We start from the raw sequence: 144179 nt of genomic DNA, 5'->3' as shown, positions 1-144179 counted from the left end.
GAGGGTTCACACAATAGGAAAATGACATGGGAATCTAGGGGACAAGGGTGTGCAATTATATCTTGTTATTTTGTTTCTTGATATGGGCCTTTGAGTACAAATTTTAAAATCTTAATTTGATTACAAAGATTTAGGGATGTGGTTACTCAAGCTATTTTTATCATGGTAAACTTGAGAATCGATTGTTTTGTATCTTCTTATTCTACGTGGAATGAACTGGGTTGTCAAAATTAGGCATCTAGACCGGTCTAGACTATAGGTTTGTTTCAGTAGACGAATAGAGTAATTTGTATTGCAGTTTTGAACCTGCTACTAAAACTAACCCAAAACAAAAAGATATTGAAGGGGATCATGAGAAAGGTTTCTCACTTGATAGTAATATAAATATATAGACTAAAAAATAATTTTCTCGCTTGATAACAAGAATATGTTACACATCACAAGTTAAATTCAAATGGCATTGGTCCCTAAAACTCTTACTCATCAGATTATATATTTTATGTACTAATAATTGCTCAAACCCAAACATCGTCTCAAAAATAAAGAACATGTTTGGAAGAGATTGACAAAAAAAATCATATTTAAGAAGGATCATAATATATGCCAAATAGTTAAAGATCAAATGTAGATATGAAAATACAAAAGCTATTACTAATGAAACCTTATCCACTTGGCGCTAATTTTTCATTACATATATCTAAGATACTGTGCAGATCGGCTAAAAGCCTCACTGGGGTAGACAATGAGTGAATGAATTTAGATCTTCAGATGTCTTAATGTGTAAATAGGCCCCATAATTAATTAGTGGAAAGATAGGAATAGTCTGTATTATATTGTTTGAACATGTTGGAAACAATACAAGTTTTGGTACATGGTTTGAGCAGCCACATGTGACTGAACATAGTTGGTCTTTGATATGTATGATTGAGGGAGGGACATTAGGAAGATGTGCAAGCATCTAATAGAGAGTGAGTTTTGAAGAGGAAGATTAAGTTGATCATTATTTGCAGTGACTATATATGTCTATCACAAAAACTAAAGCCTCAGTGCTGGGGGGTTATCTTACAAACTAACCGTTGGATGTTGCCCATTTTTGGATATGTCATTGGAAACCAAGGTTGCCAAAATATCATCAAAAGGATTGATAAAATCTAATGGGCTTCAAAAGTTACACACGACTGTGTATGAGTCAATATTAAATCCAGCGAGTGTGAATTTATGGATAGAGAATTGTCTAGCCATAGTAATAGCCTTAGAAAATGAACAGTGAAGTGTTGATGGCTTAGTTAAGAAATTGTAAATTTGAAATATCTTTTGCACTTTGTAGAATCTCTAATTGAAAATGTAAATGATATTCAAAATATTTATTTAAATATTCAAATCTCTAAGAAGATATAATATTGTGTTCATGACGAATGTAAATCCTTTTGATTTTATTTTTTTTGCTTTTAAAAAGTTCATGTTGTTAATCTTAGATCTAGTCTCAAGTTCTAAGTTTGAACTATTTCCATTCACTACATGTCCATAAGAAATTTTATCACTCTGAGATGACAATTCAGATGTTGAAGATATTTCTAGGTCTTGTAAATTTTAAAATAGTTTGAATTTCTCTCTTTTAATGGAAGAGGAAGAAGAGTTTCAAGTTTACATAGTACAAGTCCTTGTGAGAATCTTTCTAAAAACATCTTAGTAGATTCAACTCTTTTAGATAGCTCTCTTGCACCATAATGGCTAAATTCTCCTCTTTTGTTGGATAATAATGGAAAATATGTCACTGCAACTATAGGTAGGTAATTTACATCAATAATTGGTTTGAAATATGTAGATATTTTAATGGAATATAGAGAAATTTTTATGAGTGTGCCACAAGAAATTTCTTCCATTGTTAACCTTTCGATTGTCTTTATGATATTGTTTACAATTTTTTTTATATTCTATGCTAGAACATTCATATTAATTACTATATTCTTCACATGTTATCCATTAGGTATTTTCGAGATCAATTTTATTTTATTTAAGTTTACAATCATAGGCATGACTCTTCAAACTAATTCTATAGTTGATTTTTAATAATTGAATTGATGAAAATAGTTATTTAATATTAGTAGAGCTCATTAAATACACAATTATTTTCACAATGGCCAGCATCCTCATTCTATAATTGGGATGAAACATTGTTTGGTGGTGCAGGAGCACCTAGGATAGGTCATTAGGAAGCAATAAGTGTCTTGATAAGACCTAGGAGGAATAAAAAGGTCCTTGGTATAGGGGTCCTCATGCATGTGAAGCACCATGGTAGTGAATGATTGGCAACTAGATGTAATGCTGCATTATTGTCAATTAGGGGAAAAGTGCAAAAAGTTGTCTTAGAGGGCTAGATAAGCATAAAAGGGTAGTTAGGCATGGAAATGACCTAAAAATGGTCTAATTAACTTCCATGGGTGATTTGGGGTCATAATGTATAGTCCTAACAAGGCTAAGATGTAAAAATGCAAAAATTGCACATTGACAATTTTTGCAACTTTTGCAATTTTCTTGTCAAAAGTGGAAAAGGTGGTTAGAAGACACCAAGAGGTTACCAATGCATGGGAGTTGGTTTAGTTAGTTGGAGAATGATTTTTTAAATCCCTCAAGTCACTATTGTACATGTGAAATTTTTGGAGTTGTACGGATGCATACAACAAATAATGAAATCAATGACAAATTGAATGAAAGAATGAGATTTTGATTGACATGAGATTGAATCAGTTATTTTGCATTGGAATATAGTTTCTAATTTTTTTTACTTGTTTCTTGTTTTTGATAGAAGTTCTTAGCAATTAGTTTGCGTTCACAATAAATGTTTTAGGAAACTGCCTGCTTGTTGGCCAGTACTGGGGCAGACTTGGCAAAATGGTGTGTACCAACATTTCCCATGGTTTAAATACTCTGAAACCTTAGAAAATTCTAGTAGGCACCTTGTACATTGTGAAATAGGAAGGATGGAGCAAGAAGTAAAGGGCCAAGCCATTTCCTTGGAAGCCCTAGGTGAGACAGAGTTGTACTCAGCTAGAAAGTGAGCCAAGGAAAGAAGATTACTTGCAAGAGTGAAGTCATTTGAATAGGATGGGTGTTATGGAAGGTTAGAGTATAGTGTGAGGATACTATAAATGTAGGGAGAAGCTTTAGAAGTTGCTAAAGAGTGAGGAAGAGCATATTTTGTCTTGATTGGTCCAAATTGCTGATAAACCCTAACAAACATCTAATAAATTTTGGGAACCTAAAACCTCAAGAACCTTGAAGGCCTTTGAAAAGGATATCTCAATCTGAAGTTTTTTTGAGACCTTATTAAGGAATTATTAGTACAAATCTAGATTTAGTCCACTAGGAGGGCTAATTGGGGGCTATTAGGCCTAATAGGAATTTTTCATTGGTTTTAAGAGATTGTATAGAAAACTTATACATGGATTGTGAAAGATGGATGGAAAGGAGTTCAAGACACCCTATGGAGAGCCTCCAACCCTTGAAAGATTAGATAAGTCATTAAGGAGACCTAAAATGAAGTTTAAACCTAATATGCAAGCCTGAATGGGTAGGTTATTCTAAGGGAAAGTTGTCTCTAATTGGTTAGGGTTAACCTTGTGTAAGTAGGAGATATCAAGGAGTGAATATCAACTATTTTCACTACCCTAGAATACTCCTATCATTTGGGCACAACTATTGTTGGCATTATATTTTTCATTAGTAACAACACTTGTTCAATTTTGAATGCTTACTGAGCTCATCACTCAGTCTACAGTTTATACCAAGCATTCAGTGGTTACCTTGTAAGTTCAGTAGTTAGGTAGTTCACACAGAGTATTTCTGAAGCTACCAAGTGAATGTGTAGATCAATAGTGTATACCGAGCTTACAGTGTTCACTGAATAGGCAATAGTCACCAAGCTTCATAGTGTCTACCAAGTCATCAATTTTTTTAATATGAAGCTAGTTTCTATCGAATGATGGACATGTAGTGTTTATCGAGTGACAGTAAAGTAAAAAAAGGTTTTATTATTTACTGATTGACATTACATCTATCGAGTCTTGAATAGTTACAGAGTTCCAAGCTACTTTGTATGATTAGTATGGACCGAGCTTCTACTTCTATCGAGTGCATGACGATGTTGAGTAATGTAGTAGGTGTTGAGTATCAGAACGTCACCAAGTCAGCTTGAAGAGCTTGAGTTTTCTACTATTTGGTTGACTCAGTAATATTTTGTGTACTTGTGTTTTAGCCAAACTTGCAATTGTAATTATTGAAATGGTATATATGTAATGTATTGTATCATTTGCAATAAGAAAATAATGAGTATGTTAAGGAATGGATATGTAATGTTTCAGAAGGGTAAATGAAAATCAACAATAGAATAGAGTATTCAGCAAGATCACTAAGGAGTAGCAAGGACATATCGATCACAAGAGGTGATCTATACTTCAAGATCTATTTAGCAATCAAGTTGTAAGTTAGATCTACTATTTCATTCTAACATGTGAATCAATTTTCCAAATCCTTTAACAGGGTAGACTTAACAATCTTTGTATAAATCTCCTAATAGAGTGCATATTTCATTGTATATTCGTAAAACCTCTAACAAAGTGGACCTACTAGTCCAAATTGCTCTTAACAGGGTAGATCATCAAAAGTGGTCAATGTAAGTTGTAATAGGCCAACTTTATACTATAGTAGTGAAGTTTTGTGGGTATCATCGCCACCCCAGTTTAACTTTCTATTTGGAAGGTTTCTAGGTCACCAAAATACTATGTTCATGTGTTATGTATGTTTATCTTTTCTCATGCATGTAGTAGATTAGATGAATGAATGAAGAATGATTTATATGGTTAAGTGATGAATTGATTTAAAAATTTTGAGCTTAGTGATTCACCCCTCCCCTCTTAGTAACCTATCTAGCCTTGATTATTTCCAACAATTAGTATCAGAGCGTTGTGGTTCTTAGGATAAAATTTGATATCTTGAGAAAAGATCAAGGATAATGGAGATATTCAGACTTGACAAAGCTATTGAGAATCAGAAACTAGATTTGGAAATGAACATAGATCAACTAAAGGAATCAAAAGAGCATCTTTCCCAATCCCTGAAAAGAAGGAAGGAACTTGCAAGACAAATGAATGACCATTAGTATATTGAAGAAAAGGTTGAAGAATTTTTCCCATCAAACAGTTTAGATGAAGCTAATGAGGCAATCAAGGAACTCCTAACAAAGAATGGCTCTCTGTAAAAAGAGGTAAGAAAATTGAGGAGAGAATAAGAAGTTCAATCAATAAGAATGTGTAAAATCTTGGAACAAAGGAATAAGGCAAGTGAAGACTTGGAGGCAAGGAACAATGCAAATCAAAATCAATCCCTTCAACAAGAAAGTTTTAGCAATCAGCTCTCTAATGCAAATGAGGAAATCATGAATCTGAGATATGAAAATGAAAGCTTAAGGAATAATCTAATCACTAAAAGATAGATCAATGAAAGACTAAAAGCTGATCTAATTTCTAAAAATAAACTCAATGAAAGACATGGATCAATTGAACAAACAAAGTGAGTAGAATCTTCATAGGTAAAAAGGTAAAGCAGGACTTGGTTACAAAGAAGAAGGTGAATCTTCCAAACAAGGTGCTCAAAGGAATCAAAGACCTACTTGCAATCACTATGATAATTTAGGTCATACATCAAACAAATGTTGGAACAATGGAAAGGTAAAACTCAATGGAAAATGCTACAATTGCAGTAAACATGGTCATAAAGCTAATGAGTGGAAGGAGAAACCAAACTCTGAAGGTAAATGTCACAAATGCAAGAAACAAGGTCACAAGGAATTTGAATGAAAATCCAAACCATTCAATCCAGCTAAACAAATTGTCAAAGCAATATTTGGTTGGGATTACAATACTTGGTGCAGATGTCACTATTGTGGAGAATATGGACACATTGGCATAGACTGCACAAGGCATCACTTGAGAAAGAGAGATTACACAATAAGATGTTATACATGCACTGAAATTGGTCATATAACTAAAAACTACATGAACATAGGAAGAATTGAAGATGAGAAGAAAGCTAAAGCTGATAATATTAGGAAGTAGATGAGATAGCAGTGGATTCCTAAATCTACCAAGCAAAACAATTCAAATAATGGCAATGTCACTCAAGAAGTGGGTGACTCCACCATTTCCAATTAGATTCTTCAAAAGAGGGACCAGAACTGTATCTTCAAGATACATCTCGAGTAGTTTCAAATGAAATAAAGTAGATCATCCAAATCAATATTTTAGATACAAAAGAATCACATGAGTTTAATTCATATCGAGCAAGGTTAGTCACAGACTCAATCGAGCTAGGTCGGGAGTAATGAAAGTTTTGTTTGATCGCTGAGTCACAAGTTTTATCGAGCTAGTGAGTGGATGACAGTCTGTCATGCACTACATCAATATGGTACCTAGCATTAAAGGAAAATTTTCATCAAAAAGGGTAGAATTCGACTCCATTTTTTACCGCATCTTCAGTATTCTCAAAGAAAAGAGATTTCCAGGTGCATTCAAGCGATGCCAAGTGATTTCAAGTGAATTTGTAGCTAAAGAATTTGTTCAAAAATTTCTTTCACTTACTGAGCAGTGATGGCATCTGAAAGTACCAGAAAAAGTAAGGCAAAGAAGGGTTCAAAGATGTTGGTAAAGGGTGTGGAGTGGAAAGTGCCAAATTTCAAGCTAGTTCCAATAGTGGCGGATGCACTTGACCCTAATGGTGCACAATCCCAAATACCACCAAAGGTGCTATTAATTAACAATATCTGCACTCATTTTAAGTGTTCTATTCAGGTGATAGGAACCCTAGAAATGGATAGTGCTTTAGAGAAAATGTGTGTCAATGGCTCATTGAAACTCGAGCACAAGCATCTTGAAACAAAAGGGTTGACACATATCTCACACCTACCAAGGGGTTTCTAGATAAAATGGATTAGGTATATTCTTAGTCATGTACATAATGGCCAATTATGGTTAGAATAGCCTATGTTGACAACCAAAAAGATGATTCATAAGATTACTGGCTTTCCCATGCTAAAGAAAGAAAAATCTACCAAAACCCTAGTTTGAGATAAACTCCAGAAGAAAACCCTAGCAAAGTGGGATGGTAGAGGTTTGAAAATTAGCACCGTTTCTGATATGGAGTTGAGGTTTTTTATTCATGTAATTGCCCACAAGATTTATGGCTCTAGTCACTTGAATAGTGTGCCATGTGAGGTAGTGGACTTAACGTTTAAAGTTGTGAAGAAAAACATGGAATTTGACTTGTCAGAGTTACTACTGAAACAATTAAACAAGAATATGGATAGCATCAGAACATCAAAGAACAACCCTTGTAAATTTGGTTCTTTGTTGACATGTCTTTTCTTCTATGTACAAAAAATATTTCGATCTAGAGGTTTTGTTGTGTGGAGAAAGGATTTTCCCATTTTATATCAAATAAATGAGTTTATTGCAAAAATGGGTGTAAATTTTGATAGTATAATGGACAATTATTTTGAAGATTTTAAGGAAAGAATGAACAATAGATTCGGGGTTCTTCCTAAACTTGTTGAGGATTATAAAGATGATGTATGTTTTATGGTAGACTATGATGGAGTATATATTCAAGCAGTCAAGCCTCGAGTTGCATGGGTAAAACCTCTTCCTTATGAGGTCACTATTGATGAAACTAGGAACATCATTGAAGCATTAGTAAATGAGCCTGTAGACCCTAAGCAACCAATTTTTGGAACCTATGATGAGGCAAAATCCAGAATTGAATTGAAAATCAAGCTACCTCAAGCAATCAGCAAAGGCAAGAGAAAAATTGCAAAGATGAAAACTGCCACTGGCCCTCTAATGCTTACCGAGGGAAAAAGAGAGGATGAAGAAGAAGAAGAAGAAGAAGAAGGTGAAGAGAAAAAATTAGAGAAGGAGGTAGAGCCAGCTAAGAAGAAAGGGAGGGTTATCATTACAAAACCTCAAAAGGCCTCCATAGCTGTTTTCACTAGGAGAGGCAAAGGCAAAGGTAAAGGTGAAGTTGTGCTCAACAAGCCCCAACTTACCTTCTAGGAAAAGCTGAAATAGATGGAAGAAGGAGCTAGCATCACAAACTTCAAGGCCCTAAAGTTTGAAACAAGGACTGATTCTGAGAAGATACAAATTGAGGAATTGGTACTCACCAAAATGGGAAAGTGGAAGTTTTCTTGGGATTAGATTGCTGCTCAAATCTCAAAGGAATTATTGGTAATATTGCAACCAAGGTGGGAGTCAGATGTATAGACAACCAAGGATATTTATGAACAATCATTGAGGAAATTATTGCCAAATCTTACTAATACAGAAGTGAAGGCAGCCATGAAAAATAGTGAAGGTAAACTAATGATAAGATTCCACACATGTTTGATTTTAATCAAAGATATTGAGCATGTTGTAAGAGATGCAACAAACACATGGAAAAACATCTATCATCTATATAAGCCTAGTGATGATCTAGTTGAAATCAAGGATGATGATGGTGAAAGTGATGATGAAGAAGATGATAAAATTCCATGTGCTACTATTGATGTTGAAGACTATCAGGCACTAAGGTCTAATGATGAAGAGAAAGAGGAAGAAGCTAATGACTAGGAAGACAAGGAAGAAAATGAAGAAGATGATCCAATGAAAATTGTAGCAAAAGTCATTGCTTCCCTTCCTCACTCTCCACCTAAGCCAACAACATCATCAGGGTTGGAGTTAGCTTCAGTAGGAATGATTGCAACTACATCAAAAATATCATCTACACCTGCTACCTCACGACTCCAGGTATCTTCAATGGAAGTGTCAGTCACTTCATCTAGCAAGCTACAACCCTCTTCATTAGCTACTGAGAAATCTACTTTAGCAATATGCATGACTCCCAGTTCACAAATTATGTCAAATTTTTCTGCTCCTTGTTCAGTAAGTTTGCTAGTTTATTCTACAATTTTTTCTACTATAGCTTTATTAGCACCAAATTTTTTTCTAGTTAGCTCTTTAGTTGCAAATATTCTAGCTTTTATGTTACCTATTGGTACATCATTTTTGGGAAGCACATCAATTTTGGACACAATTGGTAATTCTTTCAGTTTTCCTTTAGTTGGACCCATTCAAATTTTTTTTGCTAGTCTAGCTACTTCAACTATTGTTTCTATTTCTAAATCCAAGGAAGTAAGCACAGAAGTAAAACATAAGAGTCCTCTAAAACTTCTGCTTACTGGGAAAATAATTGATGAAGACATAGATCTAGACAAAGAAATTGTTATTCCTAAGATAGATTTGGACACTGCCACAACTAATGAAATGAGATTAGTCAGTCAGCTTTTAGAGGTAGCTTAGAGAAGAGAGAGATAGAGAATTTACTATAATTGAGAATGCCGAAAATATAATTACTGAGGCTATAGGTGTTGATGTTGAATCCTCTCAACACATTTTGTTACAATTAGAAGAGGCTATGAATAAGTTCAATGAGGACACTTCTGGCCAAGAGAAGCTTATTGAGAAGGCAGAGAAGAAATTTGATAATGTAAATCAAGTAGAATTATCTACAATTTTGAGCAACCTCGATCAATTCTTCACAAATGTAACATCACTTTTTGGAAAGCTTTTTGATGTTACCAAGTACACCAAGGGTATAAAGGAGAAATTGAATAAGATTGATGTAGACATGAAGGCTAGTGGTCAAAGGTTATAGCTTGACTAAGTTCAAGCTCAGTACATCACATGAAGGTGAAATTTTTGTCAAAAATGTAGGTAAAGTTACTCAGAGAGGAAGACAGGATCAGGTCTACACTAATTGACATCCAAAATATGATCCTTCCAATTATGGACCCAATGCAAAAACATAATAGCATATTAAAAAACATTGGTCCAAGATAACAATTTTTTAGTAGCAGATCATATGATTAAACTTTTTGCAAAAATTCAAGTGGCCCTCTCCACCTACAAAATTTTGCAAGATAATTGGGATAAGACATTGGCTCTTATTCTCAAGATACACTATGAATTTCTCTCACATTTTGATGTCTCTATTTGAATATATTGTATATACCCTTTGGCATTATTGTCAAAAAGGGGGAGCATGAGATGAACAAGGGAAGAGAATAGGGGGAGTAAAGAGAATTATGGAGAAATCAAGGGAGAAAACAAATTCATATATGTACAGATAAAAGTTATGTATATATTATGTCATATATATGGGGGAGATATGTAAGATATGTATATACATCAACTTTACAAAGAACAATTTTGAAAAATCAAAATTCAGTATGTCAATTTTGGCTCATAAGTGTTTTTGTCACTAATGCCAAAGGGGGAGATTGTTGGCATTATATTTTTCATTAGTAACAACACTTATTTGATTCTGAATGCTTATCGAGCTCATCACTTAGTCTAAAGTTTATACCAAGCATTCAGTGGTTACCTTGTAAGTTCAGCAGTTAAGCAGTTCACACCAAGTATTTCTGAAGCTATCGAGTGAATGTGCAAATCAACAGTATATATTGAGCTTATAGTGTTCACCGAATAGGCAGTCATCATCAAGCTTCACAGTGTCTACCAAGTGATCAATTTGTGTAATATGAAGCCAGTTTCTACCGAATGATGGATGTGTAGTGTTTATCGAGTGACAGTAAGGTAAACAAAGGTTTCAGTATTTATCGAGTGATACTATATCTACCAAGTCTCCAATGGTTACTGAGTTCCAAGCTACATTTTTGTGATTAGTATGGACCAAGCTTCTACTTCTATCGAGTGCATGATGATGCCAAGTAATGCAATGGATGTCGAGTATCAGAAGGTCACCAAGTCAGCTTGAAGAGCCAGAGTTTTCTACTGTTTGGCTGACTCAATAATATTTTGTTTACTTGTGTTTTAGCCGACCTTGCAATTGTAATTATTGAAATGGTATATATGTAATGTATTGTATCATTTGCAATAAGAAAATAATGAGTATGTTAAGGAATGGATATGTAATGTTTGAGAAGGGTAAATGTGAATCAACAGTAGAATAGAGTATTCAACAAGATCACTAAGGAGCAGCAAGGACATATTAGTCACAAGAGGTGATGAATACTTCAAGATCTATTCAGCAATGAAGTTGTAAGTTAGATTTATTGTTTCATCCTAATAGGCAAATCAATTTTCCATATCCTTTAACAGGGTAGACTTAACAATCTTTGTATAAATCTCCTAACAGAGTGCATACTTCATTGTATGTTCATAAAACCTCTAACAAGGTTGACCTAATAGTCCAAATTGCTCTTAATAGGGTAGATCATTAGAAGTGGTCAATGTAAGCCCTAATAGGCCAACTTTATACTGTAGTAGTGAAGTTTTGTGGTTATCATCCTCACCCTAGTTTTATTTTTTATTTGGAAGGTTTTTGGATCACCAAAATACTATATTCATGTGTTATGTAAGTTTATCTTTTCTGATGCATGTAGTAGATTAGATGAATGAATGGTGAATGATTTATATGGTTAAGTGCTGAATTGATTTAAAGTTTTTGAGGTTACTAATTCACCCTTCCCCTCTCAGTAACTTAGCTAGTCTTGATTATTTCCAACAACTATATATTATTATATAAGTTGAGTTTTATTCAATGTGTCCTTTTCTATTTTTTAAATATTGTGATTCTTAACAATTATTCTAAAATCAGCTCTTTTGTTAGATAACAAATTGGTTTAGCCAATAGTGGCATGTTGTGATGGTTAAGTTTTTGTGTTGTTATCCTTGCCATCAAGGTTTAAATCTCATGGGGATGAGGTCCCTTGTTTGTGGCCTCACTGGTTCATAGCTCCAGGTCAAAGCGTTTACCCCTCTTTAAAAATAGATAACAAATTGGTTTATGTTCTTCTATATTACTCAAACCTTGTCAAATAGCTTGGAGACAATGTTGACAATTGTATCTCTATTTTACTAGCCCTTTCACACATCTCTTCATCGTGAATCACATTACCCTCCAAATTCAATAAAGATAGCTCTTCTTGTTGCAATAGTGCATTGTGCTATTCAACTTACAAGTGTAGTTCTGTGGTTTTATCTTGATATCATACATTTCTATCAGACACACAACAAAATGAGGTTTCTTTTCTTTGAACTAATTCTAATTATGTATATATATAATCTTTTTTGTTCATTTTTAAAAGGGAGTGTTCTCCTTCATATTTTCTATCAGTATTTTGCACTTACACTTTTTGAGATCATCATGAAATATTTATGATTAGTTTCATTTTTCCCATGAGGCCCATTGTACTTGTCACAACATGTTTAGTGGTCTTCTAGATGTATTAAACTTTGGTATTAGTGCCTTTGGATGTTTTAAAATTTATTTTCCATTCAATTGGTGGAGATTATTATGGAACAGACCCTTGGCACTAGTACTTTGCATAGGGTTTTTCTAGTAATGGCCTTTACATTCTTACCTCTTTCACTATCTAGTTTTTGGTTATAAAACCAATTATAATTAGTCTATTATGTCTATAATAAGGGATTACATGAGGTGGAGAGGCATCTTTTAGCATTCTTATTATTATTTTTCTCTTTGACAATTTTCTAAAGGAATTCTTGCATGATGTTACTCATATGAAGTAGCTTCTAGAAGAAACTCCAAAAGTCTTCTAGCTTGAGTAAGACTAAAACATCATAAAGCCCCATTCTTTTGATGGTAATCATTCCTAATTTACCTCTGCATACAATCTTATCAAAGAAATTTGCATATGCAGCCATCAGACAACCTCATATTTTTATTTAGTGAATTGTAGCAACTTTTGTACCTTATAAACTACCCTAAATTCTGCAATAAAATACTGTGCATGTGGGGCAAAAGCTTTGATAACCCATTTCTAGCATGCTCATCTTGCAATGTGTGCAACCTCTTGATTCTTTAATTGATTTTTTTTTCAAATATTCAATCTATAAATTTCTGTGTTCTAAAACTGAAGAAAATTGAGTAGAATTTTTAAATTTTTAACTCCTATATGTTATATTCTTTTGTATTATGTAGCAAAATATTCATTTAACAAAGTATTGAAATTGTCTTGTTAGAATAATTAGCACTTAACTATTGCTTATAAGAAAGCATGTAATTCCTAATGTTGTTATGTGTTGGTGTAGAGAGAGAGCCATCATATGATGTGGATGTCAAGGATCTTAAAAAATACAAAGACTGACAGAAGAAACTACATCATGATATATTTTGAGGAGAGTCTAGGTCATATCTATTTCTATTTTTACAATTTATTTCACAACTTTTGGTTTTCTTAATTGATTCTTTAGGTTTACATTTTAGCATACTAAAAAATTAATAGATATTCCATTGTAATTAATATATATTCCATTTACATTGCTAACTTGAAGCAACCAACAAGTAACTAGACAAAATAATTGCTTTAGTAAGTCTAAAATCAATGAAATTATTGATGTGATGGTATACCTCTTATGATTGTCAATGATGTGGGTGTGATATACATCCTATATTAATGGGGTTTTATTGAGATTGAAATAATTGGGGCACCATGCACATGTCCTTGAAAGCTACTATCTAATTCACTGGACATTTTATTGTGTTGATAGTGTGCCTTTACTTCACATGCGTCATGATCCAACTTCTCCTTGCATTATAAGTATTTAGCTTACTTAGAGTAACTCTTCCCAACTGCCTCATGCAATGTTTCCTTAACTTGTCACTATAACTACCACAGAAATTTTCCATACATTGCTGCAAATTTCTCATCACTATTTGAAATCGTTTACTAGTTTTGTTGTCAAATATGTAAAGCAAAAAATAAGAAAAATCATCAGTTTAACATCTCATCTTAAGATTAGCTTGACCTCCATATCTTAACCAAAAAAAATTCATAAATAAATTGATGTAGTAAGCATGGAATCAATGAAATTATATATATACACACACATATACATATACATCTATATGTATACTTACATACATACATACATACATAAACACACACATCCTATAATGTTGCAGCTGAATCTGCCACCTCCATCAGTGGGGATTCTTTTAAGATTGAGATGAATGAACTACCTTGTCCCTAGCCTTCATAGTTTTCATATTATCCATTCAAAATTTCACTGTATTGAATGTCTGCCTTAAGTACTTTTGATTTGTGACCTCAATCCACCCTTGCCTCATACAAGAATCATCTATTCAAGTTGATAAAATCCTTGCTAGCTGCCTGATGAGCATCAGATTTAACCTCAAGTAGTTTTTTTCCACCAAGTTTATTGGGGTTCCCTTTAAGCTATACTGATCTACTTACAAGGATATGCAAGATTATACCATGTTTTTATATCAGTTATCATATATTTGAGGTTATAAACTGACATCATCCAAATTGTGCATATCAAGGAACTTGGTAGCTTGCTCTATGTTTTTATCAAACTGGCATCATCCGAATTGTTCATATGATTATCTAACATAATCCAAAAACTATCCATTAACATACAAGATTGTACCCTATACCAATCATTAAAAGTATCTTTATAGATGCGGAGGAAGAATTCACAATCTGAATATTACAGATAAATCTGCATTGTCATGACATAGAATAACATGTGATTTACCATTGGGATGCTACTATTTATACCGGCAACTTGTTCATTAGAGCCCAATCACACTTATCAAAAAGACTTCAATCACACATATATACCATTTATAATTCATACCAATTAAAATATCAACCCAAAAACATTCATAATCTTTCTCTGCTTCTAAACAATGCGCATTTCACGTTCAGTGACAAATCTTAAAATCTCCCTTGTTCTTAATCGGCCTGCACAAGCTCAGTTATAAATAGCTGAATGCAAGTTTATGAAATAAGATAATAATTTCTTGTTGTAAACCCGATTCTTTGGATCGGTTTTAACAAATTGATAACCATCGAACATAGTCAGATTATAAACAGAACACAAACTGATTTTTTTTCAATTAAAACATTGAGTACTTTCCTCAAGATCTTTAAACTTAAAAATTGATCAATACCCTTGCTTTGATATGCATTGATTTCAAACACGAACTCTGTACTTTTCCAAATCTCACTCAAAATAAAGCTCCCCAAAAGAGCCAAATCGTCTGAATAGAAAATGATTTGGTATTGAGTATTTTCTTTGCAAGAGAAGTAGACGCTATTTGAGATGCATAAATACTTATACCCTAGTGCTTATAATCCAAGTTTTATAAGTTCATTTTGTGTGTATAGAATTCATGATATTGTTTTAAATTTTTTATTTTGCTGAATAAATGTGTTGATGTAGATCATGAATGGGATAGAATAGACGGTGAAGCACCTGATAAACCCATTGATGATGCAACATTGGCTAGGTTGAAGGAATTTGGGGAAATGAACAAGCTTAAAGGGTTTTCTTTCAAGGTATCTCTATTTCTTTCTTTCTACTATTTTAATAGCATTGGTTAGGTGATAGTAGAAAGTCTATTAGAAGAAGAAATAGTGGGTTGTGATAGTAGAAAAATGTCTTATTCTACTATAAGTCTGTTTTTTTTTTAATAGAACCAATGAACAAGAAATTTATGTTTTAAATTTATGGACTAGGAAGTTCGAAACTGAGCTGTAAGTATTCTTGAAAGTGCATAGGCTCAATAGCCTCATCTAATCATTTGTTTTCTCTCTTTCTCAAATGTTCATCTATATAAAAGAGGAAGGAGTTCTACATTGTACTTGGGTTGTAAATGGATATGTATTAGATGACAAACCATTAACGTAAGTATTGGTCTTGAGTTAATTTTGTAGAGGCTTCAAAAATATTTTGAAATAGTTCTAGAATATATTTGATGCTTGATTAGTTTTCCTTTGGATATTAAATATGTAGAGGTTGTTTTGGTACTACAAAGTAGGCATGGTTGAAAAATATGGTAAGAGAGGCTATCTATTTTTTAGTATTATCTGCAATATATATCTTGGTCTCTTAAATTTATTCTCTTGCTAAGAATTGATTTCTTATCCTTCTTTGAGTTGGATACCAACTACAAGATGGTTCTTTGTTATCAAAAGTCCAAGACCTTAAGATTTCTACTCTAATCTAGAATCAAATCTTTGTAATAAACTCTCTTGATGTGAAAAAAGTCCACTATAGTGATATGTTGTAGGAAGTACTTCCTTGCCACATCATCCTTTAGCTTACCTTTATCAACTTTGTTGTAGAGTTCTCCTCTAACACATTCCATAACAAAATAGATATTGGTATTTATTTCCAAGACTTAAAATAGTTGTACAATGTTGGGATGTTTGACTAATATCATCATAGAGACATTTTCTCTATTGTGCTCACTTTAAAGATAATAGTGATGAAGTTCAGGGATGATAGAAAGGGTTTGATATTATATGAAGAAAAATCAATGATAATATTAATAAAAAGAAATAAATAATAATTTATTATATATTCTTTAAAGGGTGCTAGCTCAATGGAAGAGCAATTGCTTTAAAAGTAGGACGGTGTTGGTTCGATTCCATCATGTCCTATTATGATTAAATAAACTAACAAACATGTGACTAAATATGCTACTAAATATGTGACCAAATATACTATTAAATATGCTACTAAATATGTGACCAAATATGCTTCTAAATATACCACTAAATATGTGATTAAATCAACTATAAAATATACAACTGAATATGTGATTAAATATACTACTAAATATACGATTAAATGTGTGACTTAATCAATGATGAAAATAAGTGACTAAAATCATTTAGTAGTAAAATTAGTAGCATTATAAATGACTAGATGTTAAATACGATTAGTCATGTGACTAAGTTTAGTCACTCATATAAAAATTGTAATAGTTTTTTTAGTCAGATATTGCTATTTTTGTACTAGTGAAAAACTGAGAATAAATTCACTCACAAAATGAACACATGTATGATATTGATAAAAGACATTGAATATGTAGTGAAGGCAGTTACAACTACATGGAAAAACATTTACAAACTACATCAACCTAGTAATTTTATTGTACATGTTGATGACTAAGATGATGATGAAGATGAGGAAGAGAATATAGAAATAAAAGATGATGAGGAAGAGGAACAAGAAGCTATTGGAGAAAATCTTCTAGAGATACAAAGTATTGAGGAGACTAATACAAAAAAAATTGCAGCAGTAGTCATGGCCTCATTTCCTCACTCTCCAAGCATAGCCTTAGTGAAATCTATCTTAGAGATAGCTTCTACTAAGTTGGTTGTGGTTACAATTGCTACACCAAGCCTCCAACTAAGCTTTGAATCTGTTTAGTTGAATGTATCAATGATAAAAGTGCCTAGCACTTCATCTGCTAAGCAACAAGGTCCTCCATCACCAACCTTGACCAAGTAGCAACAAGGTATTAATGTTGTTAGTGCTATTTCAATTTTTTTTTCTAGTCCATCATTTTCCATAGTTACTACTATTCCAAGTATATCTATAGCTAGTACAATGACAATTGAGAACTAGTCTTAACTACGTACTGAAGTCCTAGACAAGGGAAAACAAATTATTTCCACCATTTTGAAGAAAAAAGGTAAAGAAGTACAAACAATTGATATGGATGAGGATATAGTTAATCTGAACTTGGATATCTCTACTCTCACTCCTAATCAAATGAACACCATGGGTGAATTACTGAGGAAGAGATCTAAGTAGAAAAAGCTTAGAGAACAAAAGAAGAGAGAGAATCAAATCTTTGAAGACATAAAGGGCACATTTGTTGATGCTCTAAGTATTGAGGTTGATGGCACACTGTAGACACCTAAATTTGATTACACCACTTTGGTAATCCTATTTAGTTATCTCTAAAGGCGTCATTAATTAAATTCCTATTTAATTAATCCGTTGCCATCCCCTAGCTGATTAATTTAATTAATCATCTATAGTCATAATTGATAAATCAAATAACCTATTATTTATCAATTAATACTATTCTTATATCTAAATTCTAAAATCCTCATTTATTAAATAAATCTATTTGATAAATAAAGCCCTCAAATCTAATAACCCCTAAACTATCCTAAACCCCCTTTTTAGCCTAATCCACCCCATCCACCCATACTAACCAAGCTTAGCCACTAACTCACCCACCCTCGTGAATGCCATCCACTTGCATATCTCTAACAACCCTAATCTAATCCTAAACCCAAGCCTAATCCACCCCCATAATGTTGTCACATTCCCTAAGCAAGCTTAAGACTTTCCTAAGCCAAGCAAAGTCAACAATCTCAACTCCCTCCAAAATATCCCAACCACCAAGCCATGAATGCTCTTACAAAATCCATAAAGACTCTTACAAGCCCATTCATTGCTCTTACAAGCCATTATGAAGGGTCTTTATGAAGATATTATCCCTTGAGCCTCCTTTGTTGACTCATCCATCCCCTTGCCTCCATCCACTCACCTTGTGACATGTGTCACTCCCTGGTTGGTGCTAAACAAGCACAATCCATGTGCTCCCCTTTGAGTGCATCCTAACCCTCCTTAAGCTTTCATCTCTCTTTGCATCTTAACCCTCCATCCCTTCAGCCCTTAGCCTATAAATTGAATCCCCTCCCAAGCCATATCATCATAACCTTTAAGCCAAAGTTATAATGCTAGTTTGAGAACCAAAAGCCATCAACCATACCCTCATAATGCCAAATTGAGAGCTCACAAAGCTACCAATTTTCCATTACCCATCCAACATCCATTGAAGCAACTTTTGAGCACTTGAGCATACATCCCAATCCTTAGACTCATCTACCAAGAAAAGAGCTAAATCCTATTGGGAGAGTCCATTCATTTGGCTCACATTTTCAATTGGGATTTCCTCTTTAGTCTCTCATTTATGTTATGGTATTTTAGTTTGTAAATGGTTTTGATTTCTTAATTTAGTGTTTCTAACATACTAATATAGCATATACACACACAACCTATTTTGGATCAATTAGCAGATATTGTCTACAAATTCAATGAAGACTTGAATGGATAGGAAAAGCTACTTTAGAGAGCATAAAGGAAGTTCAAAAATAGAGTGTTAGAACAAGTTTCTCAAAGAATTGGAATAGACCAAGTAGAGTTAGCTATTGGTCCTGGTACACTAGAACCATCTGTTAATAATGTTGTATCATTATTTGCCAAGTTAAGTGACACATCTATCTTTACCAAGGATATGAAGGAGAAATTTTCCAAGATAGATAAAGACATGAAGGCAAGTGGATACCAACTATCACTTGATCCAACCCATAGTTTTGCACATTATTCAAAGATAAGATATTTGAAAAACTTGCAAGCATAATTATTGAAGGAAGAAGTGAGGATCATAGCCACACTTGCAGAAATGCAAGGCATGATTCTTTCAAACATGGATGCATTGAAGAAACATATTGCACATGCAAAGACACTCATCCATGATAAAAAATTAATAGCTGATTACATGATGGAATTATAAGAATTTTCCAATTCACCCAAGACCAAGAAGCATAATAACTAGCACAAAATAGACCAACAGAGTATGATCAAAATAACAATATGATATTCAATTCATTGTATAGTACACTAAGGGTGCCTATATATAAAGGCTTCTATGAAGCATTTAGAATGTCTAGGAGTTAGTCATATGATAAGCCTCACAACTAAGCATACATCCACCAGGAATGGGTTATCCTCCATTAAACACAGAAGTTAGTGCGATGATGAGAGGATAAGCCTACAAAGGTGTGTCACATAAATTTATGTTGTAGACACCATGTGATAAATTGGAGTTGCTTACTCCTATGTTGTCAACAAGACAACTCTTATGAGTATGCAAACTCCTAGGTGTCTAACCTAAGAAATAATAAAATAATGCATTTATCCTAAGTAAACTTAAGAAAAATGTAAATAATAATTATTTACACAAATAGGAATTATCAGCAGAAATTCATATTGCATTACATGCAAGCAAGATGCTACAAGAAAATTGGGACAAGACAATGGTACTTATTCTAAAGGTACATTCTAAATTCTTGTCACATTTTGGTATTAACATATAGTTATTATACACCTTTGGCATTTATGTCAAAAAATGGGAGAAGTGTATATGTATAAGAATAGGGCAAAAGTAATATGTAAAGGAGGAGAAGTATACTATACTCCATTTATATGTATATAAGAGAGATATATGTACCAAGGAGTAGTATAGTGTAGTATGAATATAAGCAGAAAACTCTTTCACAAAAGGAATTTTGAAAAATTAGAAAAATAGTGTATCTTACGGAGCTACAAAAATAGTGTATGTTACCAAGCTACAATAGATGTAAGTCAAAATTGAGTAAAGACACAAAATAATAGCAAAGGAAGTTTTGACTTATAGTTTTGATTGATTATATTTTTGTTTTGATAAGTGTTTTGGTCACTAATACCAAAGGGGGAGATTGTTGCCAGTAAGGTCAATTTGTCTATCAGTTACTCAACACTTAGTCAATTGGTTACATTGCTACCAAGTTCTATAGTTGCTCCCAAGATAAGTAGTTAGTTTGCAATGTCTACTAAGCTACACCATGTTTATCAAGCTTTACAAACAAAGTTTAGTGCAAATCAAGCATAGTAGAGGCTACTAAGCTAGGTAGTGGAAATGAAGGAGATCATAGTTTTAACTAAGCTCTATAGTGTTAACCAATTCCAATAGTGTCTACCAAGCTCACAAGGTCAACAAAGTGAATCTATGTTGACCGAGTCATATAGTGTCAACCTAGTGATCCAATTGCTACTCAAGTTCAATCGAGTGCTAAAGATTGTCAAGCATTAACAGTGTATGTCATGTATCAGAGCATCACTGAGTTTTTATTTAGAACCCATGTTATAGTAGTTGGGCCAACTTTGTGGATTATGATGTAATTGGTATTATAGTTGAATCTAGTAAGTTGTAATTTGGATTGGTATATGTGTAATATATTATATCATGTCCAAATATATATGTGAAGAGTATATGATGAGAAAAAGTGTGAATTGAAGAAGGCTACAAGCAATATAAGGGAAAAAAAATTATTATCTATCACATACAGGTGATCATTATAACATAAGGAATTTCAACCAACATATCAGAGTTGCAGATTAGAGATTAGCCACTCGTTCATCCTAACAGGTGCATCACTCAAATCCTTTAATAGGGTAGACTTAACAGTCTTTTCTAAATCTCTTAACCAAGTGCATATTTCATTATATGTTTGTAAATCCTTTTACAAGGTGGACCTCACAATCCTTATTGCTCCTAATAGTGCAGATCACCAAAAGTAGTCAATTGTAAGCCTTAATAAGTTAAATTTATACTGCAGTACTTAAGCTTTTGGGTATTATCACCACCCCAATTTTACTTTCTAATTGGAAGGTTTCTAGGTTATCATATCTTCTATCAAATTTTTATGAATGTTTATTTACTTTCATTATTTCATGCACATGCAATTAGATCATAATATTATATGGAGGATTAATTGGTGAAGTGAGATAAAGTTTTATTGGTTCCTAATTCACCCCTCCCCTCTTAGTAACCTTGCCTACCTTATGTTTCCAATAGATAGTTATATATCTTCAAACATGGTTGGCCTTAAGACTTTAAATCATTATGTAATCATCTTTAATCCAAGAAGCATGATATTGACTATTTATTAGCATATTTATTGATGTAGATGGCACAAAAAAATATGCCACTCTTAGGAAGTTTGATTATACCTTTATTTCAACAAGGATGAGAGAGGCAATGGAATTTTCTCTTGCATTGTAGTCTGTTCATGAACTACCTAATGGTCATCGTCAAAAAATCTTTATAGCTACTATTGCTATTGTTGTTCTAATGATATATTTTGAAATTTTCAACTAAAGTATCAAGTCTTCTCATAAAGTTTACATTTTCATTGCAAATTTTTTAATTTTGGAGTTTCTATTTATTATCTATTGAAGTTCACATTTATTTGTCAACTTTTCTTTTGATGAACTATTAAGGAAATACTTTTGTTTTATCACTGATTAGAGATTCAACAACTACAATTCTTGAAACTTTGGAAGTTACAGGTGATAACCATGGCAACAATTTTGAAGAGGTGATTATTTTATATTATAATGGATCTGAATTAGGAAAGATTAGAGAAGAAATAATAAAATCTATGCAGAGAACAATGACACAGGCATTCTTTATTTTACTCTTTGGTTGATCTTCATAAAGTAAAATTATTTGGAAGGCTAGAGTAAATTTGATTGGAGTTCAAATTTATCTTTTGTAAACTACATCCCTTTTACTGCTCTTTATTTTAGTTCATATGGCTTTTCTTATCTCATTCCTTTAGTATACTTAATGCATAGACATAATGTAGAAAATAATAAATGTGTATACTTAACGTGTAGCCATAAGATAGGAAAGAATGAGTATTTTAGATCTATTTCTCAGCATATTATTCTAAATAACTAATATAGAGAACTCTTACTAGTTTAAAAGTTTTGAATTATTGATTTACCCCTCCCTCCTCCTCTCATTATGCTTTTTAGAGTTAGGTTACATTTTAAGAATTTGTCATAGGTTTAATTAGAGTTTTTATTCCCTGTTGAGTACATATTGAAGGAAAATTCTTGTTGATGTATCCTAACAAATTTGATTTTTCAATGAAATGCTATTGTGTAAGTACTCTAGCATTGTGCATTCCTTCACAAGTGAGGTGGTGTTGTTATTCTTTCACAGTTGCTTTCTATTATTTGACACATTTATGAATTTATTTACTTTCTTGCACATTCATTTAGGAATGGAACAAGTGGTATCAGACTTCTATTGGTTTGCACTGATGTGTTTTAAATTTATATCATAGATCCCTACAGTTACTTTTATGGGGAACAAGGGAACAATTTTTTGGAATGGGGACCAAGGGCATAAGTTTTTGGGTGGTAGGAGAACAACAAAAAGGTGGTTGCGTAACTACATACAATACTTAGACAAATTCCTATTGCAAGCTTTCAAGGTGCATTCAAATGATTTTCAAATCAATAACATTTCCTTATTCCCATCTATGGATGTCACCTACATAGTTTATTTTTCCTAGTGGGTATGTGCAGGATCATGGTGTGCCAAAAAGTGGCGATTTGAAAAATATGTAGTTCTGAAATGCCTCAAAGAATTTCAAAATCTATTCCAAATTTTTTCCCACCCATCTTGATACTAAATGAAAACAATTAATACCTTTATAATTCCTACTATATCTTTCAATACCAACCTTATATGGTCATCTTTAAAACATCCCGAAAATATGTTTTTTGCATGTTCTTATGTGTTTTTTACTTCAAGTATGTAGCTGACAACTTTTTTAAAACCAAAATTTGATGTAATGAAAAGGGTTTCTTAAGAATGTTCTTAGCTTTTCATATATGTAAGGTTTGTCAAATTACGAGTTCAGTAAGCAATTATTACTTATTTTCTAATGGAGTTAGCTACAAAGTGCTGATTGACATACTAGTTGAAAAATAGCTATAACTTTCAAACCGTATAAGATTTGTGAAATCCAAAAGATGCATCACATTCTATGCTTCAACTAGTATAAGAAAAAAAAAAAAAAACTTAATTTTGATTTTTTTTGAACTAGTTAAGGTGGTCAAACATGGGATTTTTTTAATTCTAAAAATAGTATAGTAGAAAATTCATAATTAATTATTTATTTGGAATAAAAATTCCTAAAAATATGTGTCACATCTAGGCATGAGTCTACTTTTTATATCTAAAATTATATTTAAAAATATTATCATTTCATTATGATTAAGGTGGTCAGACATACACCTACTTTTTATTTTCGCCCTGAAATTTTTGTAGTACTGCATTAAAATTCAAACTTTTGACCAATCAAATACATTTTTCTCTAGATAAGGCCTTGTATTTTAGAAACTAGATTCAATTTCCTACAGATTATTTTCTTACAACTTTTTGATATAAAGTCTAGAACCACTTTAAAATTATGTGTCAAGTTGACATAACCCTGATTTGTTGGTTTTTCACTGCCACTTAAGGCCATAGTTTGGTACACCATGATCCTGCACATACCCTAGTTAGTCATGACAAATTTGTTGTATCTCATGTGATATCGCTACTAGACAAGTATTCTTCTTTATTTTATAATTTTAATAATGTTATAACTTGACTATTAATAATTAATTCACATTTTTAATTGAGCCTCAAATATAACATTTTAATCCACTATGCATCCAACTACCTTACAAAAAATAGTAAGGGTCCATCTCTATCTACCCCTAACTACTATAACTATTCTTGTATGCATGCATGTTGCCTCTTATGTTGCACTCATTGCTTCTACATCATCAATATTTAGCAATGGAATCACATTTAGCTTGTCATATAACTAAATAAGTAGACCTAATTAAATGTAATTACCCAACCAAAAGTAGCACTTTGTATACCCATGCCACTTACATAATTTGACTCCATATTGATAGAACCTACTAATCTTTCATTATTAACTCTATAGTTTTTTTTATTATCACAATTCAGTAGTATTATAAACACAATGTTTGCATCCAAATAAACTAAAGAAAATAATCTAAGTTAGGTATACCCAAAGTATTCATCGATTTCAGTTGATTTGCAATGTAATATAACTCCACTCACAAACCCAAATCATAGAACTTCAATTCTTGCTATTTTAACCTAGTAGTTTTAGAGCCCCAATTAGGTCCACTGTTGGAGTTTTTGGACTTTCATTATGAAACTCTCCAAATGACCCTAAAAAATAATAATGGATTCTAATACCCTTTTCACCGGTCAAATAAATTCATTAGGTTTCATGTCACCAAACTATTGTACAACACTTAGCTACATTCAAGGCTACAAATGAGGGTTTCAAGAAAGTAGGAAAACATTGAACAAGGATTTGATTTTTCACTGCTCAAAACTTCTCTCCAAACTTATCTTCACTCCCATAGCATCACCATACATGGATCCTTCTAACAAGGTAGAAAACAAGGTTCTTTCAATGCAACATTGTGTCAAACCATCCATTTTTAAAGACTGGTAGTTCTTAGCTAGTTACTCTTCAAACACCTAGGGCATCAAAAAAATCCATCAAATCTACACTTAAAAACTTGAACAATATATATTTAAAATGTCCTAAGAGTCTACTTTTCATTTTTACAATTTATTGATAGGGTCCACCATGTCAAACAAAAGCTATTAACAAATTTCTACATCTAACTTTGTCTAGGACAACAGACTGGCAAGATATGTGCACATACACACACAACTTTATACATCCATATATACATACATTTACACATATATTTGTGTGCGCGTGCATGCACACACACACATAGTTAAGTCTATTGTGTTTGTATTGGAGACTTGTGCCCATGTATTGGTATGTGTAGAACATTGACATGGATATTAGTAGTCATCTCATCATATTAGTCTTTATATTGTCAATACTAATTAAAATCTTGTTCCAATTGACTGATCAATATATTTTAAATACATGAATGTGTCTTTTTGGTTAGTTTTATAACATTGTAACTACTATCTAGTCATGTGACAAAATAAACATTGTTACTGAAATTCTTATAAACATTATAACTTAAATTCTTATTAGTACTAGCTTGATGACTTGGATGCTAGATAGTGGAATACTAGTTGTTGTATGTTAATGACTTGGATGCTAGATGGTGGATTACCAGTCATAGATGAAGATTTAGACTATCTAGCACACCAACTAACTTCGTTCCAATAATGAACTTGGTATTTAGAATGCAAAGTAACACCTAAAGATAAATATCCAAACTAGTCATCAACTAGGCTGTTGTCAGTGATTACTTTGGATATTTATCTTTAGGTGTGTTTTTTTAAACAAATCATATTGGTTGAACTTTCAACCACAACACTGACTAGGATGTCATCATGGGTTTGGCATATTGGTTGATCGAGGAAGCCATTTCAGCCAAGTTTGGTCAAAAATTTGATGGACCATTTCATAAACAAGAGAGGCCACTTTTGACTAAATCTAGTGTTGAAATGGCAACCTTAATGAGGATTGGTTGAAGTTTTGATGGGAAAAATAGTGACAAGACAATTTGTAGATCATTCAACCAACATTAGTAGAAAATTTAACCAATTTTCATTGAAAAAAGAGGCCAATTCTACTAGTGCTCTTAATTAAATTAATTAAAGTTATTTTCATCAGTTTGAATTTCAAATCAATTCTATTCAATTCTGTTTAATTTTATTTAATTTCAACTAATTCTATCTTTCTAATTTATTTGAGCTTTTAAATCAGTTAAATTTTCTAAAATCTCAAAAAAAAATTATTGGGAAATATAATTTAAAAAATTAAAATCCTCACAAATAAGAAAATCACTATTGGTGAAAATCATATACTTTTTAAAATCAAAGAAAAATAAAATCTTTCCATTTTCAATTTTTGTAACTTTATCTCCGAAAAGGGGAATATCTTCAAATTTTATCATCTATTTTTCTAGTTCAAAATTGGAAATTTATCAAAATCTTATTCAGTTTAATCTCGTCTTGTTTAGTGACCTTGATTTTCTTTGATTAACTTGATCATCCATTTTAATTCTATATAAGCACCCATTATTTCTTCATATACTCTCTCTCTTTTTCTCAATTCTATATCAAAGATATGCACATTTTCAATCAATTGAGTATCAAACCTCTATCAAATTTTCTATCAATCCTCATCACATCTTTTATCACATTTCTTGAAGGTTAAAGTCGAACTATCAAAATAATAATTTATTGGAACTATAATTGAAATAAATTTTATGTTTTCATTAATGTCAAACCTTATTGGTAAGTCAATTTTTACTTGAGTAGAGTGTCATATAAAGATGATTGATGAAGAAAATTTGAGAAGAAGAGATAACAAAAAGACCTAGAGGAAAGGTTGAGTTATCTAAAACTACCATGGACACTTGATCAGTTAGACATTGACAAGATAGTTTATTGTTTAATCATAACACTAAGTGGAGAAGATAGTTATGGTAAAGCCTAGAAGAGATGATTAGTGAAAAGAAAATATTAAGGCTTAATCAAGTTTCAAAGTTGAAGAGTATGAAACTTATAGTTGAAGTTGAGCTATGCTAGTTTTGACCAAGTAAACAGTAGAAGCTAAGAAAATCCAGTGTCGACTGAGTGCCAGTAAAAGACATAATAACAATGAAGTTGGACTAAGTGAAAATAGTTTAAGCCAAGTAAGTTAGTATAGTGATGACCAAGTTATCTAGCAATGATTGAGACTAATGAATACAATGTTGGCCAAGTGACAAAATTTTATAGTTTGTGAAGGAATCTCATTTCCTTGCCGACTTAGTTGAATTCTTGGAATATAAAAAAACATGTTGAAGATGAGAGTTGATGAGATGGAACATTTAATTCAAGGGAAACCATGTTTGATCATTTCTATACATGGATTCAAAGAGAAGTTTGGAGAAGTTTCTAGAAATATGGAAGGATTCAAAGAATCCAACCTAACCCTAATTTCAACAGTGGTGTTTAAGAAGAAAAAAGATCAAGCTACCTATTGAAGGAGGTATTAGGGCCAATCTTAATAGGGGTTAGTAGAGCTAGTGAAGATCTTGACAAGGTTGAGGCATTTATTGATGCTATTGACTGGTGGAATTAAGTAGGAGGCTAAGAAGAGTTGTGAAGAGGTGAAGTGTAATTTCTTGAAGGATTTCCAAGAATATCAGAGACATAGATGATAATGGAGGCCAATCAGTGGATCAAGATATGAGCTACATTGTGATCTGTATTTGCAAAGTGAGTTATATTTATTAGATCAAACCATTATTACGTTATAACCATTATATCAGTTAAAATCCTTTAATTAAGGTTGACCTAATTATCATTTGTAAATCCTTTAATCAAGGTGTCATTCTAATGGAATGTTCATAACCCCTTTAGGCAGGCCATGCCTAATAGGGTGATTAAATCCTTTAATAGGGGTACACCTAAGAGTGTATATTATAACCTTTATCAAGTTTGGTTCCTCATAGAGCTCACTTCATAAGAGGATAAATTTGGTAGCATGTTACTAGTGGTATTTCCTAAATTGGGCTTCCACATTAATCTTTGTGTCATACTTGTGTGGATGTTATTTGAGATGTTTTACTATTAATGTTTTACATTTTGAAAATTTGTTTTTATTAGGATAGTGGACTAAAAGTTTTATGTTACTGATTACTTGCTATAGAGACCAAATTAATTAATTAATATATCTAAGTTGGTTGAAGTGTCTAAAAGTTCAATTGGCACATCTGGACCCAAGGATAAATGATTCACCCCCCTCTCAGTTATCCTAAATCATTCTAAGAATTGGTATTAGAGCTTGTGGATCTTATGAGGAAAGGTTTGATGGTACCTGATGCTAAAGATCAAGATGTACAAAAAGAAGGTGACAAGGTTGAATAAAGATAACTTACCTAGATGGAAGAGTATGATGAAGTTGCATCTAGCAAGAATTAGTGGAGGAGAAACAAACGATGTGGAACATACATACATAGAGGTACAAGGACTTATGATATCTCAAAAGATGAAAGATAAGAAACAACACAATCAAACAATGTTGGAGATTGCATCATCCCTAAGCTATACCAAGTTTGATTATATAAAGGACTGGGCTACTACCAAGAAAACATGGGATACACTACAAACTATCTATGGAGGAGTTAAGAATGTTTTAATTGAAAAATCTGAAATTTTGAGAGGCAAGTTTGATGAGATGAGAATGATAGAAGGTGGAAATACTACTCAATATTGTGGCCTAGTCAAATATGTCATGAATTCTATAAGAGGATCTAATTAGAATATTGATGATGAAATTGTGATTAGCAAGGTACTAAGAACCTTACTTCCTATTTATCTTATTAGAGTTTCTACAATGTAAGAACTAAGATGTACATTTGGTAACAATTAGACTTTGGAAGGATTAGTTGGTAGACTTAATATATTTGAATTGTTAAATTTTGATAGTTTACCTCCTACTATTGAATCTTCTTTATTTATTTATTTATTTATTAGACTGCAGGAATCGATGCAACACGGCCCCCCTATAAACTGCAGTGCACCTGGTAAACTTTTTAATGTGATCGGTAGCGCTAGCACGACACGCCCACGATACCACAAGGACGGGGGAGACTAGAACCCGTGACCAACCCCCTGCAACAGGGAAGATTTAGCCAACCGAGCTAGGGCCCCCACCCCACTATTGAATCTTCTTTAAAATCTTAATTGGTTCAAGATTAATAAGAAAAGAAAGGGAAAATATGTGAATAGTGACAGCGACATCTCTAATGATGATCTGGTTCAAATTGAAGTGCTAATGGCTAGAATACTACCAAGAGGAAAAGGAAAATTCAAAGGAAAAACTCATATAATATGTTTCTCTTTTAACAAAGTTAGTCATATTGCTACAACATATATTGATAGTGAAGAAAATAATGAAATAAGGGAAAGAAATTATAAAGGAAAAAGAGATGACATATAAAATAGAAGATAAAAGAACTACGAAGAAAAAAAGGTAAGAAATATTTCTTTATTGCTAAAGAAGAAACTGACAATGAGTTTGATGGTCATGATAAAAAGTTCTCTATGTTTCAATAAAAAGAGGATTCTTATAAAGATGAGAAAGCTATATTAATTTCATATGTGAGTAAAGGTGGCGGATGGATATTTGATAGTGTCTACTCACATAATATGACTAGTGATAAAAGTAAGTTTGAAACCTTAGAATAGTATAAAGGAAGTTGTGTTAAGTTTGGTAATGATGCACCATGTCTTGTGAAAGGCAAACAATCAATAGAATTGACTAATAAGATCATATGTGACAATTCTTATTGGGTTGAAGGAATTAACTATAATTTTTTGAGTGTTTCACAATTGAATAGTTTAGGGTACAAAGTTTAATTTGAGAATAAGATAAAAATATACAATGGTTCAAGAGAATTGATTGGAAGTGGAGATCAAACCAAAGGTAACTTTTTCTATCTAAATTTATTTGATGAGACATGTTTGTTTGCACAAATTGATGATACATGGTTATGGCATAAGAGATTATGTCATGTGAACTTTGATAATTTGGTAACCATTACTAAGATGAAGAAAGTAAGAGGGCTACCAAAATTAAAGAAATATGATAATGAGATGTATAAACAATGCCAGTTAGGAAAAATGTCAAAGTCTAGTTTCAAGAGAAAAACCTATACTTTAGATGTTATTTTAGAATTGGTTCATGCTAATCTTTATGGACCTATTGGTGTGCAAAGCTATCGTGGGGACAAATATTTTATTCTATTTGATGATGACTACTCTAGAATGATGACTATGATGTATCTCAAAGAAAAATTTGATGCATTTCAAATGTTCAAGTGGTATTTGGAAAGAGTTCAAAAAGAAATAGGTAAAATCCTGAAGTGATTGAGATTTGACAGAGGAGAAGAATTTATCTCTAATGAATTGAACACATCATGTAATGACAAAGGAATTAGAAGACATATGTCAACACCTAGGACCCCTCCACATAATGGAATAACTAAAAGAAAGAATAGATCAATCATGGACTATGCTAGAACACTGATGATGGAGAAGAATATATCATAAAATACTAGAGAGAAGCTGTAATTATAACAATTTATACTTTGAACTGAGTACAAGTCAAGAAAAGTACAAATGTTACACCCTTTGGGTTATGGTATGAGTACGAACCTAATGTAAACTATTTTAAAGTCTTTGGAAGTAAATTTTATATACTAAAGGACAATAGAAATAGAAAACTTGATGCTAAAAGTGATGAAGGCATATTCTTAGGATATTCCACTAAAAGAAAAGCTTATAAGTGTTTGAACTCTAACACTAATAAATTTGTAGAAAGTGCAAATAGGAGAGTTGATGAATATATACAAAAGAATCAAGTTGAATGGAAGAAAGAACTTGAAGATTACAACACATTTATATGTGTTAATGAAGGCCTACCTTGAACTTTACTTGAAGCTAAGAAGAAAGATATCAATAAACAAAAAATTGTGAATAATTGTGAATATTGAGTTACAACACACACTATCAAGCAACATATTGTTGAATCTAAGAAATAGAAGAATGCCACTAAGATACACGAAGAGGATTTCAAGCATCAGGAAGCTATTATTGATCAACCTAAAGAACAAGAAGAGATACATGACGTGCTACCTGGAGTAAATCTGCAAGATGAACCTAAACTACAAGAAAGAAGAAAAGAGCCTACATCACACACTTGATCAAATAATTGGAAATAAAATCTCTAGAGTTATGACAAGAAAAATAATGAGAAATGATACATGTTCACTTTGTAAGTTTAAGCCTAAATCCATGAATATTGTATTCATGCAATGAATGATGAGATTGAACATTGGTCACTAGCATCTAGATAAAAGGATAAGAGTGTTATTGGAACTAAGTGGATATTTAGGAACAAGTTGAATGAGAAAGGAGAAGTCACAAGGAACAAAGATAGATTGATATGCAAAGGATATGCACAAGAAGAAGGCATTGACTATGGAGAAATTTTTTTTCCTAGTTGCAAGATTGGAAGGAGTCAAAACTGTACTTGCATATTCTTCTTACAAAGGATTTAAAGTATTTCAAATGGATGTCAATCTACATTTTTGAATTGAATACTGGAAGAAGAGGTTTACATTGAAAAACCAAAAGGATTTATTGATCCAAGCAAGAAGAACATGGTATGTAAATTATACAAAACACTATATGGATTGAAACAAGTCCCTAGAGCATGGTATGAAAGGTTGTAAAACTATTTGGTAAATATTAGTTTTGCAAGAACTATAGATAATAGTAACATGTACTTAAAGACTGAAGGTGGTAAATGGATACAATTACCTATAATATTTCTGGATGATATTGTATTTGTAGGAAAAGATACATTATGCAAATAATTTGCTAATGATATGCAAAAGGAATTTGAAATGTCTATGTTTGGGGAAATTGTTTCTTTGTTGGTTTGCAAGTATATCAGATGAAGAAAGGTATTTACATTACCCAATCCAAATATATCAAGGAGATACTAAAAACCTTTTAGATGGAAGACTCAAGAAAATTCATGATAGCTATGAGTACTAGACATAAGTTCTCAAGGAATAATTGTTATAATTATGTGAACTAGACCTTGTATAGATCAATGATAGGGAAGTCATAATATGTTGTTCACAAAAAATCATATATTGCACTGGGAGTTGAGATTGTTGCAAGATTTTTTGCAAATTCTAAGTAGAATTACATGATTAAAGTGAAAAGAATACCAAGATATCTAAAAGGAACAAAGTATTATGGACTATATTACAAAAAAAAAAAGACAAGTTTCAGCTAAAAGTGTATAAATATGTCGATTGGGTAGGAAATGTTGATGATAGAAAGAGTATGAGTGGTTGAGCTTTCTTTCTAGGAAAGAGATTTCTCTCATAGACAAGAAAGAAACAGAAATATATTTCACAATCAACGACAAAAGCTAAACATGTAGCAACAATAATTAATTGTTCTAACATTGTGTGGATCAAGAAATTATTGAAAGGGATGAAGGAAGAGACCATTAATCCAATAGTTATTTACCATGACAACATAATTGCTATAAATATATAAAAGAACCTTGTGATGCATACAAATTTAAGGATGTTTCTATCAATATCATTACTCGAGGGAGATAGTTTAAGACACAAAAGTGAGATTAGAGTATGTGAACACAAAGGAGAAGATAACTGATATTTTTAACAAGGATTTACCTATGAATGCACATGAATATCTAAGAGGTAAATTAGGGGTCATTCCCCTAGTTGAGGCTACTTAAGCTAAGATGGAGTTTTTCATTAAATGTTTTGATTAAAATATATTACAAGCTGATGCATAAAATCAAACTTTATGAGCTAGCTAAAGTAGTGAATAAAGAAGCATTAGATATTGTACTAGTCATCAAACCATATGATAGAAGGAGAGAACCTAGCAGAGGATTAACCAAGAACTATCTACATGTTGAATATGTATATGAAAAAGTTACCTAGTGATAGTATTGGAGTGTATTTGGCATTGTTGTCGACAAGGGAGATATCATACAATTACTATCAATAGTGGAAAAAGGGAGAAATTAAGTGATTTTGAAATGAGGGAAAGTGTATTTAGGAGTTGTATATCAAAGAGGGAGCTAATTGATTTCATATTCTTATATGATAGAGGGAGTTTATGTATTTCATATTAGAGCTGCATGGATGAGAATTAGAATGAAACTAAAATGAGAGATTGTTGGACACTCAAATGAGAATCAAAATGAAACAAAGGATATTAATGAAGATCTAAACCTAGAGGGAGTTTCTTGAAGAAATTAAATATTTTGGATTGTATGGTAATTAGAGGTGTTTCCATCAATGCCAAAGAGGGATATTGTTAGAACTATAATTGGAATAATTGTTATGTTGTCATTGATCTCAAACCTTATTGGTGAGATAGTTTCTACCTAAGTAAAGTGCCATATCAAGATGATTGATGAAGATGATTTAAGAAGAAGAGATTAAAAAAGGACGTTGAGGAAAGGTTGAGTTATGTGAAACTATCATGCACACTTGATTAGTTAGACCTTGACAAGATAATGTGAATTTTTAGTCATAACACCAAGTCAATAAGATACTAATGTTAAAGCTTAGAAGAGATGATAAATGAGAAAAAATACCTACGCTTAACTGATCTTCAAAGCTAAAGAGTAAGAAACTTATAGCTGAAGCTGAGCTATACTAGTGTCAACTAAGTAAACAATAGAAGCTAAGAATTTTTAGTGTCAACTAAGTACCAGTAAAAGATAGTATAATAGAGAAGTTGGACTAAGCACTAGTAAATGGACTAAGTAAAAAAAATGTAAGATGATTAAGCTAGTATAGTGATCACCAAGTTATCTGGTGCTGATCAAGGTTGAGAAATATAGTGTTTATTGAATGAAAACATTTTATAGTTTGTGAATGAATCTCATTTCCTGGCCAACTTAGTTGAACTCTTAGAATATGAAAAATGTGTTGCAAATGAGAATTGATGAGCTAGAACATTTAATACAAGGGAAACCATGTTTGAGAATTTCTATATTGGATTCAAAGAGAAGTTTCTATGAAGATGGAAGGATTCAAAGAATCTAACCTAATCCTAAGATCAATGGTGGCGTTTAAGTAGAAAAATATCAAGTTACCTATTTAGGAAGGTATAAGGGATAATTTTAATGGTGGCTGGTAGAGTTGGCAAAGACATTAACAAGGTTGAGGTGTTTATTGATCTACTATTGACTAGAAAACTTAAGGAGGAGGTTGAGAAGATTTGTGAAGAGGTGAAGTATGATTGCTTGAAGGATTTCCAAGAGGATTAGATACAAAGATGATAATAGAGGCTAGTTAGTGGATCAACATATGAGCTACATTGTGATCTATATTTGAAAAGTGAGTTGTATTATTAGATAAATCTATTGTTACTTTCTAACCATTGTATTAGTTAAAATCCTTTAACAAAGGTTGACCTAATATCCATTTATAAATCCTTATTTAATCAAGGTGACATTCTAATGGAATTTTCTTAAGACCTCTAAGAAGGCCACTCCTAATAGGGTGATTAAATCCTTTAATAGGCTCACATCTAACAGTGTGTATTATAACCTTTACTAGTGTTGTCTCCTTATAGAGGTTACTTTAGAGGAATGAACATTTGGTAGCATGTTACTGGTAATTTTTCCCAAATTGGGTTTCCATGTTAAATCCTAGTATCATACTTGTGTGGATGGTATTTGATATGTTTTACTATTAATTTTTTACATTCTACAAGTTTTTGATATTGGGATAGTGGACTGCAAGTTTTATGTTATTGATTACTTGCTATAGATACTGACTAAATTAATGAATTGATATAAGTTGGTTGAAATGCCTAAAAGTTTTTTTGGTACATTTGGACCCGAGGATAACCAATTCACCCCCTCTTAGTTATTCCAAATTATTCCAACATAATTGAATGTACACTTCATATAGACAATAGAAGCAACAAAGGCTTCAAGGGTTTACCGGTTCACATGTGTTCAATTGCTTGTATTTTAATTCTGATAATTATGCTTCTATTTCTATTGTTAGTTGGGTGAAGTGGATTTATTAGTTTAATATTTTAAATTAAATTTTTTTCTTTTAATCTTTGTTTCTAGTCTTGCAATCCATAAGTGAACAATCCAATCTGACATAGAAAAATTAATTGCATGGTGAAAGAAAGGGATGGTTTGTTATTCTTCATTAGAAAGGGAGGTTATTATCCTTCATCAAGAATTCAAAGATAATTTATCAAAATGGAGCTGCAAAGGGATCTCAAAGATAATTAGACTACTTTAGCCTTAGGGGATTGGTATGACTTCTACACCTTATTAAAGATATGAGTTTTCCATCTTTATACTTTCACATACATTTACATGCATATTTACATGATAGGGTTTCAGTGATGGAGCATATTCTTAGCATTTTAATATATTTACATTCTAGATCTACACATCTAGGATACACATACACACATGGAATTTTTCCTAATGGCTATTCATGGAATTGGAAATCACCAAAATGAGGGGTTGACTAAGGAAAACCCCTTTCTAGCTACCCACACACACACAATCTATTATGGAACAATCAAATATACATTTTTTGCTTGTGGATCTAGAACACTCCAAGAAATTTCGAGAGAATTTATTTTTACCTTTCTATAGTGCCCCTAGTATACGATGGCCTCACACAAAATTGACTAGTTAGGTAACAACCAAGTTGACCTAGATTCTGCTACTTTCCCAAAAAATCTTCTTATGGTTTTTGTCATATTCATCATTTTATTTAGAAATTCATAGTCAAATATTAATAAATAGATTCATAAGGCACAAAAATTGGTGAAAGATTTACAAATGGGGTTTCAACCATGGAGGGAACTCCATAGTTAAGCACACTTGAGCTAGAGTAGTACTAGGATGGGTGATCTCCTGGGAAGTCCCAATGCTTCACCTCTATGAACATCATCTAGATGTAATGAGTGATAAGTGTTCCAATCATTCTCATGAGAGATGGATTCATGTGTGAATCACTACTCATGATATATGGGTCAATGAGTTTGACTCAAAAACCACGTACTTAATTTCTGATAGCAACATAACAATTTGACTTGCTGTGGAAAATATCTCCCACTTATCAATTGATGAGCTTAAGGGGATTTCTAATGAATGGTTCATAAGGCACAACACTTGGTGAATGTTTTTAAAATAGGGTTGCAAGTAAGCACATTTGAGCTAGAGTGGTACTAGGATGAGTGACCTCCTGGGAAGTCCCGGTGCTTCACCTATGTGAGCATCACCTAGATCCAATGAGTGCTAAGTGTTCCATTTATTCTCATAAGAGATGGATTCATGTGTCAATCACTAATAACGATATATGGGTCAATAAGTTTGACTCAAAAAAAAACATAGATAATTCTTGATAATAATATCACATTTTGACCTGCTATGGAAAATATCAACTACTTATCTCAAATATACTATTTTGAGAGAAAACATACATCCTGCTAAGTACATTTCAAGGTGAGTCCATCTCTTATTTTTTCTTTTAGTATTTACTTATTTTTAAACCTATATCAGATTTTTTGCATACATTCTAGATCTATAATCATCTTGCATACATTACTTAGATCTCATTTGTTCCTATTCAATCTTTTTACATCATGTGAAGGAGGCCTTGCTAGTGTACTTTGTTGATAAGTTTCTAAATTTTGTATTGGAATCCATTTATCATCCTTAGGCTTTGCTAATAAAATATAAGGCTTGTTGAGAGTTACTCTTGGAAACCTCTCTTTCTCTCACATTGAATGGCTTAGGGAGAAAGTGTTAAACTTAGTACTCATAGTTTTCATTGTTGTCATTGATGCCATTTTCCCCTTAACATTTTGGTGAACATGATGTGAATCCATCCTTTATGTGATCTTGGTAGTTAGATCTTTCTTTTCATGCATTTCATTTAAAAAAACAAAAATACAAATGTATTTGACATTGTTAGGAATAGTTTACATTTTCTCTTTCTAAAGGAAAAATACAAAAAAATAAAAATTAAAAAAAAATCATTTCATTTTGAGTAGTGTGTTTTAAGATGTATTATTATTTCATGAGTATTTTGGTTATATGTTTTTAAGTAAACCTCTAAAGGTTTCTAGTAGTGAACAATTGGATGAAAAGAATGAGATCTTAATTGAATCCATTGCTCCCATGTCTTCCTCTATATCATTTAGAACTAACCTCTATAATAGGATTTTTGCTATGCCCTTAATATTATTGTATACAGGGTTATGAATAGTCAACTTGTGGCTATCTTAATCCTTAATTACATCATGTTATCATTATTATATTATAATTTAGTTAGGTAGGTCAGCCTAGGTGTTATGAAGGGTTGTGTATATTCAACCTAAGCATAATTAGGTATATATAGGAGGTTGTGAGTCTTATTTCATCATCATGTTGTGAAGTGTGTTCTCATTGGAGATATTTGGAGGTTTCCCCCTCGAAGTGACCAATTAATCTCAGATATTATCAAGTAGTTATATAATATTTCATATTATTCCTTCTATTGTGCAAGTTATTTCATTACAAGTGGTATCAAAGCATGATATTGGCACCATAGAGGCAATACTTTTTCTCAACATTGGGGTAATTTTGGGAAGAGCATAACTTTCAGATTTTAGATAATTTTTCAAATATTTTAGAAGGGTTTTTGAAGACCATATTGAAGAAGATGTAGTCCAAAATTTAGAGGAATTGGAACAAATTTGAGGAAATTATTGTAGAATTACTATTTCTACACAATTTTTTGAGATCTTCATATCTCTCACATCCTGTCGAATTGGAGTATAACTTGTATTGGGTTTTTCAATACATAGTAGAGGAGCCTAAATTCAAAACTTTGAGAAATTGAAAAGAAAAAATAAGCAAGATATTCTGAAACTAGGATAATTCTCTCTTAAGGCAGCAAATTTGCTAATTTTTTTTTGGGATTTTTCAAAGTAAGGATTTTTTGGCCCAAGTAAGTTATAGTAAAAAATAAATAAATCAAAGAATTTAAATTTAATTTGTGTGATTTATTTCAAAAACATTGGTTTCCATCATGATGGGGCCTCCAACAAGAGGAAAAAATAATTCCACCACACTGAGGAAATCCTCTAATCAAGATTGGGAAGCAACAAAGGATAGTAATCCCAATGAGGAACTTAGTAAGTTTAAGGAAGAGGTTAAGAAGGATATGTGTGACCTACAAGGAGATATATTAGATATATGAAGCATGTTAAGCACCTAAATATGAATGAAACAAGGAAGGAGCTCTCAAGTAATCAAGGTGAAACCTTCAAGTTGACTAATAATGACACAAAGTTTATTAATCCTATGGGATCTAGGAATTTTTTTCCAAAGGTGGATATGCACAAATTTGATGGCAAGGATCCTCTAACATGGATAAATCAAATGGAGATTTTTTTTTAAATGCATCAAATCCCATATGGACAAAAGGTTATGATGGCTTCCTTATATCTAGAACTAGATCAATTCATTTGGTATCATTGGCTTTGTAATCATAGAAGGAAAAGGGGTCTCACTATATCATGGTCAATTGTTACAAAAGAACTCCAAGCATAATATAGCAATAGTCTGACAGAAAAATTCTTTAGCCAACTTGCTAAGCTTCAACAAATAGGATTACTCAAGGATTATATTCAACAATTCCAAAATCTATCCTTAAGAGTGGATACAATTACAAAGGATAAATTGAATGATTTATTCTTGGGTGGTCTCAAGGATCACATTTAACATGAGGTACACATGTTTTATCCCAATTTAGTAAATGAGTCTTTTATATTGGCACGTAGGGTAGAGGAGAAGTTTCTTGATTTCTAGAAAGTAGGGGGATAATGTGACAAGAGAAAAATGATATTCAACACCTTATCTTCCTCAACCTACTAGGTTGACTCTAAAACAAATTGAGGAGAAAAAAGTAAAAGGATTGTGTTTCAATTGTGATAGAAAATATAGTCAAGGGCATAAATGTAGTGAAAATAAATTGTTCTATATTAAAGGTCCAAGTGAGGAAGAAGAGGATGAGCCCATATCAGCAAAGGATAGGGAGTCAAGTGAGGAATCACATGATTATCAACCAATCTTTTCTTGTCATGCACTTTTAGGTTTTAGTGCACCACAAACTCTCAAGGTAGTGGGTTTCTTAAAGAAGCAGAAAGTAACAGTGTTGATCGACTCAAGTAGTACTCATAATTCCATCAACAAAAAATCGGCAACTCTTATAAATTGTTTTATATATCCAACCCCAAATTTCTAGGTTTTGGTTGTAGATGGGGGCATAGTTAGTTGTTTAGGGAAGTGTCATAGCATCAAATTATCCATGGGAGATTATCAACTTGATACCCCAATGTATGTGATATCCATGGGTGCAGTGGATATCATTTTGGGAGTACAATGGCTTACTACATTGGGAACAATTGAGATGAACTTCCAAGAACTATTCATGTGACTTCAATGAAAAGAAAAGGTAGTGGAGCTAAGGGGATTGAAGGAAAAATCCCCATAGATGGTAAGCTCTCATCAAATGTAAAAAACTTCTTAAGAAAGGTGTGGATGGATTTGTGGCCCAACTATGTTAATTAGAAGTCTCTCAATCGAATGCTCTTAGTCATCCATATTTACAAGCAATCATCGATCATAATTCAATGATTCTTGGAGATATGCCTAAAGGACTTCCTCCTAAGAGGGACTATGACCATGTGATACAACTAGTTCTAGAGAGTCAGCCACCAAACATTAGGCCTTATAGGTACCTACACATGCAAAAAAGTGAGATAGAAAAGATTGTTGAGGAAATGCTAGAGGTAGGAATTATCAAGCATAGCCAAAGTGCTTACTCCTCACCTATTGTGCTATTGTATAAGAAGGATGAAACTTGGTGCATGTGTCTAGATTATGGATTGCTCAACTAGTACACAATTAAAGATAAGTTTCTTGTTCTAGTCATTGTTGATCTTCTAGATAAATTAAATGAACCTATGTATTTTACCAAGTTAGATCTTAGATTGGGTTATCACCAAATTTGGTTTAACGGGGAAGATTTTTGTAAGACAAAATTTCAAACTCATGAAGGTCATTATGAATTTTTGGTGATGCCATTTGGTCTTACCAATGCACCATCTACATTCCAAAGTTTGATGAATTCCATTTTTAAAAAGTTCTTGAGAAAGTTTGTGTTAGTGTTTTTTGATGATATATTAATTCATATCAAGACTTGGGAAGAACATTTGTAGCATGTAGATCAAGCATTATAATTAATTACTTGAAGATCATCAACTCTATGCTAAGCCATCCAAGTGTTATTTTGGTCTTAAGGAGGTGGAGTATATGGGACACATAGTTTCACATGAAGGAGTAAAGGTGGACCCTAACAAAATTAAGGCTATCATGGAATGTCCTATTCCAAAAACTATTAAGAAGTTGAGGGGATTCTTGGGATTGAAAGGATACTATAGAAGATTTGGGAAGAATTATGGTCATACAGTAGCACCCCTTACAACTCTATTGAAGAAGGATTCTTTTCATTGGAACAAATCTACTAATGTATCATTTGAGCAATTGAAAAAGGCTATGTGTATAACTTCAGTGCTTGCCACTTCAGACTTCACCAAGAAACTCATTATGGAATGTGATGCTTTTGGAAATGGGATAGGAGAAATTCTCATGCAAGAAGGTCAACCAATTGCTTTTGAGAGTCATCAATTAAAAGATAAAAAACAACTCAAACCTATTTACAAGAAGGAAATGTTAGCAATCCTTCATGTAGTTAAAAAATGGAGGCCTTATTTAATGGGTCGACACTTCAAGGTTAAGGTAGATCATGATAGCCTAAAATATTTTTTTCAACAAAAAATTCATCATAAGAGTAACAAAAATGGGGCACTAAGATGTTGGGATATGACTTTGAAATTGTATACAAGAAAGGGAAGGAAAATATTGTGGCTAATGCACTTTCGAGGAAGGATGAAAAAGATAAAGCCTTATTGTGTGGCCTTTCAATATTAGAAGAAAATTGGGTAGTAGAAGCCAAAGAAGAGTGGAAAAATGATGTTACAACAAGTAATCTCATCCAGCAAATAAAAAGTGACCCTAGTAGTTCTAAAAATTTTGTTTAAAGAGGGATATTCTTTGGTATAAAGAGTTCTTGTACCTCTACAAGAATTCCACTCTTGAACACAAGATTCTCAAAGAACTACATGAGTCCCCAATTGGTGGTCATTCGAGTTTTTTGAAGACATATCATAGGGTCAAGCAAGATTTTTTTTGGGAAGGGCTAAAAGGTGGTGTTCAAAAGTTTGTGGCTGAATGTTTGGTTTGTCAAAGAAATAAGGGGGAACGAATTAAGACACTAGGTCTCTTGTAGCCTTTATTGCACATTTTATTGTATTATCACATCCTTTTATAGCAAGTATAGTGGAAAAGGTTTTCATGGAGAATATCCAAAAGCTACATGCTACACCTAAGGTTATTGTTAGTGATCATGATCCTATTTTACTAGTCACTTTTGGAAAGACTTATTCTCATGTTTAGGTACCCAATTGGCTAATAGTTCTACATACCATCCGCAATCAGATGGGAAAACTGAGGTGGTTAATAAATGTTTGGAAGGATATCTACATTTTGTTGCTTTAGAAAAACAATCTCAATGGGTAGATTGGCTAACTCTTACAGAATGGTGGTACAATACTTCTTTTCATAGCTCATCAAAAATGTTTCCATTTTTGGCACTTTATGGATATCATCCTCCTTCCATCACATCATCATTAAAGGTGTCACCAAGAGTTCAAGTAGTAGAGGATCACTTGCTTCATCAACAATAGGTACTTTTATGACTCAAGAAGAATTTAGCTATGGCACAAAATTGAATGTAACAACAAGCGGATCAACATCATAGTGAAAGAAATTTTGAAGTTGGGGGCTGGGTCTTCTTGAGATTTCAGCCTTATAAACAAATCTCAATGAAGCAACAATCAAAGAATAATAATTTTTCTCCAAGATATTATGGACCATACCAAATCATGCAAAAGATTGATAGTGTTATCTACAAGCTTGAGCTGCCACCAACAAAAAAGATACATCCAGTTTTTCATGTTTCTTATTTGAAGAAGGTAATTGGGTAGAATATTCCTACTCAAATAGTACTACCAGAACTTGATGAAGAAGGAAGAATAATTTTGGAACCACAATGCATTATTCAAACATGCATTAAGAAGCTAAGGAACAAAACCCTGCTTCATATCTCATCCAATGGAAGAATCTACTAGTTGAAGAGGCCACATGGGAGGATGAGGAGTTCATTCAAAAGAATCTACACTTGGTTAGCATTGAGGAAAATACTTCTTTCAAGAGAAGGGGCATGCTACACCCTTAATATTATTGTATATAGCGTTATGAATAGTCAAGTTGTAGCTATCTTAATCCTTAATTAAGTCATGTCATCATTATTATATTATAATTCAGGTAGGTAGGTCAGCCTAGGTGTTATGAAGGGTTGTGTCTATTCAACCTAAGCATAATTAGGTATATATAGGAGGTTGTGAGTCTTATTTCATCATCATGTTGTGAAGTATGTTCTCATTGGAGATATTTTGAGGTTTTCCACTTGAAGTGGCCTATTACTCTTAGCTATTATCAAGTATTTATATTATATTTCATAATTTTTTCTTCTATTGTGCAAGTTATTTCAATATAGTTTTATTATGGCTCCCTTTGTGTGATATTAATTTTAATATTAAACTCATGTGATATTCCCAAACTCTTATCAATCTTAAAGGATTCCATTCACATCATCCTTCTATCACTCTTAAGGGAGTTCCTCAAGATGATAAGCTTCTTATGGTTCTTAAGGGAAAACTCAATTACACTTTAGTTTATTATTTTTATTAGAAATGGAATAAACCTCAACCTACCATTCTGGTTGCTCCTACCTTTACCTCATTCTCAATTGATGGTTCCCTAAGCACCACATTTACCTAGTTCCTTTTGAAAGGAGTATGATTTTTTTGAGAAGTTACATGCTACTTTATGGAAACTTCTTCAAATATCTCCTACTTATCATGAATCTCTGCAAAAGGCTTTATCTACCCTTCCTATACCACCACCTAATCAAGAAAACATTAAATCTTTCTTGGAGTGTTTGCATGTTGCACCTTCTCCTCTTTGGATTGCATTTACTAAAGATGGCTTACCTCCTAAGGAAGTTCAAGATTAGTATAATTCTCCTAGGGCTACAATAATTATCAATGGGAATCTCATCTACATAACTTTAATTGATAATAGATCAAAATTAAATGTTTTTAGCTTGTACATGTTCAAAGCTATCAACTCTAATATGTCCACTATAAAAATTGATAGTTTTCTTATTCATGGGTTTGAAAATGATTGCTAAGAATACTTTAGGAATCATAACCTTACCTACTAAAGTTGGTTTGGTTATTTTGGATACTTAAATTCATGTGATTCATAGACCTCTTAAGTACAACCTATTGACATTATGGTCAAACTATTTGTCAATTAGTGGCAAAACAATTGATCATTTGGTTGGTTTCATTTTAATAGAGCTTCATAGAGTAAACTGAGTTGTTGTAGTGTCAACTGAGTAGAAAGTAATTATTAACTAAGAAGAGTAGAAAGACATTGTAAACAAAGCAATTCATGTTAACCAACCAAAGCTAAAGTAGTGTTAATTGAGCTACAATGTTAACCGATCTCTATAGTGTCAATCGAGTTCAATAGTGTTTTCTAAGTCATTAGTGTTAACCGAGTTCACACCTGCTCTCAAGTGATCAATGTGGATTGAGTACCAGTGTCAACCAAGTGCCAAATTTTTCTGAGTTCACTATGTTTTTGAGTGTCAATATATCACTTGAGTGGTCTTTAAAACCTAAGTATTAGCATTTAGCTGACTTGGTCAAGATTTTTGAATATGGTATTGTAGTCAACTTTAGAAGGTAATTATTGTTGACAATTGGCTAATGAAGATATGTAATTGCCATCATTTATGGAAACAAATGATGTAAATGCTTGCAAGAAACCTTGGAAATAAAGATACTTAGCTTTTAGTACTTAGAAATTGTCTAAGTATGAATTTGGTATACAATAGTGTATTTTTTTGTTTGTAACTTGTTACTGACATCATATTATGACTAGTGAAGTTAGATGGAGATAGTATACATGTCAATTATGATGTGTATAATGTCAAAATTTAGTACAGACTATATGGAATAGAGATATCCATGTTTTAACAATGTAATAGGACAATAGAATTGAAGGGAAGGAATTATTTTTTTTACAAAATAATTACTTGTCCAATTAGGGCCAACATCCTAGATGTTTACTCTAAGTTGGAAAAATGTATTGTGGTCTTAGCTAACCTAGCAACAATTTTTGTAAGCCATGATATTTATGCAAAGGACATCTTGTATTGAGAAGTGTAATTGTGATGTAAGTTATGCAAGTATTGTGATATTCAAACTTAGTGTGAAAGAGATATATGCAAAGTTTTGTAAAGCTAATTTGTGATCTAAGATTGAGCTAAAGACTAGAGATTAGATAAGAAAGAAGTTATAGTACCTATATTCCATAAGTTTGATTACTTGTTTGGGTAGTGAGATCTTCTTGTAATTGGAAGTGCATGTTTGGGTAGTGGTCTCATCTTGCATCTACTATACTACAACTCCTAATAGGATTGGCACAACTCCTAATAGGGTTGGAATCTCCTAATAAAGATCCAAATTTTCCTAATAGGGACTCTCTATAGTAAATTTTATCATTGAATTGGAAGTGCATGTTTGGGTAGTGGGCTCATCTTGCATCTACTCTACTACAACTCCTAATAGGATTGGAACAACTCCTAATAGGGTTGGAATCTCCTAATAGAGATCCAAAGTTTCCTAATAGGGACTCTCTACAGTAAATTTTCTCACTGAATCCTAATAAGGTCCATTCTTTAACAAGGAACTTATATATCAATATATTATCTAGTGGGTATCATCCCCACTAGAATTTTCCCTTGGCCATAGTTTCCCTAGTTAACAAAATATGGTGTTATGAGTTATCTTTGTGCATGATTACTGTTATGGTTCATCATTACTTTATTACTTTATTATGTATGGTTTAAAGTAACAAATAATATCTAGTTGAAAACTAAATTTTGTAGATTATTGATTCACCCCCCCTCTTAGTAATTCCTATTTCTAACAAGTGGGATCAGAGAGTAGTTACTCAGAAGAGGCTTAATAGATTGAGTAAAATTCCTATGGATATAGAATAGTTGATGAAGAACCTTGAAGATGCACTTGAAAAAATTGATCTCCGTGCTAAAGAAAGAGATAAGCTAAAGGATAGATATGAAGACTCCAACGTATACATTAGAAAATTGAAGGAAAAGATATGACATCTCAAATCCAAGCTTGAATTTACTGAATCTAAAACTAGTGATGATGATTATTCAAAGCTGAAGATAGAGTATAAGATCTTGAAGCATGAATTGAAGATTACAAATCTGAAGTTAACTTTGAGGAATGATCCTAGAAAAATTGAAACTAATTTGAACACTGAGAATGCAGATCATAAAGAAAGTATGGCAAAGAAGACATCTGAATTTGAAACATTGAAAGAAGATCATGAAGAACTTCATAAGCACAATACTATTGTGAAAGGTTAATTAACTTAGTGCAAGTATCAACTTGAGAAGCTATATTCTAGTAGAGAAAAAGCTTAATGATTCAATGCCAATATAGAGACTTGATTATGATAAGATTGGTCTTGGTTATCTATTTGACATGTCTGCAAAGAAATGTAAGATTAGACCAAATCTAAAAGAAAAAGATAAATTTGATGATAAGATTAAATCCATTCAATCTTCTAATAAACCTAAAGAAGTTGGAAAAGACAAGGAAGTTATAATATTGGATGAACCAAACCAAGTGGAACCTCCTAAGGAAACCAAGTATGAATTTAGAGGTAAGTGTTTTTCATGTAATGATTGTACAAATAAGTCATTTAATCATGATAAGGATTTTTACTATCATAATTTTCATGGTATGGGTCATAAAGAAATTGATTGTAGGAAACCTAAATATGATAATGATAGAAGGAATAGTAGAGTGTCTAGAAATACTAACCCTATAGATAGAAGAAGATATGATGAAAGGGCTTGAAGACAAGGAATACCTTATGAAGATAAAAGATAGATCGTGTGTTATAAGTGTAACAACTTTGGACACATTGATCAAAATTTCCATACACCTAATGATTAGCAGAATCCTAAAAGTAGAACATGAGTATGTTAGTTGTGCAACAACTTTGAACATGCAAAAAAGTATTGTAGAATGGACCAAAACTTTGGAGATAGAAGGAACGATGGAAGAAACTTCAAAAATAGAAGGAATGAAGGAAGAAACATTAGAAATGACAAAAGGAACCATGAGAGGAGTTTCAGAACTAACAAAGACAATAAGAAACAAAGAAATGTAGTTAGTGAATTTTGAGAAGAACTCAGTGAGGCATTTGTAAAAGGATTAGACATCTCAAAAGTTAAGTTAGATGATGATGAGATAGGAAGATTGAAGTTAGTAATCAAGTTTGATTCAATTAAGTTAAATTAATCTTGTTCACAACACTAGAATTTGGAAAATTCATCTAGAGATCAAACCAAAGGTAGCGAAGTTGGGAAAAAGTGTATCAAGATAGGTTTAGATGGTATTGAAGTTTTCTTGTGATTTGGATCTTATCTAAACTAGTTACAAAGGAAATAAGAGTTACTATTATCATAGAAAAAGTTAATTATATAGCAGAAGATGGAAACTATGTTCTTACTAAGAATTTTGTTGAGAAAAATTTTGTGGAGCATTGTCATGATGGGCTAAAGCTATGGTAAACCTCAAGTAGCATCTGAAGATCAAATAGAAGATCTTGAGTAGTTATTTGATTTCAAAATGTAATTGACAACTTTTTGTGTTTGCAAAGTACGTAAATTAATGCAAGTTCAAGTTGAAGGAATAAATGGAGTACAAACTTGATTACCACTTCATTGTGATTACATCAAAAGCATAGAGCACTCAAAAGTGACTTGTCAATGCAATTTCAAAGAAAATCCTCTTTTTGAAAAAGGTATTTTATCATTTTTTCACAAAATTTATTTGATTAAAGTTCATATTTGATAGAATCATGGATATTTCTATAGTTCACAATGTTGAGAATGAGGAGAGACCAAAATTGAAGATTATTTCTGTGAAACCTATAGAAGGAAACCCTAACTCAACATTATCCATTGCTCTGAACAATGTACTATATTTGGAAGATATAGGAAGTTATCTTACTAGTAAGTTTGAATCTATTGGGAGTGAGTATATGAATAAGGATATGGAATTAATCTTTAATCATTATATGACTATAAAACCTAGATTTGAACACTTGAAGGAACTAGACTTGTTCACATACCATTTCTATTAAGAACTAGACATAGATGAGTGGACACAGATCATACTAAGTAGAATAAATTATGGAAAAATATGGATGGAAGATATTGTAGTTGATATTTCAGCCAACCTCATGAGGTAACTGGTCTTTGAAAACAAGGCAGTGTACTTATAGGTGAGAAATTAGTTAAGAATAAGGTTGAGAGCTACACCAAAGAAGTCTATAATGGAAAGGCCATGGTAATCAACACCATTAAATAAGATGATGTAAGATTCTTGAGTAGGATCATTGCTTACTCTATATGTACAAGTTCAAAGATTGATGAATTGTTAGTCAGATTCATCTATGTAGCCTACAAGATATGTGTTGAGAAGGAACAAGTTAATCTTAGTGAAATTCTAAGAATGCAACTTCTTAGGAACCTAGAGAAGATCAAAAGTACCAAGAATGGTGTGTTTAGATTTCAATCATTGGTCAATCATTTTTTTTTCACATTCTTAAGAGATTTCCATATTTTTTAGTCACAAAGATTATGAGAAGTGAGATGTGTACAATGGAGAAAATCATAGATGTATGTAGAAGACATCCAATAGATAAGATATTGGATAGTGAAAACTTGATAATGAAAACATTTCAAAATGAAATGAGGCAAAGATTCAGAATTGTAGCTACAATTGTAGATAGATTTAAGGAAGAAATTTGTGTTATGGTTTATATAGATTGTGCTCATTTTCAAACATTATAACATTGGGAAACATTTCTTTATCCCTTAGGTTATGAATTGAGTGATGAAACAATAGTTGGATATATTGATTTATTGTTGAAATTAGAGAAGGACAAAGATTAATATAGATTTGGAACTTATGATGAGATTAACCAGTCATCTCCTTAGGCATCCTTGGAGAAGGCATTTCAAAAACAAATAGAAAAAATAATGAAGAAAGCTTTATCAAAGGTTAGTATGACTGAGAGTCTGTCACAAGTAGTCAAGAAAACTATGAAGCAATGTATACTAAATGTGCAACCTTTGTTAGTATCTATTATAGAGACATCTTCAAAATAGAACATTCCTTATGCGGCAACATTAGATGTTTAGACAAGTGAACTTACTATGAAAGCGATATATGCAAAGTTTTTTAAAGATATTTTGTGATTCAAGATCAAGTTGAAGATCAAAGATTAGACAAGAAAGAAATTATAGTATTTATATTCCTGAAGTCTAATTACTTGTTTGGGTAGTGAGCTCTTCTTGTAATTGGAAGTGCATGTTCGGGCAGTGGGCTCATCTTGCATCTATTGTACTACAAATCCTAATAGGGTTGGAATCTCCTAACATGGATTCAAAGTCTCCTAATAGGGACTCTCTACACTGAATTTTCTCATTGACTCCTAACAAGGTCCATCCTCTAAAAAGAAACTTATATATCAGTATATTATCTAGTGGGTATCATCCCCACTAGGGCTTTCCCTTGGCTAGGGTTTCCCTAGTTAACAAAATATGGTGTTATGAGTTATCTTTATGCATGGTTACTATTACTATTTCTAATTACTTTATTAATTTGTTATGTATGGTTTAAAGTAACAAATAATATCCAGTTGGTGACTAAAGTTTGTAGAATCTCCTAATTGAGTACATAGTTCATTATATTGTATATATCCTTTTACAAGATGTATGTAATAGTCCTTATTGCTCCTAATAGGGTAGATCAATAGAAGTGATCAATTGTAAGCCTTAACAAGACAACTTTACACTGTAGTACTAAAGCTTGTGGGTATCATCCCCACCTAAGTTTTACATTCTATTTGGAAGGTTTTTGGGTTACCAATTATTGTGTCAAGTGTTATGAATGTTTTATTTCTTTTAGTCTTTCATGCATGCAATTAGATCATATTAGATTATAAAGGATTAATTGGTGAATTGAAGTAAAATTTTAATTGGTTCCTAATTCACCCCTCCCCTCTCACCCACCTAGCCTATTCTACATTTCTAACAATTGGTATTAGAGCATTTGGTTCTCACATTAGACGTTTAGTAGCTCAAGAAAAGATTAGAGGCAATAGAAGTATATAAACTAAAGAAAGCTATTGAAAATGAAAATTTGGATCTATAAATGGCCATGGAGCAATTCAAGAAAATAAAGGAGAAACTTTCTCAATCCTTTCAAAGAAGAAAAGAACTAGCAAAAAAAAAGAATTCCAATCTCTACATGGATGAAATAATTGAAGACATTTTCCAAGACAAAATTTTAGATGAAGTTGATGCAACAATAAAAGATCTACTTGAAAAGAATCTCACTCTACACGAAGAAGTTAGAAAATTAAAAAGAGTGCAAGAAATTTAGCTAGTTAGAATGTGTGAAGCATAGAACAAAAGAACATGGTAGAAGAAGAGAAAAGATTCCTAACTAAAAAATAAAAGAAAAGGAAAATGAAATTTAACACCTATCTCTTCAGCAAAAAAAATTGATAAATTAACTCAATTACACAAATCAGGAACTTATCAACTTGAGGACAGACAATGAAAGATTGTATAATGATCTCAACATAGAAAGAAAAACCAATGAAAGGATTATGAAATCTCAAGAAAGACTGAATCAATTGAATGAATAAACTCATTTTAGACACAAAGGAAAAGAAGGATTAGGCTATTCAAATAAAGGTGAATCATCACAAAAAGGAGCTAAGAAGAAAAAAATACTTACATGTAATCATTGTATAAGGACAAGGTATACATCAAAAAAGTGTTAGAGGAATGGTAAATCAAAATTTAGTGGAAAATGTTATAGTTGTAAAAAAAAGGACATAGAGTAAGAGAATGCACATAAAAAATCAAGTTTGAAGGAAAATGTTTCAATTAGAACAAACAAGGGCACAAATATTCAAAATGCAAAACCAAGAGATAGAATCCAATAGAACAAATTGTGAAAGATATGTTAGGTTGGGATTATAACACATGGCATAGCTGTCACTTGTGTGGTGAGTATGGACACATTGGAGAAAATTTAATAATAACTCACATGAAAAAAAGAGACCCTACAAAGAGATATTTTGTATGCAAAAAACTTGGACATCTAGCTAGAAACTATATGAACTAAGCTACAATTGAAGATGAAAAGAAAATAAAGGCTGATAGTATTAGAAGTCAAATAAGGTAGTAATGGATAAAGAAATATCCACACAATGTAAGTCAAAGTGATGAGACCCAAGTCAATGAGTTGGGTGATTCAACCAATTCAAATTGATTATCCATGGAGGTTACTAGAACTATGATTCAAGGAAACATCTTATATCAGTTCTAGTTTGCAAACAAGAAGATCCAAATCAGCATTTAAGATGCATTGGGATTACCAATTTGCATGACCTTATTGAGAAAAGTCAGGTTGCATGAACTTACTAAGAAAAATTGGGTTGTACATTACCAAAAAAAGTCGAGTTGCATGATCTTACTGAGAAAAGTCGGGTTGCATGACCTTACCAAGAAAAGTCAATTTTTTGACCTAACCGAGCTTGGAGTTAGATGAGATATACCAATTTTAGAGTTCTAATTGACTTTAAATGGTGTATATTGATGAGTCCTGATAATGCTCTATTTTTATTAACATTTTACCTCCTACATTTCCCACTTCTTTGGCATGAAATTCCCTTTTTGTTAAATTATTGATAGGAAAGTATAATATTTAGTACTTTTGAAAAGATGGAAGAATAGTTCCTAAAATGCTATTAATTACAAGAAAATGATGTATTGTGAATTGTGCTACTATAGAGACTAAAGATGCATGACATGAACCCAGTTAGAGCAGTTTGGCCACTGTAGTTTTTCTATATTATTTTAGGCAAATAGTTTTGAATGGCTAAATAGATTAGTTTTGGCCATATGCTATCTTAGCCAGGTTGTTTTGTAAACTATTAAGTGTGGCTAGTAGCCAAAAAAAATTACTATCTATATGTAGGGAATAGGCCATCGGCCATTCTAGCCTAGCTATTAATTTGGTTAAACATTTTTAGTCTATATAAACAAATGTTAAATGAAAGACATGATATGATATATGAAACACCCTACTTATATTATCTCTAAAATCTGTGGTATTAAAAGCATGGAGTTTCTATAGCAATCAACTGTAAGAACATCTCTCACCTTGGGAACCAAAGGAGGGCCCCCTCTTGGGAAACTTGGTGAGATTATATTGGTTTGTTTTGTAAGTATTTCAATTGCTTTTGTGTGTTCTTTATAGTTTTAATCGATCGTGTGCATTTATAAAGAGTTTATCATACACACACACACACATGTTTGTCAATCAAATTTATATAGTGCTTTTTGAGAATTCAATTGTGTGATAAAGTAAATGGTTGTGACATTCTTATGAAGAAATTGTTCGCTATATATCATTATTCTACCGCCTACATAAGTCTATCATAGAACATTGTCTGCTACATTCTTCCTACCACATTCATCCATCTATTGAACCACTTCTTATCACTATTCATAATACTTTTTGTCCCTATTTGTCATATTTCCTGTCACACTCTATATTAAGAGATAGTTTGTTGTAAACAACCTCCTGTCACCACTAAACCTCCTATCACAATCCAAGTAGATTTCAAATCTTAATTAAACCAACTCTTAATCAATAAAAACATTTTAATAGAATTCATAAAGACATTGTGATTAATTAGAGGAGTGTTAATAGTATTTGTGATTAATTGTTTAGAGGTGTGTTGATAACATTCATAGCATTTATAAAGAAATTGTGTTCAATTGTTTAAGTGTGAACATTAGATTAGAATCCATTTGCAAATGTAATCTTAGATGTGTGGTAATTTGAATAGTTCAATTTATTAGCAAGTAGTAATTATATTCATAAATGTTTTGATTTATTATCTTCACCCCTTGTGCAAAAAACTGTTATATCTCTCACAAGTTTATGAATCCTAGATTGACATTTTTAGGGTATTGTTGATTTGATCATATACCATCAAGTTGGACCTCAATTTTACCCAACATTTTTGGTATCATTTCCAGGGAGAGATATTGAAGGCGTGAAACTATAATAAGTCAAGATAGGAATAGTGAGCCCTTGAGAAATCTTGAGTAATTATTGACCTTGCTTAGGATAGTACCTTTGGTTTCCACTGTAGTAAATCATTTAGATGCATGAATAAATTGAGAGATAGTCAAGGTAGATTTGTTAAGAAGGACATTGTAGGTAGCTCAAAGAATCAAAAACCATAAAAAGAGAAAAATTCATCAACTATTGAAATTAAACCAAATGGTGAAGTTAAAATCCAACCATCTTCTCAATTCACATCTCCTACTACACCCTTTGAAATTGCTGAATAGTTTGCAAAGTCATATGAAATTAGGTGTAGTAAGCCTCCAAAACCTTAGGAACAACCCTTTAAAATATATTTTACACCTTGGGCAACCAAATTTTTGGAAGAATTCATGGATGACAAAGTCAAAAAAAACAATGTAGGAGGAAATAATGCTTGAAACTATAGGAATGAAATTGTTCAACACAATATGACCTTTGAGTTCCCTATTAAGCTTCCTATAGATGATGCCCCTATGAAAAACATCCCTCACTCCACACTTCCCATATTTAGAGGGTCAACCTTTGAAGATCTTGATATGTTCCTATTTGAGTTTGATGTCCTTTGTAATAGCTATGATTATCAAAGTGATGCACAAAAACAAAAGCTATTTCAAGCTACTTTAAAGGATGCTACATTATGATGGTTTATGTGTCTTAGCGACACTAGAACATGGAACCAAATGAAAGATGATTTTCCATCCAAATATTAGGAGTACTGTAAGACCAAGGAAGTATGGGATGAAATCTTTCACATGACTCAACGAGAAGAAGAGTTAGTTGAAGATTTCTTGGAACATTTTGCCTTTAGTTTACAATGCTCATGGCATCCTTATTTAACTTCAGAAACTATCAAGATTCTTTGCTAAAGAGGGATTTGCAATGAAACCATGGATGCCTTAAATTTGATTGGAAAAGGTGATATTTATAAAATTTCCTTTGAAGATATTTGTGATATATGCAAGAACTATTCACGGTCTCATCCATCTATTTGCAAGAATTCAAGTCAGTTTTCCACTATGGGTAATACATCAAGTATCTCTAAGCGTAAAATTGGCAATTTACTTGAAGATCTTAAAACTAACTTATTAAATCATATGGGCAAACAAATTGACACATTGTATTCTTGCAGGAAACATGAGGAAGCTGAAAAAGCCTTGGTAGTATATTGTCCAATGTGTCATAAGAAGCATGGACTAGAAGATTACCCTTATAATTGAACTCATGTAGAATCACTTGAGGAAGCTAGTAAGACTTCAACCCTATGACCTCTCCCTAAAGTGATGATTCCTATGGAATTTACTAAAGAACTAGTTTATTATATGGCTCCATGATGCCAATTTTTACCTAGAGGGTTCTCTAATGAATTTTTTTTGGAACACCTTAGCAATTCCCCAACCAAGGTCCATGGTATGGAGGTTATCAACAACTTCAACCTTATCCACAATGGCCCCAAAGTTTTTAACCTAGTATGCAACCATAGAATCAAACATGGAGGTTGCAACCTTTGTATCCACCTCTACAATCATCGTATCTACCTTTACAACATTATATCCAACCCTATCTTCCACAAAATTCTTTTCCTCCACCACCAATAATAAGCCTCTATCAACAACCTCGACAATTTCTTCCTCCCATACATCCATCTTTTTTGAATCCATCACAACTACCTAAACCCACATCCATGCCAACTCAACCACATCCAAATCCTAACAATAAACCTCCTCAACTAATCTATCATAGTGAAGTGACTAATTTTTCCACCTATCATGTTAATAGAGTTGAGTTGGATGGTGTACACCTCAGATCTAGGAAAGATCTTAAAGGACCTACTATTACAGAGGTCCCAGATGAGCATGAAGAGGAGTCAGAAAAAGAACCACCCTTTCCCAATTGATTCATTCATAAGCCAGAGCCTAAAGAACCAAAACATTTGAGTTTGATATTTTATATAAATTATGCAATGTTAATATCAAAATTCCTCTTTTGTAGGCTCTTAAGGATGTACCAGTATACAACAAGACAATATAGGAATTATGTACCTGATGCCAGAAAAAGAAGGATCCAAAGACTGTTCAAATTATTGGAAAACTAATAGAATTAATGTTGGGAAACATTAGCATTCCAAAATATGCAAATCCTAGTAGTCCTATCATCCAGGTAAGTATTAGTACAATTTTTATTCCTAATACACTAGTGGATTTAGGTGCTGCTATAAATGTAATGACAAAAGAAACAAAAATAAAATTATCCTTAGGCAGACTTGGACCGACTCCTATAGTGCTTCAAATGGCTAATCAATCCTTAGTCTAACCACAAGGGGTTATAGATGTCATTCTTTCCATTAATAGTTGGGATTATCCAACCGGTTTTATGATCCTTAAGCCCAAAGCTAAGTTGGGGCGATATTCTCTCATTCTTGGAAGACCTTGGTTAGTAGCAGCTAATGCCCATATTAATTATAGGTTAGGTAACATGATTATTTCTAATGGTGAGCAAACAAAAGAGTTGACCTTATATCCCCTTGCTCAACCATTATTGGACACCGAGGACCTAACTTGGGTTGGTAATGATTTAGATGATTATGTTCTAGTCCTTACCATTGAGCAAGTACAGTATTCTGAAGACCCAATTGATGAGGCCATCTTAGTAAAATTTCTTTAGAATAGGTATGAGTCTAATGATATCCTAGAAACTATGCTTTTCCCCTCTCATGTGGCTGTTGACTATCCTTTTGGGAATTTTCCTTTAGTTGGAAATCCTCGATCTATTCAACATTTCCTCACATTACATCAGATCTTGCCACATTAATGTTTGTATAGCCCATTATTGTGTTTAGAAAAACTAGAAACATCATCAATACCTACATCATTAGAACCTATGGAAATCCTACCCAGGCATACCCTCAACATTAATCCAGAGTTAACACTAGCCTAGGTTAAGGATCTCATAAGTATGCTTAAAGAACATAAAGATGCATTTGCATGGGAGTATAAAGAAATGTGAGGTATTCATCCTAACACTTCTACCCATCAAATTTACATTGAAGAAGGAAGTCACCCAATTTGACAACCACAATGCCAACTCAATGCTGCCTTGTGTGATATTGTCAAAGAGGAACTCCAAAAACTCTTGAATGTTGGTTTCATTTATCCAATTTTGGATAAGAAGTGGGTATCTCCTTTGGTTGTTGTTCCAAAGAAAAATGGTAAGTGGCATATTTGTGTTGATTATCGAGCTTTAAATAAGGCTACTAAGAAAGATCATTTTCCATTAACCTTTATTGATCAAGTCTTGGATACTCTCGTAGGGAAGTAATTCTTCTCTTTCTGGGATGGATTTAGTAGGTACAATTAGATCCACATTGCCCTAGAAGATCAGGACAAAACTACTTTTACTTGTCCATGGGGAACCTTTGCATACAATGTTCTTCCTTTTGGGTTATGTAATGCTCTTGCAACATTCCAACATGTAGTATTAAGCATCTTTGCTGATCTAGTTAATGATTGTGTAGAAGTTTACATGGATGATTTTACTGTTCATGGAAATACCTTTGATGAAGCTAAAGACAACTTAGAGAAAGTGGTCAAGTGATGTATCAACACTAATTTGTCTCTAAGCCATGAGAAATGTCATACGTTGATGATAGAGGAAATTGTTTTAGGTCATTTAATCTCATCAAAAGTTATAAAAATTGATCCCAAAAAGATCCAAATAATTCAAAACCTCCCCACACCTTTGATGCAAAAAGAATTTCAGAGTTTCCTTGGTCATGCTAGATATTATAGGAGATTTATTCAAAATTTTAGTAAGATTACTTCTCCTCTATGTGCCTTATTAGCTGAAGATGTTGTTTTCACTTGGACCCTAGAATGTTAAGAGGCCTTTGAAACCATTAAGACCAAGTTGGTAACTACTCCTATTATCAGAGGTCCTAATTGGGAATTACCATTCCATATTCATACTAATGCTTCTGACTTCTCAATGGGAGAAGTAGTTGGACAAAAAGAGGACAACTTCTATAAAATCTCCTACATCAGCAAGAACTTCACTAGTGCTAAGGTAAATTATATAGTAGTTGAAAAAGAATTTTTAGCTATTGTTTATGCCATTAATAAATTTTAGCACTACATTACTGGTTTTAAGGTGTTTGTTCATACTGATCATTCAATAATTCAATTTTTGATGAATAAACATATAGCAACTAGTAGGGTTATTAGATGGTTGCTTTTATTACAAGAATATGATGTCACTATACTTGATAAGCCTAGTCGAGAAAATGTGGTTGCAGATTTCTTGTCCTAGATATTGCAGTTTGATAATGAAGTTGTTCTTGTTGATGACTCATTCCTTGATGAACACCTCTTTGCAATATCTACCAAAAGTCTGTGGTATTCCAACATTGCCAACTATTTGGTTACATGCAAATTTCCACTATGCTTCTCTCCTCATGAGCATCGTAAGTTAGTGGGCCTCAATGGATAGTATAGTTGGATCAATGGTATTATATTCTATACTAGCATTGATAACATCATGTGCCACTACATTCATAAAGACAATGTCTTTGATATTCTTTGTGCCTGTCATACCGAACCTTGTAGAGGACACTTGGCTGCTCAAAAGATTTTGACTGTAGGTTATTACTGGCCTATGCTACATAAGGATTACAAATGTTATGTTCAACATTATGACCAGTGTTAGTGCATGGGTTAAGATAAGATGCCACTTCACCCTCAGCTTTCTATTGAACCCTTTAAAAAATGGGGTCTTAATTTTGTTGGACCTATCAACCCACCTTCCAAAAATAAGGAATATATTCTTGGGTAAGTGCACAAAGTTGTGGTGCCAAAAGGGGGGTATAAGTGGACACCTTTTTCTTGAAATCAGAAAATTCTGGACTTCAACAAGAATTTGAAGATAGTTACCCTCAAAATTTTAAGATATGACAAAAAAAAAAGTCGTAGTCCTTTGAATCTAGTTTCTAAACTACTAATTTTTTTTCAAAATGGTTTAGTTTTAGGTCCTCAAAAAAGGGGCCACAGAAAGTGGTACTATTTATTCCAAAAAAACATAACATAGTACAAAGTGTGGCCCCCCTAAAATTTTAACTTTTTTTTGAAATTCTTTAATCGCTCTGGTCAAAAGTTACCTAACACTATGTAGTTTATCCCAGATTTTTCGAGTAATTTTATAATGTGTATTTTTTTTTTAATGAATTTTTAAATTAGACCCATCCCAAAAATGTGAAATATCTGAGTGCCCCCCCTAGAAATGATTGAAAACTAATCTAAAATCAAAACTTCTTTTTTTCAAAGTGTGTAGAATGGAGTCTAGTTTCTAAAAAACTAAGTTGTTACAAAATTTGATGAATGAGCTAAAATCTACAGCCTAATTAGTACATGGTGGTTTTTGACAAAAAATGAACATACATTCAAAAGAAATTATAGATGAAAGACTTAAAATAGTTCAAATTAAAAATAAATTATATGGTTAGATAGCTAACACAGAGACCTATAATGTTATGTAACCTGATCTTATCGATACCCAACCATGAAGAATCTTAAACGGGAGCACACAAGAAAAATCAATCATTTTTTGTATGTTTGTTGGAAAACATGTCTCAGACCTGTTTATAAACTCCAAACCTTTGGGTTGGATCTCCAAGGCAAAACCAAGCCTTAGGCTTTGTTTTAATGCAAAGCTTTGAATAGCGTGTGCGCCCTATAGCATGCACGCCCTATTAAAACGCTATTGAATTTGAGGTAGTGCGCACGCGCTATAGTGTGCACACGCTATAGTGTGCACACGCTATAGTGTGCACACACTATTGAGACCTAAATTGCAAATCAAAACCAAGAGAGAGCTGGGGGGTGGGGTGAGGGAATGGCTATTTGTGTGTGTGAGAGAGATAAAGAGAAAGTAGGGGATGGGAGAGGGGAGAGAGGAAGTGAGAAAGAGTAGGGGTGGCAGAGAGAGTATAGGATAGGAGATAGAGGAAATGTGAGAGAGTAGGGGTGGCAAAGAGAGTACAAGATGCAAGAGAGAGGAAGTGTGAGAGAGAGAGTAGAGGTGGCAAAGAGAGAGTAAGGGATGGGGGAGAGAGATTGAAAGTAGGGGATGGGAGAGAGAGGAAGTGTGAGAGAGAGTACAAGTTGGGAGAGAGAGATTGAGAGTAGGGGATGGGGGAGAGAGAGAGTAGGTGGTGGGAGACGGAGTGGGAGAGGAAGAGCGAGAGAGAGGAGGATGGGAGTGCATGTGTGTGAAAGAGAGAGAGTAGGGAATGGGAGAGGGGGAAGACAGAGTAGCTTGAGAAAGAGTAGGGGATGGAAGAGAGAGTAGGGGATGGAAGAGAGAGTAGGGGATGGAAGAGAGAGTAGGCGATGGGAGAGGGAGTGGGAGAGGGAGAGAGAGAGGGGGAATGGAAATGTGTGTAAGAGAGAAAGAGAGAGAGTGTGAAAATGTGAGAGAGGGTAGGGGGTATCAGAGAGAGAGTAGAGAGGGAGAGAGTGAGAGAGAGAGAGAGAGTGAGAGAGAGTGAGAGTAGGCAGTGGGAGAGGGAGAACAAGTGAGAGAAAAAGTAGATGATGGGAGAGGAGAGAGGGGGGATGGGTGTGTGTGAAAGAGAGAGAGTAGGGAATGAGAGAGGGGAGAGAGAGATAGAGAGAGTAGGGGATGGGATAGAAAGAGAGTAGGCAATGGCAGAGGGAGTGGGAGAGGGAGAGAGAGGGTGGATGGAGGAGAAAGAGATTAGGCAATGGTAGAGGGAGTGGGAGAGGGAGAGAGAGGGGGGATGGAAGTGTGTGTAAGAGAGAAAGTAGGGGATGGGAGAGAGTGAGAGAGAGAGTAGGGGTGGCAAAGAGAGAGAGTGAGAGTAGGGGATGGGAGAGAGAGGGAGAGAGAGAGAGAGATAGTAGGTGATGGGAGAGGGAGTGGGAGGGAGAGGGAGAGGGGGAATGGAAGTGTGTAAGAGAGATAGAGTTGGGGATGGGAGAGAGTAGGCAATGGGAGAGGGAGTGAGAGAGAGAGAGGGGGGGGGAATGGGAATGTGTATAAGAGAGATAGAGTAGGGGATTGGAGAGAGTGTGAGAGTTTGAGAGAGAGTAGGGGGTGGTAGAGAGAGCTTGTATAGGATGGGGGTGAGAGAGAGAGAGAGAGAGAGTATGAGAGAGAGTAGGGGATGGAAGAGAGAGAGTGAGAGTAGGGGATGGGAGAGAGAAAGTAAAGAGGGAAAGAGTGTACTTGAGAGAGAGAGAGATAGTAGGTGGTGCAAGAGGGAGTGGGAGAGGGAGAGAGAGGGGGGATGGGAGTGTGTGTGACAAATCTAGAGAGTAGGGGATGGGAGAGGAGAGAGAGGGGGGGGGGATGGGAGTGCGTGTCTATGAAAGAGAGAGAGTAGGGGATGGGAGAGGGGAGAGAGAGAGTAGGGGATGGGGGAGAGGGAGTGGGAGAGGGAGAGAGAGAGGGGGGGAATGGGAATGTGTGTAAGAGAGACAGAGTAGGGGATGGGAGAGAGTGTGAGAGTGTGAGAGAGAGTAGGTGGTGGCAGAGAGAGATCACATGGGATGGGAGAGAGAGAGTGAGATTAGGGGATGGGAGTGTGAGAGAGAGTAGGGGATGGGAGAGAGAGAGAGTGAGAGTAAGGGATGGGATGGGAGAGAGAGAGAGAGAGAGTAGAGAGGGAGAGAGAGAACTTGAGAGAGAGAGATCTAGTAGGCGGTAGGAGAGGGAGAGGGAGAGAGATAGGGGGGATGGGAGTGTGCGTGACAGATGTAGAGAGTAGGGGATGGGAGAGAAGAGAGTGGGGGGATAAGAGTGTGTGTGTCTGTGAAAGAGAGAGAGTAGGGGATGGGAGAGAGTGTGAGAGTGTGAGAGAGAGTAGGGGGTGGCAGAGAGAGAGTACAAGATGGGAGAGACAGAGTGAAAGGATGGGAGAGATAGAGCGAAAGGATGGGAGAGAGTGAGAGAGAGAGTAGGGGGTGGAAGAGAGAGAGAGAGAGTATGGGATGGGAGAGATAGAGTGAAAGGATGGGAGAGAGTGTGAGAGAGAGTAGGGGATGGGAGAGAGTGTGAGAGAGAGTTGGGAATGGGAGAGAGAGAGAGTAAGAGTAGGGGATGGGAGAGAGAGAGTAGAGAGGGAGAGAGAGAACTTGAGAGAGAGAAATAGTATGTGACCTGGGAGAGGGAGTGGGAGAGGAGGAGAGCGAGGGATGGGAGTGCGTGTGACAAATCTAGAGAGTAGGGGATGGGAGAGAAGAGAGAGGGGGGATGGGAGTGTGAGTGTGTGTTTGTGTCTATGAAAGAGAGAGAGTAGGGGATAGGAGAGAGTGTGAGAGTGTGAGAGAGAGTAGGGGGTGGCAAAGATAGAGTACAAGATGGGAGAGACAGAGTGAAAGGATGGGAGAGAGTGTGAGAGAGAGTAGGGGATGGGAGAGAGTGTGAGAGAGAGTTGGGAATGGGAGAGAGAGAGAGTAAGAGTAGGGGATGGGAGAGAGAGAGTAGAGAGGAAGAGAGAGAACTTGAGAGAGAGAAATAGTAGGTGACCTGGGAGAGGGAGTGGGAGAGGAGGAGAGAGAGGGATGGGAGTGCGTGTGACAAATCTAAAGAGTAGGGGATGGGAGAGAAGAGAGAAGGGGGATGGGAGTGTGAGTGTGTGTGTGTGTGTCTATGAAAGAGAGAGTAGGGGATAGGAGAGAGTGTGAGAGTGTGAGAGAGAGTAGGGGTTGGCAAAGAGAGAGTACAAGATGGGAGAGACAGAGTCAAAGGATGGGAGAGAGTGTGAGAGAGAGTAGGGGATGGGAGAGAGTGTGAGAGAGAGTTGGGAATGGGAGAGAGAGAGAGTAAGATTAGGGGATGGGAGAGAGAGAGTAGAGAGGGAGAGAGAGAACTTGAGAGAGAGAAATAGTAGGTGACCTGGGAGAGGGAGTGGGAGAGGAGGAGAGAGATGGATGGGAGTGCGTGTGACAAATCTAGAGAGTAGGGGATGGGAGAGAAGAGAGAGGGGGGATGGGAGTGTGAGTGTGTGTGTGTGTTTGTGAAAGAGAGAGAGAGGATAGGGGATAGGAGAGAGTGTGAGAGTGTGGGAGAGTAGGGGGTGGCAAAGAGAGAGTACAAGATGGGAGAGACAGAGTGAAAGGATGGGAGAGAGTGTGAGAGAGTAGGGGATGGGAGAGAGTGTGAGAGAGAGTTGGGAATGGGAGAGAGAGAGAGTAAGAGTAGGGGATGGGAGAGAGAGAGTAGAGAGGGAGAGAGAGAACTTGAGAGAGAGAAATAGTAGGTGACCTGGGAGAGGGAGTGGGAGAGGAGGAGAGAGAGGGATGGGAGTGCATGTGACAAATCTAGAGAGTAGGGGATGGGAGAGAAGAGAGAGGGGGGATGGGAGTGTGAGTGTGTGTGTGTCTATGAAAGAGAGAGAGTAGGGGATAGGAGAGAGTGTGAGAGTGTGAGAGAGAGTAGGGGGTGGCAAAGAGAGAGTACGAGATGGGAGAGACAAAGTGAAAGGATGGGAGAGAGTGTGAGAGAGAGTAGGGGATGGGAGAGAGTGTGAGAGAGAGTTGAGAATGGGAGAGAGAGAGAGTAGGGGATGGGAGAGATTGTGAGAGAGAGTAAGAAGTGGGAGAGGGAGGATGGGAGTGTGTGTGAGAGATCTAAAGAGTAAAGGATGGGAGAGGGGAGAGAGAGAGAGTGTAGGGGATGGGAGAGGGGAGAGAGAGTAGGAAGAGAGAGAGAGTAGGGAGAGAGAGAGAGTAGGGAGGGTGGAGAGTGATGTGTTCTAATATAGTGCGTACGTGCTATAGCACATACACACTATGTGAAATCACCTAAAAATGGTCAAAAAGAAACTTTGGAGCCCGTTTCATTCATTCTCTACTTTTGTTCTGTTCTGCACTCTATTATCCTGACAGAAATTGCGGGTTTCAACACAACAAACATTCTTTCAAAGTGGCAAACACTATTTCAAGCTAACAAACACTATTTCAAGGTGGCAAACACTTTTGGAAGCTAACAAACACCAAATTCAATCATTGGATACACGATTTGAAGACTTTTTGAATATTCCTTGTATAGAAAAGGTTAGTGCAATCTATTTTAAATATTGTTTGTTGATATATAGATACAAATTTGATTATAATTTGACATGTTGTTTAATATATAGTGAATTCATTGAAATTTGTATGTTTCAATGAAATGTTATTTCGAAATGGTTAGAAATTTGACAAGTCATTTTATATATATATTGTGTATTCATTCAAATAATTATAATTTTTATATGTATTTGAATAATTTGTAATTTACACATTTTAAGTAATTCAAATGTTTGAATAATTTGACATGTAGAAATCATCATCATGCTAAGGAAGAAACCAAAAAATCAAACAAATGAAGATAGGGAGAGAGATTTGGCAATTAAAAGAGATAAAATGAAATTACTACGTGAGCAAAGAAAATTGCAAAGCAATAATGAAGAATTGACTTTCGAAGAGGATCAAGAACCACCAGTACCAAGAAACAAAGAGGAATAATTGGAAATACAAAGAGAACGAATGAGACTGTTACACTCAAGAAGACAATTGAATTGTGAAGCTACACCATCTTCTAATGTTGGAGTCATATTGTCCGCTACACCATCTTCCAATTTTGAAGTCATATTGTCCTCTCATGTTGAAGAGACCGATTTGTAGATTCGACGATATACACACTCCATCATGTCATGTTGAAGGCACAACATCAACACATCAAGTAGGTGATATTCCATCTTTTGCATCTTATTGCCAAGGCACATCATCTTAGGTTCAAGGTACACAATACACTCAAACTTATGTTGATGTTCAAAATGTTGAGAGAATTGAAGAGATTATAACACCTTCTAGAATTCATTTTAGAAGACCAAAATATTTGATTGATATTGATAGTAATATTTTGAAATCAATGCCTGACAAGATTAGCAAGTGTACTTGTCAAGAAAAAGTTAATTGTATGTGGAGATTATTTTTTGATGAATTAAATATTATAGGTCAATGCCAATTATTTGTTGAAATGATGAGGAATTTAAAATTTAGGCCTATCATGAAGATTCTTGGGCTAAGAACGATGGATGATTCAAATGAAAAAAACATTGTAAAGAATCTAATGAATTCTTATGACAAAGTGGGTTCTAAATCACGCACCAAAGATAGTAATATCGCAAGACGAGTACTTACATCAACAATAGTAAGTAGCCAAATGAAGAAAGCTCGACTCATGAGAAAGACAAGCAAACCATTAAAAATTGGTAGAGGTACTCTAAGGAGAGCCATGCTAAGGCATGAGAGATTGGAAGATCCAACAAAAAATGAGTTATGGACATTTAGCGGTAGACTACCATGAAAGGATAAAGAAATTAGTGAAGCCTTGAAATCATTGATCAAAGATTTTTGGAAAAAGAACACCCGTGTTTCCCCTAATCAAAGAGATGTTGTAAGAAGGAGGATTGGTAGCCAAAATCGCGAGCCACATGAAAAACATTTTTTGGACACAACTCAGACACAATTTTTTGCAAAATTTATTGGTATGTATCCTCAAATTCTAATAATTCAAAGATTTTTTGAGATGGGTAAACCTTTTTATGTGAAGATAAATCACACACGCACAACTTGTTGTTGTAGGATACATATTGAATTTTCTAACCATTTTGATGTTTTTAGGCATATATGCATAATTTTGCATTCTCAATTTGTTTTGCAGGATTGTGACATAAATGAGCCACCAAGATCTTCAAGGGAATTCATATCCAACATTTTATGTGAAATAAGGGACGGCCAACAATTTTACAAGACATCATGCTTGGATGGTATGTGCTTATTTTGTGGTTCTTTGCAACTTTTATCAACTTGTCAACATATGGATAGTACACATGCAATTGGAAATGAAATAGTAGATTTAGTCATTGAAAAGATTCCAGTGTATGAGTTCATGAAGATTTTTTGTGAAAACATTATTTACGAGTATGCAAGGCATACCCATAGAGCTCGATGGCTGGATTTGCAATTCAAGTTGTGCAAGGATAAGTTTCCACTGGATACCATTGTTTCGGTTGTAGATTTTGCAGAGAACCACACACTACAACCACAAAATGAGGTGCAAGCAAAGTATTATACTTCTCAATAGGTTTTCGTATTTGTTCACATAACATTCATGCATTCACCTACAAGTATAGAGGATGACAGGAAGATTTTGAGGGAGTATCATTTTTACATCAGCGATGATCGATCACATTCTACGGAGTTCGTACATGGTTGTTTTCAACTATTTTATGGAGATTTGGCTAACAGGGGCATCACATATCATCAGCACATTATTTGGTCAGACAATTGTGCATCTCAATTCAAGAATGCACGGATGTTCTATTGGTTGAGCAGGATGCACAAGTTGTGTAGAATTCAATACATGTGGAATTTCACAGAGGCTGGTCATGGAAAGGGAGAGCACGATGGTGCAGGCACATGCATCAAAAGAGCCTTAGCTTGTGAAGAACTAAAGTACAAATATGGAGCAATATTGATAGATGCAAAATCCATCATCCAGTGGTGTAACGCTACAATGGGTCCAGGTAAGGAAGGTGAGTCTACGGTTCATAGATTTTTTTGGTTGATAGATAATACTAACATTGCACCATATTAGGATTGTTGCACACTAACAGGATCCAATGAGTTGCACTCTTTTAGAAGCTCTGATGCAGGTTCATGGAGTATCCACACACAAAAAATGGCATGCTATTGTCCATCATGTGCAGAGGAAAATTGGGATGACTGTGAGTCGACTGAATGGGTGGACAAATGGGATATACGAGTTTTGGACCCAATTGACACCTATCATCCCCCACAAGCACTAGAAATGGTATAGATGGAATCGTCTATTGACTTTGACCGCTTGTCTAATCTAGTGCAACCTAGTAATATATATATTTATATATCTTTGTAATTTCAATATGTAACTTTATAACTTTTACGCAAGTATTTTCTGAATCAATGACCGCATTTTGTACATTTGTCACTGCAGGCCATGTTTTTGTTGTTATTGCACCTAAAGAAAATGAAGAAGGGACAGATTATTATTTGTGTCGTTGTGTTCAAGCCAAACAAAAATTGGATCACTCGATTATAAATGGTGAAGGTTTAGAGTACCATGTTGGTGCGGTGGTTGTAACCGGCACATGGCTTAGACGATATTCTATGAAGAACCCTAACTTGTGGTTATTCGAGGATTGGCAAACAGAGAGGAAGATTCTTCATTATTCAAATCTTCTTGTTGCATCAAATGTCCACTTGATAAAATATAGTGGAAAACCACATAATAAGAATCTTTGGAGAGTTCGCGAGTCAGACCACGAGGCAATACTTGAGACATTAAAATGTCAAGCAGATCCAGTTGGCTCATTAGATTGAATACAGAGAGAGGGAGAGAGAGAAAGAGTGATCAACTGGATCCAAATACATTGTTGCAACCTCTTCCCCAAGACTGTCCACATGAATAAGGTGGACCGTATTGTTATGATGCGTAAGTGATGAGATTTAGTTTAAATCATAGATTTTATGTTTTGATTTTTTTAGAATATAGATTTTATGTTTTGATGTCTCCAATTTTTTTAAAGCTAGAACAATATTTTTCATATTTTCTTATTGTGACGATATTTTTCTTTCATTGCATGTTCTCTTGGATGACAGGAGGGAGAGAAGAAAAATAAGTAGATTTCCAAACAGCCAGCCACCCTTCTTCATGTAATTTATTCATTTAAGGTAAAAGTCCCATTTCCTTTGTTTGGCTTTGGTATTTGGTTATTTAAAGTCATTATTCTAGTTGGACCTTCGTATGTTTGAATTTGGGATTGTTTAGTGTCTATTTGTTATGATTATACTGAATTATTAATTCTACGATGTTTCTATTATTTAATTATTTAAAATAAATTAAAACTTTTTGTATAAAATTATTATTTTTTATTTCTATCTATTTGTTATGATTATTTCTATTATTTAAAATAAATTAATTCTATAATATCTCTATGATGAACTATTTATATTTCTAAACTTTACATATTTTATGCCATGACCAACAATCAAACTATTATAACAATACAAATACATTTAAATAGTAATGTAAGAATGGTTTAGTTCACATAAAAAATAAGTCTATCTTAGATATTCTAAATACATCACAAAACTTTATTGCTTCAAAAAAATTCGAATTTCTCCCATCTACTTGAGTTCCCATCAATTGTCCATAAAACTAGGAAAGGGAATAGGTGCTATGCTCCCAATCCCAACATCCTCCTGTCCACTACTAGGAGATGTGTGTAATGTAGGATTCAACTCCATCAACTTAGTCCTTTTTTTCACTAGTTGATTGGGCCTCTCACCATTTGTTGCCAACTATGGTGACAATGCTTGGGGTTACACTTATTAAGTAAGAATATTTCCTAATCTAGGGATTAGAGCATTGAACATATCAAAATGTGATTTATGCTATGGGAGAAGAGGTATGTTGGGCATACTAATTGATTCTAGGGCTAGTGCAATTACATCTCCTTCCACTAGTGTTGTAAATATAATTTCTATAGTTGTTGAAGGTGCACCTCCAATATTTGGTCTATATCTCTTTCAAACATTTAGATTATCCTCTCTTTCTTTCCTCTTCTATTCCTTTAGTGCAACCTTCTCCGCAACTCATTTTCCCCTCTCTATAGCATATAAGATCTCATTTCTTGCAATCTTTTCCTCTCTCCCATCTTTCCTATCCCTGATCTTCTCCTTCATGTAAAGTGCATTAGCCTCAAATAACTTCTTAGTCTCTCTTGTTCCTTAGAATTTTGTATCCTTTTCTTTGGTAGCTATAGGAATCTACTGGGTAAACCACTATGTTGTTTTCTGTCTAGTGGCATGTAACGTATAAAATCATCATCTCCATCATAGTCATTTTGGGCCTGGGTATCAAAAAATTGTTAACTATTTATTTTGTCATGGTTGCCACCATTTTCAAAGCATTAGATGACGTCCTTGGGGTCAACATGTGGTGGGGATGGAATTAGAAGGGAAACATTTTCATCCCCACAAGTATTTGGTTACCCAAGGTTTGTGACAACCTCCTACAACCAATCTAGTTGTGAATCTTGCATTAGCAAGCTTAATCTAATATCAATGTTTTTTGTATGCTCAAGGTTTTATCTCCTATAATAGTCCACTAGCTAGTTCAGGTTTTCTGGTTGGGTATTTTTAGGTGCAATTGTACCTAGTCCCTTCATATTTTCTCCATAACTCCTCAACAAAGTGTTAATTGGTTCATCTAATAAGCCATTTATTTTTAGGAAGGATTCAATAGTAATTTCCTCCCCCTCGCTTTACAACTCGTCAATATGTGCATCATCTACAGTAGTTGTTTCTTGCAACTCATCTCTTACACTTTCTCAATTTTGCCTCTTCTAGGCTTGTTCCAACTAGCCCTTGCCAGTCCTAAACTATTGGGTGATTAAAATACCCTTTTCCTCACTCTGAAATATACTCCAAAACCAACTACACTTGTTTTGTAAAATATCACTCAAAACTGGCTATTTCAGTCTACCAACTAGGCCTAGTTTGAGGCCATTTACAAAGCAACTCACAATCCCTTGAATTTTGGAACTCCCATGACCCAAAAAAGTCTTAAGAAATGACTCAAATGCAAGGATTCTTTAATTTTTTTGGTCTCATGATCAACTTTACAATGGTTTTTACAAAACCCTCCTTTCTAGCCCCTTTACCCTAGGGCTTTCTAGAATTCTTACTTTGCAACGTCTCTAGAACCCCAAAATGGTTCAACCACCTTCACTTTGGTTATATTAGATGACTTCAAACATAAAATGCAAATCTTGTTTGGAGAAAACACTAAATCCACCTTGGGAGCAATCACATACCCCTTTTTATGCACTCAAATTTTAGGGAAAACTATGCAAATACTTCTTAAATGGTTATTATAGACTCAAACCAACAAGAAAAATCCCAAACTTGAGGTTTCTCAACAATCAACAATCAAATTTCAAAACTATTACCAGCACTTACTACTAGGACAATTTCTAGTTTTAATGGTCAAACTCCCAAACCATACAAAGGACCCCCCACTGTTTTTGCATTTCTAAACACTCTTTTTGGAGACCTACAATAACCTCTCTCACTTTTTGGAGATCACACTCTGTTTTCATTTTACGATGCCATCTCGGGTGATGCTGAAACTTGCAATGTCGGCTAGTACAAAGTTGCCAACTGCCAAATCTCTCTCACCTTTCCTCGTGGGATCGAACTGTCTACTCCGTTAGCTCCATGTGGTTGGGTAAACCCTATCCCCAACCTCATCCTATCCCCTTCAATGCTCAAACATTCTCAGGCACGCAAATCCAGAATGTCCCCAAGGGTCACTAAATGCCATAGGGCTGCGATCTTTGATGGGGCATATCTCGGAGCTCGTGCGAGGTATGGATGCAATTATAGTTCCTACAGGACTATGTTGCGAAGACCTACAATAACCTCTCTCACTTTTTGGAGATCACACTCCATTTTTGTTTTACAACGCCATCTCGGGTGATGTTGAAACTTGCAGTGTGGGCCAGTTCAAAGTTGCCAACTGCCAAATCTCTCTCACCTTTCGTCGTGGGATCGAACTGTTTGCTCCGTTAGCTCTGAGTGGCTGGGTAAACCCTATCCCCAACCTTTTCCTATCCCTTTCAGTGCTCAAACATTCTTAGGCACGCCAATCCGAAATGTCCCCAAGGGTCACTAAATGCCATAGGGCTGCGATCTTTGACGAGGCATATCTCAGAGCTCGTGTGAGGTATGGATGGGATTCTAGTTCCTACAGGACTGTGTTGTGGAGACCTACAATAAACTCTCTCACTTTTTGGAGATCACATTCTATTTTCATTTTACAATGCCATCTCGGGTGATGCTGAAACTTGTAGTGTTGGCTAGTACAAAGTTGCCAATGGCCAAATCTCTCCCATCTTTCGTCATGGTATCAAACTGTCTCCTCCATTAGCTTCGGGTAGCCAATTAAACCTTATCCCCAACCTCTTCCTGTCCCCTTCAGTGCTCGAACGTTCTCAGGCACGCTGAACTAGAATGTCCCTAAGGGTCACTAAATGCCACAGGGCTGCAATCTTTTACGGGGCATATCTCGAAGCTCGTGCAAGGAATGGATGTAATTCTAGTTCCTACAAGACCGTGTTGTAGAGACCTACAATAACCTCTCTCACTTTTTGGAGATCACACTCCATTTTTGTTTTACAATGCCATCTCGGGTGATGCTGAAACTTGCAGTGTGGGCCAGTTCAAAGTTGCCAACTACCAAATCTCTCTCACCTTTCGTCGTGGGATCCAATTGTCTACTCCATTAGCTCCGGGTGACTGGGTAAACCCTATCCCCAACCTCGTCCTATCCCCTTCAGTGCTCAAACGTTCTCAGGCACGCCAATCCGAAATGTCCCCAAGGGTCACTAAATGCCATAGGGCTGCGATCTTTGATGGGGCATATCTCGGAGCTCGTGCAAGGTATGGATGGGATTCCAGTTCCTACAGGACTGTGTTGTGGAGACCTACAATAAACTCTCTCACTTTTTGGAGATCACATTCTGTTTTCATTTTACAACGCCATCTCGGGTGATGCTGAAACTTGTAGTGTTGGCCAGTACAAAGTTGCCAACTGCCAAATCTCTCTCATCTTTTGTCGTGGGATCAAATTGTCTCCTCCATTAGCTTCGGGTGGCCAAGTAAACCTTATCCCCAACCTCTTCCTGTCCCCTTCAGTGCTCGAATGTTCTCAGGCACGCTGAACCAGAATGTCCCTAAGGGTCACTAAATGCCATAAGGCTACGATCTTTGATAGGGCATATCTCGAAGCTCGTACGAGGTATGGATGCAATTCTAGTTCCTACAGGACCATGTTGTGGAGACCTACAATAACCTCTCTCACTTTTTGGAGATCACACTCCATTTTTCTTTTACAATGCCATCTCGGGTGATCCTGAAACTTGCAGTGTGGGCCAGTACAAAGTTGCCAACTGCCAAATCTCTCACCTTTCGCCGTGGGATCGAACTGTCTGATCCGTTAGCTCTGAGTGGCCGGGTAAACCCTATCCCCAACCTCGTCCTATCCCCTTTAGTGCTTGAACGTTCTCAGACACGCCAATCCAGAATGTCCCCAAGGGTCACTAAATGCCATAGGGCTGCGATCTTTGATGAGACATATCTCGGAGCTCGTGCAAGGTATGGATGCGATTCTAGTTCCTACAAGACCGTGTTGTAGAGACCTACAATAACCTCTCTCACTTTTTGGAGATCACATTCTGTTTTCATTTTACAACACCATCTTGGGTGATGCTGAAACTTGTAGTGTTGGCCAGTACAAAGTTGCCAACTGCCAAATCTCTCTCATCTTTCGTCATGGGATCAAACTATCTGCTCCATTAGCTCCCGGTGGTCGGGTAAAACCTATTCCCAACCTTGTCTTGTTCCCTTCAATGCTTGAATGTTCTCAGGCACGCCGAACCAGAATGTCCCTAAGGGTCACTAAATGCCACAGGGCTGCGATCTTTGACGGGGCATATCTCGACGCTCATGCAAGATATGGATGAGATTCCAATTCCTACAAGACTTTGTTGCAGAGACCTACAATAACCTCTCTATCTTTTTGAAGATCACATTCCATTTTCATTCTACAATGCCATCTCGGGTGATGTTGAAACTTGTAGTGTTGGCCAGTACAAAGTTGCCAACTGCCAAATCTCTCTCATCTTTCGTCATGGGATCAAACTGTCTACTCCATTAGCTCCGGGTGGCCGGGTAAAACCTATCCCCAACCTTGTCTTGTCCCCTTCAATGCTTGAATGTTCTCAGGCACGCCGAACCAGAATGTCCCTAAGGGTCACTAAATGCCACAGGGCTGCAATCTTTGACGAGGCATATCTCGGAGCTCGTGCAAGATATGGATGAGATTCCAATTCCTACAGGACTGTGTTGTAGAGACATACAATAACCTCTCTCTCTTTTTGGATATCACATTCCATTTTCATTCTACAATGCCATCTCGGGTGATGCTGCAACTTGTAGTGTTGGCCAGTACAAAGTTGCCAACTGCCAAATCTCTCTCATCTTTCGTCATGGGATCAAACTGTCTGCTCCATTAGCTTCGAGTGGCCGAGTAAACCTTATCCCCAACCTCTTCTTGTCCCCTTCAGTGCTTGAACGTTCTTAGGCATGCTTAACCAGAATGTCCCTAAGGGTCACTAAATGCCACAGGGCTGCGATCTTTGACGGGGCATATCTCGGAGCTTGTGTGAGGTATGGATGTAATTATAGTTCTTAAAAAACCGTGTTGCAGAGACCTACAATAAACTCTCTCACTTTTTTGAGATTGCACTTCATTTTTTTTTTACAATGCCATCTCGGGTGATGCTGAAACTTGCAGTGTGGGCCAGTACAAAGTTGCCAACTGCCAAATCTCTCTCACCTTTCATCATGGGATCGAACTGTCTGCTCCGTTAGCTCCGAGTGGTCGGGTAAACCCTATACCCAACCTCATCCTATCCCCTTTAGTGCTCGAACGTTATCAGGCACGCCAATCCAGAATGTCCCCAAGGGTCACTAAATGCCATAGGGCTGTGATCTTTGACAGGGCATATCTCGGAGCTTGTGCAAGGTATGGATGTGATTCTAGTTCCTACAGGACCGTGTTGTGGAGACCTACAATAACCTCTCTCTCTTTTTGGAGATCACATTCTATTTTTGTTTTACAACACCATCTCGAGTGATGCTGAAACTTGTAGTGTTGGCTAGTACAAAGTTGCCAACTGCCAAATCTCTCTCATCTTTCATCGTGGGATCAAACTGTCTGCTCCATTAGCTCTGGGTGGCCGGGTAAACCCTATCGCCAACCTTTTCTTGTCCCCTTCAATGCTTGAATGTTCTTAGGTACGCCGAACCATAATGTCCCTAAGGGTCACTAAATGCCACAGGGATACAATCTTTGACGGGGCATATCTCGGAGCTTGTGCAAGATATGGATGAGATTCCAATTCCTACAGGACTATTTTGCAGAGACCTACAATAACCTCTCTCACTTTTTGGAGATCACATTCCATTTTCATTCTACAATGCCATCTCGGGTGATGTTGAAACTTGTAGTGTTGGCCAGTACAAAGTTGCCAACTGCCAAATCTCTCTCATCTTTCGTCATGGGATCAAATTGTCTACTCCATTAGCTCTGGGTGGCCGGGTAAACCCTATCCCCTTTAGTGCTCAAACATTCTCAGGCACGCTGAACCAGAATTTCCCTAAGGGTCACTAAATGCCACAGGGTTGCTATCTTTGACGGGGCATATCTATGGGCTGTCAATACTTTGACTATACTTTAAGTCAACGATTATCAATATGTGAAAAAATGGAACTCGTTGTATTTTGAAGTACTGAGAAGATGGCCTTGCCCTTCCCCAGGAGTTTCAGAAATGGGAGACATTAGGTAAGAGAGTGAAAATGTTACTATCACTTAAATGCACATGACGCAATTGGAAATGCAAATTTTGATGGTAATCATTTTGTGATAAGGGAGAGACTAGGGATGATAATTGTTACTATCTCTTTAGTAGTGGAATTTTGTTTTCTCTTGAATTTGGTGGTGGGGGATCAGTGGTAAGACTCCTTGGATATTCCTTCTTATGATGTTAGTGACAAGTGTTGCTCTTTGAAAACACTTGTACAATCTTTTTTAAATTATTAGATAAAAATAGAGAATTGTAAGTATTAAACATGATTAGCCTTTAGTTCCTAGAAGATCTTTATTTCTGCATCAATGCATTTAGAAAGTTAAGTTTGAAGAAGATCATAAATAGAAAAAATTAGAGAAGCGATTTAAACATTTATATTGATTGGAAACATGTGAGTCTTGAGTTTCCTCTACCTTTTAAAGAACGTTCCTTAGCTAGTAGACCTAATTCCACATTCCATAAGACTGTCATTGCGCTAAAGATTTAGGAAACCAACTGCTTTGAGATAAAGCCTCCCAGTCAATAATAATCTAGCCTATTGAGGTACATAATACTTCTCAATTAAACTTGTGTTAATTCAGTATTAATTTTGTAATTAACTACAATTTCAGTATCTGTGTACAGGGGGTGACTGAGAAAACTATTTGAGGTCCAATTTGAAAATATATTTGTAAGGATCTCGACCAAGGTTCACAACTTTGATGATTAATACATTCATTCAGGCCAGAACCTCACTACAAAAAAATAATATATAAAAAAGGTAGTGAATAACGTCATGTCTAGACCCAAATCAACCAATGAAAGTCAAATTAGCATAATGTGGAACAACAATATATGCATTGAGTGGGTTGTCATAAAAAAGCTTCATAATAAAATTCATGTCTAGAATTAAAAGACCTTAAAGAACATTTATGCTTGTAACACAAATGGCCATTCAAAACTGAATATGATTACAATATGTGAAATAGCATTACAAGAACTTGTAATGCTCTTGTGAACATCGTGTTAATTCTTGTAAGAATCCCTAAGATGCTTGTTATACTCAAAATTTTGTTGAAATTGAATTAATTTTTATCCTGTCAGTTAATTGGCTTAGGGTGATATATGCTTCTTGGATGGAATAATGAGTTCATGATTAACTCTGTATTAAGATTCATAGCATCTTCTAGTTATTTGCAAAGGCAATTTATAAATTACTTGCTAATGTCATATGGCTTGCTTGAGAAAGATGGTTGTGTTCTTATTGATGGGTACTAATGACTATCCACATTTAGTTCTTTAATATCCTATTTGACAAGCTTTCCATAGACATTTCTTTGCCATACTAATTATTTTTGAAAACATATTTGAGTAGGACTATAGTAGATACTACCAGAAACAGCTTCTTTGCAGTTTTTGAGAAATACTAATAAAGCAAAAAAGAACATCCACTAGTTGGTAGACATAATGGCAACTCTCTAGAAATTGAATTTAATTTCATACATGCACATATCTAATTTAATGTCATACACGAACATATCTAATTTAACATCATACATGAACAAACATATAATATAAAATGATAACCAATAATGTCATATACATTAACAAACACATAATATATTATGATAATCAATAATGTCGTATATGAACAAACATATCATATATTAACCAATAATGTCATACATCAAATATGTCATACTTCAAATATAGAATGTCATATGTACATCAAATGTGTATCGAATATGTCTCTCAGATGCCTATATATATACATGGGGAAGGAAAAAAGTCTCTATATATATGTATCAAATATCTCAACTACATCTTTTCCTTCCCACGAGGGGAAGGAAACAAGTCTCTCGACGTCCTCTGCCATCATGTGGAGGGAGACAGTGGAGATGACGGGGCCTTCCTAACATGCTCACTTGACCTCTTGTTGAGGCTCTTCTCCAGGTCCAACTAATACAAAGAAAGTAGATATGAATCAATATTTATTATATGTTGAAATCAAATATATGTACTCACAAAATCAGTTATTTTCTTACCGCCAACAAATAGTCACTCTGTAAGTCCACCTCAAATGCTCGTGGATGATCAGGCGTGACAAGACCCTACAACAATTCAATAAATATAATCACTTATAAATAACATTAGAAATTTTGAGATTAACTATTATAAATGACAACTAAAATGAAGAAAATTCTTTCATACCTCCGTCAGTGGCTGTGAGCTAGCCACAGCTACGACCACTCCACTATCAACAGACTGTCGCAGATGAGGAGGTGTGTCCGACATCATGAGCTACACATCATATAATACACGTTATATCTAACATGAAAAATGGAATAAATATAATCAAATGAATTAAATTAACATGAAAGAACTGTACCTGTGTGAAGCTCGTATGATGTCTCTGCTCTACATCTGTGGTAAAGGTTGAGGGTCCTGTGGAGAACTGATGCACATGCATATTTTTTTTGGTCAATCCTTAATATGATTATGTAATAAATATATGTATTAATTAAAATGATTAAATTGATACATACCTCAGGACTCTTTGAAGGGACAAAAAATGGGCTTGGAGGATAACTGCTAGGCCCAGGAACACTTTGACCCTAAATTTTGAACAATGTCAATAAATCCTAATTAATTAATCATTCACTATACGTATGAAATGTGATCAAATTAGTAATTTACCTGTGTGTCAATGCCAAATGTCTCATTCAGGAATTGATCGGTGACAAGCCCATCATCTGCACCATCTCCAACATGAGTGCCAAATGTGCATAGGGATCCACATGAAGTGCACATGTGACCACGATGTATAGAAGGCTCCCCCTCAACTAATGGGCTCATGGAATGGATGAGGGTCTGTGTCAAAGCATTAATGGTCCCTAGAGTGCTAGCCTCTACATGTTCCTTCACAACTGAAAGAATAATCACATGCTCACGCTGTGGATGGACCACGGGTGCCCCAACTACATTAGGGTCATGACGTGCTCCGGGCCTCTCAAATGATGACCCCCCACCTCTACCCTGGGAATCTAAGATATCAAAATAATTGGGGATCTCCCCAAGGACAAACTCACAATATAATTTCTTCAAAAAATACATGGGGACCTCGTGATTGTTGCAAGGAGGGGCATCAAAAACCATCCACCATCTATCCCAAAAATTATTTCTAATAGCATCATGTATGCACCAATGGATGGGGAATCATTTAGTACCCTCTCTAACAGTATTTTTCTCACCGGGTTTTCTAAATAATGCACATATACTACCTTTTGGTATTTCCTTTTTTTTTAACATCTTCACATGACAATTTATTTGCATAAAATATTTTTTGTTCATCCCTCTTAGCCCACATAATATCTAACTGACCACTAACTGAGGCTATCTGAGTGTTAATGGATTCAAGGGATGATGCCAATTGAGCCCTCATTGGATTGGTTTGTCCGAATTCTTTCAACCGAGCAATGATTCCTTCTAATTCAATTTTGCCTCTCTCTATTTCATTTCTTAGATTTTCTTGTGTGCCTGGTGGAGGTCTTGCAATTGGTTCGGGTTGTGGAATTTGTTCTTCTTGAGGAGGGTTTTGATTTTGGGTTTCTTGAGGGTTTTGATGTTCTTGTGGATTTTCTGGTTGATTATGAACATTTCCTGATAAAAAATCAATTGAAATTCAAATAAATAAACAAATCTAAATGAAATTTGTAAAAACCCTACAAAAGAATATAAAAAACCTACAAAACAATATGAAAAATATATCAAACAATGCAAAGTTAGGTTTATATCACTTATGGCATCGTCGTGGGCGTGCTTGTGGTCTTGGATTTTGTTGACAAGGAGGCATTTTGGCAAATGGTGGTGCAAATGTTGAGTCTTCAACTCGCGTACGCGCTGCTCGCTATAGGAGTAAAAGAAAATGGTAATGAAAATGATGGGCTACAGGTTTGTAGCCCATCATACATACTTTTTATTTTTTAAAAAGCGCGTACGCGCTGTTTAAAATAGGGAAAAAAAAATTTGTTGTCACCTTTTTGGCACCACAACTCGGTGCATATGCCCTCTTGTTTGTACAGATTATGTCACAAAGTGGGTTGAGGTGGTTGCACTTAAGCATGCTCGAGATACCAAAGTTGCTGAATTCTTATATTTTGAGATCTTCACTCACTTTGGTATTCCATGTGTGATCACTAATGATCTAGGACCTCAGTTCACTTTAGACCTCATTGCTATATTAATCAAAGAATATGAGATTTACGACAAAAAATTGTCATCTTATCATCCTCAAGAAAATGGACAAGTCGAGGTAACTAATTAGGAACTAAAGAATATTCTTACTAAAACTATTGCACTTCATAAGTGTGATTGGGTCACATTACTTCCTGAAGCTATGTGGGCCTATCATACTACATGGAAGACAACCACTAGTCTAACCCCTTATGAATTGGTTTATGGTAAGAAGGTTGTACTTCCTATTGAGTTCAAGATTAAGGCTCTTTGAACTGTCCTTCAACTTGGATTGAGTCTCTCTAATGCTCAAAAGGAATGTCTAACACAAATCCACTCCCTTGATGAGTTATGTCAAGAATCACTTCTTCATACTGAACTTGTTTAAAATCAATGAGCACTGTGGCATGAAAAACACATTTGTCAGCATTCTTTTCAGCCTAGTGATTGGGCACTTCTATACGACTCTCAATTCTAGGATTTTAAAGGCAAATTTCATACAAGATGGTTTGGACCTTATGAAATTGAGCATGTATATGACAATGGTGCAGTTTAGCTCTACACTATGAACTCTAAATGTCACAAGCTCCTTGTTAATGGTCATCAATTGAAGCTATATAAGAAGCCTCTCTCAAAGGAAGCTTTCTTTCTAGAGATTGCTAAGGAACTCACCATGGTTCACTTTGGTCTCCTTCGACATTGAAAGAATATATATATATATATATATATTAAAAACAAAAAAAAAACAAAACAAAACAAGGAGAAGAAGAAGCCCCTTTAGCCATACACTTTGATGGTTGTGATAGGAGGTCTCCTTGTTCCTGTCACCCATTCCTTGGTATCCCTTCCAAGTGACCCTCCTGTCGCTCCAAATTTCAAGATGACTGCACTACTATACCTACCATGTATCCCTACTCAATCTCTAATGCTTTGATGACCATTCCTTTTAAAATCTTTCTATTGTAGGTCTTATTTACTTCTCACATGCTGCTAAATATCTTCCTTCTTTGAGCTGATCCTCAAGTTTTTCATCATTTCCTTGGCTCGTGTGAAATTGATATCAATTTGCATCAACTTATCATCCTCCTACATTTAAGGGAAGTTTTCTTACCCTCCTTTTTGTTGTAATTTATTTTCTATTTCTTACCTCTAATTTTAGCAAAATCAAGAAGTTTTCATGCCAAAGTTGGGGGGGTGTTGTACTCTACATTTCCTCTCCCATTAATCATTTATATCCCTGCCACTTTCCATTTATGACTCCATTGGATGAGTTGCAATTTTATTACCCTTATTTTCCTCATTTTCATCTAGAAAAAGCAAACCCTCCATTTCCCTTTTCTCATATCCTAGTTTTAACAACTTTCTATCATCATGGGTGGGAAATGAAAGAGGTTTGAACTAGTCTCCATGGACAAGTTGCTAGAAAATGGTGAAGCTTATAAGATTTTTTGTCATGTGGGATGGCATTGTTTCTTCCATCAGTTGTAGGGTTATGACCTTACCATTGCTAAAGAATTTTCCTATACTTTTGTTCAAGACTCTTTGATAATATGAGGCCTTACCTTTCTTGTAACGGTGCAGACAATGGCCACTATAACTAATCTTCCCCAAATTGATGAATTGTATTTTCCTACTGCCAGTACTTAGGTTATAGAACTGAAAACTAGTAGAACCAATTTCCTATAGCACAATGAGTCTGTGGAGGTTGTCAAGGGACAAGGAGCTTGATGCAAAACCCTTCCTTCACCATGGGATCTAGTAACCCTATTTATAGGTTAGTATATCACCTATGAGGATCACTTCAATTTTTTTCATGCACATCACTAATAGCTCATGCTTTATCTTAGGCTAAGGCAACTTACTAATCTTCCCTATTACCTATTTCATTCTTTGAAAAGAGCATGCACTCAATTGAGGGAAGGACATGAGAATTCATTAGCAAATCATGGTCTTATTAAGCTACTAGTCATGAATGGTCTTTAGCTTCAGGAAACCCTCATAGCATGGGATGCATTTATACAACCTACTTATAATGCCCTTCAACCCCAGCTAGAAGAAGTTGAAACTATGATTGTGGAACAACCCTCTCCATGCTGCAACCCAAAGAAAAACCATGCTAGTGAGCCCTTACAAACACTCAAAAAATCCCTTTGCACTTCCTCCTCTACAAAAACACCTAGCCCCTCTTTAGTATGTCATAATCCTCCATGATTTGCTAGTCATTTAAATAATCTAGCCAATGGCACTCAAGCTACTACATATGCCAAAATTGAGGTCTTGACTAGTAGCTCTAATAGGAAACAAAAGGAGAAACTGGTAGGGAATACCTTTATCAAACTAGACACATGAAGAAATAGAGGAGTGCACCATCCATAGAAAGTCTGTCAAACCCTACTAACGAAGAAGATAATTCTAAAAAAGGTGATACTACTGCAAACTAGTGTGGACCTTAGGATGAATTGGAAAATCTTAACACAAATAAGGAGGGAGAAACCCTTGAAATTTAAACTAATAAGGAACTTGAATGTGAACCTATAGAACAAATGAGACCTGATAAAGCTAGAGAATCTCCCAAAAATAATCTTGATCAAGAAGACCCGAGTCAACAAACATTTGATGTGGGAAATGAACTTGAACCTAATGTTGTATGGGAAGTGATATAGTGAAAAATACTATCCAGAGGGCCTATGGATAGGATGAGGATCATTTAAAGAAAAATGTGGAAGATAATTCTGAAGCACCTCAGAAAGAACCCCTTCTAGGAGTTGCTATAGAAAATATAGAGAGTTCCTATCACCTAGAACTTGATAAGACCATGACATCATAGTCTTTGATTTTCTTTGACATGCCTTCAAAGGACCTATCAGGTACTTCTAGTCTTCTTCTTAATCCCATTCCATTGATAACAACAATATTAGGCACTTCTATGGTTATTGTCAATGAATTTCTACACACTTTCATGCAACTTTAGCAAGAGCTTCAAAAACTCAAATCCAAGGTATTACTATAGGACAACATTACCAGTATAGCTATTGTTCCAAAAGAGTCCATGGAGCACCCAGATAGCAATATTCCACCTGGTTTGTATACATTGTTTGCATGAGGACATGCAAATCCTTTGGTTGGAGGGAATGAGCAGTCCTGATAATGCTCTATTTTTATTAACATTTTACCTCCTACATTTCCCACTTTTTTGGTATGAAATTCCCTTTTTGTTAAATTATTGATAGGAAAGTAGAATATTTAGTACCTTTGAAAAGAGGGAAGAATAGTTCCTAAAAAGCTATTATTTACAAGAAAATGATATATTGTGACTTGTGTTGCTATAGGGACTAAAGATGCATGACATGAATCCAATTAGAGCAGTTTGGCCACTGTAGTTTTCCTATATTATTTTGGGCAAATAGTTTTGAATGGCTAAATAGATCAGTTTTGACTGTATGCTATCTTAGCTAGGTTTTTTTGTAACCTGTTAAGTGTGGCCAGTAGCCAAAACAAATTTGCTATCAATATCTAGGGAATAGGTCATCGACCATTCTAGCCTAGTTATTAATTTCGCTAAACATTTTTAGTCTATATAATAAAATGTTAAACGAAAGACATGATATGATATATGAAACACCTTGTTTATATTATCTCTGAAATATGTGGTATTAAAAGCATGGAGTTTTTGTAGCAATCGGCTTTAAAAACATCTCTCACGTTGGGAACCAGAGGAGGGCCCCCTCTTGGGAAACTTGGTGAGATTATCTTGGTTTGTTTTTTAAGTATTTCAATTGATTTTGTGTGTTCTTTATAGCTTTAATAGATCGTGTGCATTTATAAAGAGTTTATCATATATATATATATATATATATATATGTGTGTGTGTGTGTGTGTTTCTCAATCAAATCTATATAGCGCTTGTTGAGAATTCAATTGTCTAATAAAGTAAATGGTTGCGACATTCTTATGAAGTAATTGTTTGCTATATATCATTATTCTGCCGCCTGCATAAGTCTATCACATAACACTTTCTACTTCATTCTTCTTACCACATTTATCCATCTATAGAACCACATCCTATCACTATTAATAATACTCTTTGTCCCCATTTATCATATTTCTTGTCACACTTATCAGACTTCCTATTGCACTCTGTATTAAGAGCCAGTTTGTTGTAAACAACCTCCTGTCACAATCCAAGTAGATTTCAACTCTTAATTAAACCAACTTTTAATCAGAATTTTTTTTTTAATAGCATTCATAAATACATTGTGATTAATTAGAGGAGTGTTAATAGTATTGTTGATTAATTGTTTAGAGGTGTGTTAATAACATTCATAGCATTTATAAAGACATTTTGTTCAATTGTTTAAGTGTGAACTTTAGATTAGAATCCATTTGCAAAATTAATCTTAGATGTGTGGTAATTTGAACAGTTCAATTTATTAGCAAATAGTATTTGCATTCATAAATCTCTTGATTTATTATTTTCACCCCTTGTGCAAATAGTCATTATATCTCTCATGAGTTTACGAATCCTAGATTGACATTTTTAGGGTATTGTTAATTCAACCATATACCATCAAGTTGAACCTCAATTTTACCCAACATATACTATGTTCAAGAAATAACCAAGCTTATGCTTACTGATTTGAAGATTGTAGGTATCTACCAAGTTGAAGACTTAGCTGAGCATTTCATGCCCACCAATTTTATAGGATGTCACTGAGCTAACCATAGTAAAATACATTTATGGTGACTTAAAGACAAGATTTTGATTAAAAATAAAAATCAAAAGGTTTCATTTTTCACCATGAATTCTAGAGTGAAAAGAAAAGAGCATTGAGAGCCCCTGAGCAATTCAAAGAAAATTTGTCAAAGTTTATCCTTCAACTACATAGCAATATGACATCCTTATCTAGTAGCAAGATTAAGAAGGGCTCCAAGATGTTGGTAAGGAACACTATGTGAAAAGCCCCAAAGTTCAAACTTTGTCCAATGATTGTAGAGGAATTGGACCTAATTGGTGTGCATTCTCAAATCCACTGAAGGTACTATTGATACATGATATTAGATCTTTATATCACTATCAAATTCAAGAATTGGGAACTCTAGAGATGAATCAAGCATTGTGTGTGGATATAAACCTACAACATGTGCATAAACACCTAGAAGTGAAGGGTTTAACCCATATTCTACATATGCAAAGGGATTTCCAAAGAAATTGGATTGGGTTTATCCTAACTCATGTTCATGACATGCAATTCTGGCTCAACCAACCCATATAAATCACAAAGAAAATGATTCAAAGGGTTACTGGGTTTCCTATGCTTCATAGACTTAAATGAAAAAAACCCTAGGTCAAGTTAAATTGGTGAAGAAGAATCTTTTCAAGAGGGATGGAAGAGGAATTAATCTAAATGGTGTTACTAAAATGAAGATTAAGTTTAGAATTCATGTAATTGCATATAAGATATATAGTTCCAACTGAGTAAACAATGTCCCATGTGAAGTTATGGACTTGGCTTTCAAAGTAGTCAAGAACAATCTTTCTTTTGACTTCATTGAGTTGTAGCTAAACTAGTTGAGCAAGAACATGGAGAGAATCCAAGCATCCAAGAAAAAATTGTGTAAGTTTGGCTCACTTCTAGCATGTTTATTCTATTACGTTTAGAAATGTTTTCCTTCCTAGGGAAATTTAGTATGGAAGAAGGACATACCCATTGTATATCAGATCAATAAATTTATAGCTGAAATGGGAGACAATTTTGAGGGTATCATGGATGGATATTTTGAAACTTTTAAGGAAATGATGCATAGTAGGTTTAGAATACCTAAGCAACTAGTGGATGATTATGAACAAGACATATGTTTCCTTGTAGATTGTGACAAGGTACATATTCAAGCAATTAGGCCTAGAGTTGAATGGGTAAGACCTCTTGGCTATGAGGTAAACATTTATGATACTAAGGACATCATTGAGGCTCTTTTCAATGATCATGTGGACCCTAAAGAACCTTATTTTAGAACTGTTGAAGAGGAAAAAATAGGATTCCTATTTAAATCAAGATTCCTTAGATTTTGAAGAGAGGAAGGAAGAAGGTAGAAAAGATTCAAAAGGAGAATGTGAAATTTGAATCCCCTCTTCTATTCATAGAAAGTGAGGGTGATGACATTGAAGAACAAGAATAAGTAGAGGAAGAGGAGGAAGAAATAGAAGAACCTCAATAGAAAAAGGGGAGAACAATAACAAAAAGAGCTACAAGATCTTCACCTTCCTTTTTTCACCAGAAGACCCACCAAGTCAAGGAAGAAGCTCAAACTTCAAGATGAAGAAGATGATGAAGAAGGAGTGTAACATATATCTTTCCAAAAGTATGCTCCTACCTTTAATGAAAGACTAATAAGACACATAGAAGGTGGAGGTAAGGCATATTTCAAATCTCTTAAGTATGAAACAAGAAAAGAAAGAGGAAAAGAATATTGAAGAAGCCTTAGTGGAAAAGATGGAAAAATGGAAATACTCTCCAAGTGAATTAAAAATTCAAGTTCTAGATATTATACTTAAGGTAGTAGCAAATCATTCAGATAACATTGTAATGGTTAGCAAGGATATATGGGAACAAACCTTGAGGAAGGTAATGCCAAATCTTTTAGACAAGGAAGTGAAGGAAGCATTAACAAAGCATGAACAAAAGCTAACTCCTAAGTTCAATTTATTCTTAATTTTGTCAAATTATATGGAATTTTTTGTATAATCCAATACAACTACACAGAAAAATATTTATGGATTGCATGTTATAAAGCCCATTGAGGAAGTTGTGCAAGTAGATGGTGTGGATAATGATGAAGAGGAACAAGATGATCAAATAGTTAGTGAGGATATACATGAAGTTTAGAATATTCAAGATTCAAATCCTAAAAAGATTGTAGTAGAGGTAATAGTCTCCCTCCCTAATTCTTTGAGCAAAGCAATAGTTATATCAAGCTTAGTGGAGACTATAATCGAGTCACAAAAAATAAGCTTAAACATTGTTTAACCTAGCACTCAATTGACTATTGGAGCTATCTTATCAAGTTTACTGATGAGTACTATTACCACCACTCCATCTACCAAGTAGCATGATCCACTCTTCACAACACCAAGCCAAACTAAGTCATAGCAAGGAATTGTAAGTACTCCTGCTATTGTTATTGTTTCTAAAATCAGTAATGTTGTTTCTGTTGCAAGTGATTCCATAGTAAGTGCAATGATAGTTGAAGTCAAGCTTCAACTAAGCATTGAGGATTTGAGTAATGGTAAGAAAATCACTCTTTCACCTATTCCAACTACTAAAGGTAAAGAGATATAAATTTATAATGATGAAGTTGATCTAGAAGAAGACATAGTAATCCCAGATTGGGATCTCTCACATCTCACTGGTGTAGGAGCACACCTAGGCTACCTCCATTTTTTGAAATATTATTGGCTTATATTTGATTCTAGCCAAGTCAAGAACATAGGTTAGTATCTTTTAGACCTTAGAAGGTCATTTTCATTGTTTGATAGGTGAGTTATCATTAGGACTAAGGTCACACAAATAGCCATTATTAGTTGCTAATTCATTTTCTTAATATTAGAAGCTTGAGATAAGGTTAGAGTATTAAATGTGTTCTAAACACATTATGATGTTGTAGAGATGCTTAGTGGCCATAAATGATGTTTTCTTCTTGGAATATTGAGGTTAGAGGTCCTAGAAATAAGGATGGAGGTGTAATGGAAAATATGCCAAATGTTGTCAAGAAGTTGTCATGACAACATTTGCAATTATTGCAAAATGTTGCATGCAAATTCATTACTTTGGATTCCCTTAAGGATAGGGAGTGGGAAATAGACCAATAGGCCTAGAATTGTGGAGATGACATACAAAAAGGAGGAGACGCTCAAATATAAAAGAGAGGATACATTGTAATATTGGTTATAGTGTTGATAGTACTTTGAAATGGATTGAAAGGTTTGACTTGGTGATTGAATAGTATTATTGGTTTAGTTTTGAGAGTTTTTCATCTGTTAAGAAAGTTGATTAGAGTAGGTTTGGAGGGTTGAATAAATTATTTTTTATTTAGAGACTACACTAGTTCTATGTTGACCAATTTGTAAAGATATGGCTCCCCCATGAAATCTAGCCATGGGAAACACCTAAGAATAGATGGAAATGTTAAAGGAGTCATTAGTGTACATATGTCAAGGATTATGAGTTGTGGAAGTTTTGGGAACTATGTTTAATGCTAAGACCTAGGTGAGAAGACAGAGCCTAGTTAGAGGTTTAGGACAAGAGAAAAGAAGATTTTTGGCTAGGTAGAGAAGTGAAGTACAAAAAAAGTATAGATATAGGCATGGTATAAGTAGAAGATTTTTGGCCAGGTATAGAAGTGAAGTACAAAAAAAGTATAGATATAGGCATGGTATAAGTACATATTGGTATGTAAGAATTTTTGTGAGATTTACCAATCCTATTGAGTGGATTTTGAACAAGAAACTAGTGAGTTCCTAGGAAATAGGCCTTCTAGCCCTATTAGATATAGATAATAGGAAACACCTATACGAACAACTTAGGTGTCTAATAAATATAAAATCCTTTAGGAAATCCAAAAGTGTGCTCAAAACTAGAATTTATTTGTCAATTTTTTTGGAGATTTTTTCAAGAAAGTGGAATTAGTCAATTTCAAGGGCTAATTGGTATTAGGCCTAATTAGGCTTCCTAGAGGCAAAATCTTGAAATTGATAGGAAAGAAGTCTGAAGATATTTCTAAATGGACTCAAAAGGAAAAAAATGGAATGTTAAATTGTTTATGGATGTCCCTACAATGAAGAATGGATCTTGTGAGAAAGTTTCACTTAGAGCTCTCTAAGTGAGTGTGGAGAAGAGTACTAAAACTAGAGTCTTAGTCTTATAAGGGTAAGCAAAAAGTATCAAACTCTTAGAGATGAGTTTGGATTGGGATTAGTTAATTATCTAAACAATCAAGGACCTAGGAGGACTAGGTGCCTAGAAGAGAGTTTTGACTAGGCTTGTGGTAGATGTTACAATCTACTAAATTAGTGGGAGAAAATACACCAAGTGGAGAAATAGAAGACACAACAATGGTGACTAGCATTGAGTTAGCCAAGAAGGTTGAGGAACAAGAAGAAGATAAAAAGGCACTAAGGGAAAGACTAGCTCAAATGGAGAAACTCTTGAGTGAAGTTCAAGACAAAATTAGTAGGGTAAAAGAGAAAATTGACCTAAATGGAGAAAAAGAAGCAAGGGAGAAGGAACTATAGTTGGAAGAATATTAACCAAAACCTAACCCTATTCTTAATAAAGAGCCATTCCTAAGGCATTAAAAGCATTGAGTGGTAAAGAAATAGAAGGAGTACCACTATATAGTGGATAAATGGATTCAAATTCAATTGTGGATTGGATTCAAAACATTGAGAACCATTTTGAATGTGATGGTATCTCTGAGGCACAAAATGTTATGGTGGCCAAGTCTAGATTAAGAGGTTCAACTCTTACTTGGTGGAAGTTTTTGCAAACCGAGAGAGAAAAGGATGGAAAAGGTCCTATAGTTACATGGAAGGGTATGGTAAACAAACTGAAGTAGGCCTATCTTCCTAATGACTATGAAGTTTGGCTTTATAGGAGGAGACAAAATCATAGATAAAAATATTTGGATGTCAAAGAATATACTGAGGAATTTCAAAATTTTTGTTTGAGGTCCAAGGTAGTTGAAGATGAAAGCATCAATTTGGCAAGATAGATGAATGGCCTCAAATGGTCTATTCAAGAAGACATGATGCCTAGTAAATTTCAAAACCATTAGGCAATGTTACCAAATGGCCTTGAGGATAGAAGAGAAAAGCAAGAGGAAGAAAGAAACCTTTAAGGGTAAAGCTAAGAGTAAGGATAGTAGAAGTCAAAGAGGTGGCTATGGTGGAAAAATTTCAGATTCAAAGGTGCAAGGTGAGGTAATTTAGTGAACAATGCGAAGGAAATTCAAGTAGAGTTCATAGAGGAAGAAACTCTAATTCTAGAGGAAGGACTGGTGGACAAGGAAGAAGAGGTAACTACTTTTCCAATATGAAGTGCTACCATTTCAATCAAATGGGGCACCCTTCTTATAGATGCCTAGAGAAAGGTGGTTCATCATAAGGAGGTGAAAAGAGGAAACCTAGTTTAAGATGACTCTAATGTAATAGACAAGCATGTTGAAGTACCACTAAATTTAGAAGAAGGAGAGAACCTCATGATGAGGACAACCTTGATCAAAGAGCCACTGAAGGAGGAGTCAATCCAATGAAGATATTTTTTTAGGATAAAGTGAGAAATGATGGGTAAAGTGGGTAGCGTCATCATTGACTTAGGGTCTACTAACAAAACTGTGTTAGAAGAGGTAGTCAACAAACTAAAAATGACAAGAATACCCCACACCAATCCTTATAATGTCACATGGCTAAATAAAGGTCAACATGTGTTAGTAAATGATAAAGCATGGGTCAATTCTCAATTGGAAGATACAAGGATAAAGTGTTGTGTGATGTATTACCTATGGATACATGTCATTTTCTCCTAGATAGGCCATGGTAATTTGATCACAAAGCTATCCATGTTGGAGGAAATAACTCCTATATTTTTAAGAAGGACAAGGTGACCTTAAAAATACAATCATTATTTGAAGATGCTGAACCAAAGAAAATCAATCCAAATGTACTTATGGTGAGTGAAAATGATTTCCTACAAATCATGGAAGAAAGTGAAGGTGTAGGCTTTGCATTGGTGTTGAAATCATGAGAGGAAAATGAATGAAAGGAGATTAAGAGGGTAGAGTTGCCTAAGGAGATTCAAGGTATGTTGTAACCTTACCAAGGTATTGTTAGTGATGGACAACCATCAACTTGAACCCCCTAAAAGAGACATAAGCCATAGGATAGACCTTATTCTAAGAGCTACCCTACCTAACAAAGCAACCTACAAAATGAACCCTAAAAAAATGAGGAAATAGCCTGACAAATACAAGAACTCCTAAACCAAGGCCTAGTTAGGAAGAGTATTAGTCCATGTGCAATACCCACTATACTAGCACCCAAGAAAGGAGGAACTTGGAGGCTTTGTATGGATTTAGGATCCATAAACATGATAACCATTAGGTATAGGTTCCCTATTTCTAGGATTGAAGACTTGATGGATTGTCTAAGTGAAGCCAAGTACTATAGCAAGATAGACTTGAAGAGTGGCTGTCAACAAATAAGGACACATGAAGGAGATGAGTGAAAACATCCTTCAAGACCAATGAGGGATTGTATGAATGGCTTGTCATGCCATTTGGATTGTCTAATGTTCCCTCCACATTCATAAGACTCATGAATGAAGTTATCAAAGACTACATAGGAAAGTTTGTAGTTGTGTATCTAGATGATATACTAATCTATAGAAAGACAAGGAGTGAACATTTATAACAACTTGACATTGTTTTCAAGAAGCTACATGATGAGAAGTTGGTAATCAACTTGGGGAAGTGTGAGTTCATCAAAATAGAGCTAGTGTACCTTGGGTTTGTTGTATCACTTGGTCAGCTAAAAATGGACAAAAGCAAAGTGGAGGTTATCATGAATTGGCCTACTCCAAGGTCAGCAATAGAGGTAAGGAGTTTTCATGGTCTTGCACAATACTGTAGAAATTTTATAAGAAATTTTAGTGCAATTTGTGCTCCTATGCTAGATACTATCAAGGGAGGGGTGAAAAATAATTTTGTATGAAATGAGAATGATAACAAGAGCTTTGAGTTACTAAAGGAGAAGATCGCTACTCAACCAGTTTTAGTGTTGCCAAGCTTTGAAAAGCTTCTCACTATTGAGTGTAATGCTAGAAATGTAGCAATTGAGGTTGTTCTAAGCCAAGAGGGAAAACCAATAGCTCTTCATTATAAAAAGTTTAGTGAGGCTAAGAGGAAATATTCTGCCTATGATCTAGAAATGTATGCATTGGTCCAAGCTCTAAGAAAGTGGAGGCATTATTTTCTTCCCAAGGAATTCATTGTGTATTCAGACAACCAAGCACTTAGTTTCTTGAATTCACAAGTTAAGTCACAAGAACATGAAATGGGTTGAGTATCTACAAGCATTTATCTTTAATATCAACCACAAGAAGGGCATTCTCAACAAGGTGGCAGTGTCTAGGAGGGAACTTGTACTACAAGAAATCCTATTGAAGAACATTGGATAGATCATTTCAAAGATCTATATGAAAATGATGAGGACTTTACTAACATATATAAGGTATGTGCTGAATACAAGAATCATTTTCATAGTAGGTATGTTTAATATACTTTGCAAAGTGATCTTTTGTTTAAAGGGAATTAGTTGTGTGTTCCTAGAGGCTCTATTAGAGAGAATTTGATACAAGAAAATCATAATAGAGTTTTGAGTTGTCATTTGGGATCATTAAGACTCAATATCATGTTTCAAGGTTTTATTGTTGGCCTAGAATGAATCTTGATGTTAGGAAGTATGTGGAAAGTTGGGTTATATGTAAAAAAGCCTAAGTCACTTCTACAAATGCTAGTCTTTACCAACCACTACCAATTCCTACTAGGCCATGGGAATTCTTAAGCATGGATTTTGTATTTGGGTTACCCAAGACAAGAGGAGGCATGGATAGTGTGTATGTAGTCATGGATAGGTTTAGAAAAATGGCTCACTTTCTTCCATGCAAGGCCACTAATGATGCCACTCAAATAGCCTCTCTATTCTTCAAAGAAATTGTGAGAATCCTAGGTTTCCTATCTGCATTGTGTCAAATAGGGACACTAAGTTTATGAGTCATTTTTGGAAGACTCTTTGACCAAGATTGGGCACCAACTTGTCCTTTGGATCAGCCTATCACCCCCAAACTAATGGTCAAACTAACATTGTCAATAGGAGCCTTGGAAATATTCTAACATGTTTGAAAAAGGAGTATGAAAAGCAATGAGATCAACTGATTAGACAAGCTAAATATGCCTACAATGACACCATAAATAGGTCCATAGGGAAGAGTCCATTTGAGATAGTTTATGGACTACATCCTAGGGGTGTCTGTGAGTTGAAATATTTGAAATATGGATTGAAAGCAAGTGGGTATGCTAATGATTTTGCATATGCCATGAGAGAGGTTCATGAAATAGTGAGGATAACATTGATAGAGAATGCCATAAAACAAAAAAGAAAAGGTGGATAAAAGTAGAAGGGGGGTTGAGTTCAGTATTGGTGACTTAGTCATGAAGCATCTTAACAAGTCAAGACTAAAGAAAGGAGTTCCTCACAAGATGCATATGAGGATAATAGGACCCTATCCTATATTGGCTAAGTATAGTGACAATGAATTCAAGGTTGAACTGCCAAAAGATAGTGGCTTGCCACCAATATTTAAAATTGCAAACTTAGTCCATTATAGAGGACTCTAACAAGAAGTGGATCAAAATTTTCATGAAGTGATTAGAGATGTAGAGTATATCCAATTACCTATTGTTACAACTACATGAATAGACATTATACTAGACACAAGAGTATATAAAAAGACCCAAAAAAGAGAGTACAAGGAACACTTGATAAAGAAGCATGGACAAATGGATTAGGATGTAGTATGGATAAAGGAATCAAAGTTCAAGAAGTTGAGGATTGATCCAAATATTCTCAATCCAAGGGTGGATTGATTCTTTCATTTCAGGGAGGATGGTGTAGGAGCACACCTAGGCTACCTCCATTGTTTGAAAGATTATTGGCTTGCATTTGACTCTAGCCAAGTCAAGAGCATAGATTAGTTTTTTTCTAGACCTTAGAAGGTCATTTTCATTATTGGCTAGGTGAGTTAGTCATTATGACTAAGGTCACACAAATAGCCATTGTTAGTTGCTAATTAATTTTCTTAGTGCTATAAGCTTAAGGTAAGGTTAGAGTCTTAAATGTGTTCTAAAAACATTATGATATTGAAAATTTACTTAGTGCCCATAAATGATGTTGGTTCCTTAGAATATCAAGGTTAGAGGCCCTAGAAAGCAGGATGGAGGTGTAATGAAAAAGATGCCAAATGCTGTGAAGAAGTTGTCATGACAACATTTGCAATTATTGCAAAACATTGCATGGAACTTGGTTACTTTGGATTCCATTAAGGATAAGGAGTGGGAAATCAACCAGTAGGCCTAGAATGGTGGATATGGAATCTCAAAAGGAGGAGAGACTCTAATCTAAAAGAGAGGATACATTGTAATATTGGTGGGTGTAAAAATATAGCTCTACAACAATATTTTCAGCAACTTTTTGAGTTTTAGTGTTAATAGTACTTTGAAATGGATTGAAAGGATTGAATTGGTGATTGAATAGTATTCTTCATTTATTTTTAAGAGTTTTTAATTTGTTAATAAAGATGATTAGAGTAGGTTTGGAGGGTTGAATAAATTATTTTTGGTTTAAAGACTACACTAGTTTTGTGCTGACCAATTTGTAAAGATATTGCTCCCTCATGAAATATAGCCATGGGAAACACCTAAGGATGGATGGAACTATTAGGGAGTCATTAGTGTACATATTCCTATGATTAGGAGTTGTGGAATTTTGGGGAACTATTTTTAATGCTAAGCCCTAGGCGAGCAAACAAAGCTTGGTAAGAGGTTTAGGAAAAGAGAAAAGAAGATTTCTTGCAAGGAAGAGAAGTACAGTATGGAACAAGTATAGTTCTAGGAATGGTATGAGTGTATCTTGGTATGTTAGAAGGTTTGAGAGATTTACCAATCCTTTTGAGTGGATTTTGAAAAAGAAACCAATGAGTTCCTAGGAAATAGGCCTTCTAGCTTTATTAGACCTAGATAATAGGAAACATGTGTACAAACAACTTAGGAGTCTAAGACCTAAAGAATAATTTAGGAAATCCAAAAGGCTAATCGAAACTAAAATTAATTTGTCAATTTTTTTGGAGAGTTTTGGCAAGAAAGTGGAATTAGTCAATGTCAAGGGCTAATTGGTATTAGGCCTGATTAGGCTTCCTAGAGGCAAAATCTTCAAATTGATTAAAAAATAAGTCTAAAGATCTTTTTGAATGGACTAAAAAAAAACCAAATATAATTTTCACTTATTGATGGATGTCCCTTCAATGAAGAATGAAGTTTTCGAGCAAGTTGCACTTAGAGCTTTCTAAGTGAGTGTGGAGAAGAGTACTAAAAAACTAGAATGCTAGTATTCTAAGGGCTAGCACAAAGTATCAAACTCTTGGAGAGGAGTTTGGATTGGGATTGGTTAATTATCTAAACCAACCAAGGACCTAGGAGGGCTAGGTGCCTAGAAGAGACAAGATAGGTCTCTTGAGAAGTAGTGAAAGCACCCCTTGAACACTTACACCACTCACTGCTGATCAAATGGGCACTCTTGGAGAACTCTAGAAGAAAAGGGCCAAAAAATAAAAATTAAGAGTAGAGAAGAAGAAAAGAAATCAAGTGATAGAAGATATAAAAGGTATATTTATTGATGCACTTAGTATTGAAAATGATGATAAGAAATCTATTTTGGATCAACTTGTTGACATAGTTCACAATTTCAATGAAGATTTGAATGGACAAGAGAAACTACTATAGAGGACAGAAGGAAAATTTGATAACAAGGTTTTTGAAAAAGGTGGCATAGAATATTTCCATTGATCATGTGGAACTATCCTCTATTCTTATTTCTTTTGAGAGCACTATGAATAATGTCATTTCCTTGATTTTAAAATTAAGTGATACTACAAATGTTACCAAAGAAATAAAGGATAAGTTGTCAAAGATTGATATTGATCTACAGGCAATTGCAAACCAATTGTCACTTGACCCTAGCACTAGCTCAACACATTCAATTAAGATGAGGTATCTGATAGACTTGTAGGTAGAATTATTGAGAGAAGAAGCAAGAATTAAGACTATACTAGAAGATATACAGAGTATGATAATTCTAAACATGGATGCAATTCAAAAGCACATTATTCATTCAAAGATATTAATCCATGACAACTTTTCTATTGCTGATCATATGATGGAGTTATCAACTGAAGCTTAGATAGCTTTGCATGCTTCTAAAGTTTTTTAAGAAAATTGGGACAAGACCATGCCTTTTTATTTGAAGGTACAAAGTGATTTCCTCTCACATTTTGGTGTTACCTTGTAAATATGCATTTTTGGCATTTGTTTCAATAAAGGGGGAAATATATCTATAAGGGGGAAATGTATCTATAAACGTAAAATATATAATATGAGGAGTAGAAGACAAAATTTATGTGCAATGAACCTACAATTTTTTTTTTTGAAAAATTAAAAAATCGAGTTAGTGTCAACTGAGTATCAACACAACAGTCAAAATTGAGATATAGATTGAAGTACATTGATAGGGGGAGTTTTTAATTATCTTTTTGAGTATTCAAAATTTTTGGTATGATAAGTGTTTTTTCACTAATAACAAAGAAGAAGATTGTTGACCTTATGGTCAAATCATTTGTCAATTAGTGCTGAAACACTTAATCATTTGGTTGGTTACATTGTTACCAAACTTCATAATGTAAATTAAGATGTTGTAGTGTCATTCAAGTAGAAAGTAAGTGTTAACCGAGTAGAGAAAAAAGATAGTGTAAAATGAGTGAGTTGTGTTAACCAAGTAGAGCTAAAGTAGTGTTGACCAAGCTGCAGTGTCAATTGATCTCTACAGTGTCAACTGAGTTCAAAAGTGTTTTCCTAATCATCAATGTTAATCAAGTTGACACCCAATCTCGAGTGATCAATGTGGATTGAGCACTAGTTTCAATCAAGTGCCAGAGACTCTCAAGTTCATTGTGTTTTCAAGTGTTAGTATATCACTCGAATGATCTTTAGAACTTGAGTATGAGAATTTATCCAACTTGGTGAAGATTGTTGAATATGGTATTATAGCCAAATTTAGAAGGTAATTATTTGGATTGATATAAAAAATAAGATATCTTGTCATATCAAAATGAGAGAGTGTAACAAGTAAGAGAAGAAGAATGAATGTGAATTAGAAGACTAAAGGCTACAAGTAGTATAAGAACAAGAAAATTCTCATCCATCACATTAAGGTGATCACTCTACATCAAAGGAATCTCATTTAACAAACCAAGTTGTAAATCAGAGATCAACTACTAGTTCATCCTAATAGGTACATTACTCAAATCCTCTAACAAGGTGGACTTAATAGTCTTATGAAGAATCTCTTAACCAAGTACATAATTCATTGTATTGTATAAATCCTTTTACAAGGTGGACCTAATAGTCCTTATTGCTCCTAATAGGGAAGATCCCCATAATTGATCAATTTTAAGCCTTAACAGACCAAATTAATGCTACAAATAGTCCTTATTGCTCCTAACAAGGCTGATCACTAGAAGTGATCAATTATAAGCCTTAATAGGCCAAATTTATACTACAATACTAAAGCTTGTGGGTATCATTACCACCCTATTTTTACTTTCTATTTGGAAGGTTTCTAGGTTACCAATTATTGTGTCAAGTGTTATGAATGTTTTATTGCTTTCAATATTTCATGCATGCAATTAGATTAGATTAGCTTATAAAGGATTACTTAGTGAATTTAAGTAAAAAAATGATTGGTTCCTGATTCTCCCCTCCCCTCTTAGTCACCTAGCCTATTCTACATTTCCAACACAACCTTATTTTGGAAAGACCATGGTTGCATAATATGCATGCTTATCAATCTACTCTTCATCACAAAGTTAAATGTATCTATGATAATGTGATGTATAGTCTAGATGTGGATGACAAGCCTAATAGTTATTTAAATGTTGAATCTTCTAAGGTGCCAAAACCTAGGGAAGAAAAAAGAAGGATAACTCTAATATTAAAAACCAATTGAGTGAAGAACTATCATCTTCTTCTTTAATTGAAGATGATTGGGGCACTATGGACTTTTATCCTATATTAATTGGAGTATATAAGGTTTTTGATGTCTCTTTTATGAAAAAACCTAAACAACCTAAACTGGAAAAATTTATTTCAATTCCTCTTTCTAGAGAGTTAAATAATAACTTTGTTGTGACTTCATTTAATGAAACTATTAAAATTATTAATCTTGATTTTTACAACATGGTGACTAATGAATCTCCTTTGGCTATCATTGATATGACTAATTGTTATGGTCATAAATACCACTTACTCACTAAACATGGGTTTGATAGTTAAAGGTGTGGAAAATTTGACCAAGGAATACAAGTTCATATAGCTAATGATGTTTGTGAACACACTTATGGTTTTGGATTAAATCCTTATAAGAAACCATCTTTCTTTTAAATGTGAATCATATATGTAGTGGTCCTTTGAAGATATCAAACACACATGTTATCACATTTAATCAAAAACCTTATTTGGATTTTTTTCCTTTAATAATGCTTTAGATGAATTCTTGGGTGCATATGAGGATTTTATTTCTTTCCATCGTAATAAGAGAAAACCTTATTATTTGGATGTTAATGAATATTTGGAGAGGAAATTGAAACAAAGGCATATATTTATTCTCATCCTTCTATGGAAGAGTAAAAAAAGAGTAATCTCTTGATCACTGAAAAAATAGATGTGCTAGTTGGTCTCAATGATCAATTTTTTTTATTAAAATGGGAACTTTTTGGATGAAGATGAACAAGAACAACTCACTAAAAACTTCTTCTAGAATTCTATTATATCTTTGCTTGAAAATTTATGGATATGTTGGGAATTGATCCTAAGATTGTTACTCACAACATGCTTCTTACATATGATCGTAAAATTGTTATATAGAAGATACATAAAATGAATCCTATCATTTCTCTTCTTGTCAAGGCTAGAATAAAGAAACTCTTGGATGATGGTTTTACATGTTCTATAGCTTATTCCTCTTGGATTATTCCCCTTAGATTTCTAATATTGTAGCTATCTTTCAAATTGAAAAATATGATAATTGAATTAATTTTGTTCATGTCTTCTTAGACCAGACTATTAATATCCTCTATCATATTTACAATTAGATCTTTAAATGATGATTTTGAAGTACTAACTATATCCTTACTAGTCTCCCTTGTAGAGATCCAAAAAATTGTAATTTGAGTTTCATTTCTTGCTTCCCATTTTCTCTCTCTACTTTGTGATATCCTTTGTCCTTATTCCTTCTTCTTTCTAATCATCCTCTATTTCCTTCTTTTGTTCAGTAATATCAATTGTAGTAGCCCTTTGCTCATTGTCTTTTGTCTGTTTTGATAAACTACTATTTATGGTCTCTAAATTAGGTGAAAAAGTGATGATACTTGGTTGTGACCAAGTCAGTAAAGGTATTACATGTGTCTTCTCACCTCACAATTTTTTGGGTCCTAATGTCCATCCTTATTCTTCTTCTCTTCCTTTATCATGAAATCTTGTCCTTCACTACTATAATCTTCTACATCATTAGTAACCAAATTGCAAACTTTATAATTGGATTGGTTGGATTGGTCTATTAATATATCCTCTCTAGTACCAATTTTTATTGGTACACCATTAATGCATACATTTGTTCATGTCATAGTGTTGGCATTTTGTTTAGCATCAACATCCTTTCTAGTCAAAATAACAGAATCTTAATTAGGTGCATATTCATATGTAGGCTACAAATTTTTGCATTCACTAAGTACTTTATGTACTATTTCTTATGTCTCCTTCATGAATTCCTCATAAAATCCTAACATAAGCTGAATAGGGCTGATTTTCTTCCTTAGAAGTAGCTCCAATTTCTTCAAAATGTCTTGTGAATGCTCATCATCCTATATTTCTCATGATTTGTGTCTTGCATTTCTATTATATTTTCTCTTCCTCTACTACTCTTTTTTTATTATCCTATAATATATTGTAAAGTTCCCATGGAATCTTTTCATGGATATGAATAAAATATTTCTTAAACTTAATCATATATCTTACTACTATAGTTTCAACTTGTCTCTTCTGATTAGGATTGTATAGATCATAATATTTGTTCAAAACTATTCTAAGTTTTTATCATCTATGATCATATTATTCATTCTTCCAATTTTAGGTTTCCAACCTTTTGTCTTCTTGCCACTTCTAGATTTAGGTTTATCTTTTGTTTTGATAATCTACCCTTTCATCCTAGGCTTCTCTGCAACTACATCTTTTTCCTCTGCTTGATTCTATTTGCCTTTAATTTTTGTTTTAGGGATTCAGAAGAAAATCACTTCAAATTATCTAAATTTTCTTCCAATTTTATCTTCTAACTTTATACACTTATGTGTCATTCAAATGGTGATTAAACTATGTGATTTCAACCCTTAAATCCTCCCAAAATTGGATCTACAAATAATATGCTAATGCATACAATTAAAGAGTTGTTCTATATATTAATAACCTTTAAATCTTCATTGACCTCTCATATGATCATAAGTTATTTTTTGGTGTTAGATGTAGACTCTATAATATCATGTAACATTAGGAAAACTATTCCAACATTTAGGGGTCTGATAGATTTTAAGTGTAATATCCCCTATAATTGATTAAATAGAGGTAGTTCATGCTGATGTGAAGGCTTTAGTACTTGATACTATTCTCATCTTGTCTTCTAATGATTTTTTTTCCTTTTCTACCTACACTTTAGTGTTTCCTAGTATTCCTTCTCTTATACATGTCTTACAAATGCTCTCTACTTGCTTCTTGTTTCCATTCTAATAATTTATTACATTGTTAACATTCCTTCTTGTATTAGGTGTTTTATTATTCTATGCCCTTATGTTAAGTGTCTTCATTTTCCTTTTAAAGAAACTCAATCTACAAAATATTTCTATATGTCCCAAGTTATTGCAAATATTTCATGTCATAACCCTACCGTGTCTTGGTCCATATTGATTAGTCTATAGTAGATATAATATCTTGAAATATGTCCAAATTTGTTAGAATTGTTACACATTAAACAATTTTTAATGATGTTATTCATCTCCAAGGATCTACTAGCTACATTTTTATTCCTTTCATGCATTCTCATATTTAATCTTTGATTAGGTTTTCTACATTCACTATATCTATGTCCATAAATAGAGAAATTATAACATTAGCTAGAAAAAGGTTTATAATACTTACCTATGAAACTATTCTCATATGTAAATGTTGTTTGCATGTAAAACATATTCCTTTTAATCATATCCTTGAATCTCTAGGTTGTTTAGGTTCTTTATTAGATCTTGTGCTCTCAATTTGATCCTTTAACTTCAAAATAAAGTCTTGTGCATCCTTAACCTTGATTTTTAACTTTTTGCTTTCATTTGTAACTATATCTAGTTCCTCAAGAGCTTCTTCCATATTCTTCTACAAGTATACTGAATCCATAGTGATCTCCCTCAAAAATATTAAACTTCTTTCAAGTAACTATGCTTTGATACCAATTATTAGAAAGTAAGTCCACCAATATAACTTAGGGGGGAGGGGGGTGGGGTGAATTAGTAATATGTTTTAAATTAATTCATGTCCAACAATGGATATCATTCAAAAAATATTAAACTTGCATATAATAGTAAACTAAAAAGTAAAACCATTCACAATATAAAGAATCTCAAACCATCATTCTTTGTTAACAAGGGAAAGCTTGGTCGAGGAAAACATCAAGTGGGGATAGTACCTAGAAAATGATCTGGTAATCAAAATTATCTTGTGGAAGATACTGATCCTATTAGGAGTCTATTACATTTGTATTAGGAGTCTATGAAGATGCAGAGGATGTTGGCACAAGCAAAAATGGGAAAGTATTGAAATCTATTTTTTTGATATTTTCTATGTTTTATTACTTTTCATTTTTGGAGGTCTCCAAGGCATTTTTAGGCTTTGGCAATGCCAACAAGTCATAGCTATGGTCTATATCATAAACATTGAATGTAGAACTTTAGAAGATCTTTCCAAAAAAAATGGCAGTTTGTGATTTTGAGCTACGAGTAGAAAGTTATGACCTCTACAAGTAGACATAATTTTTAATTTAGATTTTTGTAGTTTTTATAGTTATTGGAGTTTAAATTGTAATTAATTATCTTGTGGACTATTCATTTTCATTTCCAAGGGATAGTGATGAATCTTGGGATCCATCAAACTTCTATAAACTCTATTTTTGAATTGAATGGATGACTTTTGGCTTATGAAAACATTTGTTGTGGCATTTTAATGGCTTTCAATTAAATCACAATACTGCAAGTTCTATACCAGGTATTGTGATCTAAATTCTTAATCTAGATTAGTGGTATCAAATCTTGTTCACTCCTATATGTTCCATCGTACATGGTCATCTTAGTGAAGGTTGGGATTGGGAATGAGAGATCTCTACAATTATCTTCCTTTGAGATGCACATGATCATAGATGGAAAAATAAAAACCTGAGGGGATAGATGAATCCTTCAAAATATTGGTTGAAGAGGCATCAAATAAACAATGTAAATAAATGATGCAACAATTTTCACAAATTCTTGGAAAATGAGAGGCATAAGTTAGTCCAAGAAATTCAAAATTTGGTGAGCTGACCCCATTCAAGGTGTAGGTAAATTTTAATATTCCAACTTTCCAAGGAAAAATTGATGCAGATGCCATTGATGACTAGTTCTCTAAATAGGAGAGGTACTTTTGTGTAATTTCTTAGATATTGAAAAGGTAACCTTTTCCCTCCTTATAGTTGAGAATCATGTGAAGTTGGCATGGGAGGTTCATTTAATAACTAAAGAAAACCAAAAGGCTCAGGATGGACATGAATTTTCTATGATATTTCATGGGATAATCACATGGGACGAATTTGTAGAGCATATAAAATAATAATATTACCCCGAGGATACATATGAACAAAAATATATGGAATGGAAATTACTCTGACAAAAGAAAGATCAATCAGTTTAGGAGTACACTAACATATTTCATGCTTTCTCTACAAAGCTTAGCATTAAAGACTTAGAAAAACATCAATTTTTGAAGCATAAGAGTCATCTACATAGATATATTCAAATTGAAGTGAATTTCTTGAATATAGAGACATTGTCTAGTGCTTTTAAATATGCACCAAAAAATAAGGAAAAGTTCAAACAAAAAGGGAGGAGGGAAAACCTGATGAACAACAAATGGAAAGGTGAAGTTAATAAGCCAATTGGAAAAAAAAATCCAAGGAGCCATCTCCAAATTCACCAGAAAAGAAGAGATGGGGTGTAAAGAAAATAGGAAAAGACTCAGGTATGTGGTGTGAAGTCCATAAAAGTCCCTCTCATAATACTAGAGATTGTAGAACTATAAAAAATTTAATGATGGAAACCAATGACAAAGTTATTGAACACAAGGTGATAGATTTTGGAAAAAAAAAGGATCTAATGAACAAATCATTGAGGCTGACCCATATGCCATAGTGGCCACTAGAAAGGTATTGGCACAAGTGATGATGAAGAGAGATTATTCCATTCACAAATATGGATAGGACAAAAAGCTTTACATTTTATTTTTGATAGTGTTAGTCAAAAGAATTTGATATCTACTAAGACTATAAAAATATTGAATCTAAAGAAAACATCACACCCACAACCATATTCTATGGGGTGGGTGAGCGAAGAGTGAGATATTCAAGTGAATAAGAAATGATGTATGTCATATTCTATTAAACTATTCAAAGATGAGGCAATCTATGATGTATCTCCTCTTGATGTGTGTGATATTTTGTTAGGACAGCCATACATGTATCAACATCATGGGATGTATGGGTCTTGTCCATGAAGTGTGACAATCAAATTAGGTGGACAAAAGTACTAGATTCTAGAGGTAAGTCTTACACACTCTGCATCTTTGATTAGTGTAAAATAGTGTAGAAGATTAATAACCCAAACTAGTACATTTTTCTTATTAATTATTCATCCTAAGGAACAAAATAAAAATGTGTTTAATTCCCATTCCATGTTGTCCATCACAAGAAAATAAAAAAGATCAATGGATCAGGTTTTAACAAAATATCTGAATGTGTTTGAGTTACCAATAGGGGTACCCCCACATTGCCAAGTTAGACACTCTATTGATTTGATACTAGGAACCCCATTACCTAATGAGCCAATATATAGGAGGTAAGTTCTAGAAAATGATAAGATGAAAAGACAGATACAAGAATTGATTCAAAAAGGACATATCTGCTCGAGTGCATCTCCCTGTGGTAGTCCAATTGTTCATGCAAAGAGAAAGGATGGTACATGGAGGTTCTATAATGATTATAGATCATTGAATACAATCACTACAAAAAAGAATAGATATCCAATTCCTCATATAGATGATCTCTTAGACCAGCTTAGAGGGGCTAAATTCTTTACTAATATTCACTTGAAATTTGGATATCGTCAAGTACCAATTGATCAAGTAGATGTATGGAAGACTTCTTTTAAATCTAAAAATGGACTATTTGAATGGTTGGTGATTCCTTTTGGCCTCACAAATACCCCAGAGATATTTATGAGGATAATGAATGATGTGCTTAGGCCATTCACCAACTCTTTTGTAGTTGTATATCTCGATGATTTTCTAATTTTTAGTAAAACTTGGGAAGAACATCTACAACATGTGGAACATATATTTTCTACATTGGAAGACCATGGACTCTATGCAAATAAGGAAAAAAATTATTTTGGTATGGAAAGCATTAAGTACTTGGGATATTTTATTGGTTGTGAAGGTGTCCATGTTGATCCTGAAAAGATCCAATTAATTAAAGATTGGTGTGCTCCAAGGAATCTCACAGAGTTGTGTAGCTTTTTGGGGGTAGCTAAATTTTATTGTAGATTTGTGTTTGGATTTTAACATTTTTCTTGGCCTTTGAATTAATAATTATGAGGAGGTATGAAAGAAAAATTCAAGTGGGCAAGTTCTCAACAACAAGAATTTGAGGAGCTAAAAAAAAGGTTATGTTCTGCACCTATTTTATCTCTTCCTTATTTACAACAGCATTTTGAAATACAAACTAATGCATCAAAATATTCCCTGGGAGAAGTCCTCATGCAACATGGACATCCAGTTGCCTACCATAGTGATACTTTATCTGATACAATGCATAGATGTCCCACCTATGATAAATAATTATACACTATTGTTTAAGCTTGTTAGTAATGGAAACATTATATATTGGGAAAGGAGACTATCATCCACATTGATCACAAACCCCTTATATTTTTGCAAACACAAGGAAAATTATAGAATGAAAGGAACCAAATATGTTTAGCTTGTCTTCAACAATTTAATCTCAACATTCATCATAAGAAAGGAAGCACACCAATAAGGTAGAAGATTGTTTGAGTAGTCTGCCAATTGCAAGAATAAGTATGGTATTAGAATTATGTGGTCACCAAATGGTCAGTTGGGCCCACTTGTATGGACATGATAATGAATTTTTAATGTTTGTACTCAGCTTGTAGAAGGTAAGCATGCGAATGATTATTACTTGCAAGATGGAATGCTTTGCCACTTTGGCCAAACTTGTGTTCTTGAGGAAGAACGTAAGAAGTTAATATGGGAAGCTCACTACAACAAGGTTGTTGGTTGTTTTGGAAGAGGTAAGACTAATGCTATACTAAAAAAATATTTTTATTAGCCAAAAATGAAAAAATCATGTGATAGAATACATTTAAGCATGTACAACATGTGCCATTGCAAAGCCTATAAATTGTTAGTTGGGTTTATATTTACCATTTCCTATTCCAAATAAACCTTGGAATTAAATTTCAATGGATTTTGTGTCTAGTCTTCCTACCACTAAGCATGGGCATTATTGTGTATATATTATAGTAGATATATTTTTAAAAATGGCAGTCTTAGTGCCCTATAGAAAGGTAATCTCTACAGAAGAAACCACAAAACTATTTTTTTTAGCATGTTTTGGTTCATTTTGGGCTACCAAAAACCATAATTTAAGATAGGGATACTTAGTTTCTTAGCAAAATTTGGTCTTCATTATGGGCGATGATGGATACAAAACTAGCAAAGGCTATTGCATTTCATCCTCAAAGAGATGGTCAAATAGAGGTTGTTAATCGAATGATTATTCAAAGCCTCTATATGTATCACTCCAAACATCCTCATACATGGGATGAAAGCCTTCCATATGTGCAACATAGATACAACCTAGAAATTGATAGTCCAATTAGACATAAACCATTTTAATTTAGTTTTAGATATTAGCCCTTACCATCAATAAATGTTTCTATCCTAGTTATGCAACCTAACTTGGTATCATGCTTGGATAGGACAAAGCTATAAATTTCATTGATAAAATTCATCATTTGTAGCAACAAGTTCATGATATTTTGGAGCAAACCACTAAGAAGTATAAATAGAGGCATGATCAACATCAAATTCCTTGTAATTTTTAGGTTGGGGATAAGGGATGGTTGTAATTCCTCGTAATTTATAGAAGGAACTCTTATAAGGTCCTCATAGGAAGCTTCATCCTTTTCATTATGGTCCCTATAAGATCATCAAGAAATTTGGTGAAAATGTGATTGAACTCAACTTGACTCCATTTTTGGGTGTTCACCCAGTCTTCAATGTAGAAGTATTGAAGCCATATTTCCCTCTTTTACTAGACATTGTTAATGTTGTTGAAGAAATTAGTCATATATATTTGAATCCAGAAGTTTTTAGTCCACTCCAAAGTGACAAAATTATGGAGGTTAAGAATTTGAGGAACTAGACAATCTATTTATACCGAGTAGTAAAAGCAAGACAATTTATTCAACAAGGAAAGTAGAGTGTGGTTGAAATAGGGCCCATTTCCTCTCAAGGAGGAAGGAATAATCAAAACACAGTCCAAGAAGATGCAGAGGATGTTGGCACAAGAAAAATGGGAAAATATTGAAATCATTTTTTTTGGTATTTTCTATGTTCTAGCAATTTGCATTTTTGGAGGCCTCCAGGGCATTTCTGGGCTTCAGTGATGCCAAGCAAGCATAGCTATGCTTAAGAATTCAGACACTAAATGTATAAATTTATAAGATCTTTCCACAAATTTTGGTGGTTCATAATTTTGAGCTACAAGTAGAAAGTTATGACTTCTACAAGTAGTCGTAATTTTTAATTTAGAGTTTTGTAGTTTTTATAGTTGTTAGAGTTTATTTTGTAATTAGTTATCTTGTGGACTCTTCATTTTAATTTCCAAAGGATAGTGATGACCCTTGGGATCCATTAAACTTGTATAAACTCTATTTTCAAATTGAATGGATGACTTTTTTGGCTTGCAAAAACATCTATTGTGGCATTTAATGGCTTTCAATTAAATCACAATACCACAAGTTCTACACTAGGTATTACAATATGAATCCTTAATTCATATCAGTATAGTGTATCATCCTAGTTAAAGGACTAGGTATTTTTAGAATACTAAACCCTATTGGGAGTTGTTATTGCAATACAAAATATAATTTGATCCCACTATCCAAACACACATACATATCTCTACAAGTCATATGAATAGATATAAAACCTTGATAGTTGATGCAGGAACATCCTGGGTGTGAGGGCAGTCTTGCATCACCCAAAAATATTTTTATTTTCAGCCTTTTCTATTTTCATTGAGATTAGTAGATAGGGGGTTACTATTTCTAGGAGCTTACTATTTTTAGTAAGTTTGTCATACAAGCTCAGAATGTTCTAATTTTCTACATGAAGGTTTATTTTAGAATTATAAGCCTACCATAAAAATCTCATTTCTTTAGCTTAAGTATTAGAGAAGTTATTGTGGATTTTTGGTGGAAGATTTTGGAGAAAAATATTTGAACTCAGTTTTGAAGGCCTTAGAGGCCTGGATGAGGTTTGAAAACTTGATGGGTGGGTGCTTGCATTGATATGAGCATGTTAGATCAAGAGCTAATATTTTCGAAGTTGGGTTACCCAAAATTTCTAAAATAAATGTCAAAGATGTATTTAGCTAACTCTATATGTATTGTTAGGGTATGTCGGCCCTAGGTATTAAGTTTGAATGTCTAGAACCTTCTCGAGCAGCATAAAATTACCTATTTAAGAAAGGCTCACACATTATCTAGAATAACTTTGGGTGATAGTTTACAACATCATCTTGCATATTACTATAATGAAGGTTCCCATGTGGGTTAGAATATTGTAATTGTGAATTTTGTAATTCTACATTTGCGGTGATAATAAGAAGCCCCTATTTTTTCTCACATTTTTTGTTGTTTCTTTATTTTTGTCATGTGTTTATGTTAGTAACAAGAGCATCCTTCATCAATAGTGTATATATATTCAATATTTTATTTTTCCTTTCAGCTTCTCTTCAAAATTATTTATACAACTACTCTACTTTTCTGATGTCATTAGTTTATTATCTATATAATACATACAATGTCTTCATATATTTTACAATTCACAACTTTGCTAATGAAAAGATTAACCTTAATATCCAAAACCTTGATTTGTCAGCCTGATGTTGCCATGTACATTATCCAATATTCAAATTAATTTTTTCCACATGAGGCTTAACATATAGGATTCCATCCCTACCTTTTTAAGTAATTACTTTGTCTAGCTAGAATAATTTCTTAACCAAAAACTAAAAACTATGCCAGTTGCCATGTTTTCCATTGTTATGCCTCTTTTTGAAAATCCTTCCAAAAATTATGCAAATCAAAAAATAAAATTTAGAAACCTTGTAAAAAATGTCTTTTATATCTTCCATTAAGTCCACATAACTTTATATACTTCTTGTAAAGCTCACCAAACAAAACTATGCAACTATACTATGTAAACCAATATTTTACTTAGACAAATGTCTAAGTATATTTACTCCAAAATTCATTATATCTTCTTTCATCTCAAACTTAGTAATATGTTTCCATAAAATAAAAACCTAATAATTACCTTTAGCCAATTTTCCAATAGAAAATAACACATCTAGTAACATATCCCATGACATGCGCAAATCAAAAGATAATACTAGTAGAGGAAGAGATAACTACAATAGAGGTAATTATTGTGGTTACTCTAGGAACAAAAATATTAGTAAAAGGGAAGATAGATCTTGTATTAAGGGTATTTATTTTAAATGTGGAGAATAAGGACATTGATCCTTTCAATATACCTTTTCTAGTAAGAGAACATGAAGTAGTAGTAGAAATGCTTTGATTCAAGAAGAAGCTATTAACCTTCCTAATATACCTAAAAGTGGAGAGAATCTAGAGATCAAAAGAAATTTATGGAATGAGAAAATGAATGAAGAACCTATCTTGAGGAAAACTATTTTTAAGAAAAAATTTATGATTGAAGTAAAATATTGCAAAGTGATAATTCATAGTGGCAGTTGTCATAATTTGGCATCTAAGGAATTGGTAAGTGAAATTGCAAGGTTCTTGGATCAATGATGAACATAAGTTAAGGATAAGTGAACAATTCCTTGTGAAATTCAAGATTTCAATTAATTTGTTGAAGTCTCATGTAATGTTATGCTTCTGGATTATTGTCATATTATATTGAGAAAACCTTTGCAATATGATAGACAAGGTTTGCATGATGGTGTATAAAATTATTATACTATTTGGGAAAATGGTAAGAATAAAGTCTTGTTACCTTTGGTAGAGAAACCTTAGGAAAATTATTTCACTATCGTTAGAGTCTTCTTGGTGGAAGGAAATCAGTTTGAGACAGACATGGAGAAACAAAATGTTTGTTTTTCTTTTTATCCCTAGGAAGACTAAGAAACAAGATGAACTAGAGCATGTACATGAGGTTAGATCTTGTTGACTAAATTTTTAGAGATTAATTTAGATAATGTACATAATGGATTACCTCCTATAAGAAGTATTAGTCATTTTATAGATTTGATACCTAGAGCTAGTTTTCCTAATAAAACACCTCATAACTTAACACCTACAAAGGATAAAGAATTGAATATACAAGTATCATAATTTATCAAGAAAGGTTTGGTTAGAGAAAGTTTGAGTTCAAACAGAAGGTAGGGTTACCTCAAGGAGAAACCCCCAAGATTCCCTTGCTAAGAGTTCACATAGAAGCTTAATCAAATACACAACAAGGAACACGAGGCTGTATACATCACTTCAATAGGTGTAATTATTTAAATTCATATATATATATATATATAAATGAAAAACATGCCCAACTATGAGGTTTTTTGGGTTACAACCTTATACATAGTAAGAATTATAATTCAGAGTCCAAGTTCACATATTCTACCCTTTAGGTACAAAATATGCTTCTTATATATATTCAACTAAGCCACAAGTTAGCTAGCCAAGCATTTAATTAATGTATTATAGGTCTAATCCTGGAAGAATAATCCAAAACCCAAGAATATAAAAACATAAGATCACACACTTAAAGATATGTCCACATGGGAGTTAGGAGTCATCTCAAAAGTGCATACAACACTATATCATCATTGGAAACTGTATGAATAGAAATAACATGGTTTACTGGATGAAAAATCTAGGAAACAAAGACCAAAATGAATAATACAAAACTCTAAGAATATGAAACATCCATATGCATGTACATAGGGAAAGGATCTATGTTAGGTACATAAAATAAGAAATAATTTTGGTTTATTCAAGATTTCTCATTAACCTAAAATGCTCATGCATCAGACACTTGGGGTAAGAAGAGAACTGATGTCCCCATTAGGAGTCAAGTATTTTGTGACTGAAATCATAAAGACCATGTTTAGCCAATGATATCCATGAATTGTCTTCAAGTAGTTTTTATTTCCATTGGACAAGGTATTCCATATAGTACTTTCCTATGATACTGCTTATTCTAGTATTTAAGATCTATTCAATCACATCATCTTTCTTCTTTGGATAATATGGATTATTAATTAACTCACTGTCAAGGTCATGATACTTAAAGATATCAGAAATGGTGAATATGGGTAAAATATTCATATCTTTAGCCAACTTTACTTCAAACAAATTTCCATTGGAAAACTTTCTTAGAATTTTACAAGGTCTAAACATCTTCATCTTTAATTTTCTATATGTTCTAACTAGAAATCTATTTTTCTTCAAATAAACCATTATTTGGTCACCTTCATTAAAATATTTATGTCCTCTCCTTTGATCATCTCATTGTTTATATTTTTGAGTAATATTTTGTGAGGTATCTTGTACATCATCATGCAAATCCTTTATGAAACTCAAAAAATATTCATCATTAGCACTGCACTTTTCTTCTTTACTCAAGTTTCCTAGCTCTATAGTTCATCTAGGGTGTAATCCATTTATGATATCAATAGGTGTCTTCTTGGTACTTCTATACATAGATCTATTGTATGAAAATTCATCTTATGCCAAGACCATGTCCTAATTTGTAGGCTTACTTCCAACCAAGAATCTCAATAAATTACCCAAACTTCTATTCATAGCTTCAATTTTCCCATCAATTTGAAAGTGAAATGTAGAAGTAAAATTAATATTAGTACCTAAATTCTTCAAAAGTTTCTTCCAAAAGTATCTAGTGAATTTAGTATATTTGTCTAAAATAATTGTCTATGGTAAATCATGCAACCTCACTATCATTTTGAAAAATTTCCCTACTATATGTACTACATTAGATGTTTTCTTGCAAGGTATGCAATGTGTCATTTTTAAAAATATGTCCACTACCGTAAAGATAGAATCAAAACCTCTCCAAGTTTTAGGAAATCCAAGTACAAAATCAATTCTTATATCTTCCCAAGGTCAACTGGGAATAGGAAAAGGTGAATACAAACCCAAATTTTGACTAGTTCCTTTAACTACTTGACAAACACCACAAATTCTCACAAATTTATGATCATCCTTATACATATGTAGCCAATAGTATCTTTCAATGATCAAGTTCAGATCTTATCAATTCCAAAATGTCTAGCAAGTCCACTTGTATGCTTCTCTTTAAAGATGTTACTCCTCATAGATCCTCTAGGCATGCAAAGTTGAATTTCTTTGAACAACATGTCATTCTAAATGAAATAGTCTATTTAGTTATCTTGTTAAGTAAAATGATGCTTACAAACTTTCCAAAGTTCTATAAAATCAAGCTCATTTTCATACAAACTCTTCAAATCATTAAAACCAAGTACTTCAACCTTTATTTCTATTAGAAAACTCCTTTTACTCAAAGCATCAACAACTTTTTTTGCTTGTCCACTTCTATTTTTTTTTTTTAAATGCGAGGCCTCGCCCTGACCCTTCATAGCCTTAGTTGTTACTTTATCATTTTGATACTCATGACTCGAGTTGTCGAGACATTATAAGATACTTGAACATATTATATTATTTCATGCTGTGTGATGTTACTTTCAGATATATTTGATGTTTGTCATTTAATGTTTCATGTATATGTATGTTGATGAAATCAGTAAATGTAGGATTGATACTTTGATTTAAGAGATTTTAAATGGTTAAGAATTAAGTAGGATGAAAGAAACCCTTATTGATGTATGTTTAAATTTATGTGAATTTTTGATACGTATACATATATGTACATGTGTTTTTGCGGGACTACTGATGTGTGCAATGAGTGTGCAAATATTTTAGCCAAGAAAATCAACGGAGGAACATAATTGATCCCTATGTGCTAATTTTGGAAACCTTTTTGTTCGTAATTCAAGTATTGTATTGTGAGATGTATGTATGTATCTTTCTATGTTCAGTGAATGTTAATGTTCGTAACTATGTTCTTTTAGTGTCGCTTGACACTTGTGAATTGTTTATGTTCTTCAGTGTGTGGATTTTCATTAGATGTGTAACCTTTGGACCTAGGTTGGTTTAAGTTAGTGTTAGTTTGCTAATTTGGTTCTTGATCGAGTTTAGTCATCCTTAATTTGGATTAGTGCTTAATCTGCATTTTTGAGTTGTTAGATAGTCCTATTTAATTCCTAGCTTTTGTTTGGCTCTAAACCTATTCCTAAAGTTTTAAAACATGAAATATTTATACCTAAGGGGTATGGGTATGGGTTGGGGGTCTTTTTCAACCTCTAAGCCCCTTTTATTGACTTTTGAGGTCACTCAAAAAGTCTCTTTTTGCCTTCGTGCGAAAATTGACTTTGGCTACCATGAGTTTCATCACCTCACCTCCACTTAGTGATTAACCATAGTGTGGGTTGAGTTAGGAGCTTCTAGATTTGTAGGTGGGTGGGTGAAGTTATTGATCCTTTTGGTGGTTGAGTTTGAGGCTTATTTAGAGGCCCTTCTTGGAGTAGTAGAGGTTGTTACCCAATCTCTACATTTAGAGAGGAGTCTTGGAATATTGAAGCAAGGAAGGGAAAAGCTCTACTCAAACTTGTTCATTTTCCATTACCTCTTTGTGCAGGTAGGAATTCTCATCTCCCTTGTTCAGATTTTCATGTTTGTTTCATGCTTATGCTACCTTCTTGTTGTTTGAATGTTTGTATGTTTGTGGGTATGTTGGGAAGATTTGAAAACCATGTTTTTGAATGATTTATTTTCATGTTTCTATTTTATTTTCAAAGTTTTCTTGTATGGGTGTTTTGGCATTACTCACCCTTGGAGAGGGCAAAAGTGGCCAATTTCGGGAAAGGTCCTTTTAGTTAGACTCCAATAGTGTAGAGTCTCTTCTCAAGATGAGAAGAGGGAGAGAGGGTAGGGTGTTATGGGCCTGTACCTGTCAGCACAAACCATGTATGATTTTTGGCATGTAAGAATGGAAGAACAAAAGTTCTTGATTTATAGCCCTGATTGGGCACCTGGTTTGGTGTTGTGTCTGACGTCTCTTTTTGGAAAAATCCACCTTTCCCTAGTTTTGATTCATTGTGAATCCTATCATGATAACCTTGTTTGAATATGCATGTTTGAATTATTTCTTGGTCATGCTTGTTGTCACTTGATCAGATTTTGTTCCCTCCATGGTTCTAGAAATGTGTTGCAGAAATTGTTATGAACCCTTGATGAGGGTCATGAAGAAAATTCAGTTTTATTGTTGTAATTTGGGATTGGAATCCTATGTAATTTGTATTTCAAACTTTTTTGTAATGGCAACAAAGCCGAGTTTTCTTCCTGGTTCTTTCCCGGCTAAGCCTTTGAATCAAGTTTGCTAATAAAATTGGTGATTGAGTATAATTGTTTATCATGTGATTTAATCGTAATTTTAATTTAGATGGATGCACATCAAAAATAGGATGGAAATAATGATGATGTTCAATTTGGCAAAATTTCAAGTTTCTTATATGTTGAAAACAAAAATTATGATCATGGATGTAGATTCAATTTTCATGATTATTAGAATCAAACAATTCTTGCATTATTGAATAAAATGGATAATTCAAATTCTTGGTATATTAAGTTGTAACAATCCTTTTGAATTTTCTTTGAAGAGAAAAAAAATTTTACCCCATCTTGGTAATATATCAACTTTAAAATCTATACTTAGAAAATTTTTGAAAGAAAAAATGAGTTCCAAGAGAGCCAAATAGTCTCTGGAATTTTTATGGGAGAAACAATTAAATGGTCTTTGGCAACAAAGAATCAAAATGATTCCTCAAATATCCTTTTGCTTTATTGAAAATTATTTTTAAAATTAGAAATAAAACAAAATAATAAAGGAAACATAGATATATATGTTTATTATAATGAACGAAATTGTAAAACAAAAAAATAAAAAATAAAAATCTATCTTGCATACCATCTAATATCCTAGATTTACCTATAAAACTTTATTGTCTTTAATGCTTAACTTTCTCCCTTGGACGTCAGTTTGAAAAGGCAGGTTTAAAAATGTTTTATTTTGCAAAAGTCTTATTGTCATCATAAAAGATGATGTCACCCCCTGTCCCTCCATAAATTTTGCTAACCTTGGAGATGGATTAAATTTGTTTTTAATGTTTTTTCCTTGCATTTTGGTCTACACTTTGTTTTTGACATAGGCCTGCACATGTTTTTTATAAAACCTGGACTGCGCAACACCTTGGGTAGAGTGCCTAGCACTTGGGGAAGCGCATGGATGGATGGGATGGGGCGAGATGTGATGTGGGTCACATTGGTTGGGGTTTGTGTTGGGGTGTAGGAGTTAGTTAGTAAGTAGGTTAGTGTTAGTATTAGTGTTAGGTTAGTTTACTACATGTTAGTATATGTTAGTTTAGTTCAGTTTTTTTTTTTTTGTTATTTATTAATAATTTTAATTAGTTAGTTTTACATGCAATTTTAATTTGTTAATATAATTAGTTTAATTTTATTAAAGTTTTAACTTAGTATGTTAGATTGTATTGTTAGTTTTAGATTATAGATTAGTTAGAAAGTTAGTTTAAGTTTTAGTTAATTAGTTTATATTAAAGCTAGATAGTATATGTTAAATTTAGTTAGTATATATTAAAGATTAGTCAGTTTATAATTTATGATTAAATTTAGATTTAAGATAGGTGTTGAAATGTTAGTTTAGGTTTGAAAATTTGTAAGTATAAGTTGGCTTAGTATGAACGTTTTAATATTAGCGTCTTAGTATGTTCTAGTTTAAAATTCATTCATTCAATATTAGTATAAATTAGAAAATAATAAAATAGTTGGTAGATGTATTATTAAGTAAGTCGAGTGATTAGTCAATAAATGTTAATTTATTTAGTATGTTCTTTTATTGATTAAATGTCAAAAGTTTTAGATTAGAAGTTTGTGAGAAATATTAATATTGATTGTTTATGATTTTATTATAATTATGTAAGTTGAGTTTTGATGAATATCAGTTATAGTTAAATGTATGATCTATTAACTAAGTAAATTAAGATTAACATTTTATTGTGTTATAATAGTTTATGTTATTTGATTATCGATTTGACTAATATAAAAGAGAATGAAATAGATTTAATTAGATGGATCATCGTTGTTGTTTTGTGTTTTTTATTAACTATATTGAATTACTTAATATTAGTCTTGATTTGAAAGATGTTTTGCATATTAGGTTTAATTATGATAGATTAATAAAAGGTTAAAAGGTAGAGATCGTTAGATATTAGTGTTTATGCTTATTTATTATCTTGTTTAGTTTGTTAATAGATGTGTTAAGTTTTAGTTATAATTTTAATTATGGATTAGTTTTAATTTGTTGGTAACTTAATTAATATTTAGAGTATCTTTAATTATTAACTTAAAAAAAAAAAAATTGTGTGTGTTTATGCCCTCGAGTTTTGGGCATGACAAAAAAGGTGAAATTTTGCAAATATTCTATCCACTTCATTTGTCTCTAATTCAGTTTGTTATGACTTTCAATATACTACAAGGCCTTATGATCTGTAAACAAAAAATATTCCTTAGGCATAAAAAAAGGCAAGAGTTGAGTGGGACAATGCTTGATAGGTTAGCCAATAGAGAATTTGTCAAGGTTGGAAGCATGGCATGGGATGTGCAGATTTATGCTTGTTCACGTGGATTGCTTACTTGTGGCTATGACTTTGAAGGTTTCCATGGTTGTATTACAATGGTGTTTTTGGATGAGTAAAACATGATGATGGATGATTTTGGAGGCTAGGTTTTTCCCTCAATGAGGGTTTCCCAGGGTATATCTTTTGGTATTTTAAAAAAAAAATCTCTTGGATGTGGATTTTAATTGCATTTTTATTTCAAATCTATTATGGGTTATGAGGAAATGGTTATATATTTTTGTTGTGAGTTTTCTTACACAATTGCATTCCCACTAACATCAAAGTCTACTTGATTTTTTTTAGTGAAATCAAGCAAAGAAGGTGTACGCAAATCTGCAACCTTTTGTTTCATTGTACCTAAACTCTTATTTTCTCCTTGTGTCCACTTGAAATCCTTTTTATCTCCTCTTATAGTATTTGTCATAGCATTACATATCGAACAATTTTTTTTGATAAATTTTCTACAAAAACTTGCCAACCTATGAAATGATCTAACTTCTCCAATAATCTGATGCAATGTAGAACCAAATGTACCCCCAATGGAGGTGACCTAGTTCCTAGAAAATACTCACTTAAAAAAAACACAACACAAGTTACAAGATCTGATATCAAACATAAATCTTTATTTATAAATCAACTAATTAAATGCAATGTTTTAGGCTATAAGGCCTTCCCAATTATGGCCAAATACAAAGAAAGTAATTGTAGTGCCTCTCATGTTTGCAATCTGTACCTTGTGATATTTTGATCCAAGAGATACATGTTACTCATGATATTTTAACTTTTGAGATGACTTGATGGTTAGATGTTGTACCTTGATTTCAGGTATCATAGATGTTAGATTACTATGCTACTTAGTTGATCATATTTGCATGATGATGTCATTTTGAGATGACATTATGTTTTATGATGATATATGGTTATTCAATATTTGGACATATCTCTGATTATGTTATATGTTGGATTTAATGCTATGGTAATTTACTTCATTCTTGCTTTGTTATGCTTTATGCAAATGTGAGTGATGTAAATGGATTATTTTAGTATAATTAAATAAATGGTTAAATTAGGTAATTTAATGCATTTATCTCTTTGACTATGTTACTATATACATTTTTTTTAGTGTGCAAGATTCATATCCCTGGCAATGGCACATGGAGTTAGTGATTCAATTATTCATATTTAACCAGTGTCATCCCTTTATGGTTGATGTATCCTATTTAATTGTTTAAATTAAACCTTCTAGTGATTTAATAAATCTTGACTCATTTGCATTATATGATTAGACCTATGAACATGTCTATGAATTTAGAGGTTCGCATTTGTTGCAAAAGTTTGTAAGGTTTTTCGTGATTTTAGTTTAAGGATTTGTAGGCTTTATTTTAATTAATTTTAATTCCTGACAACTTTTCTATAAATGAATTCCAATTATATGGAATAGCTTGTTATCATTTTGGTTGATTTAGGGTTTAACTAAGTTTTTTGGTTATTTAACCTAATCAATTATTCACTTGAAAAGTGAATAACTATCCAAAGAGGAAATTTATTCCTCACTTCTCACTTTTTGAAATTAGAAATTTGAGAGTTTTTTCCAAAATCCTCTTCTGGAGGATTATTTTTATGTTCATTATGAAAGCTATATGTGTGTGATCTTCGTGAGATTAGTCTTGTTGGATCTAGCTCAGGGAGAACTTGATTTGTTACAACTCTGGGCAGCTTCCATGGGATATTTATTTTATTTGGCTGATTCTTGTTTTAGCCATTTTGGCTATCAGTTAGTGCACTCCCATTTTTATGATTTATCTCTATTTCTTCTTCTGTTTCTAGTAGCTATATGTTTGAAGGCTAAGAACTAGTGTTCCCCTCCATTTTCGAGTGGTAGTTCTGCCCGGTTGGTCAGGTGTGAATGTTCTCCTAATTTTTGGGATGAGGGTTTGGGCTTTCACACCATTATGCTAGCCATTTTTTCATACAATTTCTAAACCTAAATTTTATTGGATTTTTGTGGCTTTTGTACCCTAATACAAAATGGTCTTTAATTTCAATTTTTTTGAGTTTTGAGGTTTTTACCTTGATTTGAGTGGTGCCTAGTTTTCTTAGGTTTTCTTGGCATGATGTTGGTCATGGAATTGGATTATCCATAGGATGTCAGTTAGGCCATTGTTGCAGTTTTATGTTTCATTGGGATGCATGCCACATCCATTCTCTCAAGCTTATTTTTAGTTGAGTATTGTATTTCTTGTGTTCTTATCCAACTCTTATTTTATGCTCTTCATGATGGTGGTGCACCACACACAAGCACATGTACATGCATTTTTTTGGTGACTTGCAAGGTCCAATCTCTTGTTTATATTTTGGTTGAGTTATGTTCATTGGGGTTCAATTGGGAATATGCATGTCTAGGGGTGCTCATTGTTGGATGAGTATGGGTAGAGTAGGGTAACATCATGGAGAGGCTTCTACCACAACCTTGGTGAATATTTCCTAGGTTGGTGTGAAGAAGGCTTAAATAAGTGATAACTAAATAAATTACTAGGTAATAAATGTAAGATAATAAAAATTTTGAGCACCCAGTTAAGTTTGATGACATAGTGTGAGAACCTTTTGTTGGGATGTTGATTTTTCATAATACTAGCTTGGGCTACCCGATGCCAAGCGATTTACCCTCTAATGAGTCCCTATATAGTTGACCCATTGAGTGTTTGACTAGGACCCATTATACTTGCATTGTCTCATGATCTTGGTTTCAATAATTTTTACTGTCTACCATGAGTGTTAGCCATGGAAATTTTCTTTATGTGTGTTGTAGTTGGATTATTATCTCCATCAACATGGCTAGAGTGGATCTATGGGTTCCACGTAGTTGGGAGGTGTAGCTACCTATACCACTATTGGGGATTAGTGTATAGAGATAGTCTATTATTCTAGTGCGAGTGGTTCTTGTTGTCTCACTTGCTACTTCGGGTTCCAAAGTATGTTATCTTGAGATTTAAGCTTTTATTGGGATGCTTGGATATCATTTTTAGATGATGCTAGTTATTTGACACATTCCTTTATTATGATGTTCACATATTATTAGATGATGATATTTACTTAGTTGGAATATCTATTGCTTTATTGTGGTAGCATGATTAGATGTTCTTGTTCTTATGATGTTATTATGTTTAGCAGTAACACCCTCATAAGATAGCTCTCTGACTATCCAGTCAGTAGGTTGGTATGTTACACATGGGGGATGACTAGGAAATTTGAGGTCTCATGATGTTATAATAGTTGGGAGGAATCTCACAAGATTTTGTTTATTTTTGTACATTGCAATGTTTCTTTCAATACATTTTCTTATATTGCTATGGTTTAGATGGTTAGTTATTTTCTATTCTTTCTTCTCTTGTGTTTGAGTGTCCAAGCCTCAACTTGTGGATCTGCTACTCCCTAGTGCGGAGGTTCTAACTATTTATTTTATCCCTCTAGATGTTCTTGAATATTTCTTTCTTTTACTGGCAAAAATTATTCCAGTACTGGGCAATACTTGTAAAGTATCAAATGCCCAAAGAAGAAACATCATGCAAAATTGGAAAGTATCACACATCTTAAGGGAAAATGACATGTGATACTAGAAAGTATCGCATGGCCATTAGAGAACTATCATACGATAGTGGAAGAATGTATCATGGCCTTAGGAACTTTATCGCCAAAGCCTTGAAAGTATTGCATGGCCATTACATAGAGGTCATATGATACTGGAAAGTATTGACCATGTTGTTTTGAAATATCACCTGGGTCTATGAGAAAACCTACTTGGACAACCAACTAGTACTTTTTGACTCTACCAAAAGGTTTTGAGAGGTGTTTGGGATGCCCTTTATGGATTTTTCAAACCCTAGTGTTTGGCCTTTCAAATTTAGGATGTTTCAGATTCAAAGTGTTTTGTGTCTTCCAAAATTTGTCATTTTGGTTAATAGTGGCATTTTGAGATCTGTTAGTGATGGATGTTTGTTCAGTCTTCCATTTTGATCTTTGTGATCCTTATATGTTGATTTTTTTATGCATCCATACTTGTTTAATTTTTTTTTATCTTGGCTTATATTTATCCTCATTCCAAGGATCTCCAGGAGGGGCATTACAATAATAGTCCTGAATGATACCTTAGGATCCAACCCAAACTATAGATAGTCTAGATCCATAGCACAATATTACTTTGGTAGAAACCTCTAGCAAGATTTGAACTTCTTCTCACAAGATACCAAGAAATATTCTTGTTTCCCAAGATGTCACAACTAGCTCTAATTGTAACCATTTCTCTCTCAACCACTCCTCCATACTAGATGAATAATAAGTCAAGACTCCCCAAGAACCTCTATGTATACCCAACTAAGTCACAAGTTAGCCTAGCAAGTTACAAATTAAATAAACCCTTACAATAAATGCATATTTAAGCCACAAGTCAACCTACAATAGATATTAAATACCAAATATCTTAGAAGGTTTACAACACCCATTAAAACACTTAGGTTAAATAATGAAGACCCAAATAGGACCAAAAAAACTCTCACATCTATCTACACCATGATCACACTCCTCACACATTAAACACACCAAGTCAATTGGTCATATTTGTGAGAACTTTTTTTGACATACCCAAACTGTCGAGCATCAGCAACCACCAACCAAGCACTATTGAGCTCCTACAAAAAGTCTCAAGCAACAAACACATGAAAAAAAGTGTAGTGAGTGTTGATCATTATAGTATATGTCAAGCAATAGTATATTCTAAGAAAAAATTCAACAACTAAGCACCTTGGCCAACACTACACCCACTAATGATCAAGAACCACTCCTTGGGCAACCAAGTCCTCAACTCCCAAAGTCAAAACCCCTCCAACATGGAGGATTGCTAACTACCCTAAGATGCTTCTACATTAGACACCCTAGTTGCAAAAATATATTCTTAGTAGCTAGAAGAACATCTTTTGAGATTCAATACATAAATCCCAAATTGGTTCTTCACATACATATTCTCTAAGTCTTAAAATGCACACTCTTTCCCTTATTCTACTTCTGCTAATCCTTACCAACAATAGGAAACTATTTCCTCTTCTTATTCACATCCATGCTTGGTGTTCCATAGGTTTTCTTTTCATTATGATCTTTAACCCTCTCAAAATCCTTTAACTCAACTCAACTACCAAAATGTAAATTCCTCCTACCCAATTCTTCATTCTACAAAGGGAGATCAGGGAATGCTTCCTACCACCTTTCTCAATAGTAATCACATTCTTGACACAATCATGTATAGTGCTACAATCATATTATCAAGGTCTACCAAGAAATATGTGACAAGTTCTCATGCACACAATATTAGACAACATGTGATCCTTATACTATCGAATTTGAAAATCAACAAGACATTTCTCCCCCACTTCCAATGAATATTCATCTTGTAACCAACCAATGTTATAAGGAAAAGGATGTCTCTTTCTCTTCAACCCAAGTTTTTGAATCATCTCCTCAGCAAAAAGGTTATCTATACTACCACCATGCACAATCATATTGTATATTTTATCACTAGACTTACAACTAGTCCTGAACAAATTACTCCTTTGACAAGTTTCTAATGCCTTCTTACCAAACAATACTCATTGAGCTCGAAAATTTTCCCCTTCCTCAAGTTCATTAACATGGGATTCAACTTCATTCACCATAATAGATCTCCTATCACTAGACTTCTATAAACACTCAAAATCTCTATTGCCTTCTTCACCACATTTGTAGCAAGTACCCTTAAATGCACCTCTACATATCCTTTTCCTAAATTCAATAATTTTTGGTTCATCTTCTGCACTTAGTTTTTCCTTTTCCTAGTGATCTCACTTTTCCCTTTTATGGGAACTACCTTTATTTATGTTCTTCAACTTATATTCTACCTTTAGGAAATAATGATAAACCTCCTCAACATAATCAATATTCAACATACCATTCTCATCCTGAATATTGAATCTCAAACCATTAATGTACTGAGCCAGCTTCTCCTTAGAATGTTCTCTATGCCTAGACCAAATAGTCAACTTTTAGAATTCATTAGTATAATATTAGATAGAAAAATCCTTTAGATTCAAATTCTATAACCTCTTGAACAACTCAAGTTCAGAATACATAGGTGTGATTTTAGCCTTCAATTTAGTCACCAACAATCTCCAACAAGTGATCTTCATTTCACCTTCCTCTTCTCTATCTCTTTGCAAATATTTCCATCAAAGATAAGCATATCCTTGCTGGAAATTTTTTTAGTGCTCCCTTAAGATTTGTGACAAGGGATTAATCATATCTTGTGTACTATTGAGTGGTTGTATTGGGCATTTACAAATATGTCTTTTGGTGCAATGGAAACCCCACTCTAACAATTGGTATAAGAGATTCCAAATAGGTTCAAATCCTTAGACTCTCGAGTAACTCTAAGGGGGAGATTGTTGGAAATTTTTGTAGTGCTCCCTTAGGATTTGTGACAAGGGCTTAACCACCTCTTATGTACACTATAAGTTGAGTGGCTCTATTAGGCATTGACAAATTAGTCTTTTGGTGCAATGATAACTCCACTTCTAACATTCCTTTCAACTTAGTCTGTGCCAACCTTACTCTAAGTGGATCTCCAATATCCTCAAACTCAAAGTATTTTTCCAATTCACTAATCAAATCAATCAAGTCTTCAAGAATCAAAGTACATTAGAAATTAGAAACATTTATTTTGTGATTCATCTTTAATTGAGTGTTAGATCTATCTGACCAACCAACTCTGTCTTCCATAGACCTCTCCACATGATCATTTCTATCTTCACCACTCAATCCACCAACATCGAAGTATTGTAACCATCTTTAGTACATACATGCCAAGGTAAACCAACTATAGTCTTCATGATCTCAATCTTCATCAACTCCATCTTAGATCTTAAATATATTTTAAGCTTCTCCAAGATCCTTACTTCTACAACATCACATAGATCTTCAATTGCCCCAGGTTACAATCTTCTTGGAGGCCTCTTCTAAGATCTTGGCAAACCTAAACCAATAAATCACCACTAAGGTAAACCTTCATGTTGATACCACTAGATGTAGGTGATCCAGTCCCCAAAAAATAATAACATAATGAAAACACAACAAAAGATACAAGTTTAGATACCAAACAAAACTCTTTATTTATAAATTAACCAATTACATGCACCGTGTTGGGCCATAAGGCCTTCTCCATTATAGCTAAATACAAACAAAGTAATAGTTCTATAAGATCCCTTAGGATCTAACTCAAACCCTATGTAGTCTAGATTTGTAGCACAATAATACTCTTGTTGAAATATCCAAAAAAATTGAACTTGTGCTCACAAGCCACCAAGCAATCTCCTTTTTTCCCAAGCCAATACTACTAGCTCTACTTCGAAACATTTCTCTCTTAGCTACTCCTTCTCAATGTTGGAAGAATAGTGATTCAAGACTACCAAAGACCCTTTACTAATACCCAACTAAGTCACAAGGTGGCCTATCAAGTTACAAATTAAATAAATTCTTACATTAAATGCATATTTAAGCCAAAGACAACCTAAAACATATATTAAATACCCAATGCCTTAGAAGGCTTACCACTCTGATTAAATACACTTGTGATAGATAACCCAAACCAAAATAGGCCTACACAACCACCCATGATCACTCTACTTCATGATCACACTACTCACACATTAAATGCACCAAGTCTATTGATCAAATCCTTAATAATTCCATTTTGTAAGCCCAAACTATCGAGCATCAACAACCACTAGTCAAGCACTACCAAGTGCCTCCAAGCATTGTTGAGAAATTAATACATGTTGAAAAATGTAGTGAGTTTTGAGCATCATAGTCTATGCCACTTAAAAATATATGTTGAGAAAACATTCAATGAATGAGCACCTTGGCCAATACTACACCTAGTAATGACTGAGCAGCACTCCTTCGGTGATTGAGACCTCAACTCCCAAAGCCAAAATATCTTGAACATGCATGATTTCTAACTACCCTAGGATAATCCTACATCATTGTCACAATTGTAGGCTATTCCAATATATATTTTACTTTCTTAGTATCCATCTTCAAACCTTTAGTTGAAATCACAAAACTAAGATATACTATCTCTTTTTTCATAAAAGACCATTTCCTCAAGGAAATCAATAAATTTTCCTCTTTCAATCTCTATTAAACTTGTCTAATTGTATAAATTTGGTATAGCTCTAATACCATGTAAAAAAATTCCTTAGGGAAAAATGACGCCAAGATCAAGAAGCTGAAGAACAAGCTCAATATTGACCAAATGATTTATGATCATAACAATATGAGAATTAATAATTGATTATCTTTGTATATCAGATTATTCAATAATTGATAATTGATGTTCAAGTACACTAGAAGTTCCTATATATAAAGGCCTCTAGAATGACTAGGAGTTAACAATATGATAAGCCTCACAATTAAGAACATGTCCACTAAGAGTGGATTATCCTCCATTGAGCACAAAAGTTTTTGCAATGATGAAAGGATAAGCTTACATAAGTGTGTCATGTAAAATTATGTTGTAGAAACCATGTGCTTAATTAGAGTGTGAAAAATATGTTGTCTACATGACAACTCAATTAATTATGCAAACTTAAGTGTTGTAGACACCATGTGCTAAATTAGAGTTCCTAACTCTTGTGTTGTCAACATGACAACTCATATGAGTTAAACCTAAGTAAACTTAAGTAAAGTGTAAATAATAATTATTTACACTAACACCTCCCCTTAAGTTCAACATAGGGGAATGCACTTAAGCTCACAAAAGCTATGATGAAAATGCATAATGGGTCATCACTACAAGGCCATATTAGGTACCCATGTACAAATGCAATGTTGTACATACAATGCAATGCAATGAATGAAATCTCTCTGAAAATGGGTAAAGAGGGAAAACCTCATGGGAAAAACCCTTCCCCAAAAAGAGAGATAAGTACAATAAAGAAAGATGCATATATGGATGGAGTAATCAAGATACCCCCATTATGACATACATCATGCCTACACAATAGAGAATCCTATCATGAAATGCCCCCCTTAGTGAAGGATTCCTAATGATGAGTGCTTGAAGAAAAAAGAGAATTAAATGCCTGCAAACAACATTTCTCCCTTTAGGAAGAAGATACACCAAGTATAGGTGCAAGTATGCTTCCCAGTATGGATAAGAAGATGGAAGAGGGATCCATATGTAGTATGGTGTGGATGCTACCTCTAAATTCTGCTCATATGTCGACAAGTCCTTGATGAATGTAGATGCCATGAACCAATTTGGTGGATGCCCAAAAGGTGGCAAACAAGGTAACATGTACATGGATGAAATTGAATCAATAGCCAAAGACGATGAAGCATCTTGATAGGAAGATATGGGAAGAGAAGCAATGTTGCCTCCCCTCAATAATGAATGCACACCCATGAAAGAAGCTCCTTGATGACTGAAGAAGCTGCACCATGAAAGTTGAATGATGTTCCTCCTTATAGCAAGAAATAGTGCCATAAGTGTAGTAGAGAATGCTCCCCAACTAGTAGGAAGAATCCTTAGAAGATATGATGTCTAAGGAAACTGAAATACAATCTCCAAAGACTGATATGTCTCCTCTAAAGTGAAAGAGTTCTCCTCCAACTATTGTAAAGAAGTGTCCACAATCATGTCAGTCTCAAAGGAAAGATTGTGGTGGTGAGGGTCAGAGTGAGCCCTCACAACAAGTGAAGAAGAAGTCTCCTCAACAAAGAGAAGGTGGATGTCATCAATGATGTCTCCCATAAATCTTCAATGTAAGACTCCACAAACAACCCTGCAATGTCTAGAAGGAAGTCATCCCATGAAGTTGAAGTAGGAAGACATGGTGTTTCCTACTACACTGAATCAGGAGCATATGTGGTTGGAATTGGATTGGTAGAAGCAACAGGAGCATCAGGAGGTAGGATCTCAACTAGAGTTAAAGGTACCATAACTAGAGTGACTAAAGGTAGAATATCCTCTAGAGAGGAAGGAATTTTTGGATCTCCATATTCTTTCCAAAGAATCATCCAAATATCATAAGGTTCACTAACCTTTCTAAGGACAACAAAAAAATCCATATTGATACTAGAAAAAATGACTTGCTCAATTATATAGATAGGTGTGTGATCGATGTAAAAGGTTAGTTCTTTGGAACATGGATAAGGAAATACTTCCTTATGCTCTCTTGGATGCACACTAGTACAAAAAACAATATATTACTAAATAAACTAGTAAAAATTGTAGATATGTGACTAATTTTGATCGCATGATCAATGGTAGTTTATTGCCAGACATTTATCTCCCAACCAAATTTATCACTAAACTATTTTAATCATTGATTTAGTTTTTTATTGTTGTTACTTGATAGTTTATTTGGTAGTATATTTGGTAATTTTGGTAGTTTATTTGGTAGTTTTTTGGGTAGTATATATGGTAGTATATTTGGTAGTTTTTTGGGTAGTATATTTGGTAGTTTATTTGGTAGTATATATGGTAGTATATTTCATAATATTTGGTAGTTTATTTAATCATTAATTTAGTCATTTTAGGGCATGATGGAATTGAACCACCATCATCCTACTTATAAAGTAGACACTCTTCCATTGAGCTAGTACCCTTTGAAGAATAATGCAAAAAATTGATAGATTTGTCTTCACAACATTAGATCTACCATGATCATGGTTACTGTAACATGACATACTCTTCTCAAAGAACAAAAATTTTAGTTATTATGAAAAACAATAATCTACATCTTTATCAGTAACAATTCAACAATTTTAAATTCTTTTGTTCAAGCATTTTAAAATTATATTTCATGTCAATTACACTTCTCTAAATTATTGTAGTGATAGACTCTCATAAGATATAATTTGGAGCACTTTGGCCACACATAAGTATTATTTCTTGTGTTAACTTCTTAGAAAAATGATACAAATGATTATGCAATTTATGGCAAGAAAATAGAACTTTGCATTAAATAAAAACATCAAACCCTATTAAAAACTATGAAACACAATCAATTAAAAGAATCAAATATTTCCTCTTCCTTATGCTCAGGTGGGTGATAAAAGTGTTCATTACACCTGATGTTCACATTTATTGAACCTTAATCTACAAACAACGTAAATATAAGAATTTGATAAAAATAAGGCACATTAAAAGAAATTTGTTATCACTAATATATAATTAAGTTATTCCTAGTAATAGGGAAAGTAGTACCAACTCATAAATGTAACAAAGAACTAAATAATATGATTATGATAAATTGCTTTAAAAAACCTATAACAAAAGGAAATAATGGACTGGGAAAAAATAAAATGAAAAAAAGGGTTTAGGAAATGTAACCTTTGCCAAGACAAGATTCAAAACCTTGGTTAAATCATTATTAGCCTAATAAGAATATTAAGGACCATTAAAAAAGTCTCTGCTATTACCAACATCTTGTATTACCAACAACTCCTTATCCCTCCATGCTACCACAACTAAACAATCCAAAGAAAGAACAACAATAGGACTAATTCATTAAAAAAGCCATGAATCTTGAAGCATGAAAATTGACAAGAAATACAAATTTTAGAATGAAAGATGATATCCTAGTTTTGCAAGTGATGACTTTACCAGTAGTTTCCACAAGAGATAGAGGAACTCTACCATCTCTACTCTGAATTTTTTTGTTGAAATAATCAATCTCTATTCCACTCTCTGTCTCCATTCTCCAAACAACAAAAATGAAGAAAGATTTTTTCTTCTCTTCTAACTGCTTAACCTTAAAACATTTTCTTTACCAATATTCAAAGCCCTTGGACATAAAATCTCTAATCAATATGTTGGACAAAGATAAAGCATAGAAGAAAAAGAAGGAAAATAATCGATTGATATTACTCTTCAATAATAATAAAACCAGATCGAACCAATCAACATAAGCACTCATTGAAAGAGTAGAAATCAACATTCAAGAGGAAAATGACATCAAATCAGAATAGTTTAACTTACAATAGCTGAGCACTTTGATTTCTTATAGATCTACAAAATGCTAAAATTTTAACTAAAATTCTTAAAGATCCATTGAAATTTTATAAATTTTAACTTACAATTGCAATGAAGCACTTTGCTTTCTTAAATATGTTTCTGAACTACCATTAAAAATAGGCAATCCCTCTCTTTACCATCTACCCTATTCATCATTATATAAAACTAGCTTTTATGTGCTTAAACTTCAATATGCTCATTAAATATTATGAATATTACAAAATTGTCTTAAAGGTTCAATCCTGCAAAGGTTGAAGTTAGGAAAAATATTTGGGTTGGCCACAAATGTATGTATCCATAGCTACTTGCAAAGGGGCATTTTCAATGGGACAATGGTGTAAAGATGTCAGAAGAAATCCCATGATGGACACTAGTGTAGCATATTGGTGCCTTTGGACAAGTTGATCTTTCTTTTTCATAGTCTACTCCTTCACCATCCCGAAACCTTCTTTTTTTCTAATGAGTAATTGATAGCCAATAGATCTATTTATAGGAACCATGTATTTTTTCCTTTGGTCTATCCTTCATCGATCTCTTGTTATCGTCAAGCACCACATATGCAAAACCATTATTAGAGATCCTCAATAGATTGTCATTGCTGCAACACCTGCATAACTAGCATCACACACACCCATAATTTAACTACAACATTCTTAAATATAGAAAGTAATGACTTGATAGTGGCAAGTCATGCACATGAACATTCCATTTCCTTAGAACTTTCACCCTTTCTCTACCTTCTCTGCATCCTATAGGAATAGGTCTAGTAGGTGCATGAAAGCAGAAACACTATTGGTATCAGATGCCATTGCCTCCGCTCAGAAGCACAACCTTTTAGACACAAACATGTAAATTTAGAAAGGACTATATTAAACTTTCTTTAGGCTTCTCATGCAGTCTGAACTAAAGTTGTTTAATTTACCAATGTTATGAAGTTAATATGTTGTCATTTTCTATTCTTAAATAGATTGCATTTAGTTGCATATTAATGTCATATGAGTCACAAAAAGTAACTCTCTTAATATTAGATGCTTAAGCTTTTTGAAATCTCTTGTTTTAGGGAAGTTTGAGAAATGTATGATTGCTCATGAAATAGGAGATTCAACCTCATTTTTTTCAGTCTCATTGTTTATTTTATTGCTTTAATTGAGCATGTCTTCCTTATAAACTATAATTTTTTCTTTTAGTACATGACCCTAAGAATTTGTCAACATGTCTACTTTTTTTTGAATACTTTAATTTGTGCCCTAAGTTGTTATAGTCTTATGGTATTGTTTTATATTAATTACCAGTATTTTGATTTATCCACCTAGATGTATTGTTTTACATAAAGATTGTTAGGGTAACAACGCGAGAGCTCCAACCAAATGTTTGATAACTAAAGTGGATATTCTTCAATGGAAATCTCCCAGACCAACTTTTTACACCTTGTTTTGTAAGAAGTCCACTACTTAAATGTGTAAATAGATCTCAATTGTTTACTATATGTGTTTAATAATGGTTCTAATGTCGTGGACCAAAATTATAGGATGCCCCACATGATTTCTTTCTTGGATTCCTAATTTCAACCATATCCAAAAACAAATTTGGTCATGCTTTAAATGTGGTGCTATTTTAAAAATGGTTAAACCATCAAGATTTGAGGTTATTCCCAATTTTATAGAAATTTTATCAGAGGCTTGTCATAATTCTAAGTCCTACAAATGGCGTCTTGACTCTTAGGTAGCATTTTTGTCTAAAAATGCTTGTGTGACAAACACTCTTACCATTCCAATTTATAATATACATGCCTCTATTGGTTTTAATAGTCATGTTAGCATGTGCTCTCAAGGTTGTGATCTTCACCTCTATTGCATGATGTTTCTAGCTAGTGTTTTGTGGATTCTTTAAATTTTATCCATTATTCCCTAATTGATTTTATAAATTTTATAAATTTTAACTTACAACTATAGTGAAGAACTTTGATTTTTTAAGATGTTTATGAACTGCCATTAAAAATAGGCAATCCCTCTCTTTATCATCTGCGATGTTTAGCATTATAGTAGACTACCTTTTATGTGCTCAAACTTCAATATCCTCATTAAATATTATGAATATTACAAAATCTTAAAGGTTAAATCTTGAAAAGGTTAAAGTGAGGAAAAATATTTTGGTTGGCCACAAATGTATGTAGCCATAGCTACTTGCAGAGGAATTAGGGCTATTGGTACCAATACTTGACATTGAGCTACTTTTCTGGTGCAATCTAATTGTAGATGAATTGGGAACAATCTTCAGATATGTCACCATTGTCAAAGGTTTGTAGTATTTTTTCTTGTTTGGGTTGTTAGTTTCCTTTTTGTTTTGCCACAATTTCTTATACTAACTACAAACTAGGGTGAGGGAGCTTTGATGATGGAAAAGTTTGCCAAATCTTCTCAAATGGATGCAATATATTCCCTAGCCATAATAAAATTCAATGGTAGAGATGGACAAGGCATGAGTCACACTTGTGCAAGAGTGGATTTTGTTAGGGCACACAACACACTTAAAGAGCTTAGTTTATTAAGCTTTCAAATATTAATCCATGCAATCTTAGAAAAGTAAAGAATTGAAACTTACTTCTTTACAATGCTATGCCTATTTGTAGGCTAGCTCCTTTTGTCTCTTACTAGAACAACCCACCATCTACCTTTGTGAGCTTGTTAGATCCTTGTGTTGTAGCCTCTCTTACTTTTTTCCCCTTATGCCCGCATTAAGCATTTAGCTGTACAATTCATTAGTTTCCATTCACAAAATTAAGGTGGCATCTCTATAGAGCAACAAATATGTATTTTTTCTTTCTTTCTCTTGCATGAACACAATTAAGCTAACATCTCTATAGAGAAACAAGTATGGCTTTTTTTTATCTTGCATGAACATCTAGTTGGGCAATATTGGTTTATGCTATATAAATGCAGATAAATTTAAATGCAATATCTATAGACCTCTGCATCTAGTACAATCTCTTTAGGAAGAGATCAATCATGTTACTAGGCTTAGCTATTTCAATTGAAGTTCTACTTCCATTTTTAGTTTTTGCCAAAATTTCACCCAATTCATCTAGAAGTTGAACAATGAACAATGCAAGGGTAGTTACTTTTTTTTTTTGCTAGAATTTTCCCTAATGATTGGGCAGAGACAGATTCAAAAGTAGGGGCATTAGTCTACCAAGCAAGAAAGGCATGTCATTAGAAAAGAGTAAGCAATAATGTTGGAAGAAAATGCAAAATAGAGCCTTCAAAAATCCATTCTCACTAAGGTGGGATTGAAAACATATAAACACTACAACCAAACAAAAGATGAATCTGAGAATTAGGATGTAGCCCATCCTACTCTTATGGGAAGTCTCTTGATGAAAGATGAGGCAATGACATAGAAGGTGTGGGAATATGTGACTATCCTAAGGATTCAATTTGAGTTGTAATATATTGACCTCCAGATGGAAGAGGGGATTCAACTTATCCACGTGAAAGGTAGGATGCCAAATTATTTAATAACCACTTTTGAACCTATTAACCTGAAGAAAGTTGACATTCTCTAGGAATACCAAGTGTTAGGGTTCTAGCAGGCTGGTGCACTATAGGATGGTTCTGAGTAGTTCTAGGAAAATTCAAATAACGAGAACTTTCTTTTGCAATCAAACAACTCAATATATTTTGAAGAGGAGACATGCTTGAAGTTGTAATAGATGAAGATAAATTTTCATTAGCATCTATAAATACTAATGGTGAACACATGGACAAAGGAAAACTAAGTGGTGACTACGATTGAGATGAAAAAACCTGTTGCAAAGCACCACCAATATTTAGAGTTTGAAAAGACTATTGGCATCCACATAAAAGGTGTATTCATATTATCTTAGTTAAAAATTACTTCTTGTGATTTCTATTATTGTTTCTACAAAACAATTATGAAGAGTAAAACACAGTGCCATATGAAGAATCAAATTTATTTAGAGATGCAATTGATTACCTTCATAATGATATTCTAGAATAAAAGATATTACATTGTTGGTACTTTGAGGCTTATTTTTTTGGAATTTAAATTACTAGCTAGATTGGATTCCATCTGTAAAATTTTTCCAAGTGATGCAACCCATGCCAACCATTTTAAAACTTAAATAACTTGTTCCATGTCAATGTTCCCAACCTCTGAATTCTGGACACATCACACATCATAAGAAAAGTACTAATAGTTACATAAAATATTAGATAGCATGATAAGATTCTTGAAACTTTGCATGAATATTGTCTAATTAATAAGGATGTCAATTAGAGTAACTTAGATGAGCACATATGCAAGTTACTCTAATTAGGCAAATTTCATTGACAAATAACTTAGTAGTTGTGTCATAAGTTGCTACAAGGGTTCAAATGGAAACCTTAAATGAGACTACTAAATCAACTAGTGATTTACAATATTCATATCAGACTCAAACTCATATAATTATAATAAATCTAGTCTTGTAGTTCCAATTTTAGAGGCAAAAGAAATACAATTATTTTTTTCCAATTTGAAAGATGATATAACTGAGAATGTAAACTCTCTAGATAAACAAACCATGAGTGATGACTCACTAGGACTAGCTGACAATCTACCAGTTTTTACCAATATCAAACTTGCCTTCATTCAACAGACTAGCAATATTCTAAATGAAAAAATATTGTCTCTAAATGAATCGGTAGTGGAGTAAACTAATGTGGCAAGGATTGGGAAGGAAACATGAATGAGCCTATAGAATCAACAGATAAATTTTAACTTATGCCTTTGATTCTAGACTTGATACAACACCAAAAGTAGTATGAACCTTTGGCATAGCAACTAAGGTAAATTAGGAGGATTTTCCAACCATGGAAACTAGGAATAATAATTTATTGGGAGTAACTAACACTATGTCTTGTCTGGTTGCACAAGCAGAAGTTACTCTAAATGATCAAATATCAACTATATATGACTCAATTATTGTAACCCAAGTTGCTACATGGATTGCAAAGGATATTTCAATTAAGAATTATCAATCATTTGTGACTGATGGTTTTCTTCTAATTTTTGTTTTTTCTACTGGGCATATCAATGTTCTTGTTTGGTTATCATTGCATAGAGAAACTAAGTTCAATTTGGGGATTCCCTGGTGTCCTTGGGATGACTGATGCATGCTTATACAACCCATGGTTGTCCCAGAATGTCCCAGAGTACCCCAAAAATCCCGTGCTTTGGTAGGGAATCTAAGGGATGTCTCCACTGCAGATTGCATTCTTTTTGAGTGGGACAGGTCCCTGTGAATGCTGAAGGAATTAAGTCATCTGCATGGAAATAATCCAGAAGAATAATGTGGAATCCGATTTGCCTATGCTCTGAAATCATGTCAAACTGTGATTCCCATTAATTGCAGGTAGAGAGAAAATTTATGTATCAGTTATCATTTGAAGAGGTGTGTAGTTTGAAATAAATGTTTAGATGACCAAGCTCCTTAACTAATCAAATATCATGGGTATGACTTCAGCAGCATGAATTTATTTTACTGAAATTTTGGCATTACTAAACTTGTACTTTGGACTTATAAGATCTGTCTGTGTGATTCAGAAATAGGAAACAACAATAGAATGATTATTATAATTCTAGAATCTGCTTCCTTGATAATTTATAATTAGTCTTATGACCAGTTCAATGATCTAGGGAGATCATTAACTTGTTTAGCTTTTTCTCCAAGTTACTGGTTTTGCACCTTGGACCATCGATCCGGGTCCAGTTGTGAACCAGATTCAGGTTTCTGTGGTGGTCCATGCAGGTCCGTGATCAAACCTGTGGCCCAAAAAAAAGATTTAAAACACATTTTTTTGTTTGTTTTTTCTTCTTTCTAGCCCTAAAACAATCCCATATGAACCCTTCAAACACACATCTTTTCACATTTGCTCTCTCCATTGGTACTATATTTTGAATTTTCATTTTGTAATTCAGTAATTCAATGTGATGATTTTCTTTAGAATTGTCAATATATATTGATAATCAATTATTTAAGTTTTTAATGTTTGTCTTTGACATTTGGCATTGATCAATAATCAAGCATCGTACAGTGAAATTATAATCGTTAGTATATCAGCACATTCCAAATGAATTCCTATAGTGAAGAGATATCATTGGAAAATAAGTGTAAAGGTTGGAATTATCAGTCAACAAAGTATCTGGAGTTGCAATAGTAGAGTTGCATCCTTTTAGAGGTCCCTCATTCAAGAGAGATGTGCAGGCAATTACACTGATCCTTGACCAGGGGTGTAAGGGGCCAACCATAATCGTATGACCATTATAAAAGGGTCTGAAGACTACCACAGTGAGATTATTCAGGAATATGGAACATGCGTGGTATATAAAATCATGAGCAATGGAGTTAATAACATTTCATAATTATGGTCAACAACGAATGTGTATGCAGAAATAAATTGGCGATTACATACAGATGATAAAATATACATATATTATAGAAACCTTGCACTACCGCACTAAGAGTATGAATAAGGTCAAACAAAAGGAAATATACTCTTAAAGTCACAGGGACGTGTAAAGTTGACGATATGCTTCAGGTGTTGAGAAAAGGCAATCGATGGAGTTCAATGTTAATGAATTCAAATTAAGGTAACATGCAAAATATTTATATCAATAGATACCCAAAAAAAATAAAAAATACTATGTTGGAGCCTACACAACAGAACCAAAGGTGCAAGAAAGATAGCAATGAGATCCTATATTGAAATTTCTTTTGTGAGAATTTAAAGTCATAACCGAAAGTCTTGTAATCACCTATCAAAAAATGTTAAACGGGGCTAGATTGTGGAAGAGATAGATACAAAGATAGAGAGAAAAGATGTAATAGCTTTGGCTCTCTGGTTGTCAGCAGCCAAAGGCCATTCTGCTGGTTGGAATACAGAACAAATAGATGGTGTAAGATTTAGTCATGATTTTGTATTTCTGATATCTAAGTAATAAAGTTTATTCGACTATCTTAAGTATTTATGTTACTATTATGTTCTCCCCCTGATTAACTATTTCTTTATAATAATATGTTCTGATTTCAAAGTATTGGGAATTTGAAAGTAATTTTGTGTTCATGTTATCGGGCCACTGATATTTAGATGGTATCAATTATTGGGTTGTCTGTGTTGAAGTCAAACAAGAAGTGGTTGAAAAAAGCAAGGATTCAAATTAAATTGTGAATCAACTTTCATAGTATTATATTAGGTTGGGCATTAAATAGTAACCAATTCAATATTAGTATTGGACAAACTAACATTATTCGTTCTTACAGCAAGTTAGCAATTCCGTGAATTTGTTTTGTTTGACAGACAAAATCTGTCTTGATACGCGGGGCATAGAATATTATTGGACTGTTGGATTTTGCGACTTTTCGGATATGTTGTGACCACAGTAATTTCCTAAAACTAGACCAAAGTGACTTTCAAACTTGATTATAGTCTAGAAGATGTTGATGTTTTGGTGCGGTCTATGAGAGTGAGGAATTCTAGAATTTTGTTTTGGTTTTGTACTGCATAAGTCTGAGATTGAGCACAGTGTTGCAATTGATGTAAATATTTGTTCTTTGGATGTGTAAGATTGATTTTTTAGGGTCAAGATAACCCTCATAGATCATTGTGGGTCGTGCAAAGAAATCCAAAGTGTGTTCTGATAAAAGGTTCAGTAATCGTTGGAATTATCAATAAATGAAAGTCAATAGTATGAATTTTGATATAGTATTTATTTGAAATACTATCAATTGAAATTGTTTGTCCCTATTCAGAGAGCATTATATTTTAAATTTTAATGGTTTCAATTTATTAAATGACTTGGGTATTAAGCATCTATGCAGATTATTTGAGATTTGGGATATGATTGATGTTGCATGTTTTATGGGCTTGCTACAAGAACATGTATTTCAATGGATTTTGTTGAAAGACATGAAGATGCCTCTATTTCCTCACTGTATGACAGTAATCTGCAGATTGGAAATGTAGATTTGAGAAGTTCAATGATGCTCTGCATTACATTATCATCTTGGGGATGGATAGGTGTTCCTATAAAAAAATCTCTTTTTAATAATGATCTAAAAAAATAATTTATATCAACCAAAAATATCAGTACATCATTTGAAAAGAAACAATAAAATACCATGACAACATTATAACAGAAATTAAGCTAATCATGGCAATGAATGATTAGAAAATGGAGATTTTGGCTCACCTCAAATAGCATAACAGTCTGTAATTTTTAACTTCCTGTGGTGATGCTTCTAAGGTTACATGTATTGATGAGGCATGTGAGAAGCCAATTCTTAAGAGTATGAAATTGAACAAAATTGTAAGATCTATTTATTATTGTTATCTTAAGTTAAGACCATGAGTTTACTTTAAGTTTAACATGGAATTCTTCATCATTGGTCTAGATAACTATCTTAGTTTTATGCATCTTTTAAGCTAAAATGAGATATAAATGCAATTACCTATAGACAAAGTGAAGGTTAGGTTATAGAGTAGGTGGGAAAATCAGAATTATGCAATTGTTCAATGTCATTTTTAAGACTATAGATATGCAGGAGCCAGTCTTCCAGTGATTATCCCTTACTCTCCTACCCCTGCATGTTGCTACCATGCCATTTTGACACTCTACATGGGAAATAAACTCTATGTCAAATGGTTTCTCTCCTCACTAATTATATTATAAATACAGGCACATCTAAATTCTTCATCCTTGGTGATCTATTTGGAGAAGCAGTCTCTAAAATGCTTGTGGATAGTCCTCATGATAATTCTAGTTATTGTACATCTTTCAGGTGTTCTTATACAGATTCACTTTATTAAAATCACAAAACCAAATTTGTTGAATCCACCATTGTTTTGAATAGTTCCATATGAAATGTTTGATCCTTAAAATTATGAAAGCTAGATACTATTGTTAAACCACACCCCCTAGGCCATATAATAGCATGTTATGAAATAATGCCTCTTAATCTTGTTAGGTCCTAACACAAGTGCAATGAAGAGAGGCTATTGTAATTTTATAGTTGGTACTACCGAGAAAATGTGGGAACTGTTACAATAATGAGATTTCATGAAACATGAAATATCTTAGTTTTCCCTATAGTTGTTATTTAGTATTTTGGGTTCAAACTTATCTTTTACAATTTTCTCATACTACGGTACACCATGGAGCCTATATTTCAATATTCCCTCAAATTTCTAACATCCACACAAAGTATCTCTAAACTCAAGAGTATTGCTATTCTTGATTTGGGAAGATGTCATAAAATTTACTTTTCTAGACTTAAAAACTATTATAGATACATTTCACCTCTCTATTTTAACTTTTCCCCTTTAGCTACATTCTTGGAAATTCACAATTCTAAAATTGAGAGAAAAAATGATTTTTTAGAATAGATATATTCAATCTTATGCATTCTGAAAGCCAAATCGCTCTGTTCTCGTCATTAATACTAATGGTGGGTACATTTTAGACCTTGAGGCATTCTCTTGCTATTCTTAATTTGTAAGGGTAATTCAAAAATTGGTCATCATCATAACATGTTTATTTAATGAACAAAGTTGTATAATAGTAGTAAGATATACTTTATCTTGATAAATTTTGGCTACCTTCCATTGGATAGCTAATCCTATGATATTCTTTGTGGTTGTTGATTTAACATTTTCAACAAGGTAGTCTTACCTCTCCCTCACTAGCTCCTAAAACATGACAAGATGGAATGAAATATTTCTAATGCCGTTGAGGAAAGAGGGTAAAGCTAACTACTTTCATCAAGATGAATGCCTTAAATATGCAAAATATTTAGATCATACTAAGCTCAGTGTGGCATGTTATTCATGACACCTATTTTATGAGTCGACTGGGTCATTATTCTTCACATCTATTATGTCTATGCTGGATCATTTACTAGTTCTAGGACCATAGAATTTGAGGGGAGATTGGAAGGAGAGAACAATGAGCTATGGTGGACATTTTATGAATAATTATGTACTTCCATGTTTAGTAGGAGAGGTGAGGGAACAACATCTAGAAAAACAAACATTTTGTCAAATAATTCACATACCTTGTCTATGCTTCCTTTGATGAAGATCCAAATCTCTTACTATGGAAGAGGAAAGATTATGCTACAAAACTATATTTTGTGCATGCTCTATAATCCTGACATTCACTGAGCCCACAAATAGATGCAATGATTGTTTCTCAGGATTCATCCATCAAACTACAAAATTGCAAGTCTTCTAAATACAGTTACAACAAAAAAATTCTAAACACTTTGCGAGGAAATTTACATTGGGTTGTGCCCAAATTGTATCTTTATAAGTTCATTTAAGATTTCATGGATGAAAGGTAGCATGACACAATACCTTTTCCACATTTTCAGTGGAGACGTCCCTTCTTCTCGCCGAAGACAACCCTTTATACACTTTCCAAAAACTCCTCTGCCAACAACTCAGTATCGATTCATACACTCGCTAAGCACTCCTCTGCCAAAAAAATTCATACAAATTAAGATGAATTCAATAGTGTACAACCAATATGGAGTAGTGTGGAATAGAGCATTGGCAATCCCTTCGTTGTTTCTAGTTTTTTTTCATAAAATTGAGATATTCTTACCTACAAAAAAGTCAAATGAACTCATTCACTAGGTGATCTTGTATTTCATAGCCCTTTTTTTGTGAATTTTATTCTTAGTATATTTTTATTAATATAAAATTACTATTCATAAAAAAAAATTGAATGAATTTTTTACTTTTAACTCCACTTTATTTTAAGATTTTTAGACCCCAAAGAGTAAATGTATGTGTAGGTTCAATTAAAGTCAATAATTAAAAATATTCTTCTTTTCCTTGGTTGAAATGTTTTATATTTCTAGTGTGGCAATACAAACTATGGTTTGGTACTTTCACAATACAAATAGCCTCTCGAATTATAAGTCAAGGAATATAATTGTTGAATGGAAAAGGTTTCACCTCTTTTCTTATATTAGGTGGAAAATCTATTATTTATGTCAACCTTATTATGTATAGTTATTATTAAATTAATAATATATTTATTGGTTTATTTTGATTATATCATTAACTATTATTATATATTTTTATTATAATTATATATACTATTATTTATCTATTAATCATTTAGTAGTTTTTTATTGGTATTACTATTATTTTATTATATGCAATATTTGTCATATTCAAATTTTTTTTATAAATATTAAAAAGCATTAAGAATTTTAGAAGACGTAAATATTTATTTCCAACAAAGCAATGGACAATTTTAAATATATTGATTATCCATGTACAAACAACAAGGAATTAAAGTACCAAGAAAAGTTTATGGTTATTATTTCCATGTGTTTACTTCAAATCATATTCATAAGAGATAAGTTCCCTAAATTTTGAGGAAAAAAAAAAAAACATTAACACTAATAAATATTGGAATATAAGACTTAATTTGGAAGAAAAAAATATTAGAGGAGTAATAGTCATTTCTTTCATCATTTATTTAGATGTGCTCATTTCTTTGATCAATTATTTAGTTGTGATTGTATCTGATGACCAAATTAGTCATTTGTTTAGTAATTTATATTAGTGAATTGTAGAATAATTGTAGAATTTTATTAGCTTTAGTCATGTGACTAGGACTTTTAGTCACATAGCCATTTATTTGCCAAATTTCTACTAGTGATGATCAATTATCAAGGCACTCCATTTCTAATAGTTCCTCTTTGTCAACCTCAGTCTTATACCAAACTCACATGTGAAACAAAACTCCATGAGAGTAATAAATCTATGCACCCCCCAAAATGTAAAAAATAATCAATCAACCCCCCCTAATGTATGATTTTGTACTTTATCTTTAGTGTGATTACAATGGCCACTTGCCAATTTTGGCCTAGGTGGACTTCAAATTTCATTGTTTTACAACCTCCTTTTGGAATTCAAATCTGGAACTAAGTAATGTAGCTAAAAAATACAACAATTTTGAAGGAATACAATGTAAAGAAAGGACCTATTTATGAAAGTGGTAATTTTATCCACACAAGCCTATAATCTAATTCCGGATCTAGAAAGTAGAGAAAAAGTTATTCACTTTAAAAAAATCAAAACATAAAAATGTGTCTAGATGAGCCCATAAAAAGAATTTGGAGTTACAAAATGTAGGATTGCATAGGTACAATCGCTAAAAACTAAAACTTCTGACAAATTTGTGCACCAAAATAAGAAAATAATAGCACCACTAAAACATTAAAAAAATTTTAGCCAAAATTAAAAAATTGCACCTGATTTGTAGTCTAGATGATTGATATATGGCATCCCAAAGTTAGACTGTCAAATAAAAACTGAATATGGTGAGGGTCTAATTAGCAAAATGCTATGTTAAATTTGACATCAAAATGATCATCATGACAATACAATCTGGCCTACTGGTGACAGTTAGACGAACGTCAAATTTAGGCTCGTGGTTGGATGATGTCAATAAAAAATGCCATCATGGTGATGTAACATGTACAAATGCTGACTGGGCATATAGATCATATAGTCATTGTTGATGTGGACTTTTGTACAGTGTGCTGGCTATTTTGATGATGTCACTATTACTGAGGTGGCTGCAGACATGTCAGGTGATGTGTTGTCGCGTAGGCAATTGAGTTAGCATATGCTATCATGCCACATGGTGATAGAGGTGGGTGGGTGAAAGATTGTGCCAGAGTTTATTGTAATACCCCAAAATTGGCTCATTGCCATGATCACCAATTCTGGTCTATTTTGACCAATTCTAAGACCTATTCTAATAGGCAATTCTCATTCTGCTACTCACTACTTGACCTAATTGTCAGATGCAAAAAACCCTAATTTGCATTCATCATACTCATTATTTAATCCCTATAGTATGCAGTCATATTAGCCACATTAAGCCTTTTTTATTTAAATTTAATTTAATCTAAAGTATTCATACTTTATTAAATTAAATTATCTCCTAAGGCTAATGTACTACAGGATTAAATTTATCTAATTTAATAAATACACCTATCTCAATTAATGAAAAGGAATTATTTAATTAAATGGGGAAGGTATTTCCAATTAATTAAACAAAATTATTTAATTAAATGGAGAAGCTACTTCTAATTAATTAAGTAAAGTTATTTAATTAAATAGGAAGTTATTCCTAATTAATTAAATAAAGTTATTTGATTAAATAGAAAAGTGTCTCTAATTAATTAAAGAAAATTATTTAATTAAATAGAAGATATATTTATGAGAGCATATCTCATTTTATTAAATTAAATATCTCTCCTAATTTTCTCTTCAATTCAAAAATGGAAATTCCTAGTTCACTACTAATCAAATTAGAAGTGACCCAGATCACTTACTCTCACACTAAAGTTTATCTGAGCTGACTGACTCTTACACTCAGATCTGAGCCAATTAACTCCCTCTAATTTGGGAATCTTCCACCTTAACTGAACCTCATCTTCAATCTTGACCGTTGATTGAAATTGATCTCAACCGTTGGAGTATTTTATGAAAATCTATTTAAGAGACCCTCATTTCTTCATTTTGGAGGATGAATTGAATTGTTATCGAAGTTCTATTGAAATTCATACTCACAATTGCTCACATTTTGCATACACTTGAATCCTTAGTTTAATTTCATTTAGCTTAATTATGCATATGTTAATCTAGTTTGCTTTATTTTTTTCTTGGATTAGATTGCATATCTCATTTAAAATAATTTGCGCATTCATCTAGACTAGTTGCATTCATCAAATCCTTCATTCTTAGAGGGTCTAGTTGCCTGCACCTCAATTCTAGGGATATTAATAGGCAAAATCCTTCTAGATAGAAGGTAACAAGTCGTCTTTCACGATTTCTCTTGGATGAACAATCTCATGTTCATTTCGGGATGAATCCAAACATAATGACCATGTTGAACTATGTGTATTAGCATAGGCCACAATTCATACATACATTTCTAGCACCCACTGTGGGGCTGAAAAAATCAATTTCTCAAGCCTTCGTAGCACTTTTTTTATTAGTTTTCAAGCTCTCTGTTGGTACAGTTCCATATAGATTATGAATCTTCATGTGAAGATTCTTTTCGGTTCACATGAGAAAGTGCTTGAGCCCACGAACCTTCGCGTGGCACCTTATTTCTTCACACGGGCCATAAAAAGATTTCGCACGGCTCTATTAGAGATCTCGCATGAGATCTTGTAACAACAACCTCTATTTCAAGCATTTTTACTTTGTAATTTACTTAATTTTCTTAACGTACTTTTCTTGGAATCTGTGTTGCTCTGTTTCTTTGATTTTTTGCAGCTTAACTATTGTTTGCAAGATGATTTGTTGAAGATTCCTTATACAACCCACTCAAACATGGACTAATGGTTTGCTTGTAGGATGATTGCCAAAGATATGTTTGATGAAGACCATTTTTAAAACCCACAAAATAGTGTCTCTTATTTATTGCTTTCAAAACATGGATTAATTAGGGGCTTGTGAATTTCCTATGGTGCAAGACAGAAGAATAGGGGATTATGCTCTTCACCACTTGGAGGTCATGACCAAGGGTGAATCAAAAACCTAGATACTTCTGAAAGATGACATTCCGAAGAAGGAAAATAACTTAGTAGTTCTCTAGTACGAGTCCTTTTCTATGAAGAGATGATGATTTCCTTTTAGGGAATCAAAATCTTGAGAAAGGACAAGTCTGGATTGATTAAGCTAAGTTGGTAAATCAACTTATTTTGCATGTTTGGGCGAGAAAGTAAGGTAGAGGAGTATGCTCTTTCCCCTTGGGGGAAATCAAAAACTTTGACCCTTGTGATCAAACCACTAGTCCAAGTCAATCCTTTAGAGGGCCTGCCGGAGTGATCCAACCTTTGGGAATGACCCAAGTGAGCACACTTCTTTTGCTGGAGATTCCAACTCACTATAATCAAGATGCTTTGTAGAGTGAAAGACTCCAAAGCCGGATTAATTTCTTCCCCTTGATTCTTGATATCGCATATCAAGGGGAAGCTCTATCTGTACACTGGTTGACACCGGCCCCTGGCTTGCTAAGCAAGTAGTGTGCACTTTTAGATGTTGGTGTGGGCTATTGGTCTCAACTTTGCTTGCGGAGCCACCGACAATTAATATGAACAAAAGCCAAGTAAAAACCTTTAGTTAGAAGCCACCTGATTCACCTTCGAAAGGAGGTATAATCTTTGTGCAAGGAGGGGGAAGAATCTCTCCTATAGAACTCACCATAAGCATGTTACAGGATGTTTGAAGGTGGTATACACACTCATCCCTTGCCACAAGGACACTTGTTCAATGTATACTATTGAGTCCTTTGAATATACCAAAAACATGGGTGCCCTCTAGGGGATGACACAACTGTGTGAGGTATATGCATGCACATAAGGTGTGGGACAAAGGTTTTGCCTTCTCTACCAATTTTTGTTTTTAGGGATAAAAGCGTGTTTTTTCTTGAGTCATAAACAAGTCCAAAATTGTCTACAACAAACAAGAGTCAAGATTCTCCTATCCTATCAAGTTGCTTTGTCCTCGGTGGGACTATTTTTGACTACTGCTTGCTTCCCACTATCTTGTTCAAACACATTACCTTGATTGAATCTTGAAACATTGTCCAAATGTCTTACTGAGTTAACCTTGTTGTCTGTCCAATCAAATTTGTCTGATAAATTTGTCCAATCTATCCGAATAGTCTAAAAATCTCTTTGAAATCCAACATTGTTGTTAATATGGTCCTAATTTTTACACAGAGTTGCATTTTTTTGCACGAGAATTTATATTTTTCATGCGAGGCAGTTTAGGTCTTCATGCAAGATCTTGTGTATAACCGCATGAGATCTTGCCTTTGTCTTAGCTATCCTATCATTTCTTCATGTGAGACAGAAAAAGTCCTCGCATGAAATTAAACTACTGTCATGAGTCTTTGCATGGTCTTGTGAACTTCCTCACATGGCTTGCAGAGAATCTTTGTGTGAAATCCTTCTCTAAAAATGTCAAATCAGTCAATTTGACAAATCTGCAATCTTCATCTAGTCAGTTTCCTACATTGAGTTGTCCTTTTCTATTTGTGCATAGTCCTAAATAGTGGCATTTAGCTGGACCAAAGATTTGTGATCTGCATTTTGACTAGTCTTATCTTTTACTTGTCTACATTCTTGTTTCTTAATGCTTGTCATACTTTGTGTTATGATAGTCATAACCTTTAGCTATTCTAGCCTTGAAATCAGACTACTCATGCCTTAGTATATGACATTCTTGTCTTACCCTATTGAGACTTAGTATTAGTGCAATCCTTGTCTAGGTTCTTGCTTCTTGTCCTTGTCTATGCCTATCACAACCAGGAGTGACAACATGTTTTATTCTCTTAGACTTAGGCAGGGTCGTGTTAGGGGTCGTAATTGTGGTAGAGGTCACTTACCTTTTGTTACACAATTTTTATCTAGTTTGACTAGTGAGGCATCTTCATGATCCCCCTCACTTGTCAAGTCACCTCAAATTCAGCAAACATTTTCCATAAACCTACAACAAATTAGGAATCCTTTGTACCAAGAAGATACTAAGACAGGCAGAGTTCCTGTATCACCAAACATGATGTTTGATTCTTTTTTTAGAGGACCTTTCGAAACACAACACACTAAAACTAAACACATTCCTACAATGACTAATCGTGAACCTAAACATGGTAGTTATAGTCCTCATCAAGAATCACCCAAGAATGACAAAGAGAAAGAGAAAGACCATGCCACTGATGAGGAATAGGAAGAGGTGGAAATACTCCCTGAACACATAGAAAAATTTTGAAGAGACAAAAAATTTCAAAAGGTCATGGGAATTCTACTCAATGAAGAAAAAGAAATTTACTTTCTCAAACTTGCCAAAGAGGGAGCTAAGCTGCCCTCTCATTTTATTGTGGAAACCATTATCATGCCTGAAGAAGAAACTGAGACTTCTAAACTCCAAAAATAATTGAAAATTATGCAAGACCAACTAGCTTAGATGATGCATGAGAAAGAGAAACCCATGAAGAAATACACATTGGATGCTCTTTGTCCATTTCCATTTGACAAAAGCATAAACATGCTGCCTTTCCCACAAGGTGTAGAGCTACCCAAGTATGACAAGTATTTTGGTACTACTGATCCCCAAGATCACTTGTGGGAATTTGGTGCTTTTTCTATGGAGTTTATACACGATCAAACATACCTCATGCATTTATTCCCTAGAAGCCTAGGTGGTCAGGCTTTAGAGTGGTTTTCACATTTACCTCCTGGTATTAAGATGTTTGATGAAATTGTCAACTTATTTGTTCAGCAGTATTCTCATAACATTCAACATCTTGTCAAAATTTGAGATTTGTGCAACCTTAAATAGAAAGTTGGAGAACCTTTTCTCACATTGCTCCAATGATGGAGACAACTATACACTAAGCATTCCTACAAAATTCTAGAAATGGAGAAGCTTGAAATTTTCACTGATAACCTATTACCTGATTTTGAATATAGAGTCCAACTTCAAGGTCCACCTACCTTTGAAGACATGATCACGCATGCTATCCACATTGAGGAATTTATGGTTAGGAAAAGTGAACTTACTCTTCAGAGGGACATAAAACAAGGTTCCACTTCTAACAGGGATAAAACCAAACATGTCAACAAGAACTAAGAAATTGTACATGATGGAGTTGTTGAAAATGTCACACCCAAACCTACTAAAGTGGCATTTAATCTCACAGATGGCCTCAAAGTGGCAAAAAAAATTGAGAAACCTCCTCCTGACAACAAGACATCCGGAAACAAATTGAGAAATTCTTGGGCCACATGCCCTAAGCGAGAGTATACACCCTTGGAAGAACCTTTGGATGTGGTTTAAAAAAAATTACTACAACACAAACTTATTTCTCCAATGGACAATCCTCATCCCTATGATCCACAACCACGTCCACCATGGTGGAATGAGACCTCATTCTGTGAGTATCACCAAAATAAGGGACACAAAACTAGCAATTGCATAAACTTGCACCATAAAGTCTAGGACATGATTGATGCTACTGATCTTGTGGTAGATGAACATAACAAAAACTCAGACCATAAGGCATTCAAAGAGCCTTTCCCAGCTTATGAAAAAGGAGAGACTTTGAAACCACAATCC

Source organism: Cupressus sempervirens, chromosome 10, assembly GCF_028749045.1.
Source record: "Cupressus sempervirens isolate cs-2001-9-10 chromosome 10, ASM2874904v1, whole genome shotgun sequence".
NCBI classification, from domain to species: Eukaryota; Viridiplantae; Streptophyta; class Pinopsida; order Cupressales; family Cupressaceae; genus Cupressus; species Cupressus sempervirens.
This window is presented reverse-complemented; position numbering follows the sequence as displayed.